The sequence below is a fragment of the Lepisosteus oculatus genome, chromosome 7, assembly GCF_040954835.1.
Source record: "Lepisosteus oculatus isolate fLepOcu1 chromosome 7, fLepOcu1.hap2, whole genome shotgun sequence".
Taxonomy (NCBI): Eukaryota; Metazoa; Chordata; class Actinopteri; order Semionotiformes; family Lepisosteidae; genus Lepisosteus; species Lepisosteus oculatus.
In genome coordinates, this window is record NC_090702.1 from 25026075 (window position 1) to 25147970 (window position 121896).

The 121896-nt window shown below is 36.2% G+C and overlaps 1 protein-coding gene across 1 annotated transcript; it reads left to right on the forward strand.

The window, feature by feature from the left end:
* Positions 1-38519: 38519 nt before the first annotated feature.
* arhgef39 (Rho guanine nucleotide exchange factor (GEF) 39) lies at positions 38520-120983 on the forward strand. The gene is made up of 12 exons (XM_015352930.2): positions 38520-38628; positions 64851-65032; positions 67370-67464; positions 75225-75345; positions 78599-78717; positions 90589-90659; positions 94092-94220; positions 98829-99058; positions 110698-110786; positions 116980-117106; positions 118112-118224; positions 119842-120983. The coding sequence occupies exons 2-12, from the start codon at positions 64889-64891 to the stop codon at positions 119885-119887; spliced, it is 1284 nt and encodes a 427-aa protein (XP_015208416.2). The 5' UTR covers positions 38520-38628; positions 64851-64888; the 3' UTR covers positions 119888-120983.
* Positions 120984-121896: the final 913 nt, after the last annotated feature.

Genomic DNA, 121896 nt, shown 5'->3' on the forward strand with positions numbered 1-121896 from the left:
AAGGCCAAAAGACACAGAATTCTAAAGAACTGCCTCTGTAAATCTGGAGATCAAAATAAGTTTTCATCAGGCAACCAGAAAATATGATGGAACAATTTGTGTTTATCAATATTTCCATTCACGTTTACACTGCAAGTACTGAAAAAGTCTATTTTACTGACTGTATCTTCATTGCCAGTACACAAAACCCAATTTTACCCCTCAAAGTGAAAAAGTCTTTCTTCTTATTTCATTTATTTTCTATTGCCGAGGCCCCATTAACTTTGTATTACTCGGCAGCATTAATTTCTTCCACAGTGACATTCTGATACGAGCTGAACAGATGGAAATGCAGGATTGTTCTAGCAAATTTATCATAAAAAATGCATCCGACACCTGTGTAATTTGCCTAATCATTTTTTCCTAATAAGCTCCCTCCATTAATTATGCACGATTTCCACAATGCAATCAAGATAAAAGTAAATCTGATGACTTAATACCCTTCAAAATAATTGGTTCACCCATCTCCAGGACTCCTTCCCTTTTTTTTTCCTCTTTTTTAATTAGGAAGAGAAAATGGAAAATATATATAAATATATCAGGGTGCACCCGGCAGGAGCTTGGCCTGGGAATTAGTGGGGAAGAGGAAGCAATCCTGCTGCTTTTTTGGGTAGGAGTCAAGGATATGAGCTAACAAAAGAAGACCATGTACCCCCCCATCCCCCACATGCTCCCTTCTCCATTTTCCCCCATTCCACACCTCCCCCCTCCATGCAGTAAACAGATGCGATTAGCGTTCTACAGCCATCAGAATCTGACTGTAGGACTCAGTGGGTCTAATGAGAATCAACTTTTGTGAGGCTGCCGTCTTGCAGTGCATCCCACCTGTCACATCATTAGGGGCCACATGTGCCTGGAATTCACTTTGCTAAATGAGATTCGGTGGGGTCTGCTTCAGAGCTTCAATTAGTTCTGTTTTATTTGATTTTTTTTTCCCCTTTGGTTAGAATGGAAAGTTTTCCCTTTCATCAGTCTAAAAATTTAAGCTCAGAAAGCACCTGTTCTACTGGGCTTTAACAGTCGCTGTCAGAGCTGATGTCGTAAGTTCGCCTTGCGAAGACATAGCAGCATAAAAGAAATACATTCAAGGTTTTCCCTGCCTCCTAGGATTTTAACAAAAATTAAAAGGGTTGCTAATTTGCATAGTTAATTAAAGGCATATAATTTATTGATTAGTATGGATGAGGCAGAGATACTTCAGATCTACAAATTCCTGCCTACACATTATAGATCTACACTTGGGGAATGGTCAAATTCTATTTCACTCTGGAAGTTAAGAATGGAATAGTCTTTTCTTTCTCTTTTGTCGTATCTCCCACCACAATCTGTTTTGCTTCACTTTTTCTTAACTTACTACTTATAACCCTTGCCATCTTTATTTTAAGAAACAGTAATGTAATGTTTTAATTTTGTTGACAACTTTAGCTGTCACAACAACACTTCACTATCACTTCATTTAAAATATTTTCAAATAATAATCCTTAAACCAAAATCACCATCCACATTTTTGGACGTAAACAATTTATGGAGTAAATGACACTCATTTTACCTTTAAATCCCATTAGCACAATTTTAAATGGATTAAAAACTAATATTACAAAAATGTCATACATTTTGCAGGATTAATTTGCTGTGGCATTTTAAACAAATAATTTAAACATGTACATTACTTTTATCTTTGAGTCTCATGGGATTTAAGTATGTAATTCAGTTCAGTTACATAGCTTCTGTTTTCCTTAACTCTTTAACTATCACACATGAAAACAGATTTTAGACAGATTCCTTTAGCTGACACTTCGCTAAACACAAACTGAGAAAGTAAGGAATTACGATTTTCCCCTTCAAAAATATTGCACCCTATGGTGAACAGACAAAGGGTTAAAATAATCCTTGTTAATGCCGATTTCCTAAAAGATTATGAAGAATATGTTTAGAATATCTTTAAATAAACAAAAGATATAAAGTTATGATAATGTGGATATTAATCCTGCAATATTGTTGTATATAACGTTATGTTTATGTTGTTAAAAACAGTTAAAAAACATTTTTGATTGATACCAATAGTTATTGGCAATAAGTTTTGTGAAAAAATAATTCTTATGACATTTAGACACATGGGGTGAAGAAAATTATAGTTACTTTTTTATGGAATAATGAGCCAACCTGTAGTATCCAGAATATTGTGATTTTACAACTTAAGTGTGCTAAACATAGACTTAAACAACAATATCAGAAGCAATTTCTGATGTTTTCACATTTTGATGGACTGTTTTATTTCACCTGAAACCTTCCTGTTGTTGTGACTCCATCAACAAAAAAGACAAACTGTACGAAATAATAAAGTGCTTATGTCCCAGAGAATAAGAATAAGACATCTTTTCTGGCCTTTACCAATATTCGAAAATAAGTCTGTTTCCTTGAGTATCAGCAACACCTGTATACAAAACGACACAAAAGGTGATGAGGAAGGGAAATGAAACATTCTGCACAGCAGTCCAAAATGAATGATGATTTCTTTCTTAAGAGGTTTATTATTTCTTCATCTATGTAGTTTCCCCACTAGCACACTGCATGCTATTTCACTTAAAGCCTCCAGTTTTCTGTTGTTTTCCTGTTGCAAAGCTCTGTGATCATTATCCCACTACATTCAGATTTTTGCAAAAGCCTGTGTTTCTGCTACTGAGTGCCAGCTTTGATCCTCAGCTCTAGTCCTAGCGTGAAGTCACTGTTAATAGACGTTAATGTTTATCACCATTGTTACCTGCAGTAGACAGTGTTAAACTCACTTCAGTGGTGATTTTGTGCTTGCTATTGATCCTTTATGTGCATATTTTCTTTAAAAGCAATCTTGGATTTCTTTAGGTCTGAAATCAAATACCAGCAACATAAGCTCAATGTTCCCAAATTTTATATAATGATGCACAATGAAAAAAGTTTTATGTCAATAGCTGCTTTAACATGTAATGGTATTTAAAATTTAAAAAGGGAGCAGACAGGTTTGTTGAATCGAAATGTCCCCAAATTACTTGATTTAGTATCTATCGGAAACAGCCCATCAAAGATATGATTTTAATTAATTGTGGAACAGCAAAAGATTAGACCGTGTCCCACTTGATTAATGAAGATCGACTGCTGAAAAGCAGTTGAGAGCTCTCTGTCTGTGACTAAAAATCAGAAAACCAGCTGTGTGAGGGACGGGCTTGGCCATGCCCTAGGAGAAAGAGGGTCACCACACCGGTCCAGAATAATCTTGACCCATCTCTGACCTCTCTGACCCATCTGCGTAAACATTTATAGACTGCATTGGCTCAAGAACAAAAAAAATTCCAGGAAGAAATAATTTGTACATTAACAGAATGACTGTAGTTCATCCTCTGCATGAAACTAATGGCTCAGAAGCTGTTAATTCATGATATACAGTACTGAATAATTACATTGCTGTCTTCTGCAGGCCACAGAACATCTGAGGTGGCAGCAGGTGGAATGTGATGGTCCCCAGTGAATGTTGACTGTTGGATTGTTCAAACCAATCATGACTGGCCATATTTCACCAGCTCAGTGCAGCAGCACAGAGTGGAGAAACATCCCAGAGCTATCTATTTAGAAGTTAATCAGGTCTAGTAGTGGTCTTGTACACTAGTTTCATCCACCTTTAGAAACTAAGCCGTTTGCTCATCTGTAGTGGTATTGGAGACCTCCAAGGAAATCTAGGTTGCTGCTGCAAATTGTGTTGGTGGATAGGTAGGTGCCACTCATTCCTGTGGTGTGGTGACCAGGGACACTGTTCTGTAGAAGATACAGTTCTTCAGATGAACCACTTACCTAAGGTTCTGACCACAGGTTTTGAAGGACCAGAGATATCAGTTTTGGATAAAGTGGGTTCCCTCCTATATGTAATGTGCTTTGGGGTCTTTTAAGATGAAAAGCACTATATAAATGCAAGGAATTAATTATCTGTGTCAATACTGCTCGGATTATGTGAATGTTCATGGAGGTCATACTCACTATTAAATATAGTATGTGTGTTGCATTTCTTGCTGAAATTGTACATGCTTATTTGATCTTTTTGTTTACATTCTGACATTTGATTATATCCATTAGAACTGAAAATGTATATTCTTATATATCACTAAAAATGTACCTATAACAGTATACCATAACAGTGATAATATACAGTATATATCCTAAATAAGGATTATAATATTGTAGCGTTCCAGCCCCGGGAATTGGACTGCCCCTTGGCCTTCACACTTTCAATTTCGACAGGCTTGCTCCTTTCTCTTCCCCACCCTATTTAAGGGGGGAGAAGTTTTCCTTCTTCCTCTTTGTCCTCATGTTTATCAAGTTAATACCTCTATCTCCCTCTTCTACTCTAAGCACCTCACCATTCTCCATCATTAGCACTCCCACCTGTACTGAAGGACAGTAAACCTGAGTGAGCCTGAACCTGCTTCTTCTGCACCTTTTGACACAGCTAGGAAAAAAGGGAGTATCTCTGCAGCACTGTATGTATATACTGATATTATATAATACAGTAAGCCGTCGGCTTTAAGGACTAATGGGGGGAAGGGGTATCTATTATTGCTGAATGTCCATTAAATTATAAATTATGTTTTTTCATCTTAAATATAGACTTATTATAGTATAGGAGAACATATATTATATACTATAAATGTGTTTCGTGCGTCTTTTGACTTTTTTTAACAATTGCAATTAACACAGGCAATTAAAATTGTTCCAGTGCTTTTTATATTGAATATTCAAGAATGTGTAATTTATGTACTTTACATATAATTATATACTATATGTATTATCTATATTTTTCTAGAGCATATGAAACACAAACAACTCCCATCAAAAGTAAATGACCTCCCCCTATAGGGCACTTTTGATATTTCTGAACTTTAAACCTATGTAGTATTTATTTTAATGTTATTTTACTAAGTGTGCATTTCCCCGTTATTGTGGAGAAAAAATCCCGTAATTCTGATTTAACAGACAAAATTCCTGTTAAGCAGATTTTGTCTGTTAGATCCAAAGTCCTTTAAAGCAACGAAGGGTTTAATGTTTTTAATAAATGGTGGTTAATAAACTGTAGGAGCACTGATCCCTCATCTTGCCAGCAACTTTGATGGGTGTTTGAACTCCTAGGAAAAGGCAAAAGCCTAAGAATAGTCTTTCTTATAGTTAACTGGGTCCACATAGTGAAAAAGCAAGACAAAGCAGAAAAAAAAAACATTCTTCTCCACTTTCTACTGTTTTGCACAGGCCTCATGCAGCGTGGGTGAAAAGAAGCAATTATTTAACGGTGCTGCAAATTTTCCACAGATTCAGCCAGATGAGTTAAATTAACTAGCTCTAAAAGCTGTCAAATTAAAGGTTGCCTTCTAGATATTAGCGTCTTAAATGTCAGGGAGTATTTAGCTTTTTTCTCCCCTTTTTCTGTCGAATGCTCATGCTATCACACCTGCGCATAAACATTAATGCACTGGTGCACTAAGTATCTGTTTACAAGAGCTTTTACTTCATTAATTTGGCTTCTGCTGAAGTGTTAATCTGTGTTGTTTCCATAGTTACAAAACAAACAGCATTTTTTAATGCCCCACTAATTGTGCATTATTGTTTCAGACCAGGAGTGAATAGTTTACATTTGGGGAGCTGTTCAAACTGTCTTGCTGTTGCTCATGTCCAGGTTGGCCTGTTTTTTATTGTCAGATTAAATCCTAGCATTAATGTTGTGGACTCTTTTGGTATTTATGCAAACCATAAAAAGTCCTAGTGAAGGTGTACTAATATAAATGGTGAAATTTAATGTTAAAATCTTTGCAAAGGAAAACAAATTCTTGGAAACAACTTTACAGGCTGAACAAGAAGCCAGACAAGAAATGTCACAACATACATAACTTAGAAGCTAATATAAATGGTGAATAAATGGCTCACACCTGAAGAAGGCTCCACGGCTGAAACGTTGTGTTCTCTTTCTTCTTTTTTTCAGCATGGAATACACCTATTACTTGTTCCTTTGCAGCCTACGCATGCTGACGCAGCTACCCACCTGAACTATAACTTAGAAGCTGCAGGTTCGTCTTTTACCACTTATCCTGAAATGTGAGATGATAAAAATCATATGATGATAAAAGGGCATAGCGCTTACAGTGCTAATGAAAGATAAGAAAATTAATCTTAAAACCTTAGCAACAATACAACCAGAACAAATTCTAAGGAAAAAAATGAATGCCAAAATACAGTATATGTACTAAATACCTGCAACAGGCTCAACAGATAAAGAGTAATTATCAGTGAAATTATTCAATGTGAAATGATACAAACGGTTAAAACCAAATCTTATCTAAATGTTATCACGGTAAGCATTTATACAACTGACATACTTGTACGGTATAACAATATGTACACCAAATTAGTTCCACCTAATGAGTCTGACTGTAAACACACGTTTCAAAATAAACATTTTCAAAGATATTTTGGTACTGTAATTACAGAAGCTTAATAACTTCACCAAGAATCAAACTTTTTTTTTTCATTTAAACAATAAACTTTTTGTGTTTATATAAGATAGTATGATGTTTAAATTAAATACTTTTTGCATTTATATGAGATTGCGTTTTAATGTGATAAGTACTCCATGAAAAATACTGTTATTGCTCGTCAATCATTGAAGCTCTAAGCACAAACCCTCAAAAGCTTTTAGGCTTTGCTTATATTCAAATACTACTTTTAATGTCTGTCTTGCTTGTTTTGGGCTGGGCTGCTGTAATGCCTCAATTTCCCTTCAGGATCAATAAAGTCTTATCTATCTATCTTCAGAATACTATGATTAGTAAACAAAAATATATATTTTTTCGCCGTGGCGCTAATAAGCTTCCATAGGTACCTGTTAAAACATAATTTTATTTTAAAAATAGATGTGTAAAACACTGAACTGTATAATACTGTCCAGTGAATGCTGGAATAATATGTTAATGAAATAATTGAGAAGATTAAGTTGGAACAAACCATTTCACTACAGGCTATCTCTTATAGGGATCACAAATTACTTATTCTGTAGTTAATCAGTGGACTAAATTTCCAATATAATTTTAGTTTAATGAAAGGGATATGTTTATGTTTTGAACACCATTTTATACTAATGTAAGATGCCACAAATATGTTTTGGCCTGTCAGCTCTACAACATGTTCAGAGAGACTCCCCTTTACCTGTGACAACATCTGGAGAAGTAACTATGGGTTATAAAACAAACTTGATGTTGATGTTTCACCTAAGTAGATGTTGAGTTCACATTTAACTCCCATCCACAATGACACCGAGGAAGTAAGAGTTCTAAATTCTAAATTAAAAACATTTTGTTAAGGGCAGGTCACAGTTTCACTTCGTACAACTAGAAATCTACAGGATAATGCTCTAATATACCAATCATCTAAAACGATTGGTAGAGATCTACAGTGTCTTTCAGGACAATGGTTTCAATTATTTCTGTTGAACTTCTCTGTGCTAGAAGGCTGAAGTATAAATTAAAGTATAAATTGGGTATTTTTTAACGTGGACCTGAATTGTTTTAAGCAAGGTGGTGCTATGGCAGAGGAATCTGTTCCCAGTCATTATTGAAAAGTCAAAGTGAGACATCATCTCTCTGTTAACCTTCCTTCGCACTAATAAAGCATAGGGAGTACTGTAGGTCATGTATTCTTGTTTCCATACAACAGTAAACACGGTTTTAAGTGACAGTCATTCTAATATATATTTACTGTGTATTTAAGCTCTTATTTATGAAGGATATGCAACTGCTAGGATCCCACTGAAAAAAACATGGTATTTAAATAAATACTCTAAACACTTATCACATTTTGCAGTTTGTTTCTTAGGCTATGAAAACATGGGCGAAAATTGGGAAAATGAAATTTGACTCACCAGATTTTTTTAATGCAAAAAGTTGCCAATGATTATGGTACTGTGACAAAGGTAAGTGATTTTACCTTATCATAATGCAAAGGTAAGCTTTAGGGAACTTGGCTAAAGATAAAAGTCAGTCTCCCCCATTAGAGAGACAGGCAAAGGAAGCTGCAGATTTCAATTTCACCCCAGTGCACAGCTGTAAAGAGGACACCCTGTTCTTATGGAAATGTTCCACATACTGTATATGAGATCTCTTCTGGAGGCTTCACACACATCTGAAGTTTGAACCTTCACAGGAGCTAATTTAACTGGGTAGAGAAAATCTACAAAGCTACTATACCACCTTTGGACCTGATGTAGGGTTGCAATAAACAACATCATGATCCAGATTGCTGAAAAATAAATAGCTGTTTTAGAAAACGTGCTGTTTATTGATGTAGCAAATTATTAGAATTGCTCAAGGTATTTAAAACTGATATCACAGGCCTAGGTAGCAGGGTAAAATCATTTGCTGGACTTTCGTTTCTAGAGAGTTCCAATCCCTCTGAGGTCATGGGTGAGGTGCTGAACACAGGTGAGACCTGAACTTACTCCAGCGTCAGCACATTCATTGCACATCACAAAGCAAACGCCACACAGTTCAGAAGTCTCCTCGGAAGACTGTAAAACAGCAGGTGACATTTTGTTCAGACCTGTGAATTAGACTGCTCTCAGGTAGTTGGAAAGCATGTGATAACCTTTTCATCATAGTGATGTGGCTCCTGCAGATACAAGTTGGCCTTACTCATTCTGGAAATACAAGCAACTTTGCCTTGCACAGTTATCATATGAGGGAATCATGTCAAAGTCTAGTTGTATTATAGTACCATAGCATCAATTACCTACTTCTAACATTAAAAACCATTGGGATAATCCAATAAATAGTATTGTGGTTTACCAGCTTTGTATTCAAAATGTATTTCGAAGCAATGCAGTGCTGGTCTCAGATCTATTAGTACATCCGTCATGAGCCACCAAGTATATCCACCGAGCTCCTTAACTCTGATATTAATAATCACATTTAGGCTGAAGTCTGAATCTCCAATTGATTTTATTGGACTGCGTCGCATTTAATCTCTGTTTCTCTTCAAGGATGCATATTTTAGCTTCCCAAGCAGGTTGTCTGCTTTCTTTCTGTAAAAACTGCAGAAAGATTTTCAATTATATGATCATTATTTATTCCTTCAGTGGACCTATATTTCGAACAATTTTTCTTCTGATGATGTTTTTGAGAATATAAGCTATTCCATTCTTATTTTTCACAATATACCATGCACTGAACGAAACTTAATAGTTGTATGAGTAACAAATTCACAAAGTTGTTATTAGTAAAAAGACAAATTAGTTTTTGACTCACATTTTATGGCATAGATATGAGAGAGGTAAAATAATTATGCTCATTAGCATGGGACAACTGCGAAAGTCAGTTAGCTAGTAGAATGTGAGGCCACGATGAAAAGCAAAACACGCTGTACATCTGTGACACATGCTTTGTGTAACGAACAGTTCTTTCCGGACCCTATGCGGATGACACAGTCCGACGTAGTGGGGAAACACTAGGGAAAAATCATGCAGAAATACGGGGCAGAAGACAGGGGGGCATGTCCAAGGTGCGCTGGTGCACAGGGGAGGTGTGGCCGAGGCGAACAATCCAAAAGAGTAGTCCTAGGGAATATCCAAAAACACATGAGAAAGTCCAAAACCAGAAGATCCATCAGAACAAGTTAAAAACCACGAAGGCCGGGTCGGAACCGGCAGAGACGGAACAGGAACGGGAACAGAGGTCAAAACCTTAACGGGACCAGGCGCTTCCAGGTCCCGGACTCGCACGATATGGAAATCAGAGCAGAGCTCGGATGAGCGTCAGCGCCTGGCTTTTAAGGTGGGCTGGGAATAGGGAGCAGGTGCACAGAATAAAGTCACAAGTGAAAGGGCTGGAGCACCCTTAAGGAGGGGGAACTAATATCGTGACACTTTGCACCTCTTGATACTTTGATGCTGTCTTGTAGGTTCCAGCCCCACTCCGCTAATAGAGCCTGGGCAGCACATGCTGAACTTTATGCCGATTGTCATCACAACTCACCCGAGAAATGCTCCATGGGGCCCATGGCTAGCAAGTAGAGCAGTGGGACAATTGTCACACTTATCTTGAAAGGAGATAGCTGTTACTCAAACAGCATAACCAGTGAGGATGTTGTCATATTAGGATAAGAATATCAGAAAAGGTGGAAAGTGAGTTCCCTGGACTTGTATCTCACAGGTAGGTTGGCAGCCAGTAGTACCAGTAGAGTTCTGTGGTGACTAGACACTCCTGCCCAGAAAATCGCACATGGATCTCCCCATTGATCTTGGCACGCTGCTCGTCTCCCAGACCATGGCCTAACATTGATGGACTCTACTTGGCTAACCTGTTTTCAGGTTAGAAATTACTTGCAGTGTACCTGTCTGATGACAAGTGACAATTTACTCCAGCCTCCAACAAGTCTATGACATGTAGGCATTGTTCTCTTGATAAGAAGACACAGGTAATAAACTCCTTTCTCCATTTTGCTTTCTTGATTTTCACCAGGTCTGACATTCAGCATCTTAAATCTCTTCATCACCTGTACCCATTCTCTCTAAGTGATGAGGTGATTTAGTGCTTATACAACAGTTTAAGTCACTGGAATGAATCGCAGTAAACCATGAAGGATTAATTAATCAAAATGACAACAAAACATTTAATCAATACCCCCAAATCTGTGTACTTTATTTGAAAAAAAAAACATTCTCGAGTAAATAGAGTTATTTTTTTTTAATTCTTGGTAAATGAATTCTCAGTAAATTCATTAAATATACAGCACCCTCCTAATATACCGAGATGACAAAATCAAAACTGTTATTATTAATTTGCAGTCAATCAATTTGTATTTGTTATAGTGAAATTTGTATGAATTATAATATTTTCCAATCCAATGGTTACTTGAAAGCACTGGAATGATCACAAACTGTACTTTTGTTCTAATGATCAAATGCACTATATGCCTAGAATTACCCAGAAATGAAACATTATGACTTTGCAGTTCCGATACTTTTGAGGACACTATATATACATACAAATATCTTTCTAACGGCCTGATTAATGCATATATTTGCATATTTAAAGCTCTTAGTCAAGTGTGTTAGTATTTGCTTTACATACAAGTTCATTTCAAGGAGAAAACATAGTTATCAAGACCTGTGATAATCCATTTTTTGTCTATGTTGTTTGATTACTTTTTCGTGTTTATGCATTCATAAAAATTGCTTTTAAAAACCTCTTTGAAGTCTAAATAACAAAAAAAAATGTAGAGTAATGGAACAATCTAGGGGTAGTAAAAATTTTGAAGTGAAGTCATAATTACAAAAACTGATGAAGACCTTGGTTGTCCTCTGAAAGACTGAAAAGGAGAACATTCAGATTTTGTGATGTTCGGTTTCTAATTAGTACATAGTAAAGGTTACCAACAAGAATACTGATTTTGATCAAGAACAAGACTTTGTGTCCACATTGCTCATTTTCTTAAAATTAAGTTTGTTACTTTCACAGAATTTTGAAATTATGGGTATCCTTTGGGTCTAAAACTAGTTTGCAGATAACTAGTCAGGAATAAAAAAGAAAGTAACTTTTCTTCTAATCCTACATTGGCATTTATGCATTTGACATCTATCCAACTCAGTTACTGTTTTAATCGTCATTTTCAATGGTTATCACATTGATAAAGGTCTTAAGGTCACCCTGTGTTAAAAAGAACAAACTCGATATTTGCTGTCAGTTTCCACTGAGCTTCCACTGTATATCCAGAGCAGTAGTGATGCTAATCATTAAATTGCTGTCACTCACTGATGGGTGGCACAATGATGTGGCTGTTTGCACAGCTGCTTCACAGCTCTTGGATCCCTGGTTTGGTGTAGAGTTAGTGTAGAATGTTCTTCCTGTAGCCACATGGAGTTCTGGCCTCCTCCCACTGTCCAAAGATATGCTGTGAAGTTTGAACAATGTGCTAAATTGTTCTGCCAGGATTTGTTCTCTTTTCCTATTAGTCCAACTGAATGTGCCTTAAACTCCTGTATCCCAGGACATGTGATAGACACGTGCCACATGACTGCAGATAACTTAAATTACTTTTGAAACTGTGCTGCAGAGAAGAATATTTTATAAGACCAGTTTACAGTAGGATATGAAAATAGGATTATAAAAATATCCTTGTAAGGCATTGTTAGGAAAGTTTTTATTTGATAGACATATATCTGTCGATATACAGTACATGCATCAACATTTTAATTGAATATAGAAACACTGAAGCAGCCAAGTCACCCTGCAACTCACAACTGGCAGCCTACTGAAGCTCAGCAGGTGTGAGCCTGGTCAGTACCTGGATGGGAGACCTCCTGGTAAAAACTAAGGTTGCTGCTGCAAGAGCTGTTAGTGGGGCCAGCAGGAGGGGCTCACCCTGCGGTCTATGTGGGTCCTAATACCCCAGTATAGTAACGGGGACACTAAACTGTAAAAAAGGCTCTGTCCTTCAGATGAGACGTAAAATCAAGGTCCTGACTCTCTGTGGTCATTAAAAAAAATAGTAGGGCGTTTCTCGAAAAGAGTAGGGGTGTAACCCCGGTTGTATAGCCCTCTGCGGCCAGAGGGCGCTCCTTCTCTGTCCTGTCTCTCATTTCCGGTTCTTAACTGTCCTTCCGGTGTTTCTCTCTCTCTGGGACTATATATTTCCGGGTCTTTCAGTCTGCCTTCGCTCAGCATTGACGTTCGGATGTCCTGAAACCCACCTAGCACCAGGTTGCCCGATGTCCGCTACCCGAGGGCATAGGTTTCTATACGGCATTCCCTGAACAGCTGAGCCCGGGCTAACCCCCTTCTCACTGCTACGCATAGGGTCTTTTTGCTCTCCTGCCATTCTACAGTTTGTCCTCTGAGATCCATGACATCGGTGTCCCATTGGCCCTTACCAATCATGACCTCTTAATAATCTCTATTTATGAACTGGCTTCATTAGTTTGTTGTCCTCCCCACTGATAACTGATGTGTAGTGAGCATTCTGGCACACTATGTCTGCCGTCACATCATCCAGGTGGGTGCTGCACATTAGTGGTCCAGAAAAGTGCTATATACGTGTAAGCAATTATTATTATTATTATTATTATTATTATTATTATTATTATTATTATTATTATTATTATTATTATTATTATTATTATTATTATTATTATTAAATTAAATTCCTGATATAGAAACTTGTCAGTTAGCAACGCTAACCACTATGCCACCCTGGACCCATTTTAAGAGTTGCATTTTATTAGACCTCCATCACAATGAGAAGGTTTTCAATCTAACATTACTATTATCCCAGATATGATTATTTTAAATTGCCAGTGCAAATTGTAAACGTTTTTCTCAGTTGCTGTGGTGAAAAAAAGTTGTGAAGAGCAGGCTCTGTTGGTAACCAAACTCTGTCAGGGTTTTTTGTAGGGCAGGGCACCTCAAACTCACACCTGAATGTCAACTCATTGAATGGAACTCCTGACTCCAATTACCCCCTTTAATAGAGGTCATTATACTAGGTTCAGATACTTTTATAGATACCAGCATAGACAGTGAATGTTAAAATAATGAATTCAACATAGACATGAAAAACTACAATTGTGTGTGTGTTACTTGTTTAGTCAGCATGTGTTTATTTATTATTATGACAGAGATGAAGATCAGAGCAATCACTGCAGGAATACAAATAATTCCAGTGGGTTCACAAACATTTTTCTTAGAGTTTCCAGGACATATTCCAATGCTACTGTACCATCCAAGATGGTGAGAATTTCAGCAAATTACAGAAAGAAAAACAATTATAAACTATATAAAACACATTCTACCACAAGCTTTGATCAAAGCATTAGATTTCTGTAGATGATAAAATGTAACATTTTTCTGTTATTGAATTTATAAATTGCCATCTATCCATTTGCAACAACCTGGCATGGCCTGTCCAGGAAGCACAAGGCACAAAAATGGGTGGGATGTTGTCTGCAGACAGTAAGTACCAAATTACAAGAAAGATATTTAATTTTACCAGGAAGCTGCTTATTTCTGATAAAGGCTCTCACCACCTGAAGCCAAGCCTAAAATAACTAAAATATTTGCCAGCAGCTATATATCACTGTGTCAATCAAGTGGGGCTGCACTTTGGTGGTGGTGGAGGGGAGTCCCCATTACCTGTAAAGCACTTTGAGTGGAGTGTCCAGAAAGGATGTTATTATTCTCTAATCCCGAATTAGTCTGGTCCATAGCAGGGCACACATGCTCAAAAACATGCACACAGTGGTAATTTAGAGACACCATTTAACTAAGCCAGCATATGTTTGGAAGGTGGGCGAACACCAGAGCCTCCAAAAGATACCAAAGCAAACACAGAATGGAGGTGTAAAAGCTACACAGAAGGAGTGCCAGCGTGGAATAAAATCCAGAACCGAAGACCTGCAGCACTAACATCCACACCACCATGTCAACCACTGTGCCATTTATTTAACCCCTTACTCATGACTGAGTGAAGCTGCCGATGCGTAAGGGAAAGTCAGAGACTGGCAGGCTAGAGCAGCCAAGCCTTATTAGTAATAAGCTGAACCATTAGGGAACATGATTCAAGTACGGTAAACCCCGGTCAGCACAATTTCCCGTACCACGGTTTCGCTATAATGCGCAGAAGTAACCATGACTAAAAATCCCCCGAGCTGTGGTTCGATCCATGAAATGGCTTCCACTGGGCTGCATGTCTATACTCCAGATCTCGTGATTTTTCTCTAAGCTAACCCCGGCGTCTCAGCCCACACTCCCACTTCTCTTACGCTTCACGGTGTTTTCCCATGCACATACCTTTGTGTCTTTGTTACAATTTGTAGCATATTGTTCTTGCATTATGTCCACTAAATTCCATTTATCAACCAGTGGGGATGATGAAAATAAAAAACATAGGAAAGTGACGAACGTGGCTAAGAAAACAAAGATTTATAGATAGGCTACAAGCTTTGGCGTCGGTAGACTCACTCAGTCGTGAGGACGGGGTTAAAGTTAAATCTGTGACAGTGAACGTCCTGTATGGTGATGTGTAGCCTGTGGCCTGTTAAGAGATGAATGAATCGAAGATGGGTAGGTTGGAGGAGTCTGCCTACACTTTCTCGTCTTCCCCTTCGTGGTGACTAGTTTCCTAGCCTTGAGCCACAAAATGCCAAGAAATGCGTACTGCTGGCGATCCCAGAACCTGTAGGCGTGTAGCATAAAATAAAATGGGGATTCTAAATTTATCACAAAAGCTGTAGTTCTTAATCCATATCTGAAGCTAAAAATCATTGCAAAATAATGTCTTTCCCCACACCAGGTTTAACAAAATGAAGTCAGATAAATGAAAAAAGCAATATGCCTGAACGAATGAAGTTTTCAATGAAGGTTTTGGAGGGATGACAGTAACCGTGTTCTTTTTCATCTCAACTTTAACAGCCCAACTTATAGTCATCCCTGACATCATTTCAGTATATTCTATATTATATATTGCAATAAAAAAATCTCTTCTTCACATTCTGCTTAAGTATCTTTCCTCCACACCATTTCCTCCTGTGCAGCTGCTTCTTGGTCAATTTGGCCCTCAGCCGGGCAGGTTATGCCAAATTGTCCTTTGCCGAACACTCTGTGTACGTTCCCACATGCATTTATTTCTTGGGCATTGTTATTCCTTATGGATTGAAATGGACTTTTAATTACACTTTAATGAGACCAAGAACAGAAATTACACTTCAACGCGTTGGGAGAAAAACATTTTTAAGTTGACTGGTTTTGGCTGTAGGGAGTAAGGCTGAGTGAAGCTGCCAATGTTATACTAATGTTAAAGAATCGTTAGTGCTCACTCTGTACTCTGAAAGCACTTTCATGTAATGTGAGTGGGTCTGTCTTCCTTTCCTTTGTTTTTTTTCCTGTATCTAGATGTATTTAGTGTCTACTATTATTGAAAATGTTTCTATGTGACTTGTGAAGAGTATTGATTTTTTCTGCATGTAAGGTGTATTTTTATGTGAAATACTCTCTAAGCACTTTTTATTGGACAAAATTAATCTTGTAAGTTTAAAGACTGCATTCATTCTTTGATGCCCAATTGAAATGCTGTATGGTTTTGGGAATCTCCAACCTAAAACTGAAAGGTGCTATTCCTCTTTAATACTAGACTGTAAAGTCAAAGTAAATCCCGTCTTCATTTTCATTTAAAGATATAGTGTATCTGTTAGGTAATGGTAAACCTATTTGACATTTTCAGTTCAAAGAAGGTATAACATTTATGAATTTGATAATTATTTCTAAAAATGTCAATGCCTTTATATATACAGTATATTAAAAGAGTAATAACTAAAAACTACATGTGGCATCATATTTTTTCATTACACTTCACTTTCTTCAGTTCACTATAACCAGGGGAAAACTAGAACATTACTGAAATACCTTGGTCAAAACGCATGCAATAATGAATGCTTAACATATTGCCAGTAATCTTGGTTGTAAAAACAAAGATTCAAAACATTTTATAATAGGATCTTCTAGTCTACAGCATTCCTTTGGATATTTACTTGTGCTTTAATAATAAACCAGCTCCCATTATGGGCTGTTATGATTCTTAGCTACACACAGCAATGTGTTACGTGTAAATTAGGTTTTACAATGTATTACTTCACAACTATCCATAATGTGGTTTGAGTTTTAATGCTTGCAGTCTATAAAATCAGGGACTTGTTTTTAACACCTTTCAAGTTAATAAATGCATACTGTAGTTTCTTTCTAATTTGTTTTTTTACTTTCCCTGATAGTAGCAAAAACAAACGTCTGCTATTTCATCTTGAACTTTCATCATTATACTAAATACTGTATGTTTTTTGTGGGCATACATTTTTAAAAAATCTTTGAAAAGATTTTTCAGAAGTTAGTACGAAAACAGGAGAAATTGCATTACTATCATGTTGCATATTGGTGGGTAGTCCATTGAAGGAAAGGTTTGTCATACTAACCTTCTTCCTCACACATTTCCTTTCTTTCAGATTTGAGAAGCTTTTTACTTTTACAAGCTAGAACAGCTTGGCAAAATGACAAAATAAAATTGCAGAATCAGATTATGAATTAGACTTATTGTGGAGCTAGTGAGCACCAGCATAATCTTGGCAAGAAACAAATCTCCTATGAGTAGAATTTAGGTTGATTTTTTTGGTAAAGTTCTGTGAACAAATCTAAATACAAGCAGTTTCCAGCACAAGGTTCCACCAACACTTACACATAAGTGAAAACTGACACACAGAATGAATCATAGTATGCTATCTTTGATAGTATGATAACACAACCAGGTTGGTCAACAAAACAAAGAATAGTTTGAAGACTGATAGGGGGAGCATACATTACAAGGACAGCGCTCTCTTAATATCTACAAAACAACAAAGAAGTAATTTCACTATGCATAATGAGGCACAATTCTAATACCAATTTGGTGCCCCTTGTTCCCTGTTCAGTATCGATAGAAATTTAATGGCAGATAAATTTAGTAAAACTCAATTATGCATTGAATTAGTGAAAAGATCTTAAAGTGAACTTTAAAAATGTTGTCAATCGTGGGGTGTATAATGGACTTTGGCGATGAATTCCACAGACTTGTTGCTGTACACAAAATAGCTCACTCACCTGTGATCATGCTGAAATAAAACAACAATAAATGTTCCCCTTAATGTACTGTTCTTTCTGATATTGACATTGCAGTGCTGTGTTGACCCACAATGGCCAACAAAAAGCATACATACTGTACACATCACCTTTGAGAAGCCTGCTTTCCAAACAAAGTAATTTTAGTGCCTCATGTTGCTTGAAACTTCAGACTTCTACTGACACCACTGGGCCAATAACAGCAGCTGAGTCGTAAAGTCTGGATTCAAACCTGTGTTCCTCAAGTTTTAGCAATCATCTCTTGTAGTAGAGGCTTTAAGAAGATGAATGCTCCAGAGGAAGGAGCTGAATAAACAATCCTCTAGCTTATTTTTAAATTTACAGTAATTCAAGGCCATGTATGCCAACTGATGTCTTTTGCATTGAAATCCCTAACTTAATCTTTTGAAAAAAGCAATTGGTACAAGACCATTTAAATTTACTAAGGGAAGGAGACCTTTATTAAATTCACAGCCATTCGTCAGTAGAATTTTGAGTGAGGTGTTTATGGGAGGGAACAGGAGGGGATGAAACGCTTCACTCCAAGATATGCACTTCATCAGAGACTCCTGCAGTTCCCATGATGCCTAAAGGAGAGCTGGCATTGACCTGAAGAGAGATGGAGTTCTCACTGACAATGCTGCAAGCTCACAGGTGCACGACTGTAACGGGAGCCGGTCCAGGCTCCTGTGAAACGTAGATCAGGACCTTATGCAGACGGTATATTCCGGAAGTAAATGGAGAAGGACATCAGGGGAAGGTACAGAAGGATTAGGACGGATTGACAGACAGGGGACTGTGACAGCGGTGATTAGGTGATTAGGGGGCGTGGCAAAAGCAAACAAGTCCAGGGAAGTCCAAAATGGGAAACCCAGGGTGCAGTCCAAAATCCAGGAACCGGGTGATCCATCCAAGACAAGACAGGGTAAAAAGCCGGAATGGGATCCGGAACAGGAACCGGAGTTAAAAGAGAGTAACAAGGCCAAGCTGTCAGACCGTAAGGATGCCGGGGAATAATAATGCTATAGCATGCTATAATGCTATTTGGGAAATCTCAGCCAAAGCCAGCCAATAAAGCCTCTCTTTAGAATGTCAAAGTGCGCCTTTACCGGTTGAAATACTATACAATGTAACCCCCTATTATATTTAATGCCGTTATGGCATTTCAGAAATCCCAACAACCCAAAGGCTGCATAGCAGTCCTTGAGGTCGCTTTTTCTTTAAATCCCCTTACAATTTTTTTTTCCAGAGACATAATAAAGCAACTAACAATCTGTGTTTCCTTTAAAAGCAAAAGTACAGTAAGGAAAAAAAATCAATACCAAGTTTTAATGGGTAGAATGTTGCTAATGATAGCAGAGGTGAGAAGGTGAGAATATGGGTTAATGGCACTATCAGAATTTAGACAAAGTTAAGTGTTAAGGAAAGGTCTACCACAAGAGGTTAATTAACCTTTTTAAACCCCAAGATGTCTGCACACACATACATATTGAATGGAAGCTGCCACAAAAGCCTGTAGGTCATGGCTAATACATTCTGAACGCTACAATTAAAACATCATCAAACCACTCCACATCTCTATTTAAGAGGCATTTATGGAACTGAAATTCTGCAAGCAATTTATTAAAGTCAAAAGCTTTAGAAATGAAGGGCAGCCAGGTTGCAAAAGATATAATTTAAGACAATTGCACAGAAAGAGCGGTCAAAGCAAAGCCAGCGGTGCAAAACCAAGTCTTGCTTTTAACATTTTTCCCCAGGTAATAGATTTTAGATGTGAATGGCACTGCTTTGTGACATCAGGACAATAAATAGACTGAGTTGTCCTTTGTGTGGAGTTTGCATGCTCTTCTCGCTTCTGTTTAGGTTTCTTCTGGGTGCTCCAGTTTCATCCCAAACATAAGCTGGTATCCAGTCCATGATGTATTCCCACTCTGTGTCCTCTGCTTCCAGGTTGCCATGGCCCTTACAAGGCACTAACCTTTCAGCTTTCTGAAAATGGATGGATAACAGAGGGAGGTGCTCATGTTCCTGTGTTTTGTTGTTACTTTTATAAGGAACCTTACTTGTCACTTTTTACCACAGGAAGACAAAATGATGCAAGGAAAGATATGAGATATTTTCTCTGTAGCAATCCTTAGAAATACTGTATACAGGTGTGGGACATGTTGCTATGAATGTCTGACATGGTCCAGTTTTAAAGTTCTAAGACTAAATATTTGAACTCCCAATCTAGCTCTGACTTCAAACTAACTGTGCTGAATTCTGCGTTTTGCTCTTGAAGAAGATATTTTTAATTTATGATGCCAGTAAAAAATTGATAAACTAAAAAAAACCGTACCTCAACAATTATTCCAATTTTTTTCTCACATTTACAGTATACTGTATACAGTACATATATCATTCGAAATAATAATGGAATTAGAAAATGCTGGTCATACAGTATAATGCAAAATTAACTTTGGGTATTTCAGGTTTTGCCCTTCTTCTAACCTTTCCAGTTTTTCTATTTCTCTGTTACTCTCTTTTTTTCCCCATTGGTGTTAACCTTAATTGCCCCCCTTTCTTATTTTCTCTTATTCCTGAAATGCTCCCTCTATCTCTTTTGAAGAATTGGTTAGTCAATCTGTATCAGCTAGGTCTTTTTTTTCCTAATGAAGTTTTATTTCCTACCTACCTCTGTTCACATGCACTCTAAGGGTCTTGCCCATGCCTACTGGTCATGATCCCAGTTTCGCACTCTTACTGTACCTCCAGTCCCTCACAATTCACTTTCTTATCCTCAGCTGTTAGTTTAGCTGTTCCCTTTCGTCACTCACCTGTCTCTTCTGCTTGCTCAGTGCTATCCCTGTGACAGAAAAAGATGCTGTATAAGTAGAAGCACTGGAACGGCACATCCTCTGACTCCTTGCAGCACCTCTATAAGACCCACCTGTTCAGAATGCACCTTAAAATCCTCTAATTTATGTTGTTGTGTTGTTTCACTTTAGGGCCTTTTATTTAACCCTGTTTTGCAATAATGTCTGAACCTTGTCCTGCATCATTTTGATGATAGTAAAAGTTGAAAAAAGTTGATAATAGTAAAGTTGAAAGGTTATTTCATGTCTTATGACATCCCTAGAATTTTTGCAGATTTAGTTTTTTGCACATAATCAATAAGTTTAAATGTTAGTTCCCTTAAGTGAAAGACATCAGTTAATTTCCACTGATTGCAACATATAGCAAATATAAAACATAAAAGAGCATAGATACAATAGATAAAGTAAAAAAGCAGAAATTAAATCAGCTTTATCTTAACAAACTGTAAAGATAAAGGGGCAAAAAGAGGAAATCAGATAATTCAAGAGACTGCTTTATAAAATAGACATTAAAGAAAAAGCTAATCCCTCGTGAGGCAAATACAAATTAATTTTTGGTTTCAAACTGAAACAAATAATTGAGCTTTATCATTGTGTAATCCTGAGTTCCAAATAATAGAAAACTCATGTAGTGCTATGTCTAAACTGCGGTTGAAGTATGTTTTTAACTGTTTCTCTAATTGAATACAAAAGATAATTTCCATAAGTGTGCTTCATACACTTCAGGATGCTTAATAATTAATTCATGCATCAATGCCTCTGCTGTTTAATTACTTTTGTTTACTTCATTTTAACTGTGTATCATTAGATAGCACTCATGAAATTTATAAAGGCTGCATTTTACTTTCCTGTCGTTCTGACAACAGTAAACAACTGCAGTATCTTTTGTTTTCAGAAAGTTAAATTCCCATTTCCACACACACCTTCTCTCTATATACTGGTGACTTACTGTTAAATTAACAAAGAGAACACAGGCATCACTGAAAACAATATTTTTTAGCACAAAAAGCTGAGGATAGTGCCACCGAAAACAGTAAAGGGAAAAGAAAAACACTACAGTACACAATGTACTATAATGTACTGTATATCCAGCACCCCACAACTGGCAGCCCACTGAAGCTCAGCAGGTGTGAGCCTGGTCAGTACCTGGATGATAGACCTGTTGGGAAAAACTAAGGTTCCTGCTGGAAGAGCTGTAAGTGGAACAAATAGGGGGTGCTCACTCTGTGATCTGTGTGTCCTAATGCCCCAGTATAGTGATGGGGACAAAAGGTGCCGTACTTCGGATAAGACAAAACCGAGGTCCTGCCTCTCTGTGGTCATTAAAAATCTCAGGGTGTTTCTCGAAATGAGTAGGGGTGTAACCCTGGTGTCCTGGCCAAATTTCCCATTGGCCTTTACCAGTCATGACCTCCTAATAATCCCCATCTATGAATTGGCTTCACCACTCTGTTCTCTCTGTTCTCCTCCCCACTGATAGATGATGTGTGGTGAGGTACTGGTACACATTGCCTGCTCTCACATCATCCAGGTGAATGCTGGATGATGTACGGTAAGTGCAATTATTATTATGATGATGTTGTGACTGGGGAGCCCTCTTCAGGGGTGAAGAAGTGACAGAGAGAGTAGGAATGAGGGTAAGGAGAACAGAAGGAGGAGGGTGTGAACTTGGGAAGGGGAAAGTGAGAAAGGAGTGCAAGGAGATGGAAGGGTGGAAGAAAGAAATATGAAACTGAATAGAGAGATTTAGAAGATTCGTTGAGAACTAGAGGGAAGTGTGAACATAGTTAATTTTGGGTAATGGTGTATTTCATTAGTTTCTGAATCCTTGTGAAAAGATGCAGACTGAGGGGCCAGGAGGGGGAAAATGGCTAACTGTCCATTTGGTGAGGTCTTTGATCTGTTCTGATCTTTTCCCTGAAGTGGTGGTCTCGTATTGCTTTAGTTTTCACCTGTTTAAGCTGAAACAGCCTCTTCCCTAAATCTTTTCAGTAGCTATCTCTTAGTCACAGGAGTTTTAACCCCCCCAAAAAATAGTAATGAAAGTTTTATTTCTGAGAAGTATAGATATGTTGTTAGATTAAATTTTAGTTAACTCTCAACATATTCACAATATTCACATAGTGCAACTTCTCCCCAACACTTAATTCTTGTCATATTAATGTACTATCACAAACTTTCAGAGTGTGTGGTTTGCCTAAATGAGTTAAATCCATCGTTTCTGTATCAGCTATGAAATTGTCAAATTCATCGTTACTAAAGCACTAAGTGAAGTGTCTGGTGCACTAGGACATATGATTTAAGTTCTCAGCATAGGAGAGCATTTGGTAACTGATATTGTTATTGACAGCTATATCAGAAGAATCTCACATAATTAATCACATATAAGAAAATGGATGAACAAATCGTTCACATTTCAATTTTAAGACAATAGTTTCATAAGAAAATAAGAAGCATCAAATGTTACAGTACATGAACATTGACAGCTGCCTAAAGCTTCTGTTTTGCCTTTGACATGATCTAACTCTGTCCCTTCACCACTTACAGTATCAGCACAACATGACCCTCCACTGTTCATTACAGAGGTACGCTTGCAAAAAAGAATAACAGCCCTCAATTTTGAAGTCCCGGAGAAAAGTCTTCTGTTAGGAAGTAAACAACAACTATAACAGTACAAAGCCAGCAAGACACAACTTATAGGATGATTTTGGAAGATTTTTGCTCCAGTGCTGCATTTGCTCCAGGGAAAATAGGGAAAATAAAGCTCCCACTGTTCTACCATCCCCAGAGCATGCCAATCTAAACCCTTGACAAAGACAACAAAACAATTCCCTTTGGAACCTGTCCATCACTGACTGCTGGTTTGCCATGATATATTCGACACAGTAATTTAATGAATCTACAAGGCTTTCCCTTTCCTTTTGCTCTCCCTTTTGAGTACTTTATTTTACTTTTGAAAACTTTTACAGTGCATCCCTGTAGCATTTCAATTATTGCTATAACTAGGGTTTGAATCTCATGCTAATCTTGCCCCCAGTCTTGATATGAAGAAATTTCCTTTTCTCATTCTTCTATAAGACTGCCCCAATTTCTGTTTTATGGTAATTCAGCATTATAACATTTCACTGTTGTATAAAACTATTGGTACTGGTTTCGTTTAGAAAAAGCTGTACGTTCGTTTTAAAGGCGAAGCAAATATAGTTTCCTACAAAATATGTATTTCCTGAAAAACAAGTCCTAAAGAATCCCTGTGAAATGTGAAAACTTATAAGCAATAGAAAGTATTATGTTTGTTTGTGTGACTGTATGTAATTCAGTATATGAAAGCACATGTGATGCATAGCTTAAACTCATATAATTCTAATCCCCTTGAAACAACAGGGGTAAAATAAGATGGAATACAAATTAATTAGCTGTGGTACAGTATGTGGGTTGCAAAACTCGGTTACTGTGCATTTTATCCTGTTGCAGTCATTAAAGCAAGTATATACAGAAACCAACTGCTGCTTAAATTAGGCAGTTTCAGCGGAAACTCTATGCTTTATTTAATATCTAAGAAAGCAAACTAAATGGATCACTGAACTGTGAATTGAGTCTAATGTTGTGTTTCACATGTGCTGAAAATCATTATACACATACATAATCATATTGTGTTACAAATCTACAGTCAGTACCAGCTTTGAACTTTCAATGGGCTGCTTGAGGTGGATCTATGCTGTTCAAACCATCTGTACACATTACTAATGTTTACATGAAGAGCTGTAAACATGGAAAAATCAGAAGTAACCTCTTTCAAATTTTCAGAATTATCTTTGGGATTAAAAAATGTTTCACATTACCTACTTTATATTAAAAAAAAACATCAAGATCAGTATCATTGAAGGCAGGGCTCCAGCACAGAAGTCATACATGGACTTAAGAGAGATCGGGTGCTATTCATAAAAATACAAGATAAGACAATATTGCTCTATTAAAACCCAGTGACTTTACTTCACATTCATAAAACCACCATCAGCATAAATAAAAGGATGGTCATGTCAAACTGACATGATAAAAATGAAGGAAAATAGCCAGCAAGTTAAAGCAACCAATAAATATCAGTGTATAAATGAGCATCCACATTCCTTGACAGAGGTGATGGTACAGCAAGCAGTGGAAATGTCTTGTGAAATGCAAATTAATATGACAGAATGGCAAAGAAAGCCTAAATTCTACATTCAATAATATATTATTAGAAAACTGGACCTTGTGAAAAACAGATAAACTACCTAAAGCATCTGTAAAAGACTGTGAACATAATTGGCACAATCAATTCAGTAGTCATACTAGGCATCTTTTACATGTCTTGAAAAATGTGAGTGAAACAGATATTAATATCGAGCCTTCAAAATCACCCTTGTTCACCTATTGGAAGTGATAGATAACTTCATGGTCTTTTATGGCATACAAAAGTAAGTTAGATGTGTATGAAAAAAACTTAAAGGTACTTCATAGCACTTTGCAGTGGTGCATCCAAATCTCAACTGTTTCATACACAAAAACAGAGGTGCTTTTAAATATACCGTTGTGCCGTTGAAGTGGAAAAAAATGAACTGGTATATTTTTGAGCTATATACATATATTGATGTTGTTTTGTGAACAAATATATTACATTTCCACTTCAATTCAAACAAAAGTAATTTTACATACAAGCAAGGACATTCATTTCTTCTACCACATGAAGCGTCTTGTATCTAAGTGATCTAAGGACGTTTTTCACCTGTTTCCTGAAGGAAGGTTTTAGCTTCGACAACATGGCTGGGAATTTTCCAAGAATCCCATAACCATTGTATTAAAAAACTGAGAAATTTCAAGATAAAAAAATCGATAATTTTTTAATAAAAAATGAAAATACTGAATAAGCATTACACGAACATACAGTACAGAGGTCCTGTATCAAGATGTCTTTCAACACCATAAAGGAGTTACAGCACATCTGACGTTAAGTAAGAGGGGCTGAGTTCAGTATACTCACTCAACCTGTGTAAATATCCTATAAAGTAGGCAACAAGGCAGGTGAGAGATTGTATACATTAAGTAATGTATTTCCAAGAAATATGACATGATACTCATCATAAAAGACACTCAAAGGTGGTGTTTTCAAGTGAACAATTATAGTTAATCTTATTAAACTGATCAATAATATAAACAAGGGGAGTTAAACTCCAAATCCATACAAGTGGGAAAGCTATCACAAAGAAACAGAAACTTAAAATCTTGAAGAAACATTTACAGTAGGTTCATCCAAGAATGCAGTCCCTAATGTAACGATTCAGTATTGAGGACATATACTTACAGTAGTTTTACAGGCACAAGAAATACAATTCCACAAGGCTTGCTCTTTGTTTCTTTGTCAAGAGCGCAGTAGTGAGGATATTAGTTTCAGCTCACCTGCCCCTAGAGGTCATCCAGGTCTCTGGTTGTTTATACATAGGTTCACATGTGGTGCAGTAATTGATTAATTGGTTATTTGCTGAAGGGCTGGGAGCTACATTTTTAAATTTAAATTTAGGACTCACAGTGGTAGTTTCTTTAAAGTGTTTCTTTAAACACTTTCAGCACAATAACTTTGGAAGACAAAAATGGTTGAAAAGGTAGATGATGCCATATTACCCATCGTGCTTGTTTGGCAGTTAAATAGCTACATTAATACTAAGAAATACTAAAATTTCTCCTAGCTGTTACTAAAGAGAGCCCAGAGCTTGGGCCTCATTCATTTTATATCCTTCTAATATCTAATATATTTTAAGTGGTAACCGACATTGAACACAATCTTCTAATTAGCATTTTTTAAATTGCTGTTTCGCCTTAAATAAAAACATCAAAGAATCCACACAAATGCCCAGTTTCTCTCCTTTGTGTAGCTTTCTGAAGATCGAAATTACCAGTGCAATATTTACAGTGGATCATTTTGTTCTTACCAAGGGCCTGTCCAATCCGTGGTTCTGCCAGTCTTTTTTTGTAATTTTCCTGCCGTTGTTTCTGTGTTTGTTGCTCCCGGTGATGCAGGTGATGGATTGTACTGCACAAGGGAAGATATGCTGGAATATATGGCTTCTGAAAAAAAGTGAAGCTCTCGAGCAGTGAATATTAGGAACTGGTTACAGATAGAAACCTGGATGAGTCATCTGGGAAAATTCATGAAGAGCTGGAAGAGGTGTTAGTGGGACCAGTAGGGAGCACTCACCCTGCGGTCTGTGTGGGTCCTAATGCAGTATAGTGATGGGGACAGTATAGTGTATAGTGGGGACAGTCCACATAGTGTAGTTTCAGGAACAATGAAGTAATGAGAATGATCTTAATTTTCTGAAGTCTGGCTTGTGGGGAGGAAGCGTGAAAAGGTTAGAATTTTCCATGCTGAACCTGAACACCCGAGAAACCCAAGTTAAGGCGGAAAGAGCTCCACCCAGGGAAAACATCAATGAAAGAAAATGATCTGGGGGGGGAACGGAGAAAGATCCAACAGAGGACTTCTGAAAGTGTCAAAAAGCTTTGGGATGGTGCAGCAGGTGAAAATGAGATGGACTGTGAAGTAATATTTATTTTCTCATCACACCCTATGAGGTATCTGAAGTTTAAGAATGATTCGCACAAACTGAAGGTCATTAGTGGTTGTAACAGTTGCCACAAGCTAAGCGATTTGTCCTGCTGCTTTGATAAGTTATAGCCTGGCTAATGAATATATAACACAGAGATAAGGCAGAGCTAGGAGTAACTAGACTTGTTAATGCCATGAGCAGTGTAGTTAGGAAGGCAGGAAAGATCAATTATATCAATGAAATATTAAGTTTAACCAGAATCTGTGCAGGTGGCTACATTCACAGAACGAAATGAAACAAGGTGTCGGCAACTTCTGTGCTTTGAAGCAGATTCCCTGAGATCCTTCAAAAAACAGCTGGATAAACAGGATGAGGTGAATAACATCCTCTCATATTTTATCTTCCGTATATTCTTCCCACAAATGTAGAGAGAAAATGACAGAGTTCAAATGAAAAACAGATTCCCCATTACTTTTGAAGTATGTACCCCCCATACTATATATAATCCAGGAACAGGTGATAGTTTATTGAAGTTAACAAGTGATTTATGGGACATTCTTGTCAAAAGAATTATCAATTTAAGCATCTCATAGTTTGGATGGTCTTATGTATTATACTATGTATTATATATTACAGCTAAAGGTTTTTCATCTTTGACATCCCTTAAGCATCTTAAAGTCGTTACATTTACTGGTTGCTTATAATCCTGATTAAAACATTGAAAATTATGAAAGCGAAAAAAAAAACTCATACAGATTAAAGCAGGGTGTCGCATGGTCAGGAGAAAGTGAAGTGTCAGTGAAAAGAATTACTGTTACTGTGCCTTTCAAATCAAAGTGAGTTAATTTTTACTTTAAATTGCTAGATACCAATTACAAGTTAATTTTTTAACTCATTGCACAAAGACAGTCCAAGGAATGAATGCATTTTTTTAACTGTTTTAGTGCATTAGAAATGCATGCATTAAATGTACTTTAGAAAACAAAAAAGTCCCATCAATTGCTTCTCTTGAAACATAAAAATAAAAAAGTGCTTAGTTAACTTTTAAATTTACACTGGGGCATTTAAATATATGACAGAGCCTAGTGCCTGAAAGTTAACAGATGATCTTATAAAATCTTTGGTCCCATTACATCTGAAGAAAATTTCACTTTTTCTCCTAGGGCTATGCTAAAGGATCTGATTTCTACAAAGCATCGCCAGAATCAGGAAATACAGAAACAAGTGAACTGGGACTTTTTGTTTCCAGATGCTTCTTTAATTGAAACTATAATTATAATTTTGTACGAATAGTGCATGAAGCTGAAACTTGCCAAGTAAATGTATGCATATTTAACTGTTAGAAAATAACATGAACATTTATATCTTCTTTTTACCTATTAATTACCAGTAAGCTTATAGATGATAGATTAATACCACTAGAGTTTACCAAATGAATTAACAAAATCTGACATACTGTATGCATATTATTTTAATTACTTTTTAAATTATAATTAATTTTAGTTTACAATGTAACTAACCTTGATACCTTTTAGGGGAGAAGAGTGTTGCAGTGAGTAGCATTGTTCCAGGCAGCGCTGGGGAGCTCAATTCCACACCCAGGGTGCTCTCTGTGTGGAGTTTCTACGTTCTCCCTGTGTTTGTGTGGGTTTCCTCTGGGTGGTCTGGTTTGCTTCCACAGTCCAAAACGATGCTGGTGGGTTAATTGTCTTCTAGGAAAATTAGCCATGGAGTTTGTGTCTGCCCTGTGATGGACTGTCCAGTGTGTATCCTGCCTTGTGTCTGCTGTGCTTGCCAGGATAGACTACAGCTCCCCTGTGACCCCAAATTGGAAGAAGCAATTAGACGATAGATGGATGAATACTTTTCACAATATTTTGTAGCCATGTTTCAGCTCATTGGTGCGCCGTTGCATATTCAACTGGAAATAATCAAGATTGAAAAAACTTACTATTAACAGTTTTAAGCATGTTTGTACTGTGTGTATGTTTCTTCTATGCCACAGAATTACAACTCTTTTGCAAATGTTTAATTAGTCCTGTGTTGGTGAATTGCTGGAAGCCAAGGCTAGACTTGATTACTGCAGAGTAGTTGTCAATTACCAGTTTATTAAGACTAAAAACACAATTTTTTGTTCCAATAATTCGTTCAATTAACTAGGAGGATTGAAATTCAAAAGCCTGCTGTAAATAAAACATCTTTTTTTTCTACAGAAGTTGAAACACAATAGAATACCTTATTTTAATGTGCTTTTTAGGATTCAGAAACTATAGCAATATACTGTACGCAATGTGGTAGAAACAGAAATATATTAACAATCTAAAGCATTTGGGTTCGAATGGTAACTCTTTTGGATTTTTAGAATGATATGTTTACCAAACCTGACAACTTGTAATTTAGAGAGACATTGAAGCAAGTAAATAAAGGAACCAATAAAAAGCAAACAAATTCAAGGTCTTCTGTGCAGAAAATAAAAAATAGGTCTGTACTTTGAAACAGTCTAAAGGTCTCTGGAGATTAAACCAATTATAATGAGATGAAACAAGACTAAAAATAAGTGCTTTCAGCAAAGAAAAAAATATACATTACAGTTCTTGGTAGTGTAACACTGAAAATAAATTATTATCCATGGCTTTAAAGCGGGGCCCTAAAGTCTACATACAGTACATGTTAACTACAAGTGGAAACATTGTACCTGAATGCTTCGAAACATCTCAGTCTGTGTAGTACAATGGCATCCTTTGGCAAGAAAGTTTAAAAATGCCATTGTCGACACTTTTGAATATTGATTAAGACTTGCATTCAAACCTGACTCTCTTGGGACCTGTGACATATACAGCCATATTTTCCTTTTATTGATTTTTAGATTTTTTTCATATTAATATACACTGTATTAAAAGATGTTTCTCTAACACAGTATGTCGGCTTAAGCAAGAATGAAACTGAGCCCCAGTGTATCACATAGATGCCAGAAGACAAGGTCCAGATATCTTTTTACACAAAGTCAATGCAGTCCGACAAATGAGTGGCAGCTGTAGTGCAAGGAGGCTTCTGTGGACACAATTGTCAATATAGAAGTATACCTCGTTGACATGCATAAACCTTGTCATCCACTGCTTTTAGTAATTGCGGTCTCAAGAGTTTTAATTATCTATAAAAACCATCAATATTTACATGCAGCTTGTTTTAATGGTCCCTCTTCACTTGCGTGTCACTTGATTTTTACAATTTTTTTTTTCAGGACCAAATGGTCATTCTGCTTTAATGAGCTCGCTGTTTTGAAACATTCAAAAGGCTGACAAGTATGAAGAGCCAGGTGACTGATGCTGATTGAATGCTTTTATCAAGCTTGGCTAAGGTGTAGTGGGATTTGCATAGTGTAGAACAATTATTGCAAATTGTTTTTGAAATTCACTTTACAGATTCATTCTGCTGTTTGTATTTATTGCTTATTTGTTCACAGATTAATTTTAATTTTTCATTTTAAGATTTCAATTTTGACGAGGCTTTGCAGGCCAAATCATTAAAACTGTTCTTCAGAATGACTTGTTTATTTAGACTTTATACTGTACACTTATAAATGTAAGCACTACTAAACCCACAGAAATGTATATAAATATTCACATGAGAAATAACCATATTTCTTTTTGACATCATAGAGAAATTCATATGCATTGAGTATTAGATGCAGATATTAGAAAATCCAAGTGAGAGACAGGCAAGAATATTGCAATAGAAGCTAAAATTATATAAAAAACATCAAATGTTTTTTTTGAATTTAAATAGCAAAAAAAAAGTTAATTTTAAGTAGAAGTTAAAGTTGTCTCAGAGATAATAATGGCAAACGTTGAGAAGAAAAAAGAGAAAAGGCTGGGGTATTAAATGAAGAGTTCACAGAGGTGTTTACCATGGAAAAAATAGACAACCTGCCTCAGACTCAATAAAGACAAAGTCCTAATAGTGTTACCGCCAAGAGGTCGAAGTATTACAAGTATTATAAACAATTACGATTAACATGTCTCCAGGTCCTGATGGTACACTGCCAGTTGTACTTAAGGAAACAGGAGCAGTTCATTCTCAGACACAAAACAAGGATAATTGACTCATTGACTGGAAAATTCCTAATGTAGCACCCATAAAAAGGGTGAGAAAATTGAACCAAGTAATTCTAGACTAATAATGCTTACTTTTCATAGATTATGGTAACAATAAATTGAACAAAATGAGAAGATCACCTGTATGGCAAATAATAATAATAATAATAATAATAATAATAATAATAATAATAATAATAATAATAATAATAATAATAATAATTGCTTACACATATATAGTGCTTTTCTGGACACTCCACTCAAAGCGCTTTACAGGTAATGGGGACTCCTCTCCACCACCACCAATGTGCAGCCCCACATGGGGCTCACCTGGATGATGCGACGGCAGCCATAGTGCACCAGAACGCTCACCACATATCAGATGGATTAGAGGATTAGTGGATGGATTAGAGGATACCCAACTTGCATTAAGAAAAGTTACAATAGTTAGTTCAAGTATTTTGAAGAAGCAACAGACTTAATATTAAATATTAATAAACCAGTGGGAGTGGTTAAATAAAATGTACAGTACTTAAAATAAATGACACATGAATTCTTTATATTATCAGCACAGTTTTGGTGAAAGTGATAAATCAGTCAAACATCTCAAAATTTGGGTAGACAAATGTTAATGATAATTAAGACTACTTATAGACTACTTGATAATAACTACTCAACCTATGCAGCACACCATGTTCTACAATCATTAATGTATTCAAATTGTGTTTCAGCCTAGGTCCTACAGATCCAGAAACACCAGGAAACACAGAATTCTATCCCTGTAATCTAAAACACTATGCAACGCTTTAACAGTCTACCAAGAAAAATAAACCATGAATCCTAATAAAAGAATATGACTCATAACTAGAGCTCCCTTCCTACAACATGGATGCGAAAAGGTGAATGGGAATCATTCTCCTGTTCTAGAAATGCATCACCAACTCGGAAAGAATGTGTTTAGTTCAGGTGGGTAGCTGCATCAGCATGCGTAGGCTACAAAGGAACAAGTAATAGGTTTATTCCATGCTGAAAAGAGAAGAAAGAAAACACAATGTTTCAGCCGTGGAACCTTCTTCAGGTGTGAGGAAGACAGGGCAGTAAGCAAAGGTAATGTAGCGGGAGAACAAAAGCTGAGAGAGGAGGACCAAGGGGCTGGAGCAGGGGACAGAAAGAGAGGCCAATAAGGAGGTGTGAAGTCAGGATAGGGGAAGAGAGGTGTGAAATGAAACATACAATGGATAGAGAGAATTTAGAAGAAAAGTAGTCTGTCGTTAAGAGAAGGGGGAAAGCTTCAGGATAATTTTAGTTTCTGTAGTCTTTCTGATGTATGAGTTTGGAAAACCGTATTTGAGGACACAGATGGAGAGATTAGTGTGATCATGGCCGTCAGAGGTGAAATGAGAAACAATGGGCTTGGAGAGATCTTTAACTTCACAGCCCTAACAAGTTCTCTGAAGAGGTCTCCGAGTCTCCTTCCTGTTTCTCCAATGTAGATGGTCAAGCATTTACTGCAAGGGATACAGTAAATAAGGTTCCTGGAGGTACAAGATGTCATTTGGGTGATCCAGAATTGTCCTGAGGGACATTGAATGAGTGTCGTGTTAGATATGTAAGAAGAATGTGTTTAGTCTGAGGATTCCACAATACAGGAAATCACAATTTTCCAGAATAAAACCAAACTCTTTAAATTTTCAGATTCAGATTCAGATTACTTACCATGCCCTCCAAGACATAAAGTAGGACCAAGGTCCTCTCACATGGCACAGGCTTAGAGGAACCACATACTATATGAACCACAGCACACATGGAAAAACAATGGGGAAGTACAGTACAATTTTAGACTGAGAATAGGTGGCAATTTTTTCTTAAAAGGATTGTTGGCATCTGGAACAGATCATCTAGCCATATTGTTGAAAGGAAATCCACATTAAACATGAACATTAGACTTAACAGTTGGGTAAGTACTGTAATCATTACTGATAATGCAATTGTAACTGAAAAACACAGAATCAGAAATTACCAAACAAAATCCCTGTAAAGACACCACACTAAGATACAGTATCTTTGTAACAATTATCTTTGTTTAATTTTTGTCTTTCAACTAACATAGTAATTCATCCTCATTTATAGTGAATATTTATATCAGTGAATTTTCATCCTAGCTTTCTTCCTGTTCCTTGTTTATATTAAGGCTTAAAACTGATGTGTGAATTCCCATCTAAGTAGCTAAACAAATGCAGACTAAGTACTGGTCTAGATTTTCAAAACATCAAAATATTTCAACTTTAGCAAGTTTGTGGGGTGAAGAGATCAAAATGTTTAAGCATCTTTTGGCAACAGTGTGCATTAATAATGCACTGTTGAGAAAATACCTTAAGAAACTCGTTCAACTCTTGTGGATTATTGACGTTTATACAGAAAATCTTTTTCCTCAGGTAAGAACAACTCTCTGTATATGGCATCTCTCTGCGGAACCCCTGTTGTTCATGCTTGCAAAATCCCCTTAGGCAAGATAGACCATATTTGCACAGGTCTCTTTAGGTCAGATTGTTAAAATGATCAAGTTTCTTAAAACATTAAGAATGCAATTACAATAAAACCCCAAAATGGGATAATACAGATATATTTGCCAGCTTGTTATGTTTCTCAGTTTTCAGTCAATTTTTTATATTGAGATTATATTGAGATTTGTCAAAAATCCTTTTGTCCAAAGCTGAGGGGGCAGGACAGTTCAGTTGGGGTGGAATAGCAAATTTGGAAGAACATTTGTTTCATGTTAAAACTATTACCAAATGTTTAGTGTATAAAATTACCACTTAGAAAACCTGATATCAAGAGACATTTCCAAAACTGACTATAAGTATTCCCACTCAAGCTAATAAAACTCTTCTCTGCACAGAATGACAGAACATCAAAGTGAGAATCAAAGTTAAGTTACGTGTATTTATTTACATGGAGAATGTATTGCCTGTAAGGAGTTGAAGATTGTGAAACACAGTACAATAGAAGAATGGTCTTACTATGACATGCACAGACGTCTTCCATTTCCCAGCACATTCTCCAAGTCAAATTTAGAAGTAGGGCAGAGATACTGTATCTGGAAGCTTATATTCATGAAATAGAAAAACGGCAGCTTTTCCAGGAGAGTCAAAAAGCTTGAGACTGATCAGCATCTGCAATTGCACTTTTTTGGAGAGGGAGACAAAAAAGGTGCCCCAAACATAGTCTGCCTTACTCTTTCTGAAGTCAAAAGGCACTAAAGGGAATATTATAATTGAAAATGATCTGGAAAATTATATACAATACTATAATGCCACACCTCATTTGTGGTCCATGAGCGTTTATAATTAACATAACACTAACACTGCCGACATGGGTTATTCCAGAGCAGGAGGACAGCTCGAGGAATATGGACGTGGCTATACTTTGTTCTGCAAGTCAAAAATAGAGGAAGAACATGAAATTAATGAAGTTGAATTTTCCATCAGGAATGAAATCAGCTTCACTTGTGCCCTGTTGTGATCAATGAGCGCAACATGAGTCTTTGTCTAAAATTAGCAGGAAACCAATCAGCATATGTGATTTCATCTTCTGCTCATAATGTAGATTCAAACAACAAAACTAAGGAATGTTTCCATGCCAAACTCAACCACATTCTCAGTGGAATTCTGAAGGACACCAGCCTTACTTCATTGCCAGAATTTTATAGTTTCGGATTAGTTTATAGCCTTTTAAGATATGCCAGTCTCTGGAAAAGGGTGGACTGAAAATGAATGCAGAAAAATCTGAAATAATGGTAATGGAGAGAAGAGGAGATACTATGACCAATGTTGAGGAGACAAATGGAGGAAAACTGAAACAAGTTGATGACCTTAAATACCTTGGATCAAAACTGGTAAAGGGAGGAGAAACACTGGAGGCAGTAAAACAAAGAGTGAAAGCTGGATGGAACAAGTGGAGAGAAATAACTGGAATAATCTGTGACAGGAAAATTCCCAGAAAGTTAAAGTGCAAAATGTACAAGACTGTGATTAGACCTGTGCTACTATATGGAGCTGAATGCTTGGCAGTTGGAAAGAGGGAAGAGAACTTGATGAGAAGAACTGAAATGAGGATGTTGAGATGGATTCTGCAGATTTCAATGAAGGATAAGATCAGAAATGAAGAAATACGTAGACGATGTAGGGTGGTGGATGTGGTTGAGAAGATGCGAGAGGCGAGGTTACGGTGGTATGGACATATCATGAGGAGGGACGTTGAGGAAGTAACAAAGAGGGTAATGGAATTTGAGGTGGAAGGTAACAGAGGAAGAGGCAGGCCTAGAAAGAGATGGATAGATTGTGTGAGAAAAGATATGGAGGTATGTGAAGTGAGTGAGGAAGATGTGCTCGACAGAGACAACTGAAGAAGAGCAACCAAAGCAGCTGACCCCAGGACAGTCTGGGACTAAGGCTGTGAAAAAGAAGAAGAAGAAGTCTGTGGAATAGAAACATTGGCAAAGAAAAGTCAACTGTCACCGCATTCTTGTCCTTATCAACTGCACAGAGCATGAGGTCATCATCACCACCACCCTCTTTCACCAGAAAAACAGATGCAAAACATCCTGGCAACATCCATGGTCTAAACGTTTGCACCTGCTTGACCACGTCATTGTCCATGCCAAGAATCTCACCGAGACAACTGCTGGACCGATCATCTAATCTGTTCAATTACGTTGATCAAACTGGCTTCCAAACATCTTTGATGTTCACTGATCCAGAAGAAGTGATGTTCATGGAAAAACAGAGCATAATAATACTGTCAAAGATAACACCTGCTCTGCCTGCCAGGAAGTTTGCAGATCCAATACAGGTCTTACTGGTCACCTTTAGGTTCATGGAAGACAGTCATCCTCAACTGGGAGTGATTGCTGAAGACACATGTGATACAAGTGACTAAGACCTCAGCTGGAAAGCAATAGTTACAGTGGTCATAATAATAATAATTGCTTACACTTATATAGCGCTTTTCTGGACACTCCACTCAAAGTGCTTCACAGGTAATGGGGACTCCCCTCCACCACCACCAATGTGCAGAATCCGCCTGGATGATGTGACGGCAGCCATAGTGCTCACCACACATCAGCTATCACATCAGTGGGGAGGAGAGCAGAGTAATGTAGCCAATTCATAAAGGGGGATTATTAGGAGGCCATGGTTGGTAAGGTAAGGGAAATTTGGCCAGGGGTTACACTCCTACTCTTTTTGAAAAATGTCCTGGGATTTTTAATGACCAGAGAGTCAGGACCTCGGTTTTACGTCTCATCCGAAGGACAGCACCCGTTTACAGTATAGTGTCCCCATCACTATACTGGGGCATTAGGACCCACACAGATCACAGGGTGAGCGCCCCCTGCTGGCCCCACTAACACCTCTTCCAGCAGCAACCTTGGTTTTTCCCAGGAGGTCTCCCATCCAGGTAATGACTAGGCTCACACCTGCTTAGCTTCAGTGGGCTGCCAGTTGTGAGTTGCAGGGTGATATGGCTGCAGTCATAAGGAAGGGAACCCTTGCACTAGGACTTTTTATCATTACATACCTCAGAAATTTTACTCAGCACTATTTTTAATTTAAACATATTCAAATATAGAAGACCCCAGAGTGGCTCTCCCAATAAAATTGTTTTGAGCTAAGTACAGGTTCAGCTCTATAATCACTGGCTGGAGCCTGGAATAGGTCAGGAACCATCTGTGATCATAATTCCTCAACTGGCTGAGTCCTGCTCAGTGTAGGATTCCTATTACTTATACTCTGCTCTCTAGACTCTCAGTGATACAGTATCACCTGGGCACTTGCAGGCTTTTGTTTTGAACACAACACAGACAATGCTCTCCCATACTGCAGGTTCAGCATCAGTAAGACGTGAGGCATGTACCTCATTGACTGCATTGCCTGTGATGTATTAAGAAACACGATGGTTTAGTGTGCACAGATCAGAATAGCCTACTGCAAGTATAACATATAATTATTATGAAGAAAGATTTTAATTAAAAATATAAATAAAAGTTTATTCCCTGATGCTGAATATACAGTACAGTTTGAACAGAAAAAAAATCAAAAAGTGATTCCTGAGGTACTTCACAATGAGCTCACAGCTTTAAACATACTTTCTAATTTCTACATATTGGCATTTTTTAAATCAATGTTATTAGAAGTGAAAGTTCAGCCAACCTAATATTAAAAAAGGCAATACAACAATAGACAACATAATGAACTCACATTTATTCAGAACTCTTTGTATGCATAATATATATTACAACTTGGCACAAGTTTGTAAAAGGAAAAGTATGCATTTTTAAATAATTAGATGAAAAACATGGACATATTGCAGGAACTTAATTGCAACTCCAGAAATTAGCACAGCAATTATTATACTCTCTGTAAGTATGGATCCTCAGCACAAATTATCAACAATATCACTACCTGATTCTATATTTACCATGTGATAATGTAATAATAATATTATTACCACTAAAATGTTATTATTCTTGACTGAGCAAGACTCTTGTTAAGGTCAATATTTAGTCACCATGATAAACAATACTATTTTTCTAGTGATACAGTGGTAAATTTGTGTAAAAAAAGAGTTGGAGTAAAAGTGTTTGATTAAATATCAAATCTGTCCATATCAGACAGAAAAAAAACATAATTACAGTTCCAAAAGTAAAACAGAAACAGTACAGTATTGGAACTCTGGCCCACCCTCTGTATTCCTAATTATTTCCTTTGTGTATTACATAAACATCTACCACAGTTAACTTTATAGGTATCGGCAATATAACATTTATTTGTACTACATTTTATTGCACACGAATCAGTTTCATTCGGATCTAGTGATGGCAGAACTAAGCAATTCAATTCCTGACCCTGTACATCATTTACAAAGTTTGTATTTTGCCCAGAGTGTTTTAAACAAAGGGAGAAAGCTGAAAGAATAACACATTGCTAAGAAAATAAAGTTCTGATGCACAAACTGTTACTACTCGCGACATTGTATAATCCACGAATTTCTAACATTTAAAAAACGTCTTTGTGCAAACGGCGTAAATCACATTCATTTGTCAGGCGACATAGAGAAAAGAGCGCAAACAGCAGGGAAAAAAATGCACAAATCCGTATCCCTCGAATTACGCAAAAGAAGCGTGTCTAAAACGCTTAGCAGCCCCTCGCTTTGGCCTTAAACAACGCGAGTCCTGGGCGGATCTCAGAGTTGTGCTTCCCCGGGGGAGCCCGCAAAGAGCCAATTGTGTTCTGGGCTGACCCGGAAGAGCACCCGTTCAGAAACGAGCGCCTGGATTCAATTTGGTAACTGCCAAAATAATCTTGCGGTAAGTTCCAATATATATATTTTTTAAATCAGCACACCAGCAAATACAATTAACGTTCCAGAAATAAAAAAAAAACATGGATCGTGCTCATCTTTGCCATTATCAGCTATGTTTGTCTGGGTTTCCTGCGATAGCATTGGTAGTATTTTCTGAGGACGTGCAACACGGATGTTTAAAGATTAAGGGCTTGTTACCATACTTCCAAATTATTTATATTTACAATCACTCTAAAGTTTTATTTCTAATGGGAATAAAACATTAGGTTTGGTAGCAAACACGACATTGTCGTTTTACTTTATTAGTTCTGAGGTCCATTTTAAATATTAAAGTCTTTGTCACAAAGTTCCAAATGGAGTAAACTCTAAAATACACTAGCGTTATTAATTTTAGGATGATAACTTTAAAATAATAATTTATAGCTTTTATGAAATTGACGATTTTAGCAGGTGCTTTGCTAAGACAGTTTTTTTTAACTGTGCACCACCCTTCGACATTAAATACAGATATGCCTGCAGATTTGTTTTAGGTTCTATAAATCACGTTTTAAAAGTTAGATGTAAAGTTAAAATTGTTTTTTGCAGTGGCCACATTCATAAATCTAGAGGCCGATCCTAGCCAGGCTGTTTTTTAATGTATAATTTGATCTTTAGTTCTGGAGGCAACGCTATGAGATTGATATTGATTTCAAAACGATAAGTAAATTAAACAGCAGGGAAATACGAAATTTTGGTCGCATCCTGACTGACGTCAGTTCAAACTTCTAGTAATTCCAATTAAAATGGAATTATGCCACGTTATTTGAATGAAAAAAAAATAAACGGAGAAGAGGAAACACTTATATGGTGTTTATCCCAAACACGTTTCCTCTTAATAGGTTGTAGTAGCAGTGTCCTTTGTTCATTTTATTTCATAGTTCAGTTAATTGGTTTAAGAGCTCGAGATTTATGCATATGAATTCCTGAGTAGGGGATTATATCAAAGCAGATTATTCATAATTTGCTATTCTTTATAACAGTCGGTTTAGTTTTATGTGTTAAATCCTCATCTTTTTGTAAGGGTATGGAACAAATCTGTTTCTAAAGCAAGGATAAAAAAGGACAAGGATAGTTAATTTATTATGGAATGTAGCTAATAGAGCAGCTATGGGCATTTCAATCAGAGATAACGATAATAAAAAGTTATCATACGTTTGATTTTAATGCTTGGCTGAAAAGGTTCTAGGCTTTTCAAAAATGTCCCTGGGCTTAAGGGGTCCCTGGACTCCAGCTGGAGAACCACAGTTCTGTATAAAGTGATACCTTCAGTATAACATTGCTACTAATTACCCTGATGTTTAATTAAAATAATTCCGTACCCACAAGACATCTGGCAGCCTGCATTTCCATTTTGATGAAGTGGCGGATTTTGAAAGTAGCCACAAGGTGCTTTTCTGTCTCAAGTCATGGCTGTGATAACTGCAGTCAGGTCTATAAAACCTATTAAAGGAAGGCATGATAAATGTAGAAAAAAACTTAGTAGATTTAGGAAACATTGCTTGAAGATTAGTGTAACATATGGTGCAGGTTATGTTCACTCTGTTATGATAAGTCCCAGGTCTTCAGTTGCAAAACAACATTTTTTATACTTTATGCGTAAAAATTGAAGTGAGATTATTGATTCGGTAGTTTCCACTGAAGGTGCTGTCAGTCACAATGTAGTAAAACAAAACAATACATAATAAAACGTGTTCTTTCAGTTAAGACATGTATAGATTCATCTTCTCAATTCACAGTATTAAATTTAAGTCACTGATGTAAATTTCTGGCGAGTGGCAAAAAACCTCCTTTTAAATGCAGCGCTTAAAGCATGCAGATATTAAATGAACACAAACTGTTTGTAAGGATAAGAATCCAAGAATTAATTTAACACCTCAGAGTGCTCAGAAGCTATCACAAGGCTTTATTTGTCTTGTGGTTTGGAGGTCAATAGTTAGAAGGACAAATAATTGTAATTATAAATGAATTAGTATAACAGCATTTTCAGTCTGAAAGGGAACTGTTGCTTGTCTTGTATTTTTTAGAATGAAAGGTTAAGATTGAATCTACATTTTTAGTCAAATTCTCCATTATGTCAATACTGTATGTTTGTTAATGTAGAATTTTAATATGTTTTAAAGAAAAATACAATTTGGTAATAGTTCTGGTAAAAGTTCATGCATCACGTGTAACAGGGCTCATTTGGTACTGACGCTGTTACAAAAGGCAAGGCCTACTTCATTCCCTGGGGATAGATAGTGTTGAATTGCCCTACATTGGGAGTCCGCTTTTCTGGGCTCTAAATCCAGTGGTGACCTTGACAAAATCCTGATTAGGGACTGGAGGTGCAACTGCCACATGTAGCAAACTGAAACTGTGGTTGATTTTCTTATTTGGTATAGGCCTAGTGTGTTTTTTTCCCCTCGGGTCATGCATATAAGCAAGTGTTTTGTTTTCCTGCCTTGAACACTTGCAGCATTTGAGACTGTTAATGATTAGTCCAATCTTAAAGAACATACATCTTTTTTAGCGTCTTTTAACAGTACGTGGAAACGTAATTTTCTCCCTGTGGGTGTTTTTCCTCATGTTTTGTCTTTCCAAAAGAAGCCCTCATAGCTTGAGCACAATAAATCCGTGAATCCATTGGTCTTGCACAAATACTTTCGTGCTTCTGAAGAACTGGATAAGACAAAGTCCAAGAGCTGTGATTCTTAGTGATCTCCTAGAACTAAGTGGAAGCAGGGCTCTCCTGTTCTGTTGTCTTCTCCTGTCGTACAGTCACTGTATTATTTTTGGAACATTATCAAAGTTATCAACTCTGTATCAGTAGACGAAGCAAACCTGCGATTTACATTCTGAAGAAGCCACAATATAAACAATAATGGCAGTCCATGGGCAGCACTTTTATTAATATAATCTGAGGCAGTATGTTTGTTTTTGTAAACAGAACTATGCCAGGGACAAGGAATCTCGCATCACTTGAGAAAAGACTAAGTATGGCCCTTTCATCTGTTAATAGAAGTTTTGATCTAATTTGCTGTTCTGAAAGATCTGTGTGGTAGATCCCTATAATTTGCTGAACTTTGAGATAAGGATGATAAAGCTTTGCAAAATACTTTATACCTTTCACTTCATGTTTACAATGATATAATCAAATGGATTAAGTGAAGAAGAGAATTAAAATGTGAAAAAAGATGGTGGGTAAGTTCAGAACTTTAAAAAAAATATCCTTTATGGCTGTAGTATTCCCCATGGAGTGTCTGCACTAGGTAGTGAAATTAAAAAGATTAAACAACCTGCATGTATTCTAATAAAGGCAACATTAATCTATATTTGTAATGTTTATAAGCAAATGTATCAGGGTAATACTTATGTTTTAAGTGTATTCGTAATGTTCTCAGAAAGCTTTTGAAAGCCCAGTGGAGGTCTGAAGTGCATAAAGTGGAATACAGAACAAAAGTTGCTCTTGGGAATATTAACAGTGGATGAGAGCATTTTAGTGCGGTATTTAGCCATGTCTTCTCATGTGTGATGAAATCACTGTATTGACCTGGAATGAACCAATGCAACACAGGGGGAAAACTACCAGTCAAAAGCCTGGTGACTTGCTTGTGAAGAACAATTGCTCAGGTACATAACGGTGTAATCAAATTTATTTTACTTTAGAATCACCACAATTAGTGCTGTAAAAGGAGACAAATTGTAGGTTCTTCTGGTCCTTATGACCTTATCTATTAAACGGCCATTTATCAGATAGTAAGTAGTCGTTTAACAGATAGCTGTTGCACAGTAGTATGGTGGATATATGATATATACTTGATGAAAGTGAACATGTTCTGCTTCAGAGGTGTCACTGCCTGAAATTCTATGCTCTACTCTTTTGGATATCATTCAGCTGTTCAAAGGTAAAAAATAAGAAGTCAGATTCATTCAGTCCTTGAATCCTTCAATGGATTTGCTCTTGTCTGAATGGCAACACATAAAAACCAGACGTATGACCCGAGAATTGATTAGGAAGAAAATGCACTTTAAATTAATTAGTAAATAATCTGCATCTTGGCAGAATGTGATAGCACCATAAAAGTCTCTTTGGTCTCTCTGATAAGTGTATCACGTTTTTACTGGAGAGCTGTAGTGGATTTCAGATTATCAGTTGAGACAATAACAGCTTCTCCAGCAGCTTGTACCCTCTCTACACCTTTGTATTCACTTCTTTGAAATGGAAAGAAGTGTTTCATAAAGACAAAGTCAAAAGATGAATAAGTGGCTTACATAATTAAAATTGAAATAGCTCTTCCCCAGCTGCCTCTTTGAAGTTGAACTTGGTGCCAGGATTCAATTAGTAGCAATATTATGCATCTGGTTTTCAGCAAAGCCTGTTATCCACTATTGTGTCAATAACGTAAATTAAATATTGGCCTTTTTGTAGTTATAGTGCAGGCTATCACATACCGAACTGGTGTCCTGGTTGTTATATGTTATATGTACAAAAGAAAAACATTTACATATTAAATTAAATCATGTTTGTTTTTTCTTATTTTGCCTTGATGTTTACCTCCACATACTTAAAAGATGGTTTTTCTTTTTTGTTTAAATTTGGTTTCCTAGGAAAAAAGTGACTGGGGTGTCTGGTAATTTTATTCTGTGATTCGTTTCCTGTAAGTATTCCCAAAAGCTTCGGGAAAATGCAATACACACAGTAGGGCAAAGACATACAAAGGGCAAAGAATTTAAAATGTTTAAATTCTGCAACAGAACTCACCATCCTGTTTTCTGATATGAAAGTTATAAAACCCATTATTCCTTTAAGTACCTTCTGTCTGGATGGCATTTAATTGATTTTGAAAAAAAATATTTCTTTTAATTTATATCCCTTTCCTTTAAAGTCTCATCAGGATCTATATTTACATACATTTTTTTTATAGTTGCATTAGCAGTTTTGACTAAGAATAAATGTTAAAACAATGTGTATTTAATCAATTTCTATAATAGGTTTACATTATCAACTCAAAAAGAGAATTCTATATTTGCATATGCATGATTAACTTGGCCGTTGAAGTCTGAGAAAAAGAAGGGTCAACACTTTTCCATTTTGTAAATGTAATATCTTTTGTGTCATTGATGGCTTTAGAAATGTAATGTTTATCCTTTTATAGTTGATGATTCTATAAATCCAATCATTCCATCAGCTAAGGTAGCAGACAGAAAGTAAGGGCTTCCACAGAGGTGTGCCACATGTGTTAAAATGCAACAATGTACAGAAGTACTCCAGCACTGTGATATCTATGCATTAAAGTGCAAGGCAAAACAGGTGACTGCAGACTTCAATCTAGAGCAAAAGTTCCCAGTTTTGTCAAGAGCTCCACAGAGTGGGAAGCCAGGGGCGATCTGCAGTGCACATGCTGGTCATCACACCTGGCAACGCATGGTTGTGGATCCAGGGGGGCAGGGAGCACAGGCCATGAACTGCCAAGCAGTAGAGAAATGAGACATGGTCAAATGCATCATCATGTACTCGGCAGAAGGATAAGTGCACACCTGGCTCCGACCTAAAGAATTGTACAGTTCAGTGTGCTTAGTTCCAGCAATGACGGGTTCTGGCGGTTCTATGATGTTGTGAGGAGCATTTTCCTGGCATGAGCTGGATGCAATTATTCCCTTAGAAAGCAAGGTCAGTGCTAATCTGTACTTAATACTGCTGAGTGATCATCATTACCCCATGTGACAGCATTTTATTCTCAAGGATCTAGGGGCAAAAGTCAAGCATTTAGCTAGCATCTTCATTTGTAGTTCTCAAGAGCTTCAAAGCAAGAAGGGAACAGAAGTGTTTATTTTGGTTGGACACGCTGAGCAGAGGCATAGTCTACTTTACTTTGATTAATTAAGTTCTGGGTAAATTAGATATCAACAGTTGAGCAGCAGAAGATACAAAAATAGGTAGAGAGACAGACAGGGGATAAAGAAGGAGAAGGAAGAAAGCATGTGCCAGGTGAGAGGTTCAGAATATCTGTGAAGATCAGATTCAAGTCAAGCATTTGAACCTTGTTAAGAGAGCTTGTCATTATGTTGCTTTTTAAGAATGTCTGATTTCCTGTGTAGAGAATCCCTAGGTTAAAAATGGCCTCTCCTGGTTAGTGAATGCATTTTTAGAATGCATTTTCCCATTCACTTTATAGAAACCAGTTTTATAGATAGAAATATTTAAAACTGTAGGTCATATTCTGTTCAGTTTAGAAGGTAGGTTTCCCCCTCTCTAGGCCTGTGTAGGTGTAGCTGTGAATGCTTTGTAGCAGTCTGGGGCTTTTTTGGTTGGTAAGGACATAGGTCTCTGGGATGCCTTTGTAAATAAGGTAACTTGTATATTGTATGTTTGTTTACTTAGTATGTAATTGTCATTGTTAATAAATATTTGTTTAAGGCACTGTGTCTGATTTATTACTGTTTTCTCCTAAGCTGTGCCAGACAATAAAGAACCTGAGTAGCTCTAATTATATCAACTGCTCGGGTATATTCTTGGCAAAAGTTTTCCCATTTGGGGGGTTAAGATTATTTGATCATTGATGAACTCAATTGGCCTAGATTACAGAACACAAACAATTTTATCTCTGTTATCATCTCTTCTCACCACAAAAATAAATAAATAAATGAAAGTAAATGAGTGAACTGAGCTGACCTAGTCTCACTCTTAACAGGTCAGGTGTGACGCAGCTGGGCACATACCTCAACCTGTCTTTCTCTTCCACAACAGCCTCAGTCCTCATTAAGTCTGGGCCTTGCTCTGAGAATAGTCTGTCAGTTGTGCCAAATTATTGCTAATTAATGCAGTATTGTAATGGGTATTTACATCCTTCGAATCACCAGCGAAATAATTTTACTCGACGTCGCCGCAGCTGTTGAGTCAGAATGATTTCTGGCTACCGTAGCTGGCAGTGAATTTGAGTGATGAGCTTGAAAAGTGGAATGCTGTCTAACACAGGCAGAGAAGTGCAGAAGTTTTGTAAATGACAAGAGTGAGCCAGCAGTCCCAGAGAGCAGTTCCACAGGCTGAGTCTTGAGGATTGGACAGCTGTGTAGGAAGGAGCTTTGCTTGTGAAGACTGACACAATGCTTTTATCTAGGTTAGGGAGAAAGAATGTGAATGTTTGCAAAAGAGAGGAGACCTTTTTTACCATCTCACTTGTTTGTTTTTTATTAGCTAATCAAACGGGGAGAACTTTCTTGAAAGAAGCAAGGATAATGGCTTCCGTTAACAGACTCCCACAAGCCTTTGTGAAAGTCCATCCTTAGTTCTCAGTGCACTTCCCCTTTGTTTCCATTGGTGTAATCTGGTTTTTAATTCAGTGTTCTTTAAGACGTCCAGTGAGTTTATATTGTCAGTGCCTTTTTAAGATTTAGCAAATGAAATCAGGTCAATCTCAAAAAGATTTAGTAATTTTATCCTGTCAAAGAAGAACGTTCCTTTGCACAGCAATATTGTGTTGATGTATTTAATACAGTGGTTAAAATTGTTCACAACATTCTGAATGCAATCTATTACACTGTACAATATTTTACATAACGGGCCTAGATTTAAATTATTCACTTGTAACTATACAGTATATCCTAAAATTCACGTAAAAATGTATATGAATTCAAGTAAGGTTAGTTAAGCAAAGCCTTCATTCTTTATATGTTCTAATATGCATACAGACTATACACTAGATTCCAGTTTCCGTACAGACTATCCTCTAGTTATAATTATTATTTTCACACACTTACATGTAATAGAATTAAGATATTAGTCTGTAATTACTTGGTTTGGTTTTGTCAAGGTTTTTTTGGATGGCTACTACATCAGTTTCTCCTGTTTTGAATGATAATCTTCATATAACATAGTTTAATTATTGGAATTAAATTAATACATCAATATAGTAATGGTATTATTAAGAATACCATTAGGTTCTGACGATTTATTTTAATTGTTTCTATTACAGTACAAGTACAATGTCTGGCTCTTCTATGCTAATACTACTTAATATAGTTTACAACATGTTTAATGCACTGTGAAAAAAGTTGTTAAAATATTTTTTTAGAAAAAAATGTCTTCTTGCTTATCTTGTCACTTCTTCTGCTAAGTATTATGGCTGAAATCTGTTTAAGAACGATACGGATCTTAAGAGTATGATATTTCCTGTTACAACATTCTTACTTTTGTAAGATAAACACAGGTTAAACTGTGTATTAAATATCAACAAAATAAAAATATTTTTTTAGCTTTGTTTATAGCTATGAGACTATAGCTTTGCATTGCACACCCCTAACAAACTAGAGTAACATCTTGTACGTGCACAGCACAAAATGTTACAACTTCTAAAATCAAACGGACAAGATCAAGGGACCAAGGCATTTTCCCCAAACAATGTTATAAACATATTAAAGCAGCCTCTGTGCTCTTCTGCTTCCAGTAAGATAGAATAAAAAGTATTAGAAGGCACACTTACCAGCTAAGCAGTTTTGGAGGACTCCTGTGTTTAATATATGTATTTTCCTTTGTGCAAGAAAGCCACTCTTTAGCCACCCATCTCTGCATTGATCAGACTGACTTGTTTACAGTGTTTTGGCAAGTTGCTGATGTACAGCTCCCTGGGGATAGAGCAGGGGTTAATTGCAGTTAAACTCTTGGTGCCAACTTGCAGTTCAGCCTTGCTACTACATTAAAGATGACACTAATAAGGAGAGAGTGCAGAGGATGCCTCTAAGCAGTGGGAAATTGGGATTGTGGTGACAGAAGCTGGGAGTTGAATATAGTGCTGAGTCAGTGCTGGGATGAGGGAATTTACTGTAATATACATAGTCTATATGATGTATGGACACGTGAATGCTAGCTCTCATAACTCACATTGTGTTTTTCAGTTAGTAAGGCTGTTGCACAACAGAATTGTGATTGCTGTAAAGCCTATTTTCAAACTTAATTTTCCAGAAAATGTTGATAAAAGCTGATACAGGTTTAACAGGATAAGCTTATAGTACAGAAGCTAGTTCTCAGAAATCGGTACATTCTGAGACGCCTTTTATTGGCAATACTGGTCATTTAGTGCGGCCAAATTGATTCACTTATTGAATGCTTCGGATATCCTGTTCCACTCATGACTTAAGTTGCAGACGTTCTGTGGTAGCAGATGAAATGGTAGTGTCTGCCCCAAAGATATTTAACTGGTGCCATGATGGGTGACCAGGTTTCCGTAACAGGGCAGTGGCACTGAGCCTGATAAAGAAGGAGACATAATTGCCTTGGAAGCTGGATTGCTCTGAATTCTCCAGTGACGAGAGATCTGGTCTGGTGTGGTGGAGATCTTCACTGTCTGAGAAGTGGCGCAGTGGGGCTCAGAAGCCGAAGTTGCCTGTGAGCAGCAGTGATTCAATCCTGGCTGGGGCAGAGCTGCACTCATCACACTAAGAAGAAGAAGGAAGAATGGTCTGATGTTACACGTTCACATTTCGGCGTGTAATTCTGCATTCTGCATGTTTGCATCGGACCAGCGTGATATGGCCACAGTAATGTATTGTCATAGTGAAAGGTGTGCAGCGAACAGGTGTATAAAACATCTGAATAATAATAATAATAATAATTGCTTACACTTATATAGAGCTTTTCTGGACACTCCCCTCAAAGCGCTTTACAGGTAATGGGGACACCCCTCCACCACCACCAATGTGCAGCATCCACATGGATGATGCAATGGCAGCCATAGTGCGCCAGAACGCTCACTGATCAGCTATCAGTGGGGAGGAGAGCAGAGTAATGAAGCCAATTCATAGATGGGGATTATTAGCAGGCCATGATTGGTAAGGGCCAATGGGAAATTTGGCTAGGACGCCGGGGTTACACCCCTACTCTTTTTCGAGAAACACCCTGGGATTTTTAATGACCACAGAGAGTCAGGACCCTGGTTTTATGTCTCATCGAAGGACAGTGCCTGTTTACAGTATAGTGTCCCCGTCACTATACTGGGGCATTAGGACCCACATGGACCGCAGGGTGAGTGCCCCCTGCTGGCCCCACTAACAACATTTCCAGCAGCAACCTTAGTTTTTCCCAGGAGGTCTCTCATCCAGGTACTGATTAGGCTCACACCTGCTTAGCTTCAGTGGGTTGCCAGTTGTGAGTTGCAGGGTGATATGACTGCTGGCAATATAATGCCTGGACAGTAATTCTAGATCAAGCACCACTTAGGAAATGTATGTCTTACCATTAAAATACTGAGCAAAATCATTTTCTTGACAACCTTTTTCCTATTTTCATGCCCTGTAAGTGTGTGCATCAAAAGAAGCATCACTTCTAATTGCATCGACAGTTATCAAGCACATAATCTTTTTGAAGGTGGGGTGCTGACGTGAATGCACGTGCTGGTTTACATTTGTCATCCACGGGGGTCTAGCATGAAAGTCTCAGTCTAGTAGCCAATGCTGATGTACTGTTCATCTGTGGACAAACATTGTCCTCAAACAAAACCAGTGCCTCTGCACTGGTCTCTGGGCCTTTGAAACCACATTTCATTCCATCTCATCGCACAGATGTTCAGCAGGGCTCAATTCTGGCAAAAAGAGCAGCCGCGGTATAACTATCACATTCTCATCTCGCAAGAAAGCTGTTGCTGCATTTGTAGCACTACGAAATGACGCCCGTAGGAAGGGTAGCAAGTGAGGTCCCACTCCTTAATCAGTGTAGCCCCTTGCAGCCAGGTGCTCAATCAATCACTGCAATTGGAATTCTGTAAAGACTAGCTACTTCTGCCTGGACAAGAGACTCTCACGCTTTGGCCTCCTCATCTGTCTTGGTGTTGTGACTCATGACCTCCCACATTGTGAATTGTCCTTAACAGAGTTAATATGGCTGTAAAGTTTTGTCAGGTTAGAAACTGCTGGCAGTGAGCACCCCAGATAGTTCCGCAAAAGTTACTTCCTGTGGTTTTCTTGATTTTCACCAAATCACTGTGATTTACAGTGTTGAAAAATCAAAGTGATTTAAAATCCATATTAAAAAAATCATATACTTTGTTCTTAACGTATATGGACAGTGATGCGTTTCTTGTGATATTCAGTGCTCAAGTCCTTTGGCTTCCTTCTTTATGTAGTAACGATTCTACTGAGATTTTACCTTTTTTGTTTTATGATAACAGTTAATCTTGATAAAAGTTATGTTTTCAGTAACAAATCATACAAATTTTGAATGAACTCTTTCTTGTACAACTGTGAGGACATTGCTTGATTTAAATTCTGTACTTTAAACTATATAGCATTCCCATTTTGTGTACAAGATGAAAACGATGTCATTATAAACACCCACATCTTTTTCGTAAGTACAGTAGCTTCTTCAAGCTCAGAATTTCCCATCGTTTTTTTTTATAGTTTCTGTGTTTATTATTCAGCACTTCTCTACAATAAATGTCATCTACCAGGTGTTTGCCTAGACTTGCTTTTTGTCTGTGTCATATTCAGTATCTTTTGCCACTTATGCAATATTTGCTGATCTTTCTGTTTTGGAATTCTCTGCAAACTTGACTAGTTTACTAATTATAGTAGAATCTAAATTATTGATTATTATTAATAATATAATATAGAGTAGGAAGAGCAGTGGTCCTATTACCGTTCCCTATAATTAGCTTTATGAAGTGAGGAGCAAATGATGTTAATGAAATGTCACCTGACAAGTCAATTATATTTGGTTGGTTAATGCGATGGATTAGGTGCTACAGCCCCTAATAATGTCATTGATATGAATTTTTATACTTTACACGTAATAGGGATTTTGAATATTCTGATCAGTGTGAATTAAAGATAACTAAATACATATCTAAATCACGAGCTTCCGCAAAGTAGTATTAATAACAGTCAACGTTATTGTAATATTAGAAGCCACAAGTAGAGTTTGAGTTGAGCTGGTGCTCTTAACATATTTTGTATCTTTTAATTGTCTTTAAGAAAGTCTAGTCTGCTTCTAGTCGACAACATATTTAATAATTTTGCACAGTACTGCTATATAAGAAACATGTATGTGCACGAGAAAATATTTAACCTTTCATGTGATTTTTTTTCTGATGCATTATTTCTTTCAATAGTTTTTCTGAATTTTTTCCATTAATGACTATTCTTTTTACATGGATCTGTGTTCTTTGCAGCTGTAGCAAACCAGGGTGAAACACAAAAAGTTCAAGAACAAAATGAAACATGAAAAAGAGTTTTGTTACGTTTTAGGCTCTACTGTAGATGGCAGCTGGGGGCACAGAAGGAAATATCAAGATTTTGGAAAACCAGTCCCAAAAAATCAGTTGCGCTGTCTTTTTAATAAGTACCTTACAGGTGTTGTCTGTGTGAAGGGTAGTTTAATAACACAGTGTCTGCTTCTAGTCGACAACTTCCAGGGCCTGCAGGCCATTCAACTGGACCAACATTAATAAGTTGACTTTAAGATAAACTGCATTAGATTGGATTTCTTCTGTGTTGACAAGATGCAGGGTTTTGGTTGCCAGTCTACAGGGTTCTCATTAAGTTTGGAAGATGGGGCAAGGAGGCATGGAGGGAGTTTTTAAAGGTGCATTGTTTAAGAGTTCCAGGGTTACAATAAAGTAAACAAACATTGCACTTTCTGACTATTTGAAAATAACATAGGTTTCAGTCACCTGCCTGTAACGAACCCATATCCACGGTATTCTCTGAACACCTCCACAGACTTCTAATTACAAGGAAAACCTTTATAATCACATGCTTTACTCACCTCTCTGTATCTTCTTGAAATCCTTATATAATATTCTTGCTTTTGCAAATTGCAAATGTTTGAAATTAATAGTGATTTGTTTGTGATTGCTGTTCCTAGTCTACTTTAAGACTTTGAAAGAGATAAAAGTTTAAATGATCAGATATGAATTAAAAATGAATAATACCTGTATGAAGAAGTTAATTTACTATTTCTAAATCAATGCTGCATTTTAGATAATATATTCAGAGCTGGATAAGGACAATTGGAGTTGTGGGTTCATTTTTTGGACAACATGCTACAGACCTTAAAAGTTCTATGTCGTCTTGTAACAGTTAAGAAAAAATCATTTTATTTATATAGCGATATAGTGTCTATACTCTTATTTTGGTACTTGGGCCTTGCATTCAGATTGGTTCCCATAGTGCAGTATTGTGATTGGTGAACTGCTGCTGGGCTCTGACAGAGTAGGGAACATGATTTATTAGTCCGTATTTGACCAATAAAAAATAATTTTATCCGCCTTTAAAATAGGATATCTCATCTTTTATGTAGATGCTGATGTCATAAATTCTGATGAAGATCTAACATCAATTGTTTAAACATTTGCTGAAAATAGGAACGTGATGGGAGTAAATACTAACAGTATTTTATTTATCAACAGGTACACATTGGTTATTGTCATACTACAGTACTTCTTCACAAGTCAGCAACTATACATCTATTGCTAAGTTGTCAAACTTTTGCTTCTGTTCCGTCGTGGTTTTCATGCTTCCCTTACAGATGACTTTAAACATATTATTATGGGGCAACAGAAACATATAATTGTCAGATTCCCTGACATTTCTATATTACAGTAAGTATAATAGGACATCGTATATTTTGTTGTGACGCCTCCAGGTCTTTCTGCTCATTCTGGAATGAAGGCAGTGTCTCTTAAAGGACAAAACAGAACTCAAAACTCAAAAGCATTACTCCGCGTTTGAGCTCTTGCTAAACACTTCATTTCCGTACTTTGGGACCTGCTTTGCCAGCTGTGCAAAATCAAATCGCTCTACTGGCCTGAACAACTGGCCTTTCTCAGTCTCTCTCGGAGACTCGCTCCCATTCCCTTCTGTCGTCTTGTGAACTTGGTCCTTCATTCTTTCAGCCCAGAACTCTTCCACCAGGTCCTCCACTGGGCTGTCCTAGCTGCTTACCCTCTCCGCGTGTCCTGTACTCTGCACCCGGGGGGTCATACCCATTTGGTATGTCAGGCTGGATTTGATTTCAGTGTACTTCAAGTGAGCTTATACATATCATAAATAAATACATTAATTATATGTATACATTATAAAAAGTTCAGGTGGGTAGCTGCCTCAGCATGCGTAGGCTGCAAAGGAACAAGTAATAGGTTTATTCCATGCTGAAAAAAAGAAGAAAGAGAACACAACGTTTCGGGCCGTGGAGCCTTCTTCAGGTGTCAACCTTCAGGAGCCACACCTAAAGAAGGCTCCACGGCCGAAACGTTGTGTTCTCTTTCTTCTTTTTTTCAGCATGGAATAAACCTATTAGTTGTTCTTTTACATTATAAAAATGTGTGTAGATAAATTATCAAAATACTCAATAATCAAATTCGTAATTACTTAAGGGTTGATAACTCTAGCACAGTCCCTGTGATGATAACTTAAGATTTCAGTTTTCAACAGAATTATTAAAAGCCAAGTTTGAAGGAATATTGAGATTTGCAAATTATCAGTGATATAAAGAAAGAAATAATGTCACCAGTTGTCGCTCATTGTAAAGTAGCTACTTGTTGCGTACAAAGCAAGCACATGAGGTTTCTATTCACCACTACAAAGATGTATAATATTCGCTTGAATACTTCATTTAATACTTCTGTTTGGAGAAAGTGTTGGATCTTGCAACAATGGCTTTTATCAGATTTGTATCTGTTCCAAGCCTAGTGCAAGTGACAATGCATGTGCTTTAAAGTGAAGTAGTGTAAACCGCCAAGCACATCTTGTCAATTTCTGACAGTGAGATCATATAAATGGTTCTATGTATTTTTCGGTTGCGATTTTTAATGTTGTTTAAAATAATGTTATGTAAAATGATTGGTGGGTCAAGATAAACTGATGGATAGGTTAGAGTAAAAATGGTTTATTAATGTGATGTGTTCATGTGGAGTAAGGGACTGTATTTGGAGAGCTGTAAATGAAACACACTTATTTCCTAACCCTACTCTATTCAATTTATTCCTATGGGAAAAATCTTCCCTGATTTTGTCACATGTGCAAAGTTTACATTCTTACGGTCCCCATATTTACATTGTTTTTATGGGAAAAAAGTTCAGTATATACATTTCTTTCTGTGCAGGTGGCAGCTTTTTGGTGCCTAACTCTAACTGATATCAGGGACCCTTGTTTTGCATAAATGCTCTCTTGACAACTCAGTGCAGGATTTATTGTTATTTTTGGTAATGACTTTCTTCTTCCTATTTATATTGTATGATCCTGTTGACATACGGACATCTTTTTCCATCTCAGCCATTGAACACTGTTCTGTAAGTAGCTGGAGGCCTCGTGGTGGCATTTCTAACCCGTTCCCATTTTGCCTGGCTGCTTAGGTTGGAGGAACTGTGTCTTACCTCCCACACACTGCCTGGATTAGGCACTTTCTACTTCTTAATAGTCAACTTCACAGGCTCAAAGGGATTTTCAAAGTCTTTAAAAAATGTATACCCTTCTGCTGTTTTATCCCTTTCTACAATCTTATCCCTGAGCTGTGTTGGAAGCTCTTCATGGTTGAATCTTGGCTTGAAAGTTGAGGGAACACAGAGATAGATGCATGTATTCTGAAATCATGTGAACGTCTGGTATTGCACACTAATTGTGTGATTTGTTAAAGTAGTTGTTAGCAACTGAGTCCATTTACGTTTTGCAAGGGGTTGCTTTCTTTTACAATTTTGGATTCACAAACTAAATTTCTTTGCATTTTATGCTGACATTTAATGTCTGTCACCCATTAGTGTTCTTGAGCTTATCTGCTTTAAAAAATGTGTATTCTCCATGTGTAATTCAACAGAATTGAATGTCATTGGAAGGAGCACTGTGCACATCATTTTTAGAAAGCACTGTGTATGTATTTCAGTGTATACCTGTGTGATTTCTTTCCTTTGTTTTTATAAGTAGTCACATTCATGTGTTCTTTTAAATAGCGAAACATTTTTCTAATCAGCTTTTGACTGCCTTTGGCATGAGGGAGGATTTATTGTCTTCCCAGCTGGGTGTTGATCCATATAGCTGGTCTCTATGTAAAATATGCATGGCCTCCCAAACTACGTCTGCCGTCCAGGGACCTGCTTCCTGGGGCTAATTGGAGCTGAGTGAAAAATGTTTTGCTGCTCGTGTGATGCCAATTAAAAGCAATAAACAAGACCTGCCTAGTCTCTGGGTGGTCATATATTTTCAAGTCTGTACCTATTGTCTTATCAGAGAAAGCATAGCTCTGAGATGCTTACTGTTGAACTTAAAAGAATCAAAAGCTCTTTGGTTACAAGCCTAAGAGTAAGTATTTTTAAACAATATGTACCATTGTTTTGCTCATTATAGCACTTATTGAACACAAGAAAGTGGCAGTGAGTAAATGTTGCTGCAGGATAATGTTGGAGACAATCTATTTGACCAGTTTAATACAGAAATATTCAGTGTTATTTAATAATGGTATAAGAGGAAAATTGTGGCTACCTGCTATTATGATGTATAGATACATTGTAGTTTTTGCTACAGGATATGACTTGAATAATAGCTATTTCAACAGAATAACAGCATTGTATTGCTGGTTAGACACAATAATACACTGGATAACTGCTAATTAGTGATAATTAATATTAATTCTTCGCATATGTATAATGCTTTCCACCCTGTGGACTCCCCAAACATATCAAAGCACCCACTTCAGCTACCTCTGAAGAGTAGCACATGCCAATAGTTACATCAGTTCCAGTACGCAGTGAAAATACGGGGCGTGTGTATGGAGGCCAGATGGATTTTATCCAGGAACACCAAGGTATCATGCCCTATCCTATTAAGATCAGTGTCATAGCATGTTTAATGACCAAATAGAACCTCAGTATAACAACTTACCATCTCATTGTAGGACATCTCCTATAATGCATTTTCTTTTGTTACTTTTCTTGGGTATTGTGTTGGAAATTCTGGTCAAGGGGGAAGAGTGCCACCTACTGGTCTACCATATCATTTGCAATAACATCCTAGTTTTCCTTAGAGGTGTCCTATCCCACCCATGTGATCAGGCTACAAAGTAACCCTGTTGTCAGTGATGTGAAATTCAGTATTTTCATTTCTTTGTCCTGGATGAAATATAGTAACACAATATAAATAGTTGAAATTGTTTTGTGTTGTTTTATTGTATCCAATCTAAGATAATATAAATGAAAAAGTTAATATTTCAGATTTGTTTGTAGTTGCTCTTTGGTGGTAAAATATTGTATATTTGCACAAGGGAAAAGAACATTTTTAGTAGTTTTTTCTTTAAATTGAGAGATTTATCTACTTAAAAAGAAGGAAGTAATTTGTTTGCATTAAGTGAAACATTTATAGCAGTAAATGAAACAATGGAAAATATTAATTTAATTTCTCCTGCCTTGACTTTTTTGATATGATACATGTAGAAAGTGCAATGAATGCTAGTCGTTTTTACGAACATCATATACTCTCCATACAGTGATGAGATGCACAGAAGGTGAGAAATAATTAAATATTATACTACGTACACATAGTACATACATATTTAAACAGCCTATAATGAAACATTATTTACATCTTTGTGTTGAATGCATTATCACTTTATTCAAGCAAGTTTTTTTCATATTTAAACAAGCCTTTTCATTTAGAACACTTTTTTAAATATAAAAATTAAATTTAATTCAAAATGTGCATGTAATTAAGTGCCTGTAGTTCTATAACCAATTACCTAATTTTCATTAATATTTAATATTTTAATGCTGTTAAGTGTACTACACTGTTAACACACTAAACTGTTTTCCTGTAGTGTTATCTGTCAGTCTTTTACCAATCATTTAAAAGCTTAAATGCACATATTTTACATATTGGATTTATGTATGTTTTGCACTTTTTTCCACTAAAAGAAGACTTATGGTCTGAGGCTATATTTTTTTATTTTTGTATAAAGGATTTTTCAGTTAACCATCATCAAATATGCTCCAACACGTTCCTTAATCTTTCCAGTCTTCTTCATTGCAGAATTTAGTTATAACCGGATCCTTAATTATTTGATTAACGATTAGCGAGATTAACATAATAATTAATGAACTTTTGACAGGTTGGGATTGGAAGACTCAACAGCAAGTTGAGTATCACTGGTACGTGTTATTCAATAATTATTCTGTTTTAAATACTGCATGATCACAAGGAAGAACAGATGCATTCCAGCTGATTATAGTGAAATCCATGTATGATACAGATGTCAACTACTACAGTAATGCAAATTAAATTACAAATACTAGGACTAGGCCAGATAATTTATATGCAAATAAGCTACTGTTTGTGAACTCTTCCAGTCTACAGTAGGTTCAGATAACTACAGAGTACTCTGTAGTTACGATTACTTACTAATATTTTCAACCTTAATTCTCTTCTTGTTCTGCTGTATGTCAGAGTTGCCTTTAATGATCTCCAAGGCCATATTCAATATTAGATAGAGTAAACTCTGTACTCTAGTTTTTAATTGATTTATTGTACTAATACATTTCAAAAGTTTAAGATTTTCTCCTCCCATAAAAAGCATTTATTTAATGTCGCATAAGGCACTATATAAAATAAAGATTTTTTCCCTTCTGCTGATCTGTTTGTCTCTCTTTTGCCAGCAGTGTGGATGTGAAGGATGGTGGTAACCTTGTCTCTTGGGGCATGCAGGTGTTTGCATTAGTGTTATAAGATTTATTTTCCTTATTTGAACATTTATATTAAAAAGTGAGTGTTTACAGTCATAAAAAAACTGATATTGAACATATGAAATTGGTTAATTAAACTGCTAATGTTCCCTGTATTATATTTGTATTAGCTCTCTGCCATGAGGTGAATTGCACTCAATTTTCTTTTCTTGAAAGAGTATACTGTATTGGGAAATTTAACATATTGCAGCTTGTACTGTATTAAATTATACTTCTGTAAAGTTTACCTACACAGATTTATAAAATCCATGCCACATTTGTGAATTTTATCAAAAGCTATGCACTTATGTGCTTTTATGACCCTATGCTCCACTTCACTTGAGTTCAGCCTCTGTTTTAGTTTTTAGCTTGAAGACAGTAGGTTCAACTGTGCTTTTACATTTCACAGAAGGGGCAAGTAACAAAACAGGTATCCTTTACAATTTTGACTAAAAACATATCTAGTGTATTTCCTTAGCACTCAAGCCAAAAACACCTAAAACCACTATGGGAATGATTGAAGTACAGTACTTAGATCTTGGTCAAATAACTATTTTTTAAAATATTTTTGTCATTTTATGGTGATGGTTTTTATCATGAACCTTATTAAAGGATTGCATACATTTTCAGTAACCTACTTTTCTTTCAACGTGTGAGTAATCATTTTTGAAAAATTATTCATGCAGTATATTATATGGATGGAACAGAATATATCGGTAAACTAAAATTTACATTTTAAATGAAGTACCCATTTTCTAATAAACTGTGTTTACTCCATTGTGCATAATCTTAAGGGGTGTTTGTGAAGGTGTATCTGTGATTTCATTTTCTGTTGATTTAAATGGCTTGTTTACCAGGGATGTTAGAAGACACATATTTATACTTTCCCTTTCAAACCCTTTTCTAAAAATCAGACGTAAAAATCACATTTTTTCTGATAGTTTGTTTTATTTAGTGTTAGTACTGAATGGCAAGTACTAAGCAACCAAATAGACTGTAACCATATGAGTGATGTTTCTAGTGTGTAATTTCAGTCTTTTTAAATTTAGAGATGGAAGTGATCTAAGCATTTTTTTCCCTACCTGACAATTTTGCCTGCTTCTGTGGCCTTTCGAAAGAAGGGGAGTGGAAGGTTCCCCTACAGTCAAACCCCTCAAGTACATTCTAGTGCAGGTGTTTACTGCATCCTTATTATGTAACTGAATTCTTTATTGATCTGTTAAATATTTAAAGAGCTGGTTGTGCAAAATCCTGCATTGGAATTGATAGTTCTGGGTCTAGTTCATGCCAGTCCCAGTGTACAGTTGAATGAATCTAATCACAATGGACAATAGGCATGTCATAATCGAAGCTGGAAAGCAGGCTCACTGGGGGCGAGTGTTCCAAAATTCCACAACTTTGTAACAAATTCCATAACAAATAATATGTATATTCATCTTTTTATGCGGAAAGTACAGTATGCAATATGAATGTTCTCTATCTTTCGTTTACTCCCAGTTAAGTTATGTGCAGTGCTACAGTATGTACTTGTTTCTGCTTAGATTTTCTGTTCTACCATATCTAGGCTAATTGTTCTAGAAAATGCCTTGAATTTTACAAACATAGGTGCGTATACTCTGTATGTCAGCTTTGCAAAAGCACATAATAAAGATTGTATTTATCTTACATCAGTATATGTTGGTACCTTTGATAAGTCCTTTGGGAATTTGTTTTAGGTTGGGTGGTTATGCAAGAACCTGGTTCTTACTGAGGATATTTTCTGTGATTATTAAAAGGCCACTTTGCAAGTTTATTTTGAAATAGTATTGTGGGTAATCTTAGGCTTAGGCTACTACATTGCTTCACAAACACTTGTGGACTTGATTGCCTAATAAACAGAGGTTTATCTAAGCATACCATGCAAGGTCTTACATTGCCCATTGGGATACATTTTCTGAGCGTTCTCATGAATATTTTATGAAGGAATATCTAAACCTGTGCATAACTGGCTGGTTAAGATGGGTACAAATGTGATTCTTGTTTTACCACATTAATAATAATAACGACTGATGCATAATGACCTTTAATAAAGCAACAGTGGTTTTCTCAAGTGTTTGACACAGGATGCAAAGCTCTGATTCAGTTATAAATTTGTATGAGCTTTTCAGGAGCAAATTAGTTTGTCCTGAGGTTTTTGGTTTTGCAAGTCTGCATTTTAATCGGCACTTTGGAAATCTCATGGTGTTGAAGCAGTTTTACACACTGGTTTGTGTGATCTGCAGGGCTTCTGATGTTCTAAGTTGTTGTGAAGTAAAAAGAAACAGAAAAGGTGCCAACAATAAATGAATGATTTTAGCTGGCACCATTACCTATTGAAGTAGTGCACAATGCTTAAATTTATAACCATATACATTACAGCTTTATGTGCCAAAGTTTATCAGACCGCAATGAATCTTATAAATGTATTTTTATCTCAAAAGACAGTGCTGAGAAATCATTGTGATTCCCCAATTATGTGAATTTAAATTTCTTATCTTAGTGTTAAGTGAAACTAGTCTTATCTTAAATAACAAAGGGGTTTTTATATACCAGTTCACTTTTTTATATGATTTATTATGCAAACAAAAAACATAATTAAGAATTAAAGTATGTGAAATAATAAGTGAACAACTAGCACAATTCAGGAGATAATTTAAATTGTTAAATAATTTGGTAAAAAGTAACAAGGAATAACTGTGGACAGCCCTGTCCTATAATATAGTCAGAAACCTTCAGGAATTTGGTCTCCACCGCACAGTTTAGTGGAAACACATCAGGACGTGATCAAAAGATGTCAGGAAAAGAGTCGTTAATGCTCATCAGTTGCAAAACCATCCCTGAACATTCGGAGCTCCATTCATCCATGGTCAGATAGATGGTCGACCAAGGAATAATATTCATGACTGCTGTGACTCTTCCCAGGACTTGTTGTCCTGCCAAGATCTCCCCAAGAGCTACTATACCTGAAATATCCAGGAAGTCACAAAGAACCTGAGAGTTCATCTGAGGATCAGCAGACCTATCTCACTGTGGGTAATGTCAGTGTTCAGGTCTCTGCCATTGAGAAAATACTGAATGGAAATGATTCTTATGGGTGAATAGCCAGGAAGAACCATTGCTCTCTAAAGAGAGCACTACTGCCCTTCCAAAGTTTCCCAAGTGGGAGGATCATCGTTTGTGGCTGCCTAAATGGCTTGCCATTATCGACAGAACCATTAATTCAGCCTTTTATCATCAAATTCCGGAGGAGAATGCCAGGCCATCCATTTGCCAGCTGAAGCCAAGCTAAAAGTGGGTCCTAAAGTAAGACAGTGATCTTAAGCATGCAAGCAGACTTACAACACAATGGCTGAGAAAGAAATTTGGCATTATGAATGGACTTGAAGGTAGCTGTTCATGCAAAGAAACCTTCAAATGTCTCGGATATTAAGTAGTTTGGGCAAAAATAGGCCGAAATTCATAAAAGTTGATTTTACAGACTGATAAACAATGTATGAAGATCCCGGATGAAGAAATCTTTTAGTTTATTAAACCTTCCCAGTTACATCGTAACTTCAAATTTTAAAAGTTGAATGTTATGGAGGCATGGTAGCGCAGTGCTCTGCATTACTGCCTCATAGCGCTGGGTCCCTGGGGTGCTGTGTGCATTTGTATGTTCTCCCCATGTTCATGTGGCTGTCTTCAGGTGCTGCGGTTTCCTCCCACAGTCCATACTGTTGGGTTAATTGGCTTCTGAGAAAATGGGCCCTGGTGTGAGTGTTTTTGTGTCTGTGTGTGAGGCCTGTGATGGGCTGGCACCTGGTGTCTCCTGCCTTCCTGTCCTGTTGGTTGCCGGGTTAGGCTTCTCCTGCCCAAGAACCCTGAACTGGAAGAATTGGCTAGAAAATGGGTGGATGTTGAATTTATTTATCCCTCAAGACATTTCCTGCATTTCACAGACAATTTAAGCACCCTTGTGAAAATTTTTAAAGGTAATTCAGGTGGGTAGCTGTGTCAGCATGTGTAGTCTGCAAAGGAACTAGTAATAGGTTTATTTCATGCTGAAAAGAGAATAAAGAAAACACAATGTTTCGGCTGTGAAGACCTGGCTTCACAGCTGAAACCTTGTGTTTTCTCTTCTTTTCAGCATGGAATAAACCTATTACTCGTTCCTTTGCATTTGTAAAGTAAGCTTACGTACCATTTAACGTCACAAAGATACTGACAGTGCATAAGATGGCGATGATCATTCTAACTTGAAAATAGCTATTGAAAAAATATTTTCATACAATTTGCATGTTGTACTGTATCTGCATACAGTATTAAATTCTGAAGAGAACAGAAATGTGAAACAGATTTAATGTTTTTAACTGGGAAACAGAAGCAGCAAACGGCAAAAACGTGACAAAAACTAAAACCTCAAAAATGTCTAACTCTATTCTCTAGATATCAAAAACATAAACCATAGTAAATTCACTTCTACACATATTCCACTGCAACAAATATAAATTTCTCCACCTCTCCTTAACCACATTAAATTTATCTTTCTTTTTTAGTAACATAAATACATTATTATTGTTTTCAAAAATATGAATAGGAATTTGTAAAATAACTCACTAGGTACTCTTTCCATGGGCCCAATGTGGATTTAGTTGCTGAGGTTGCCTAACAATTTAGGGCAAGTGTGTGTCATTTTTCCCCCACTCTTATATGCAAAGACAGCCCATTTACTTTAGATCTGTGACAACATCAAACAGGGAGACTGTGATTGGATAGAGGTAGAGAATCACAGAGAGTGGTTATATACAGGATCGCTATGGTCCCAGATCTATATTTGACATCCCTGGTTTTAGGTGTCATATTCCCAATTAAAAACAAAGTAAGTGTAATGTGCTAACAACAACGGCAATCACAGCCTTTGCTTAATGTTATAGATCAGTGGCCTGATCAGGGATTCACCACAGCAAGAAATATCTGAAGAATAAATGGCATTTTTAAACACACAAAATAAATATATAAAAAAATCTATATTGGGAGATGTATTTAATTACAGATTTGATTGAAATTGACAGCCTTAGTGACCTCCCTGTGCACTTGACATGATTGATTTTTTTTGCTTCAAATGTAGTACTGCAGACTATTCAGTGAGTGAAATACTTTTAAAATTGCAGCTGCATCTGCATGAAAGTCATATAGATATCGGGGAAAGAGGAGAAAGTCATCACCCCTTGGCAGAATGGGTTAAAGAATAAAGACATACACATTCGGAAATGGAGATACGTTTCAATGCCGTAGCTGCAGTTTTGATCAGCTCTGACATTGCCTTGTCTACTTGTGGCCTCCCACAGAACAGCTGAGGAGCATTACATGTATTTAGTAACAATGGCTTTTCTTTCTCTCTGTCTATAATAATGGCATAGTGTTTCACAGTTTATGTAGTTTATATTTCTCTTGAATGCATGACAGTGCTTTGCCCCCCACTGTTTTATCATACAGCTCACAGTACATTAATGCAAAATAACCTATTTGTCAGTGACACTATATAATACACAGCTGAGGCACTGAGGGGTAGCTTATGTACAAAATGTAAGTTAAATTATTCTAAATTTTATTCAGTAAATTGTTCCTAGTTTGCCCTTTTTCTTAAATGAAAAGATTGTACTGTTTTTTTTTTCTTTTCAGAAACTTGGAATGCTTATCTGCTGGGTCCTTAGAAACAGTAAAATAGTCTTGCTGGAGGACAAAAGCTTATGTTTAAACTGTAGGCTCACCATTATAGTTGGATCGTGGTTACACTATGTTCAACATGTGTTTTGTGTTCATAATCGGTGTACATGCAATTATGAAGTAACTTTTATAGACTGTGTTAATCATCAATGAACAAGATATAAGAATGATTTTTAAAACTAGAAAGTGCAAATGGTTTTGAAGGGTTTCAAGTAAGTCCTTACCCACTAATGTGTGTATAACAATAACTTGTACAATAATTGAATCTGTCCTAACATTCACTGCAGTAGCCTGGTTTGGCAACTTTAACATACACAACTAAAAAAGATTGAGCCGGATTGTGAAAGTAACCAGCAAATTATTGGTGCAACCGCTCCAGTTTTCAGACATCTCCATCAAGCGAGTGGTGTGGAAGGTCAATATAGTTAATTGACTGTTGTGACCATCCCACAGTGAACCTGAGCTCCTTCACTCTGGGTGCTGATGTAGACAACCTAGATTCAAGTGCAATAGATCCAAGTTATCTTTTAATTCCACAGCTATTTAACCTGTTTAATTTGGATAATTGCAACATTTCACTTCTTTTGTATATATATATTTGTATATATTTTCTCTCATCGCACTCGTATGGGTCTCATTCATTAATGGGTTCCTGTTATTTTCAATGTATTGTGTTGTGTCCTTAAGCTGCCTGCAAAAAGCAAATTTCACATCTGGGACATTAAATGTAACTATGAGTTAAATGCAATAAACTAAAGGGATGTTAGGATAGTAAAATTAAATATTTTAATATTGAGGATATTTTTTTTCCATAAGACCTGTTAGGTTTCAACAGTTTATAAAAAAAAAAACAATTAAAAGAGTTTTGCATTTATATGGGTCTGATATTTTTTTCTATAAAATGGTAGAATCGAAGCACTGGATGGCAAATGTCAGACTGCGATGTCATGTATTTTCATCGTTTAGAGTTTCCTGGGGCTTTGAGACCTATAATATTAATGGCTTCTAACCCTGTTACATCCATCTTCCTCGTAAATACATTTTCCTTAAAAAAAAACTTGCTTGTCATATGCAGATTAGTAGTAGTGTAAAATGTCCAGTAATAACCACATAGTGCATATGGTTCTTATATCCGGGGTCTGTTCATAAAGTTATGTTTGAGTAGATATTTTACAGCACAGTGCTGTTATTAAAGTCCTTTATTGTCTTATTTTTAGGTCCATTTATTTTTTACTACAAAGCAAGGAGCTAACTTTTGTTGCCAGCAATGGATGTTCTTATTTTTTAAACCTACAGAGATAGTCTTTTTGTAACTCCAAAATGGTCATGGTGCTTCTGTGAAATTCCGGACAAAAAAATAAAGTATTTAATCAGCGGTAGGTTTATTTTGTGTGGAATTATTCTTTATTATGTGAAATTTGGGGCAGCACAGTGGTTAGCATAGTTGCCTTACAGCGCTGGGGCCCCTGGGTTGAGTTCCTGGAGGCACTCCCTGTGGAGTTTGTATGATCTGCCCATGTTCACATAGGTTTCCTCCCACAGTCTAAAGATATACTGGTAGGTCAATTGACTTCTGGGAAAATAGGGGCTCTGGTGTGAGTGTTTGTGTCTCTGTGTCCCATGATGTTCTGGTGTCCTACCCAGGGTGTAGCCTGCCCTGCGCCTGTTGCTTGCTGAGCTACGATTTTGGCTCCCCCGCTGTCTTGAATTGGGGGAAGTGGTTGGAAAATGAAAGGATGGGAAACCTGTTGAACAGTGTAAAAAAAACCCAAAACTTTGTTTTCTCTGTTTCCAGCTGTTAATGTGAGTGAACACCTCTCCACCCCGACAGCAATGAGTGTTCATCTGAAACACGTGGGACCAGCCGACACCGTGCAGGAGCAGAGAGATCGCTGGCAGAGGAAGCGAAACCGCGCTGCTCGCGAGCTTGTTGAGACCGAACAGAGATATTGTGAAAAACTGGAGCTGGTGACAATGGTTAGTTTTTACACATTGTGTTTTTTCCTGCTCTTTTGGAGGTGCTGAAAACAAGAAGAATGTTTTTATGCCTGTTTTGGATGACGTAATCCTTTCCCGGAGAATTAATCTTTTTCGTGAAGAGCTATGTTGAATGGTGCATTTGAGATGAATCTTCCTCATTTAATTGTTGCTATCGGTAGAATAAAGAAGCACCAGATTTACAATGACCAATATATATTCCAATGAACATTTTTTAAAGTATGTACATGTGTAAAAGAAAATACATTGTACAATTTATTATATCACAAAAATTTTATATTCATAATTTATTCAAAAATAACCCTCCAAATAATAATCATTGGTAAATAATGAAGTTTGCACGTTTGAATGGTTTTTAACAAATGTTAGGGAGGAATTTCAGCAACCAAAGCCTTCCTCATCTCCACTATTTGTACTCTCCAAGACATTGCTTCCTAAAAGCTTAAAATACCGCAGTAAGCCTCTGTCTCTTGCTCGCAGTTGTATTTCTGCTTTTCTACTCCACCACATCTCCATATTTGCTGCTACCCCTTGGTTAACTTATCTCAATGTATGGGGGTCTAGACCCCCTCATCCTATAGCCAGGTGGCGTAAGACAAAGCTACTTATTCCTGGCTCCTCAATAAACATTCTGACATTCTTTTTCTTATTTGGGGATATTATTCATTATGAAGCGGGGATTTTGAGTAATCTCATTTCTGTCATTAAAGTGATTTTTAGTCATTTGTAAATTAATATTTTGGCCCTCTTTGATCATAAGGATAGATCATGATATATTAATTGCAAATAAACAGAAATACGAGTATAAAAAATTCAAGGCACTATATTATGAGCAAACAAACTGTAGGGTGTTACATTTTTTAATGAACTGAGTCATCCCAGAGGAAATATAGAGCAGCAGATAATTCAAAATCAATCATTTGATTATTTATAATCAAGAAAGTCTTGTTGTTTTGAAACGATGTTGATAATACTCATTAACATGGTGATAACTGTTGCTAACTGTTAACATGGTTGAGATGGTTTTAGTCATTCTAGCAATTACATACAAAGATGAATGAGGTAGAAATAGAAACTCTACAGTATGTTCATATGTTCAGTAAACTTTGAAAGCTACAGAGGTCAGTGGCTGAGATGGGGAAAAAATGACAATGGGTCAACACCCTGATCGCTCTAAAAAGGTTACCTGTGTGGAACTGAAGAATCAACCATCTCAGATCCTGCATGGGGTTTTCAACGAAGCCTAGTCAAAACTAGAATGTTTTGTGTCTAATTGCAAAGTGTTAGATCTGGGAAAGCCAACATAGTTCATCACTCAGTCGGCACCATCCCCCATCCCAACTGTCAAGCATGATGTTTTAGCATTATGTTATGGTTCTGCTTCTCATCAGTGGGGAAGCTTGTAAAGACTAATGAAACATAGATAGAGATAGCTGTGCTGGAGTGCCTTAAGAATATAAAAGTAAATGTCCTTGAGTGGCCCAGTCAAAGTCCTGACTTGAATCATATTAATAATCTGTGGAAACACTTGGAAGCTGCTGTATGTAAGAGATCACCACGAGAGAGCCAGAGCAAATCTGTGTAGAAGAATGGTTAAGAATTGCACCAGCGCAGTGTGCAAGGTTGATAGAGGCTTAACCAAAAAGACTTACGGCTGTGATTACTGCCAATGGTGCTCCCACCAAATATGGAGTTACTGGTTTGAATTCTTATACAATCAAAAATATTTCATTGTTTTCCTCTTTAGTTTTTGTTGACATTTCCTTTAACTTCTCTTACCCTTAGAAATCTTCAGTTTGAACATTCAAATGTTGAATAATACATTCGGTTTAAAAAATGTTTGTGCATCATATTATTTGATCTTATTTTAACCATAGGAAAGACTTAAATACTTTTCCAATATATTATACGTCTATTATGTCATTGTTCCATGGATGGCCCATTCAGTGTTCTTTGTGCAAATGCACACAGTAACTCATTACATGACTGCAGACAAGAGGGGTTTGGGATCATTCCCTCCTTCTTGAACTGATTGACCATGACAATAAGTTTCTATAATAGGAACTATATGATTTAAAATGACCATATACATCTAGTGTTTGATGTACTTACGTCTGTTCTCGCAAATCTTTGTGTTTATTTTGTACCACATATTAAATTGGTCCAAACAACTGGGATATCAAGACTTTTAAATGCTTTACACTTCATCTGCAGTTCTTGTGTTGATGAAATAACTTAATGGAAATCGGTAGACTTTATACAAATGCAGAAAAAAGATGAAAATTCATTTTTCCTTTCTTTTTTGTTGTCTTTCAGTATTTTGTTGAGATTTTAAAAGCGAAGGGAACCCTGAGGCAGGACATTAGAGAAAGCATCTTCAGCTCAATTAAATCCATTCATTCAGTAAACCAGTAAGTATCATTTAAATAATTTATCGAATATTTATTCTTTGGAGAGGGAAAAAATAATTGGTGACTTACATATTAATGAAGTAATGATGAACTCGGAGTGCATGCCTTGTTTTATCTGTTTGAGTAAACAAGATATTTTAAATCGATGAGGGCACTAAATCCAAATTGTTGAGTACAACATATTACCCTGATGTACAGTTTCATTTTAACGTCTTTGTTCTAGGAGGTATTTTTTTTGGTACTTTTATTTTTCCTCCCCAAGTAGAATTGGGAGCCAGCATTAAATACATTAATGTTGAATTTTTGGTGCTGTCTTAAGATTGATTGGTTGCATTTATTTTTAATACCACAAACCAAACCTGTTTTTTACACTAAATTGGTGGACTTCGGAAAACACAACCCTTTATGCTCTGAACCTTTCACCCATATAAAGAGTATTATACAAATGTATAAAATTATTTCTCAGTGTTCAAAGAGCACTGTAGGGCAAGTGAAAGTTCAAAGAGGAACAATCTAAGAACGCATAATCAATATCAGAATAAAAAAGCCAGAAAAGAAAATGAAATCTGTTGCCGTTGTAGATTTAAAGTTCATCAGAGGAAGAATGCTTCATAATTTACAAGACAAGACCATTCCATCTAAAAATAGTTTAGGAGGTGTAATACTGGTATGATAGTAGTACCAATATTCCGTGGAAATTCTGCACATCTAAAAAGTCTTATTTGATTTGAGGTATTTTGTAAAATTGTATTTTGACAATCGGATATTGAGATATCAAAGAGCAAACATATTTAAGAGTGGGACAGTTGATAACCATCGTCTGTGAATTCTTTAATACGAATTTTAGTAGGTTTGAGTACTCATTTTAAGTATTTTGGTTCAAAACTTCAAATTTAACAGCCTAAATATTTGTTGCATTCCTAGTGTATCAAGGAGACAGCTACACTGTTTAGAATCCCGTAGAATTATTTCCCTGTTGATGTATTTATTGTTGTACCGAAGAAATGGGATTTAATTACACAAAATAATTTAATCCTATTTCTTCAGTATAACAATAAATACATCAACAGGGAAAAGGCGGTTTTGACCTGGGCAAAACACTGCAGAATATACTTATAACATTGATATGTTAAGCTGCGTATCAGAAATGCAGTCCTAGACTTTCACTGATAAATTTGTCCTTCATTTAACCATTTACAAAAACATTAAATATTGTTTTCAGAAAATGACAGCTTATGTTACAGTAGAACACTGCACATCTGACCATTACTTAACCACCCTGTGATCACCCAAGCCTAATGCAGTAGTCTTATTTCCATAATGAGGTGCCAGGAGCCAATTGTTCAATTTAGCTGAGTTACTAATGGAAAATGGAGCAGCTGCAAGTTTGGAACTGGGTGTCGGGCACTTGGATTGTATGAAGCAAAGCAATGGAGACATCTGAAAAGGATGGTTAAAATACAGCCTGGAGCAGACCCAGAGTAATGTAGTTATATTGGTTCAATCTTTGATTAACTTGGCAATGGGTAATGCAAGAATTTAAAATTTAAAAAGTATAGGTGTATAGCCTTTTCTTTATGTTTCAGTGGCCAGGCTATAAGGAATTCATATATCCTAATATGTACCAAAAATATCTGGATGTGTTCATTCTGAAATTTCATTTAGCTTGGATTTGAATTTGGGAAAACACTGAGATGTAATGCATATTTTGTAAGTTCACCCTGACACTTTAGAGAAATATGCAGTAGTCAGTGTCCCTGGTCTTGCTCTGGACGATAGATTCAATAATGGTCAGTCATGGTTAGGCCTCGTGATAATGTGAAAATAATATGCTGGTATTCTAACTAGGGTTTTAAGAAGAGAGAGCAAATTTTATTCTATATTTTGGACAAATACGCAAAGCTTAGTGTGTCTGTCCTAGTCTGAATGTTTCAGAAATAAGTAAACATAAGTTTTGAAAGATTAAAAAGTAGGAATCCTTGTCTAGTATTAACTTAATTCCAAGTGAAACCGGCTCTATTTTGACATGACCATCTCATGAAATGCAGTGCATACAGTACATGCATCCTGTGGAGGACAGATTCTAAGCAAAATTTTATACAAACATTTCAAATGCTTTTTGATGTATGATCATAGTGCTTGTTTTTGTAAACCCAGGCTTTCTTGACGACATTGTAACTTTTGATCACGCGTGTTATATTCTTGGTTACACAGCCGTTGTAATATTCTATGTCTGCTAACACTGGGAGATGACCACTGAGAAAATTATCTGGCGTAAATCTGCACAGAAATTTGACTAATGCCAAAATAATAATTAAACCGGCTTTTAATGTGATGATTTCTAATCTTATGCAAAATGAACTTATGTCTGAAAACTTCATCACATTTAAAGTGATGGATGGCTGTGCACTCTAAATGTTTAAGCATTAAATTAAGCAGTATAAGACTGACGGGTCTGCACCAGGATGAAGACAGGATGATGCTAAGAGAAGCTGCATATTCACAAGCAGCAGACATACAACTGCAGTAAAGCCCAGTTTACATGATTCTAAAATCACCACATTAACAATTTCTTTCGGTGTGTGGTGAAATGTAGTCCTACGTTAACCATCCATTGCTTTTTATCCCAGAAAACCCTCTCAGAGGTCTGTTGCTTTCACGTTTTACAGCACCAAGTGTCTTTTGTAAAATTTCAGCCTCTGATGACCTGTGTCTTTCTAATTGTGTAGAGATTGACCATGTCAGTGTTTGTTGGATTTGTCTGTAGTTTTATTCACTAAGATGATGTTTAAGGACAAATGAACAGGGCATTACAAATAAATGTTTTAAGAAACACATTCGAGAATACTTCCTTCAATGCCCATTAATCAAAGAAAATCCTGGACCTTGCTAAGATGACATCATCTTTTGAAAAATATTTACGTTAAAAGGCAGTTTTGATATCAAGAGCATAGAGTTTAATTTATCACTACACTTGAGCTGTATTTTAATGTTAGTGATTTATGATAATATTTGTATCTTACAGGTTAAAGTGTATAACATTGTGCAGGAGGAGCATTATTTACATTATCCTAACTTTATAACCGATTACATGGAAAAAAAAGTCCTTTACCTGTAACTCTGTAATTTAAAATGTATTGGGTTTCCTGGATGAAATCTTGTCCATGTTTTGAGAGGTTGCTGGATCTTCTCTGTGTTTGACCAGCCCTAATTTGTAATCCTTTGCAAACCATGATTTGAAAGGATGCTCTTCATTTTTTATATCCAGTAACATGGAAATTGATACACTGAATGGGCCTTTTTTGTTGGTCATTTTAAAATGAACAGTGGCATATTTGACAGTTCCACATTTCAGGCAGTGTTTGAAGACAAATAGTTTCAAGTGGAAAAAATGAGCAGTTGTTGAAAAATAACTTTTTTACAGACTTGTTTAGAACAGAAATTCTAGAATACACTGACTAATAATGTGATACTCTCCATTATATTAGCTTGTCAGGGCAAATATACACGCTTAGCTGTTTGTGTGCTGCTATAGTCTGTGGTTGTAAGATCCATGAATAAATAAGTTTTCGTCTTCAATGTATTTTAAACATGTATAAAGTATGAAATAATGTTCAGAACAAATGCATAATTCTCTTACACTGTTGAGATATGCATATTTAAGTGTAAATAAAAAACAAACCTGGATTTTTATGCACAAAGAGACTTCTTTATAAACTTTTTTGTCTGATTTTGTCTGAAACACTGTGAGATTTATTTGAGATTTTTTCCTTTTTTTCTAAAGTCTAGTCTAAAGCATTCTAAGTTGTTGATCACACTGCAAGAGAAAATTCAGAAAATGAGCCAAAACATCTCAGAGTGAAATTCATAAAGCATTAAAAATATGAAAAAACAACTGTCACAGAGGCATGCTCTAACAAACATCTTACCTAAATATAAAAAAATCTATTTTTAATTTTTGTGATTTATTTTGTATTTGCTAACTCACACACTGATCATGATGTTGAATTAACTTTAATGAATTCATCTCTTAATAAACATTGCAAAATTAGAAAGTCTTCTGATTTGAATATATTGATTTGATGATACCATAGATCATCATTATAGCTGTTTATTGAGTTTGGGGACCAGGCATGATAGCAGGCAAGGATAATTGGGTTTCTGCTCTGTAACAAACTATAATAAAGTACTTGAAAGTGCTGTCACTTTATCGAGTAAGTAGCACAATTTCAAAAAGTATTTGAAAAATAAATATTCTGAAAGAAACCGTCTAGGGGGTTTCTTAATGAGAATAAATGTGGTTTGAAAATAGATCAAATAATATTCTGCATGTCAGAAAGAGATCCTTGTCACTGTGAAAAATATTGAATAAAATTAGAGCATAATTGAATGTCTTAAAGGTACCTAGTTTGAGAAATAGATTTTTTTCTAAAACTTTATGTATTGATTTCCTGAATGTTATATTTGCGAACTGGGTTTGAATTGCTTACTGAAAATGTGGTGGGCAAATATGCATGTGCCACAGGTCAATGACTTGGGACATGGAATATGTTTCTCATTTTTCCCTGCTTAGAATCTTACCTTGTTAAATATCTTTATCCTTCCTTGAACAGATAACCAAAATGCTACAGAAATGGATGTGGAGGACACTTCTTAACGCGTGCGAGAGAATTCTATCATGTCCCCTCTTATTTGTAAAAGCTGTTCTTTTGGGCATGGCTTGTTACTGCAGAACATTTAGGAAGCATTTTTTTCTATTCAGATTCATTTCAGGAAGCTTGGTGTGATACGCACACCCCTCTTAAACAGTGTAAAAGTATAAGTGAAACATAATATTACATTTCTTATGCTTATGCACTAAATCATTCTTGTCAGAATTGCAGTGCTTAAGTCAGACTTAGTTATAGCTGCAGATATTGATTTCTTTGTGTACAGTACAATCAGCAGCCACTTACTACTTTCAGTGTCCTTTGATGCAACTGATTTGACTGGAACGATACCTATTTTATACACAAAAACATGCAGAAAATTGTCCAGAATCTAAGTGCAGTTCAGAGAGCGATCTTGCAAAGAAACAGAATATAGGTGAGGTAATGATATTAACACTTTTAACGTAACAAAGCTGCAAACTGAACAGTTTAAATTATATCCCCCCTCCAAAGAAAATAATAAACTAACTTTGTGCAGCTTAAACTGTTTAATTGCACTTGGTGTTTGCTACTGTACTTAGTGAACTCATTCCACAGCTGCAGGGTGTAATTTCAGAATACACACAAAAAGGACAAATGTGGTCTTGGGAAGCAGGTTTTCAGTTTCACTGCAAAGTAAACCTTTGCAACTCCATCAAATACAGTAGTTGGCAATCACTCCTACTGTTTACCAAAGGAGTCACGCTAAAACAGAAACTGACAATTACTCCATCTACCTTGTACCCAGACAAAAGCAACTATGCCTACAGAGCAAATGCTTCATTAAGCACAAGCAAACAGTGTCTACAAAGTCAGTACTGAATAATAATTTAAGGAATTTTACAACTGGATTTAACCGAAAACAAACAAAATAACGCAGAATGGCATTGTTTTGTCTGAACCCGTCCTCCTTATTTCTTCTGAATTTGTAGCATATTAAAAATGGAATGATATTAATTTGATGCATGCATTTTTTTGCAACCCTAGATGCATCATCCCAAAATTCAAAGAATCATCTTGCCCAGAATTCAAACATCCACACCAGAAAAACACACACAATGTGTATGAATAACTGTATGATAATAAAATAGCCGCTAGCTGCATGAAAAAAAAGGAAATGCTGTTTTCAATGGCCTCTGCCCTCATTAGGAAGCTCTCGGTTCTGATGGTATCTCTTGATTATAAACAGAGCCTACCTCGGCTCACAACTTCATTAAAATCTATTTAAATCAACTTCACTGCGCAGCGCACCTACTTTAAACATGTAAAATCCCAGGGAACATTGTTAGGAATAGGGGTGGTGATGTGTGTATGTTTTTCACATTTTAGATAATAAGCTCATTGCAGGTGTCAACAATCTGATGAAATCCCCATTTATTCATTTCATTGTAACAGCCCTGACAGCCAGGTTGATTGATTTTTTTTTTCTTTAATGTATTTTTGTTCTTGAATGCAGCAAACACTGTCACACTGTAAAGTTTGTTGCAGTACCCTCAGGGCAGGACCACTGCCTGTAGCCCAATAAATACCTCAGCCCTCAGCAGTCATTCTTCCATGACTATATTTTGCGGAACATTTCAGCATTCCTGTCTGAGATAAAAAAATATGTAAACATTTCTCTCTTTATCACTCTTTCAGAGCAATTCAGAAACACTGAGTATTACAGCTCGGCACGTTAAAGCCCTTTTTTTCCCCACATTTACACAAGTGTGTTCATTTTTTTTTTTTAAATTAGCAAGACTTCAAAACAGTTGGCTGGCTTCCTCATTCAGTTGTTTTTTTAGTTTTTACTTTTTTCCTAATAAGAAGAGCTGGCTTTACATGACAAGTAAACTGATTTGTTAAGAAGATGAAGTGAAACTGTGTGTATGTGACTTGTTTTAATTATAGAGTCGGAGCTGGAAAGGGGGACGGGATGTGATGAATCCATTTTTGAAGAGGTTTATGCCGCAAACATTCTTTTATTTTGCACAACTTTCTTTCGAGTGTAAGAGTGGGAAATTACATTAAAATCATTTGCGCCAACTTAGGTGCATAATTGTAAAAGGATTTTAGAATTGACATACGTACAGTATGGCAGTATTTCAGATAAAGACATTCTAACTTATAGTTTCTCGAACGTTTGGTTTATCTTTCATGGAGTGAAATTGCCACCTAGACTTTTTAAATTCTTAGCAATTTAACAGAGGTCCTACATAAAGGGCACTGGCTATGGTCCAAACATACTGGCAATAGCAGCAAACTGTACGATTGAGGAACAATACCTAATGGGTTCCGTGAATGTTCACCTAAACAAATAAAATTACATAGGTGGAGAACATGCACTGATACTCAAAATTGAGCGTGACGCACAGTGAATAATATGAAGAATCTTGCGTCTACCACTTCAAATCAGAGAAAAAAAAATGAAACCGAAGCTTACAGATTCACCAAATGACACACGCTTAAACCTGAGTTTTGGGTGGTGAAAGTCCCGATGACAATCTTTTGGTTTAAATGGTAACATACCTGTGAATAAATCCCTATGTTGTGTCTATGACATCAACCTTAAGAATTCTTTGATGCAGAATCATGAAAGCTCAGAGCAAGATGAGAAGGATGTGTTTCTGTATAGGGGGATTATATTGAAATATAGACATTGTAAGTCTGAAAAAGAGTACTAGCATTGCAGGCTTATGTGTCTTTACTTACTGGAGCACTGTTCTACAATTGTTCATTTCTTTTGTTACAAACAGAAGATTTATTTAAAAAAACACATGGCCCTTGAAAATGGCTGACACAGAGATAGATGTGTGCCTCATAGCAGATTTTTCTTCAGTGTTCAGTGTAATTGGTATAGGTTTAAGGAACATAAATTGTTCTATTGAGGTTTGGAGCTTACTACTATATTCAGGAGGTGTCCACAGTGCTTCAGTTAGTCTATCACTTCCTGTCTTGTTAGCTTTTTAATCAAATGATGATGTCATGACTCACTATTTATCTTTAGATTTGGAAGACTAGGAATTCTGTTTTTCTTTTTCCTGAGTGTTTTCTTTTTCCTTTTTCCTTTTGTTTAACATTGCCATCACTCAGGACATTGCTGGCCTATTTGGAAGAGGGGAAGTTTGGACTGGGCTTTGAAACTTTCTGCCCTCATCTGCATTTTTACATCACCTTTGTGGACAACATTGAGACGGCCTTCAAAGTTCTTCAGGTAAATCTGTGTAACAGAGACGGCTGTGTAGTCTGTCAAATTTGTGAGTGTATGTGTACAAACGTAGACCACGTTGGCGCTGATCATGTGAAATAAGGAGCAGCTTGAGGCTCTAGATTTAAAGTAAGTTTTCACAGAGAAACTACCTGTTTCCTCAAGGCCCACCAGATCCAATGAGTATTCTGCTTTGAGCCATAGAAAGCCTGTTGGTACTCTTTTCTGTTTTGTTTCAATAAATGTGGTACTGACGTTTGTTTTTGACAAAGCCTTGAGGAGGCTTAAAGGGGCTTGTGTTTTCATTACAATCGTTTTTTAATTGTGATAAGAAATGGCTTTTGATTTCCTAAGTTAGCAGTCCCATATACTTTAATTTAAGCCTTGCAATTCATAGAAATTGTAATGCAATGTTTTAATAACTGGTGGTATACACTTCTCCTTTATATTGTAGTGCTTTTTAATTAGTCTTTATCTGATAGCTTTAGAACACCTCTTCCATCTTTTGTCTCCAATCCAGGTTGTCAATTAGGAAGTCTTTTACCTTAAAAATATTGAATCCTTGGTTTTAAAGTATTTTATAGCATTTTACCATGTAAAATACACATACAATATTATAAGGTGGAAACAACAATCCGTTTTGTTTTGAGCGAATTGCAATGAATGTTATGGTGTAAGATTACTTGTGATAATTCATAGTTCAAACTAGTTTAAAGTGGACTAATATTATGTGTGGTAATGATGGCAAGGAGATTGCGAAAGCTTCTTTGAGAGTGGTGCCAGGTTGTTATATGGTTAAATGGAAATGATTTATTTTAACATACTGGATGCAAATTAAGAGTTAACAGTACTTTTTGTAACCAAGAGCTCCCCCAGGGCCACAGTGGTTCTGTGAAACACTAAAAGACATGGCCATTCGTGGCTGTCATAAATCCTTCCAATGATGAAGAAAACTGCACCTTTATAAAACTTCCATTGTATGTTACTCTTGGGAATTGGAGTTCCTGGAAGAACTGAAAGACTGGGACATTTTAAAACATTTTATTTTCCCATACTGAATTTCAGCGAAGGAAAGGTTTCTGTTGCGACAAGAAACCCCAGATTTTTCAACTCGTATTTGTTTTCTATCAGCCAAATACAAATAAAGTGTTTAGTAGTCCTTTAAAGCTCATTAGTGTTGTCATTCATATGCTGTTTTATCTCACAACAGTGTACTTTTTCAGCCTCCCTCCTTCCTCCAAAAAACCTCCTACACCTTGTTGTTCACAAGATCCTCCTTCAGGAGAACCAAAGGTAGTGTGAATAGGTCTGCACACATTGACTATGAAGTGCCGGATCTACCCTACACTGTGGGCATTTAAAATAGGTCACTCCATCTCTCTTGCCATTTTGATTATGACAACCAGATGACACCATCTGGAAATGGATTTTGGAAAAGAAAGGCTAACTGTCCGATTAAGGCCTGCACTGCATCCAATTAAAATTGGCTTAAGTGGCACAACCTTCATAATTTAGTGTGTGTCTATGAAGGATATGCATGTTGAAGGGGCTTTCCGCTCATTAGTGCTTGGGCTGTCAGATGCTGGTACCTGCTCTTTGTTAATGAATGGTGAGCTAGCTCTTTGTGAGGCTACGATACGCGCCTGAAACACCTTTATTATGAGAAACTGTCTTATTTCCTCAAACTTCACGATGAGTAAAATCAGGGAGTCACCTCTTTGACATTTCCTAACCTCTGTACTTATTTATCTCTTTGAGACCCTGAGCTCCAGAGATATCACTGTCTTAATTAAGAAGAAGGATGTGACCATGGTAAATTGACTGATTTCATTGATTAAGGACTAGCTGTACAAGTAACATTGATTTTACCAGTGGGTCTACATAAATGTAATTGTTGGAACATGGGGCTGCATAATTACAGCGGTGTGACAGAGAATAGTTGGTTTGTCCTTTTCAACCTTCAGTCTCATTGTTTTGCATGATAATGTAACCAAGCTCAATTAGCACATTTTAAATGTTACCAAATGTCCCTTTTGTTGGCATCCTGCAACCATCAGCAGATGATATATATTAAAATATGCATCCATGCATTAGTATGTAGCATGGATAGTCAGTACAGAAATGCATGTATTTTTTAAAAGCCTGGAATTCAGATTGTCCGTATTATCATAACACTTGCTTAAGCAGTGTTGGCTAGGCAAATAGTAAAGACCTTCATGGGTCTGCATCAATGTTAAAATGTTTCCCTTTTTCTATTTTATTGCGTTAGATTGTTCAAAGGATGTGAATCACAAAACTGTAAGTCTTCTCTGGTTCATTTTCCAGTGCCTCTTGTCTTATAGTAATATTTGTAAGTGAAATCTAAGGTGAATCAAGTAAACTTAGTCCTTATTTAGGTAACGAAAATTCTCTGGATTTGAAGGAAGTCAATTACATGTAATGTATGTTGTTGAAATCCTCTGATAATCAAGATATTGCAGAATGGAACAATGTTTTGTTGTGGGTTTCTTATACAGCTTACATGAAATCACGTGAAAAAGTTTGTGAAAACTAAATTATAATGCTGTCTACAAAAATCAAAGAGCATATACCAGTGTCCAAAAAACAGTTAGGTCTTATTTTAACACAGCGGCACAGAACAGACTGATAATGAGAAGTAAAAATGCCCTTAACCGACAATATACTGTATGATATACATGTTTAACAGTTGTTCTCCTGTGATTGGAGTACATTGTCAGTTAAGCCTGTTTTCACTCTTAGTTCTGGCTATCTTTAAAGGAATTGAAAAGTCTACCAAACATATCAGCATTTGCAAGAAAGGGTCCCTCTTCATGTGCATCACACTAGTGATGTACAGTATCCATTGAGATGGCTATATTACTGTTTGGATGGTGTGTGTGCTACAGAAGTGCACATCCGATCAGTGTGAAGGTGGACAGAGGCATCCCAGTCCATACAATGGGGTCTGCTGTTCTTGAGCAGCACAAGGCTTAAGTATGTTGTTGCATTGCGCATGCTGCAGCCCAGGCCGTTTTCTTGTGGATTTGTGGATTCCTACCAAAAGAGTCACAATGTGTCAGATTCACAAACTCACCTTTGCATTGTCCAATAAGTATGTTGCAGCAAAGGATGGTGCCAAACAATTTAGAACTTACTCAAGTGAAACGTGCTACAGTACATGCAGTGTTGTCATTCTAACTTGTAAAGCTGCTTAAATGACTAATTCTTTAAATAATCTATGTACACCCAACCCAAATAGGTGCAGGTGAAAAAAAACAAGGCTTTTGCTCGTTTTAAGAAGATCCAGGAGGCCAGGCCTGAGTTCAGAGGTTTAAAACTGGAAGAACTGCTCAACTTGCCCTTACAGCGTATTCATCAGTAAGTATTTCTGAAAAGCAATGAAAGAAAATATCGAGCATTTTTTAAAGTGTCTATAATATTGATTCTAATCTAGCTTCTACAGTTTATACGGTCTTTCAAATCTGCAATTTTACTGCTTCAGTGTGACCTCACTCTCCATGTATTAATCCCAATTAAGGCTGGTTAGCTGGAGTCAGAGTCTTGTCTAGTTTTTTATGTATTCGATATTTTACTTTGAGTGACTGCTATTGAGCTCTAACAGCACATTAATTATCTCATCTAGGTATGCTGTAAATTGCTTCAGTTGTGCGGTCTGACCTTCTTTTTTTTGTCTTTTCCTTAGTTACCGTAATTTTTTATGTCTAAAAGACAGGTAAACATTCTTAAGCTGAAAAGATCATTATGTTAACACCATTGTTTTCCACACACACAAAATGAATGTAAAAAATGCTAGTATTTGCTTTCTTTTTTATCTGTATTAGACTGTGTAAGTATATATTACTTTGTACAGATTCATTTGGTAACACATACCATTGTGGGTAAGCTGTTGGACTCATAACTGACAGGTTGTTGGCTCTTGTACTGTGGGAAGGTACTGTCCCCCAGTTGTTCCAGGCCACCCAGATTTATTTGTGATGACCATTTGGGGAGACCCCTTCAATGCAGTTTCACATCCCCAATACATATAATACGAAACCAGGATGTGCACCGATCAGATGCTGTGACTCTGAGATGGATTTTGGATTACTTTAAATGTTTATTTCCAGAATAATTACGGCAGAAATGCATTCTTTGTGAATAAAGAGTTGTTAAAGTCTGCTCGTAGTACCATGAGGAGCTGTAATAAATAAGAGACCGGGCTGAGTTTGTTGTTTTACGTTACATAATCTTTTTGTTCAGCAGAAAGGCACAGCCACTTAATACAGCAATACCTGTCTGAAATAATTTTCCACCTATCAAAGGCCTCACCTGTAATCTCAAAACCATTATGGGCTTTATCACAAACAAACCTTGCATTCTTTCTGCTGTGTTTGACTGTTTCAGTACGTTTATCAATGGAGCAAGAAAGAAATGCACATTTCAGTGTTTTTTATAACTTCATTTCCCTCTTCTGCTGGAACATCTTAATTAATTCAGAATTATTCTTCTTGTTCTGAATGTATTTTGTTAGGGGAGGGGGTGGATATTACTGACAGCACCTTATGATGAGCTCTTTGAGAGAATAGACAGTCTTTGCAAGTTGAAGGACATTAATACACTTTAAACATGAATATTTACCAAAAAAAACTTAAGATGTGTACTTGTTCTAAATAATCTATAGCATAATGTATGCACAATGCATTTCTATATTATCAACTTGTTTCTTTTATTATTAGTGAAGCATGTTCGTTGTCACCAAGCTCTTCTTTACCTGTGATCACAGAACTGGGCACTGGGTAGAATTTTTCTTATTTTTTCCTTCGTTTCATTTTCTGTCTTTTCTTTTTATTCTTTAAATTTCAAAAATGCTGTGATATTAGGTGTATCATTAAGGAGCCTGTCATTGGCAAAGGTAGTATTTTTCACACTTGAGTTCTTCTCAGTTTATAAGCTTCTATTCATGTTCAGCGTCTTTGTGGAAAACCTTAATTGTAACCCACAGTAGAAAGAAAGAATTATTATAAGACGTTGGAGCAGATTCCTGCTTTGAATATTTCCAAAAACTGTCAAAATATCCTTTGTTAACCACCATAATTTGTTAGCTGTAATTTCATGCGGTCTTGAACCCTGTCATAAATTAATACAGCATGAAGAAAAATGGGATGAAAACATGCTTGTTAATGAACAAGAGTAGTAATCTGACATTGTTTTACCATGTTAGTTGAGAATGTCTTAATTACACTTTTTTTCTTTTTTAAGAACCCAGAATACACAGGCAGCTGTAGGTCTGACTGTCTAGTAGTTTTTCATGTGGTAAAACACCCCTTTCATTTATCTTAGCTTTGCAATTTTCCTTTATTTTGGTACATTTTCACTATATTCACTATAATTAAAATGAAAATGTTAAGGTGCTTAATTGTATACGTGTTAAATTTCCTGTGTTTTTGCTCATTTCAAAACCTTTTCTTTTCACATTCCATGCAAAAGCATACAGTCACATGATCCATCTCATAATGACTGTTTAGGTCAAGTCAAGCACTCTAAGTATATATTTGAATAATGGCTTCCCAGCAGCTACAAAATATTGAGCAAAGCCAAGAATATTGTTTATTTGTAAGAAAGTTTTTATCATTTAGTTTTAAGATGATATTTTTGTTGTCTTATTAATGTTGACTTAATGACAATCATATTTATGTGGACACCTGGAAATTGTGCTTGAGTTCACATTATTCTGAAACAAATGCCAAGAATCTCCTGATTCTATTATTCTATTATGCACAGCAGATGGCTGAAATGACACAAATATTGGAAGATAATACGTTATGACAAAAATCATTGATACCTGTTAACAGATTATTTTCACTTAGTCTTTGAAATATTGTTTCTCAGGGCTCTTGTTTGTGACATTGATAAGCCTTTCCATGGTTTATTTTAGCCTATACCATAAATAGAACTGACACGAATTTCATGTTATTTTTTTTTTATCTAGTTCATTGATGTTTTACAAGGCGAACAATACAGTACAACATGATAAACAACTGAACAAAGTTTGCGAATCCTAAATCCCATTCCCCCTACACCCCACGCAATCATAGAAAATGTTAGATGATTTTTATAACATCGTTATAACAACATTATATATTTTATAACATGTTATTTCATTATTAAAGAGGAAATGCAATGCTATTTTTATATTTGGGGGTTATAAAGAATCGGGTTTTGATGACATCATTTCAAACCACAATGAAAGTAAAATGTGCACCGTAATGTGTAAAACCTACAATTTACATCACAAAATAGACAACATTTCTAGGTATAAGCAGTGTGATATTGCCATCATTGCCTGTGATTCATAACGAGGCTGATTCAAAACTTCCGGTGATGTGAAGTAAATACACCTCTTTTAATCCAATAGAAATATTGCTCTAGACTTTGAGGTACTGACAAATACTCCTTACTTGTTAACTCTGCATCTAGATCACATTGGAACATTTCTGCGGTGAAATGTCTGCTGCACAACCTGTACTTTTTCATTCATACATCGCATTACATTAGTCATTACTGTAACTAGTGAGCAGGAAGGGCCAGGTTAAGTCACAATCCTCCTGAACTTGCACTCTCACCCATGGCTAGACCAGCAGTTATTTTCACAAAGTTCATGATTTTGTGCTTAATTTGGAAAACAGTATTTCAAAAAATAAATGATATGAATATAGCCAGACTCATAATAAAAGAGAAATAAATTTAACCATCCTTAAAATGTTGATCTAACATGCTTCATTTCCGATTTCAGTAAATCGAAAGTATATAGAATGTGCTACATACTACAAACTACATTCTATATTTTTTAGTTTCTTGTCTCTAGTCAGTTTATCTGAATAAGTAACCAAGTAAGGGATGTTAGCAATCTCTGTGTTCCCTTTCCAAAAAATGAAGGATTGTCGGTACCAGTTTCAAAGATCAGTATATACTGTAGTTCAAAAGCCCTCCAAATCCGGAAAGTCTTCTATGAGAAGTAATCCATTAGTTTGTTTATCCTACAACACATTTGTGATTCTGAAAACTAGTGTGTTATTTTTTTTATGTTCCATTAGGTGACCGATAGTATGAATCGGTGGTCCACCTTATTTCTGGAACCATACAGTTATTCCACTGAGCCAAGTCTGTTATTAAGTCTTTAATAAGGCAGGTGTCTCACAAGTTATTGTTTCAGCAACTGGTCAAGTGACAAAGGACACTGAGCCATTCCTCGCAATCATGTATCTATGATAATGTTATTTGTGAAGTTAAAATCTGGGTTATTAAACTGATCAATCCCACAGTCCTAATTTTATTGTAACCTGTAACTTCTGATGGTTTCATATCATTGATGACAATATAAAATATATACTGCAGTTTTCAGCTCAGAATTAGTGTTATTAGTTTGTGGTAATATTTGAATTAAATTAGGAGATGGCAGTTTATATTGGAAATTTGATTGAAAGAATCGACAGCTGTCTCTCTTTTAAATTAGCTGTTAAAGACAGTATGTTGCTTTATATGACAGTGTGTTTCCATATAAATAACCATTTATTTGTGCTAAGGTGCACAGGTTCTTAAATTAATGAATTGACATGAGAGATTAGAGGCCTGCTCGTCAGGGGTGTGATCCTTCATGAGAGGAGATGAGGAAGAAATAAAAATTAAGTATTCAAGTTACATTCAAGGTGGTGGATCTTGTCATCTCGAACCGCATTCTCCAAACAGTTGTGTGGAATGGCTAGATACCCTTTGTTACTTGACTTTTGAGTTGGTGAAACCAGTTGTTGAAGCAATTTAAAATCTAGGAATCCGATGCTCCTCAATTCATCAGCTCCTCTACCACACCGATTTTCCCTGATAGTATCACGCTGTACATATGTGCTGCCCAAAAAACATGGTGCTGTCTGACATTGTTCTGTTAATGCAGTCCCTTACCATTCAGACTGGAGCATAGATTGTAAAGATTATAACAAACAAGGATAGCACTTGTGAAACATGTTTTATTGTGTGCATGTAAATGGCTATCATTTAAATGGCCTTTTCATTTCCTTTGGGAACCTGGAACTTGTCTTGGCCTGCTGCAATTCGTGGCTTTAGCTACTTCTGGACATTAAAGAAAGCTCTGTTGTTAATAGCATTGTTTTATTTTTTTCCTCTTTCTTTTGTGTTTAGTGTAGTGAGCTGGCTGTCAGCACATATAGTCGAGACTTCTCCCTTAGGCCTCGACTGCCTAACATTGACACCAGTCTTCAGTAATTAATCTCAGCAGTGATGGTGACGGCAGGCCCCTTGAAGCCTAAATGCATATAACCATATGTTGACGCCACCTGCTGCCAGTTCCTATCCGGAACCAGTGCAGTGAGGCCTCCTCGCTTGACATTACCCTGCTGTGAGCTTCAGGTCCCTACTGGTGTTTAAGACTCAAAGTCAACACACTGGCCTTCATTGTTGTGAGGTAACCCCAAGGGACAACATTTGTGTCAACAAGTAAGTTAGCCTTCTTCTTACCTCTAGCTACTGGGGTAAAGTTACTACCTTCAAGATTGTTTTTTGGAGAACCTTAGAGCACAACAATGTAGTGACAGATTGCAGTAATACAGAGTGTATGGCAAATGTCAAAAAAGGTTCCATTTGGTCTTGGGAATAGGGAATAGCATTAGTTCTTGCTTTTGTATTTCCTTCTGAAGCTTTCAAGAACCTGGTTTTGGTTTCTAACATTTTTTTATTTGAAGACACAATTTGTTTTATATTATAAGGTCTGAAATGAAAAGGCTATGGCAAATGCTAGTTATACAAAACTACAGCAAACAACCAGTATATCTTTCATAGTTCATATTACATGGAGTTATGCTAGTCATGATACAGAGCTGTCAGAATATTTTTCACTTTTACATTTAGTTTCATTGATAAAGGTAGACCAAAGTATAGTGTTTTATTTTCACCCATGTATTAAAACCTTTGTTTAGTAATGATGAAGGACAAGGTTCCAAATGTATGCATGTTGCTTAATATTCCTGTAATTATGTGGACAGCCTTTCTGGCTGTCAATAGATTATACAGAATTAATGTCACCAGGCTAGAGGGATGCACAGTAGATGTTTTGGCATCAGTTATCAATGAGTGCATTTTTCAACTTTCCTCCTCAAAATGGAAGTGTAGTGTCATTCCCAATGAATAATGACATCACTATTTTTTTCTGAAAGTGTACAGATTGACAGTATAGTGTGTGTGTAGCGTTGAGGCCTGAATTAAATTTTTTTTAAGCATTTTTCAAATTTGAGAAAGTTAAATAAAAGGTTTAGCATGGGTCTGTTTAGAGTTTCTTATTTTTTGTATATACACTAACTGTATAAAATTGGATAATGTCTATATAAAAAGGTTTTAAAAAATAGTTAAGTTTGTTTTAAAAATGTAAAAAATGCATTTACACCATTGTTCAAAATTGAATTGTTTTGAAGAGGTGATATGTGAAAGTTTAATTCTTCGGTGATCTGCTTCTAAAACCTAATCTTTCTTCCAGTTAGAAAAGCCAGACACTCCAAACACATTAGCAAGACACATTAGAAATAATTTAGCAAGTAAATTAATACTAATTTAAGATATTTATTCAGTCACATTCTTGTACCAGTTCTTGCCTTAAATCTATAATTTGTGATGTTGTCCACTGAAAGTAATTAAATATTGTTTTAATTAATTATGTACAGTACAGTAGGAAGAGCATATTCTGTGTATTCTACTGTACCTTCTTAATATGATAAGGAGGGGACTCTAAATAGATGCACATTGCTTAAATATTTTGAGCTATTAAACCTGGATAATTATGGAACAATCTATGCAGTGTTCAATAACCCATGCAGATGCCTGACAGTGCATGTTGTCTCTTAATTAGGAATTTGAATGCTTAATGTGCGTTTATTAAGTAAAATAATTGGACAGATATTTTTCTTTTTCTCTTTTACTGACAAGTGTGTTAGTACTGAATGACCCAACATGTCTGCACAAAAAGAGTGCATTTCATCTGCATATTACAAAGGAATTAGCAGGGAATAGTTAAGAGCTGCATCTATAAGTAGGACAACGGTGTCCTCTAATCCTGCAGTCTTCATTATAATAACTTAATTGGTATAGATATCATTCAGATTATATTATTGTCTTGTTATCTTCTCTTTGGTTTTTCAGTAATGAGTAGGACAGGGCTGCTAAATGAGCAACTTCCGTTTACATTATTCTGAATATGCCTTAATATTGCTCATTAGAATGTTCCTTTTTTGTTAAAGAGAAGGAGAAAATGCTTTGCTTTAATTAGATTCTTTCCTGTAATAAGTATTAGGGCATTCAGTGCAGATAATGCATGTAATTTATTTGTTATTAGAAAAAAAGCTAAATTATTTCTCTTAAAGTGCTTCTCAACAGAAGGAGGCTTAATTCAAATCAAAACTTGTGCTTTGTATTTTATTTTTAAATTAATCATTTCAGATACTTCTTTAAAGCTCCTGACTTTGTGCATTTGTGATGAATATATATCCTTGTCCACTTAACATACTGTATCTCAAAGTCTGAATTCCATTAAACAGATATGGCTGTCTAAAAAGGTTATTTTACATCTGACATTTATAATAATAATTATAATTGCTTACACTTATATAGCGCTTTTCTGGACACTCCACTCAAAGCGCTTTACAGGTAATGGGGACTCCCTTCCACCATCACCAATGTGCAGCATCCACCTGGATGATAGGTGGATTCATTTAACATGTAATGTGAAGAGGTCTGACTTAAAATGTTCACGTTAAGCCCACAATGCCAGAGATGAGTTTTATTTATGTATTTTTTTACTTACTTTAGCTGTGCAAGGTTTTCGCTCTGTGAGTGTTCCTGTTGCTTTTTCAGTTTTGCTCTGTAATACGACTCGCCTGGAAGGGCTGAAATACCAGGGTGTGAAAATGTATCCCAAGTACAGTGTGTCACCTCTTGGTGGATACTCCTAACACGTTTCCTAACAAGACTGATGTTCTCCATGTAGTCCCTTGGAATAATCAGTGTTAATATAAAACAAAGTTGATTATATGACACGTTTTCATGGCTATGATTGTAGATCCTACAAAGGAAGATTTCTGGTTTAATCCTGTAATTTTCATATACGTCCCCAGTTTCAGCATTTTACTGATCCAAAACTGGATTACCAGTGTGGGAATTCTTAAATTCCACTTTCTTTTATTGCCATTGTTTTTGAGCATAAACACTTTAGGATCATTAGCAGTAAGTCCCATGTCACTTTAGCATTTCTCTTAAGGAATTGGACAGTATTCATCTTAGGGAGACACTGAACCAGGGGGGCTGTGGTCTTCACTGCTTTAACGACTCATTATGTGAAGAATAGATCTGATCCAATCAAATCAAGCCGCTGAATACTGAGAAATTATGCTGTGTAACACCTTGGCCAATGTAATACTCCTTCACCAATCCAAAACACCAAATTTTGGTGATTGATGGTTAGTTTCCCTTCAAAGCGGAAAGTCTTTTACAAGGATAATTGGTTTACTGATTTTGAACAGAATAATGGATGGCTGGGTTTTGACCCAGTGAACACCCCTGATGAACAGACTCATTTCAATCTCCGAACCACAAAAAGTTCTTCCTTTTTACATTTTGTGGTTATACCATGGGCTGACTTGCAAGTGTTACTTCCTCTGTCCCTGAAGTCAGTTGTAAGTTACCGCATTTCTGCATACTGTAGGCAGTTCACTTTTATTTTTCTTTGTGGGTATTGCGGAATGTGCCGTTTTTTCTATACAATATATGAAGCAATATATATATACTTCATTAAACTAGTGTGTATGGAATGCTTATGGTTTGATGTTTTATCAAAACCATCCTGCACTTCAGGCACTTTGCAGAATATGAAACCTATAATGCATCCACTTTGTTGAATAAGCTGTATTTGCTGCCCTAAATAAAGAGATGCCCTTAGTTTTGAATGCAGTCAGAACAATATAGCAAGCCTCCTGTGCTGGTTTAATAAAAGAAAAAAAAAGTAAAGTAAATTGGAAACTGATTTTCATGCGAAGGATATCTTCCAGACTTGTAGTCTTCCCACAAAGACTTGTCAGTACTCAAGTTTAAAGAAACAGCAGCAGGGATGCTTTTCTTCTACTAGACTTTCTTACTTTCAGTAGTTTTTACAAGTGATGGGTGACATCCTTTTCCTGTCACAGGTATTTATATCATAATATGGCTGCAGGAAATGTGCGCTAGTTGTATTGTTCTTCTCGCAATGTTCTTTCAGTGATGAAATACTGTACTCTACGTTGACTGAATTCCTGGGAAAAAAATACTTCAGCAACATCTTTCACTAAAGTTTTATTCTTCTGGGGATATACACAATTCTGTAAACTTTATTATTATTTTTGTAACATAAAAGCTGTACGGTTCTTGAAGTAAAGACCCACAAATAATAAAGCTAGCTGTTTAAATATTTCATAATGCTTATTAACTTTATTTTTAATGCACCCTATTATCAGTGCAGTATTTCAGATTTGAAAGGTATGCAGTATATACTTGCATTTGTGGAGTTACAAGCTGCATTTGTTTTGCTATGCAATTTAGATTTTCTTTTTACTTTACAAAAACTACAGTTCCCCATCTCCTGAATATTGCATTTAGTTATTAAGAATAAAACATTGTCTGTAGAATACAAAAAGGAATGTGGATCCTTGGTGTTAGGTCAGCTTCAGTGATGGGACAAGTTATGACTGGTGACAACTAATAAACACAGTTTTAAATAGATGATTTCTTTATCTCTTATGGACATCTTTTTACATCATATTGTAATATTGAATGTTATTCTTTAAAGTTTAAAATAAGCTCTTTTTTTCTACATTTTTAGCAACTGGCATAGAGGTTAATGCTACACAACCTTTCATTTTCATGTTATCAGTAGCTATTCCTATAAATACAAACACGCAAGTGTACAGTTTATACTTATGTTTTTCACTCAGTGCTCTTTTGGGAATATGCCTTGTGCTGAGCATCTAGTTATTCCAATTATTTCCATGATAGTAGTATCTGATAGTGTGACCAAAATGTGAGTAAATGTATGTTGAGTAAATAAATTGAGTAAATGTATTTGCCATCTTGCACAATTTAATCTTGTATTTTCCATTGTGTTCGCTTTTCAGTAGGACATTTTTTTTATGTGCTATATCTCTTTTCCTGATTAATGAATATTATGACCAAAGGTTCCAGTCTTCAAAGGAAATCCTTTGATTTTACCATCGTAAGATTTCTTTTGTATCTCTTTGGTGTAATTTTAAACTGTCAAGGTCTGTTCCTCCAGAGGTCTTGTCATTTTCTTCTGGCTCTCTATAAATCTGTGAAGAAAGGGGATCCATTTCTGATGCTGTCAAAGCTTCTGGTTATAAATTTGTTTTAAAAGCACAAAAAATCATCTGTAAAAGCCACACTAAAGATTGTGAATCACTTTCTCCTCACAATCAAAGACTTATCAGTTCACTTGATGTCTCAAAATCTGTAATTATGGTACTTAATTAGATAGACTATGTATATCTAAAAATAAACATTTTGTTTTTTTAATGTTTATATGTAATGATTCAAAACCATATACAGTGTAAAGCTAACATCATGTAGGTGGTGAAATATCAAAAAAAAAATTCCCTTCTGAATGACCATATGTCTCTATGTAATACCTATGGTACATCACTGGTGTATAATATCATTTTGGTTTGGAAGGTTAAATATTTAAATTAAGATGTCTGAAATTCTCCCATCCAATTGTTCAGATATATTTGTTAGTAGTAAATGACATAGAATTACCTACAGCTTATCTGGGCACGTTCTACATAACGTTTATTTTGAAGAAAATCTTTTTAGATTCCAGTAGGGACTTCTTTGAAACTTTCAAATTCAGTGTTAAAACATTACTAGAAAATACGAAATGCAGGAATCTAACGATATAATGTCATCGATAGCCCAAGACAACTTTTTAACAGTTCCCTAAGAAATAGGCTATTAGCTTACTGCACCGTCTACAGACCATCCTTCTCATCCTGGAGTTAATGACTGGAAACCGAAAGGTATTGATGCCTTTTGTGACACAAAATGGACCTGGTAGATGTGAAGGAAGTTTTAAATTATTCTTAATGGTTGTATTAGGCAAGGCAACATGTAATAGAACTGGAAATTTTAGGATGTGACCCGTCAAATTAAAGATTTAGAAGAAATAATCATGAAGAAGACTGGAATTGTGAGTATCTGTTACAACTGATCACCTTGTTCAGGTATTTTGATTTTCTTCAGTTGTCTCACAGTTCTGTTTTTATCAGGCACTGGAAAAAGTCAAATAAATGTTCTGACTCAATACTGAACAGTATCTCTGTCATGCACAGTATCATCTGTGTGTATCAGCACAGAAAGTTGCTCTCTTTTCCTACTAATGTACATCTCTTGATAGCCCTTGATTTTAACAGTTGATCATTTATTACTTTTAAATGGCCAAGGATATTTGTGATCTTCCAATGACAATTTTTGACATTGAAATGATTTGTTTGAGTTGAGATCCTACATCTTTTGCTTGATACCAGCCAATGTTAGGCTTTTTTCCACATACCGAGAATGTATAACGCTAGCAGATGCTGTTCTTCAGACCTGTTTAAAATAATGGGGTTACACTGTATATACACTGCCACTTTCAACTTTTGTGATGCAATTGTGGCGTTTGTGTTCTTCTCATTCACTTCTCTCTGGGTTGTGAATCAGTTAATGGATTGGTTCCATGCTTGCACACTTTACTCTTTATATTGTGTTAGTGAACAAATGATTTGTGAAGTAGGTTCTTACATTATGTTAAATAAGCCATTTTAATGTAAAAATGTTAACTAAAAGGAAAAGCACCTTAATCTTAGCATGGCAGGATGGCAAGTCTTATTACTGACTTTAACTGAATAATATACCAGAAGTAAACTTGACAAATATGTTTGACTATTGTAACAAACAAATGATCTATCTAATTATTACACAATAAAAAAACAATCAGAAAAGACTTATGTAACATGCAAAAATTCCTTTGTTTGATAATTCAGAAAACTGTTTTATTTGTGAATATTCTCAATGCCACTGTAAAATAAAATAAGGAAGAGCTTAAATTTGTGTTAATTAAACATTTTTGTTTGTGCGATTTATATTAAAGTAAAACTTTTGTTTCTGTTTTAGGTACAAGCATTTTTTACGGGACTTAACAGAAAACACAAGCCTCGACAATCCTGAGTTTCAGCAACTAACAGGTAAGGGCATTTTGAAGATTTGCTTTGTGACGTGCTGGCTACGTCATAACCTTTAATTGGATGCTTCGATTGGTGAGATGCCATATACAAGTTAGAACTAAACCTGTGCCATTGTTTAAATCTGTTGCTCAATTGCTTAGTAGCTTTTTCCTGTTCATGGAAGTGTATATAGTTATGTGGAGGTGTGAATCAAATGATGATGCAAACTTGAGATCTGACGTATGTGTAAATATTGGATAACTTTTTCAAGAAAAAAGGTAAGCTGTCAAGAAATCCAAACCATCTAAACTACAGTATTTTCATTTTTGTACCTACAAAAAACCCCACCACATTTCCCAGAAAGAGTGGCAAAATTAATGCTGCTCATGAGTTCTTTTTCCTTAGTTCGATCAGGCAGCAGTGACAGGAATTTTGTGTGGCTGCTGTATTTACTGCGATACAGGAAATGTTTACATCTTCCTACTAATAAAATAGAAATGAAAATGCTCTCACACAATGTTTTAAATAATCAGAGTCTTTGAGTAAAACAAGCAAGTTCAGCAGAACTATGTCAGGGTGTAATTGGTTCTTAGTTCCCGGTGTCGTGGTCATGAACACTCCTGAATCAGGCTGCCTGGGGAATTGATACCCAGCATTAATGCATGGTCAACAGTGTTGATATACTGCAGCTGCTTGAATCCTTGCTGTTTCATTCCTAATATCATTTGTCTCCCAAGTTGGATGTAGGGTTGTCTCTCCAGCTTATGCTTGAGCTTTTACACACACTAGAAGAAGGAAAATCACACCTAGGCTAATGCAAACCTTCCCCCAGGAGTATTGGAGCCATTTTCAGTTGTGTGCTTCCACTTTAATGACCCACTCCACTCAATGCGTGGTAATATAGAAGCTTTGTTAAATTGTCCTGTTTTGTAGCATTAAGAGAGGTTCTGTGTTACAGTCAATGAATAAGCAAGCTTTTCTTCTTTGGGGTCCAAAAAACCATGCTAAAATGACACTTTGATTTGACTCGGCAAGAGTCAGGCCTTTGTAGTCCTTCGCCGGGTAACTGAAGACAGTCTTTGCTTCAACTTTGTATTATTGTAATGTTGTCACAATACTTTTTTCTGGCAAAGTTACAGTGGTGTACATCTCTATGTGTCTGAAAGTGTATTCGTGGATCCTAAAGTAATTAACTCTGACCTTTGTATACAATGTGTAAGATAAATTAATGCGTTTTTTAAAAAAAGTAAACAGAAGCCCAATAATGACTAATTTCTAATCTCAATGTCAAATAAACAGCAAATCCTAGTTAGGCACAAATTTACACAGAGAATTATTTATGTGTATTAATTAAAATCTCACTGGTTGTGCATTGCTTTTGCTTACAAATTAAAACAGCCAGATAATTTATTTCCTAAGATGAAGGAACATATCTAAATTTGCCCCATGTATAGTGTGCTTTCTTTTCAACATTTTCTTTTCTTGCTTAGCATGATCTCATTATAAATGGAATAATTTAAAAATAATCCAAACAAATAACATTCTGTCTGATTAACCAAGCCTGCAATGGAAATTACAAGTGCAATTATTATTTTTCCATGTGTTTTGCTTGGATTTATTTCAGTGTGCTTTATGTTACTGGCGTTATGTTAAGTGTTTTAATTACTGTACTTCAGAGTTCTTCTATTTGTGTGCTAATCTGTCTTCAGAAAATGTACTCAGACACACCATGCACACAGACAAATGGCTCATTCCCCCCACTTCATCCCTGCCAAAGGTTAATTATAAGACATGAACATAAAACATCTTGTATATTGCTATTAAACACATCTTCAATTAATAAAAAAAAATTGTGCATAGCTGTTGTAAATGAATGAAATATATATGGGCTGTTAAAAAAAGTAGAATTATCAAGATGCAATATAAAAAGATTTGACCTAATGAAATTAATAGAAATACTTAAAAATAGAAAGACCATTTTTCATGGGCAAAACATCATCGATAGTAATAATTAACATAAGTAACCCATTTATTTAGCTGATTGCTTGATCTGAGTGAAGTCACTATAATGAACTCCAGCAACATGGACCTGATTCTTAAGCTTCTATTGTTCAATGTATTAAAAAATACTGAAGACATGCATTTTCTTAAAATGTGAAACTGTATACAGTAACTGACATTTTTATCCTTCGCACTTCGGGGAGGTTTTTGAACACTGATATAAAAGGTTTTAGCACTTTTAGGTCCTGGAATCATATATGGTGTTATTGGAAAAAAATAACAAACAGGATTTATTTCAGTGTATAAAAACATTGCACAGCAGACATTCAATTACTCTGATCTACTTCATACACATTAGTACTAGATTGCACTGTTTCCCTTTGCGAACAATGTATGTTTGTGGCATTTATATAATACATTAAATATTTGCTGTTTGTTTATATTTTAATATAAGGTTATGGAGCTATTTTCCATGATTGATCAATGTATTCTCTATACTGTATACTTGGTTCAAGTTTAAAAACATGTGGACAAGTATAGTATAAGACAAGTATAAAATTCCTAGCAATACTATCTTCATACAGATATATTTTTACTGTCGTTATTATTCTGCTTGTTTATCACAGTGTTTCTTATAAATAGATATACTGTACAATAATGGCACTGTAAATTGCATTTCTAGGTTATGTCTTACTGTATATTTTAAAAATCTGTATAACATTTTCTACTAATTGCATTGTAGTATCCTAGTGTATATATAGAAAAATGTTACTGGAATTCACTGTATCTAGTAATTCTGAGGCAGAAAAGATTGTATTTTAATGAAGAGCATTAAGCATGGAAGAAACTAGTTAAAAGCCTTAACCCATATAAGTGAAGAAAAATATTTGTAGCTAGCATCGTAAGAAGCACATTCCAAGCATTTAAATGCTTCGATATTCTGAGTGTGTTAGTTATAAATAATTCTTACTGTTTTGGTATTCTACAAATTGTGTAGTTTTAAATTAATATTTCCTTCGTTCTTAAGTGCACCCATTTAAAATTCACATCACATGAACTTTCTTTGCAAAATTTACAAAAACTCCACAAAGCTGACATTTCACATGTGCACTAACATAGCAGCTTTTCTGAAAATGTGGAACCAGAAAAGATCTTCTTAATTTTCCTCATGGCTGTAAAGGGCAAGGCAGAAAAAGAATAAGCTTATTCCTACATCAAGGATACCATATCGGCAATCTTATGCCACTTTGAGGTAACATCCCTGCTGCGAAATATAAACAGCTTTTTGTTATTGCAGGTTCCAAGTAGTGGCATTCAAAACACAAATGGAATATTATTTAGCATTAATGCTATTAAAGAAACAAATATGCTTATTGACTAATAGCAGATTGAAAATTGCATTTCCAATTCAAGTATTTTTTATCAATTTTGTTTTAATTGTGTGAATGCCAGGGGCGGTGAAAGCAATCTCTGAGGTGTCTCAGCGTATTCAGGACAATGCTCGAAGTCATGAAAACCACCTGCAGATGCACCGGGTGCAGAAATTGCTAAAAGGACGAAAGACCAAGGTGTTGGCTCCAGGTCAGTTTCTGTGATCAGATATTCCTTTCATGTTTCCTGAAAGACCACCCCTTATCTGTTGTTTGGGGGAAGAGGGTGGAGGTGATGGGTGTGTGTGGTGTTGAAAGTTTGTAAAATCTGCAAAAAAGCATGAATCTCTTAAGAAGAGCACCATGTGGCAATTAATGGAACCAAAGGCAGATAAAAGGTGAATAATGCTTGGCTGACAGTTTTAAGGAAAACGTATTAATAAAAAAAATGTCACTTCGGTAATTGGAAAAAAGTGTGGCTTCCTCCAACTTTCTTTTCTTCTCTCAGCTTCTAGAGTTTGTGTCCCTTTTTTCCCTGCTTTTTTTCCCTTTGTTTATCCCCTGAGAGATGCCCACATGTGTACAACACAGAGAAACCTAGTCATGAAAGCATCGGCCTGTCAGCCTCCCCGAGGACCAATTAATGGTTCTCCAAATCTTGTGGGCAGGCAGATAAAAAGCAAACCAAGAGTGTGTGTGAAGGAAAGATGAATACTCAACTAGCACCAGGCAGATTTTCTCAGATGTTGTTAGGAAGTTTAAGCATTCCCATCCAAATTCTTGGGGCTTTCGTATCTGCAGTTCTTCCTCTCATTCAACAACTTTTAGTCGTCCCTCTTTCCAGCCACCACCACCCCCCCACTGCCACCCAACTTCTAATGTTTGCAAGGGAAAGTGATGCTTTACAAATCAGTAACCTTAAAACACATTAAACAGCATAGGACAAATTCAGCAAAGAATTCAGCAAAGGCTGCTGAATCTCTCCTTCTTTCTCTGGCTCAGATCAATGAGTTATTGATGTGCCTGTCAGTTTGTCTGTTTGTGTGCTCATCTAATCTATCTGGGTCACTTTGGAGAACCACACTTATTTTTGGTTTTCTCCCTGATTTGCAAGAGATGTTAGCAAAGTCTTTAAAAAAGAATATAAGAAATTGATAAACTTCAAAAAAACACGAAAGGTGTCCTGTTATGGAAATGTTTTTTGCACTGTTATAGAAATTAAGCAGGGGTTACAACTTTGTAAATTGGTACTAACTACATTTATGAATAGAGGTTTGATTTGACAGGTTTAGGCTTTGCAGGTGTGCAATTTGAGGACGTTTGCTGAAGTCCTTCACGCAGGTGTTGGAAATCACTACCTTCTTGTATATATTTTAATGAAGCAACAATGGAGTGATACGATCAGGAACATGCCTACAATTCCTCAGTACAATCAGGATGTCTTTGAAATGTCATTGTGAGAGATCAATTTGGTATATTTTAAAGGGGAACTGGAAAAAGATCACAGAAATCTATTAAAGGTGAGTTAATATGCATACACAACTATTTTCCCTAACAGTTTTATTTTTTTCTGTCTGTGTTGTATGTGACGGGAGACATGCAGCCTTTGTAGTGCAACCTTTAGCACTAGCCTCACCTCCTGCGAATCCTTGGGTCTTTGAACAGCAGCCGAAGAGCTTTTTGAAATAGTGAGTTGAAAGTACACGACATAGAAAGGGGAGCTTGAAAGTCCTGCTCTTTGAACCTGTACTATTCAAAGTCCCGTGGATGATACAGGCGGGACAATAATGGACAGGCCGATGGCACGCTGGGTACAGAAGAATCTCTGATAATGAGGCTTTAGGGTATTGGAGTGCTGTTGTCCTGCAGAGATGTTTTAATAACTAGCCAGACTTTTTGACTTGTAGGTTCTTTTTTTTTTTTTTTGCCCAACGCGGGGTGGACATTATAATAATGCTTTTAGATGCTCGTTTTAATAACACCTCCTCCCCACCAATTCTTATCAATTTGATAACTTGTATAGTCTCTTTTGACTTGTGATGGGTGTTCAATTTGTAATACATGTTCCTCTGTGCACCTGAAAATCACTTTGGGTGATGTTTTAGGTCAATTTAGGTCAATTATTGGAAATTGCAGAGACATTGGGGAGCTGACGTCTTTTTTTCCACATTTAACATTTCCCTTTTAATTCATTTTCAGATTAACTGAAAAGGCAATTGTGCATGTCTTCTCTTTGTGTTTCATATAATTTCATAACCATCCAATATTATTGTAGTCTGTGGTTTCTGAGAAAATCCCCCTAAAGATAAGCTTTTTTATTATTTGTAAAACTGCAAACAGGTACAGGTTGTACGTTCTTGCTTTTGCAAATACATTCCTTATGATTTGTACAGATAACATGAATTTTTCATTCAGTAATAAATAAAACACACGTGTTGCAGCAACTGCAGTGATGCTTATCCAGCAAGAGTATTCCACATAAACTGCTAATTATGTTATCAATATTCTGACACATACGTTTCATGGAATGATTCTGGGAAGCGCTAATCCTGTCAAAGTGAGAGCTACCAGAAGGAAAACTGTACGTCTTGGTAATTACCTGTACAGTCACGTGTAGATGTGATTTTCAAGCAAATAGTCTTAGTTTCTAAGGGGAGAGAGAAGCAAAAGCCATTTATAGGGTTTGCATTACGTTTTCACAGCTGCGTAAAATGTTTCATAGCTGATGAGATTTCGTTAGCTATTTCATATAATAATTTATAAACAAAATGGAAATATTGATATTAACATATGCTTACGTAATTAGTGTACTTATTTATATAATACAGAAGTGAAAACTTTGAAGGCTTTAGAATTATTTCCTGATTTTTGGACGTACATGCAAAGAATTATTTACTGCAGGAATGATTCAGTTAGTTTTGCTAACTCTTTTCTTCATCACATCAATTCACATAAATAAAAAAATCACCATTCTTGGAAGAGTTTGGACTCGTGGTGTTCCTGGAATGTATATTCATGTCTGTTCAGCTGCCTAGATTGAATAGTAAGAAGGTACTACTTAATTCTGTTTTTTATTGTTTTGAATTTTCAAAAACAAATATGTCTGTTTCATGATGGAACACACTTAAATGGATATGGCCCAAGCATAAAACCCCGTGGGTGGCACAGGGATAGCGCTGCTGCCACACAGTACTACTGTAGGTTCAGTTCCATACCTGGATGTTATCTTTGTGGAGTTTGTATGTTCCCGTGTGTTTTCCAGGTGCTCTGGTTTCCTCTCACTCCAAAGATTTACTGCTGTGTGCCCTGCAACAGTTTGGTGTCCCATCCTGGGTGTATCCTACTTCGTGTCCTTTGGTTGTCGGGAAAGGCCTGGGCTCCTCCGGGACTCAGTATTAGATAAAGCGGTTAGAAAATAGATGGTTTGGATAATACCCAGTGTAGATACAGCAGTAGCTGTCATATAGTCATTTTTTTCCTACTGAAGTGTTTTTACTAGGACCAATGCAAAATATGATTTATTCTGTACTGTATGACTGCACTTTTATAAAGCATAGACAGCATAAAAGACTGTCAGACATGCAGCAGAATACTGCCTTACAATTCTATAGATTCATTTTTGATTTGCAATTGGTAAAAAAATAAGAACTATTTTATCTATCCTATTTCATCTGCAACTGCAGACTCAGAGTGTTTCAGTAATCTTGTGCACTTCATCTTCATGAATGTCAAATATGTCAGTCTGGCATTATCCAATATGTGTAGGCTATTGTTGTCTGTGGTCAATATTGGTCCCCTTGATCCATGACATTAGGTTCCTGGCTTGCAAGAAGAGGTTAATTCCACATTGGAAAGTAAAAAAACAATGGTGTCTCAGCTGTGGAGCATTCACACAGCTCAAGATGTGTTCCTGGCAGAAATGTTATTTTTCCCTTTTACTTTTTAGCGTGAAACAAACCTTGGCTTGTTCCTTTTCAGTTTGAACAGACATAGCTCCTCACTCTAATATGTTTAAAACATAAACATGTTTATGTTTTATTTGTTTTCAGATAGTTTTAGTGTTTAACTGTCATGTGTATATCTTCAATCTGAGTCTGATTTTTGTAGTATTTCATTACTGAAACATCTGCATTTTCACTGGTTGAATCACTTTAAAAACCCTTATTGTTTTGACATTTGGAAACCAATCATTCTTCACAATTTGCTAGTGAAATGTGCTAATTGTATCATGAAGATGAGGACCACAGTGAAAAGTGGAACATGACTACTGGTAATATACATCAATACTTATCTCTCTATAACAAATGTGGCCGGCAGCAAGAACTCATTTTAACTGTGCCAGTTCAAAATGAGTGAATATTGGCTCGCAGACTTTGATAAGGAACTTAATGAATTTAATAGGTTTAACCAGGATATTAAACGTTCAGCAGTGGGTGTTTTAAGGAAACACCCAAGTATGCTGAAGGAATCATCTGAGTTTCATAAAAATGTTTCTGTATATCAAATCAATGCCATTAAAGTCCAATTGGCCCCTGTTTGACCTAGTGGTAATCTTAAGAGGTCTTCAATATGTAAAATCAGGTTTGTGAAACACTGCATCGTCAAAGCCCTGATCACAGGACATTAAGGTAATTAAAATAGGGGGAAGGTGTCATATTTAATCTTTTCCATCTAAATGTCAATCTTTGATTGTGTTCTCATCTCCTTTCAGCACTTCTGATCACGCAGAGGCCCATATCTGGACAACAGTACTCTTCCACATGTGCCTCCTGCATCTTTTTTTTTCAGTGGTTATGAGTTGTTTTTCATTCCTCCACAGGAAGGTGGTACATCCGAGAAGGCTGGCTCCGTGCTGTGCCCATTAATGGCGAAGACGCCAAGCCTAAGATGTTCTTCTTGTTCTCTGATATTCTGCTCATGACCAAACCATGTCACCCCCTTCATCCCACCAACTCGGACAAATTTGAATGTCAGGCCCTCTACCATCTGAAGGAATGTGCTGTGGACAAAGTGTTTGGCCACACCAAGAGCCAAGGAGGCCTCATCAGTGTGAGTCGTACTCTCTGCCTTTTCGATATATTATTCTTAATTTCTTGAATTCATCTCCTGCAGCATGTGAGGCAGCAGCTTGGAGTAAAGTTTAAGGCACTAGAGTCTGGAAAGTTTGTGTTCAAACCTCAGGTGGGTCATTTCTGCTATACCCTTGAGCAAGGTACTTCACTCACATTGCTTGAGTAAAATACCCTGTTACAGTATATAAATGGGTATGAAAGTAAGTTTTCTTCAATAAACTGCTATTGTATAATGTTAAACATACAAATCTAGGCTGATATATGTCACAACACAGTCAGCTGAAATAAACAGTAAGTTAGAGAATAAGTAATAATTATGTGATCAAGCAGAAAGAAAATAACAGAGGTAATGATAGGAAAGGAATTTGCTGTAAAACTGTGAATTCTGTAGTGGATGTTATGCAGTACAATCACAATTCTAAAATATAGTGGGCAGGGTAAGTAGGATTTACAATTACCCTAAATATTTATGTAGTCCACATACTCTACTACTCTATGTACCATACCAACATCCACTCACTTTCAGAAAGTAGGCTCACTTTGTTGTTGGCTTTAAAGCAAGTCTAACTGCTGATATATGTAAGGACTGAATGAAGTTTAGCCTTAGCAATTAAAAAGTTCATTTGTGTCCCAGTTTATATGAAAACTAAAGAGACATGAAAAGCCATCGTATGTTTTATGTTAATTTGAAATCAGTATAACTATTCTCTTACTGCAATTGGAAATCAAACATATTCAAATTTATAACAAGTCCCATCTGACTCTTCACATACACAGAGAGACTCACATGTATGCACTTTGCCCCTGAGATGATTATCTAAGCAGTAAACATGCATAACTTATTTATCATTCTGTTTATGAGTAGTACTTTTAATGCATCACTATGTTCTCAGGGTGCTTTTGTCTCAGAAAAGTCACCATAGTTTATATTTAGAATTTGCTCAAGTTTGACAGTCCACCAATAGGTTTTGAAAACAGTAAATAATATTCATAGTGACTCTAGCAACACTGACCTCTTTGTCCTTTCTCACAGTTTTAGGAGCCATTTTAATTTATTAATTTATCTTAATGACTATCACTTTTTATTTGGGTGATCACTATCACCGACACTTCTTTGCACAATCAAATATCAAAGCCCAACACAATAACGTACACTAATATATGCAGAACACTTTAAGAACATGAGAGAAATTATACTTGTTTACTCATGGAGGAGGCTGACTGAGAAAGAACAAGATCAGACCGTGTAGTCCATCTCTCTTGTTCTCTCGTGGAAAGATCTCTCGCACCAGCACACATCACAGCTCATTGATGCTTCTTGACCACGTGGATACTCAGAATTCGTGGGTCGCACAAGGTAAAATGGTCTACAGAAAATTTGCAAGGATATGCAAGTTCGTGTAAGGCAAATGCGGGTACTTCACAGGATTACTGTATATGGTTTTAATTGGAAATGTTGATTTGCTAAAAAAAAAAAGCTATAGTATTTTGCTATTTCGGGTATTAATGACATTACAAAACCTGTAAATAAATCTGCCTAAATCTTCTATGTATGCTTACTGCTTTTAAAAGCCTGCTTGTGAATCAAGATTATTTTGTGTTTCCTCTTTATGGATACCTTTTCTGTTTATTACTTAATTTCTTCTGCTGTGTTGTTTCTGTACTTTTATGATTACCAAATGAAAGGCTAAAAAACTGTTTTTGTTTTTAAGACTAGATATACATTAGCTTTTTGTCAGATCATTCCTTTTCTTTAAATTTTAAGTCATATTTCAAACTTTGAAAGTGGCTTAAAACCTTCTTATAGGTGATACGAAGGGGTGAAATTTAAAGAGACAAATAAAACTAGAAGGCCAAGGGTAGCCAAAAGGGATTCAGGAAGATGAGATTCAACAGTGTGCCACTATCATTTGCCTTGGACTCCTATTACTTACCAGCACTTATCTATGAATGTACTGTTGTTGACCAGCCACATTGCTCTACAGCTGGTGATTAGACAAGCAGCAGGAATTTTAATGGAGTTTCAGTCATATATTTTTTCCCAGACCATTCAAGACTTTAGGCTTTAGGCACTGAGTGTGTTGAAGCCCTGTTACCACCCCTGTGTGGTACGCCTTCTACTCCTGCAGTTTTATCACAGGTGGCAAAACAACAAATGGAGAGCCTCATTCAACAATATTTTGCTGCTGCCTAACCCTTTCAGCATTGCTTTAGACATGTGGGCATTTGGATTTTATAAATCCCCAGGCTGCTCATTGAGTCTAACAAAGAGTGATGGTCAGGGTTGCTTGCTTATAGGATATGCAGCATTTTTTTGGCTAAAAGGGGCCTAAAGTTTTTCTTTTTACCTACAGCCTGATTTTGTTCCAGCGAGATTCAGTTTATAGTCCACTGGTTGGTCTTTTGGCAGTTGGTATTCTGTATATTTAATTTCAGCTGATCTGCTCATTTTGTCCTCTCATTTTCTACTTTGTCAGAGCTTTCTCAATAGATTAAATATTTTAACATCAGCCTGGGACAGGCTTCTGTAGCTGGCACAGGAGACTACACATTTCATATTGGCTATTAGCCCTGTTTGGTGGATTTGACATTTTGTTTTTTAAAGGGGCAAAACAGTAAGAGTGGAAATCTTCTAGTTTTGCAATGTTGATTTGTATTTCCAACATTTTGATGTATGCAGTGTTTTATGAACACTACTCCTCAATACCAGTAGTCTACCCTACTGTATCACACACCCCCATGGTGTGTGAACTTAGAAATGGACAATAAGGAAAGAAAATGCAACCAAATATACAGAAGCAATCTTTTGCTCTTTTTCCACCTGTTGCTGGGCTTCCAAATAAATGACAAATCCCAAGCAACCCACATGCAATATATGTCTACATGGGGACCGTGCCCAGGGGTATGCTGTGATATTGCAATCCTACATGTCTGTAAAAGAACACTGGCATTTGCCTGTGAAATTGCCAGATAGGGACTGTGCCAGACAAGTTAAGATATCATTAGTAACTAACAATATGAGGGTTAAACTAAAATAGATGGTTTTCCTTTTTTATTATCCACTTCCTTGCTTTAACGTTGATTAAACTAGCCTTTTCACTTGGAACCAATGAAGACCAATAGGATGTCTGCTGCTGAACCAAGTCCATTTTCCTTTCACACCAAAGCAAAAACAGTCTTGTCTGTGAAGGGAGGGAACCATCACTAAACTCCCTCAGGTGGCACCATTATGGTTCATTTTAAGTACCTGAAAAGGTTTTGAGCTTTCACACTGAAGACAATAGAACAAAATTACATTTCACTAACTATTCCCTGTGTATATACTAGTTTTATTACGTCCCTACAAAGGAACAGGGATTTTGTTTTGTTCATTTTGAGTGACAAGGAGATATCCAATGTTAGATTGCTATTGTGGCTAATGGAAAGCTTTAAGAAGACTTACTTGGCAGTTGGCTGCCTCTGCCTTGGAGAACTCACTTTGTCCACTTAGATACTGTATATCTTCATGGTTGATCTGTGGTTATCTTCCTATAACTTTATCACTTTATGAACGCAGTATGAGTTTTGCTTCATTCTAGCCAATCTTTGCCTTACTTCTTGCTTCCAATGGTTGTGGTGTTTGAGTTGTGCAACAGACAGTCTAAAGTGTGAATTTAAGCAGATTCTTAATATTTGGTTTCAAAACATTTCCATTGTTTTTCTTCTGTTTGACTTTTTTCCCTTTTGTCTTAATTTATAGTAATGCATTTTAAAACATGGCTATAACGGATAAAAAGTATTACTGAAATTATTGTCAGAATTTAAAAATTATCACATTTTGTGGATCAAAAACACAACAAGATCTGTGGCAAATCAGACTGGACATTTCCTTTTTATGTTTTTAGTTATCGTGATTTTTCTATTTTGGATTTCTTCATAAACAATTCTGTTCTGACAGTAAATTCTTAGTTTGTAGGTACTGCCAGACAGCTAAGGAGTTAGTTGCAACTATTCCCCATAGAAAAGCTTCTTGTACAAAATCCCAAAGGGTTATTTTGACACGAGTTAGATTCCATGAGTGCTAATCACAAGCCAAGTATTTGTACTGTAGACTACGCTGACGAAGACAGGTGTCAAAATGTCTGTCACCCCATTGTCTTTTTGAACGACAGACTGGTTTGCTCTTCCTGGATGTGGAGTTTAAAGTAGTTAAGCCGTTGTATTAAATATTAAAATGTAAATTTTTAAGATTCATAGGTCTATTTTGGGGGAAAATAGCACTCTATAAAATAAACAGCTCTCAAGTTGACTTTGGGTCCATACTTCCTTGAGGACAAACTAGGGTCAATTTGTCCATCAAACTAATTACTCCGGAGAGGGTTCTTTGCCCACGGGGAAGAAAGGGCTGATGTCGGATACTGTCACTTGTTTGCTACATGCCATGCAACACTTGAGTTTTTAATCATTTATGGAAAATTAATTCAGAATTTATAATCCTTTACCCTTAGTGAAACTGAAGTGTATCAGCTGTACTGATGACATAGGTAAAAAGGTAGACTTCTGGTCCAGCTTATTAAAAAAAGTCATAAAGCAACACATCTTTTTCTTTGTCTGAGTAGTATAATGTAAAGTGTTGATGAATGAGTTCAACACTAGAAGGTTAACTGCTGGATCAAAGTCAAAGGACCAGTTTCTTTCATTCAAGAAATTTCATGCTAATTATCCACCCAATGTATCTTTCCTTAGGTGAGAAGCACACGTGGTATTTCTAAATTATGATTTTACGCTGCAGTGAACTCTTTTTTTAGTTTTCTTTCTAGTTATACAATGTAAGAAAATAATTGATACTTAAAAGCTTGGAACTTTACTTGGTCTTTGGTATGTTGCAAACACAGATGCTGACCAGTAGTATGTACAGTACAAATGTAAAGTTTTATCCCACATAAATGTACACATACATGAATAAACTTAGGAATACCTTAGCACTATATTTTGGAAGTTTCTTGTTTTTTGTGCATCACACAAATAGCAATCTCTGCATAGATCCTGGGACTCAACAGTGTATGATTCAAATGTAAAACGTATAGTGTATAAAGTTAAATTTACAGTATCTGACAGAGTCGGGTTTTCAAAAGCAAACAGATTTAAAGACCTCTGTACGTAAGTAATGATCTTTTTTAGTGGCCATAACGGCTTTACCTTCATGATTAAAAAGAAGAGCCGTGGCACAGAGTGGACATTGACAGGGCATGGATTTGCAGACATGCTCGGTTTAAATACCCATTAATCCAACAGATATCATTTAAAATAACAATAATGTGTTAAAGCCACAATGCGATTAACTGGCATTCACTTCATTGTCAATCTCCATGGTGATTTCTGTACAATTCCAGTTACTGGTAAAGAGGGAATATCACCTGAAAATCTGAGTCCAAGTATTTTTCCATTTATATTGGTTCTTTTGTATAATGTCTGTATACATGTGTTTTTCCAACTGTACTTGCATAAAACCTATCATTGAATACTAGGGAGGTTAAGTTCATGTTCTGGAACTGTGAAGTTCACAAATGTGCATATTACCAATGTTGTCTATTCTATACCGTTAAAAAAACAACTGACAAAGATTCACGTAGTTGGAAAATTAATGGGATTCACCTGTGACTGTATCTGCACATCTTGATCTATTTCATTGTATTGTGCAAATGAGGTGAAGCCTTGCGCTCTGTATTTTGGATTTTATGAAGATACTTTTCCTATTTTCGATGTGAAATTGTTCTAGAAATTGAGAGGAAGAGATTTCATCATATTTAAAACAGTAGCAGGTGTTGCATGCTTGTTATTGATATCTGCTGGCCTGAAATGGGGTTTAGAAGGAAATATATGTAAATCTGATGTAGATTCCTGTCAATGACCACACTGTGCCACTGGACATTTGCTGTGTTGAGCTTAGTGGAGGAAAAATCTAAATTGATCGCACTCACATGAGCACATTGCTATTCAGTCGTCTCTTAAAGCAGTGTCTGGTGATGAACCAGGAATCACAACTCTTAGTATCATAGTCATTGGTATAGGAGTACCATTTATACAGTTGCACTTCATACAGTTAAGAGTTATGATTAAAATTCATTCATGCAAATATGATATTCTTTTGTATATCTATGGAGGCTCTATGGAGGCTTTAGAAAGAGTGGCTCTCTGTTGTCTTTGTGAAATTAAAAAAAAAACTCAAGCTCACAAAGTTAGGATGGTATTTTTCCCCATGGGTCTTTACGTGAATACAGTAATTACATTATAATGTATATAAACTTATTCTTGAGGTAAGGCATAATCTGAGGAATTAGCATAATATTTGCTTGTATTTATGCTGGTAATTTTCATTTTCAAATGTTAAAAGCTTTCAGCTGCTTATCAGATTATCTTAGAAATTCATCCCTTCCTTCCTGCCAGTAAATACATCTTCTTCAGGCCTGTCACCCTTTTTATTTAAGTAGTTAGCGTTATCTAATGACTGAAATGGCATTTCATTACCTTGTTATCCTATAAAGCAAAATGCATACTCAATAACATTAAGGGTAATTTCTCATAAAGACATATTATTGATCCAGGGTGCTACCTGTAAGCAGGGAAAATTGCTGTCAGCACTTGGGAGCCTTTCACATCTGGGCCTGAAGAATTAAAGAAAAATTAAATTTGACAGCAGTAAATGCACAGGCACAATCTAGACACCAATTTATATGCAAAACGAAAAGCTTTATGAAAATTTCCTCCATTTTCTCACGCATATTTGGAAGAGAAAGCTTTTTTTTCCTCCTTTTCTGGATGCTTCACTCCCTAATATTCCAACTACTTAAATATTATACTGCATCCACAGCAGACTCTCTTTGATGTATAAATAATCAAGTTAAATTATGTGCAGTAAGGAGGCTAGGGCTCTGCCATTCCTATTTTACAAAGTAATTTCTACCCTAGAGGGTCAAATTTCCTGACAAATTCTTAATTACTGCGTTGCAACAGAAGTGGAATCTATTTGTGCATAAATCTCAACCATTCCCATGTGGCGAGTAACTAATATTATCAGCCATTTCACTTGGCCTGCTCACTGAACTCCATAATTAGATAATACTTTTGATGATGGTACATTTGAAATCTTAATCCATTTAATTTTTTATGAGCTTTTTCCCCCCTTTATTTTAATAGGGATATGTTAGTGACCGCTGCCTATTTAACAATCATTAAAATTCTGTCCGCAGCAGTAATAAAGATTAAAGATTACTAATATGCCATTCATAACCTTGCCTGTTTTCCATATAACCAGGGCTTCAGGTAAATGTTAAAGGTCATTTAATATGTTAGCCACTAATTATAATCCTCTCTAATAGGTTCCTATTCTAATTATTCTGGTATAAAACGTCTATTGTTTGGGGTTGGATCTCTGATTTTCTTATTTGACATGAGTAATCTTGGAATAAAGCTCTTTTAATGTTGATGAAAGCAGGTAATGCCTGATGATTAAAGGGATGAAGTTGCATCCCCCTCACTCCTCAAGCTCCCCTTTATTTTACGACATAAGAGTGCTAATCCTTTTCACTGGAAAGTAATAGGTCCAGGAAGTACCGCAAAACAAAAAAAGATTTCAGTTTTAAAAAGTAAATATTAAATACTAAACATATTAATGAGGGTTTTATATACAGCATGACCTGAAATTCTGAAAGTTTGGTGAGAAAATGTCTTGTAAGATATTGGTCAGCTAATGGAGCTCTTAACACATTTAGGTTTATATCTAAATTTATTTCTTCAGTGAAGAACTTTGCACAGCCCTGCCTGCCTAACTGCATCTCTGTGGCATAGAAAGCAAAGCAGTTTCCAGCATCTGCAGTTGCTATCTTAGAGTCCCAATTAAGAAAGTGACCGAATTGCTCTGGGAGTGTTAAAACCACCTGTGGGGCAAACTGGACTAGCAGTTAAAGTACTTTGAACTTAATTTTTTTTTTAAGAAAGCATGATGTAATAATGTACAAAACAGGCAAAACGTTTCAGTAAAATTTAATTGCTGACATTTTAAAGCCTAGCGGCTTTTTGCATTTTGCATTAGCCCTGCTTATAATTTTGGTGACAAAAAAAGCACTGAGTTGAAATGGCTTAATACTAAGTATGCTCTTGAAGTTTCTGAAATCAAGGTGAAGCATCGTTTAAACTTACAGTCCATTATTAATATTTACAGTCCAGCTGGAGCTAAATAACCTGAAACCATGCCAAGTGTTTAGTTTTGCAGAGTTCCAACTATCTATATTCTGCTTCACATATATTTGAATTTTCCACAGCTGTCATATTGTTTTGTTTGTTGCGCTGTTGTCAGTATAAGGAGATTATTTATTTGATTTAATCAAATCCATACTTGAATTATGAAGACAGTAAACCCCTTCAAATTACACACTCCCTCTTGGGCAACATTGCTTGTTTAAAGTAAGATCTGCTGGTGATGTCTTTTTATTTAGCACATGATGTTGTTGGTGTATAGCGTTGTTTACCTGAATTCAGCACAAGATAAGGTAAATAACAGTTCTATTTCATTTTTCTGTGAGAGCACCACTATAAATACAGAAGTTTACTACATTTCACAAACAATTCCACAGAAATTGAGACTGTTTTGAAACCTGCTGGGGTTAAGTAATCTTCAACACATTTCTTGTAGCATGTAAATTAGAATTTGATATAAATACAAACTTATGTCACGTATAGTATACTGTATCTTACTGTGAAATGTTAATTCTCTATGGAAGTTTGTCATACTGGTTTCAGGTACAACAAAATATACCACAATCATTGAGTTAGGCTAGTTTTTGCTGCTGCTATTTTTGTTCTTTGGTGTGTGGCAGAGACGGTATTTGATGTGTTACTCTACTGAACATTTCTCTTTACTAAGGAAGGTTCTAATCTGTTACTGTACTTTGATTGTATTGGAAGTTGTGCTACTCCTTTTATCCATTCAAAAAGTTAGATTTTTACAGCTTCAAACGCTAGTTTTAGTGTTACTTTTGCAAAACATCTTTAAAGTCCTTCCACTTTAGATTTTTACTAACCATTTCCAGAAAACACTGTGACAAGCCATAAATACATATTTCGTTTTGTATCATTGGCTTTCTATCTGTTGGTAAATTCACATTGCCCGCTTATTATCTTTTGGTCTCTGGTACTTTTCTACTACTTGTGAGTAATTTTGTCACATTGTGGGGAGCTGTCATTGAGTTACATTACTGTATGTGATACAAAGTAAGCGAAAGTATAGCACTGGTAGTCTCTTACTCTTTCTTTTAGATACCTCAGAGGATCAGGACAACCCTGCTTGTCTTAGGAACGTCTTGTCACTCCTTTATGAAAACCGTGAAAAGTAATATGTTGTTTCCAGCAACTCACCAGTGCTTTTGTTGACTTTTGAGGCAATAAAAGTTTTTTCAAGGCCATGTTTAATTTCAGTCTGAGAGTTTTCAATACAAGGGAAACTTTCATAATATGTTCAACATATTTGCATGTATTGTAAAAAAAAAATCAAAAATATAATGCAGAAAAAATGTCACATAAATACCAGGATAGGATTCTTCATTTGACATTCACTTTCTCAGCCTTTGCACACAGGCTGCGTAGGGAAATGTCAGAACTAGATCTTCTCTTATAGATTGTCTTCTTCAGACACTTCAGTCAGAACTGCTCTTCTGGATTTCATATTGCTATGTGACGGTTAGTGCTTTTAAACAGCAAGCCTGGGATTTCTTATATAACAGCAACCTCTGCTGGAACAAACTAGCATTCCACTGGCAGTCTTGTCTGCATCAGACAGTGCACACCAAGACGGAAATGGGAATTCAGATGAGTCTCAAGTGTTTAACTTGTGTTTGTGGCTTTTGTGTCTCTTTTCACACCGCAGGAGACGAGAACAACTCTCTACAGTCTTTAGGGCTTGAATCATTTTAAAAACCTGTAATGGCAATTTCAGTTGCCCCTCCTGCAAATGGTAACTCTTGAGTATGATTTAGAGCAGTACAGAATTTTCATGCATTGGTCTTTGTTTTTAAAGACAAAGACCTTTGCTGTCTGTAAAGGAATTCTTGTGTTTGGACATGTGGCTCGTGATATAGTTATGGTTGAAGAATGGTGCAGAAATGACCTTTTCACAATTTTGCAATGACATTAAGGTACCACATGGCCATGACCTGACCAGTCATCAACAAGTATCTTCAATTATTATGAAATTATAGTGCGGGGGGCATCTTTGACTGTTACTTTTGTCAGCTTCTCTTTCCAGTACATCCCAGTACAGATTATACAAAGGAATGGGCTATTATCTTCAAGAAAAGGATTGCTGATCTTTTCCACACTAGTTAGAAGTATTCCTGCTAACCTGAAAATAGTGACAGACAACACAAAAGATTTTTGCCAATGCTTTGTACTGTATGGTTCTAGACTAAACAGTAAGATTTCAGTGCTTATTTCCTTACATCACATGTCTATGTGTACAGTATATTGTAGATGTAATCATTCAAGCAAGAAAAAAATGTGCTGTATTTCAAAGTTTGTAAAATGTGCCACTTTCAATGTGTAGCCCATTCCCAAGCTCATGAAACATCCAGAAAGTGAAAGTAAACTAAATGTGACGTACTGTAATTGCTATATGAAGTATTGATAGAAAAGTAAGTTTGCTCCATTTTACCCAATGAAAAGCTTGATAATGTTTTCATTTCCAACACAAAGATGATGAGTAAAGGTAGCCCTTGTTATAAAGCCTTATTAAGTTTTTCAAGATTGCATTAAATATTTTTTAGTGAAATTCTTCAATTAACAAAAAAGAATGGAAGCATTAGCATTATTGTAAATGCGGAGAGGAAATGAAATTGTCACAATACTTTGGCCTTTGGACTTAAACATAAATCTAATTTATCAGTGATGCTGTGTGACCCTAGTTTTCACCCAGTTTATCATGTTAATTAATCATCTGCACTACGCTTATTGTACTTTTGATTTTGTCTAAAAGATGTGCTTACAGTGATAATTTGGATGAGGTGGAAGTACCATCTTTAGAAAAAATACTTACCAGTACCTTATTATCTCAAAAAGAAAATGTCATATTATTGATATTTCCAGCAATGTAAATTTAGATAGCTAAAACATATTGAACTAAGTGAATCCCCTTTCTTCCTGTAAAAAAAAAATGGAATCAGAAGTCAGTCTGACTATGTACAACTAGTTTCCACAGTCAGATTTCTTTAGATGCATATACAGGAATTTTTCTTTGAAAAACAGAAATGGTGAAAGGGGGGGTAATTAGTGTGACCTTTTGGCTTTGTGAAACTGAACTCTAAGAATCACCTGGTAAACATGGCTTTCTGTACAAGGGAAAATTAGTTGGTAAAGAAGAAACTGCTGTTTCAGAAGGGAAACGTACAACAGTGTTATGTCAATTACATAGGCTGTTGAGAGGGACTCCTGTAATAGGAGGCGGTGAGGGTGACTGCATGATAAAATGTTAACGGATAGTGGTCTAGAGACAGAAAAATCAGATTAATAATGAGTTTAAATGAAACAGAAGCCACTCCGTTTAGAGGTAAACCTATCACATTAATGTAGTGGTGTCTTCTCTTTCAGTTAACCTTCGAGCGAGGCAAACTTCTGCTGATGTCGAGTGACCAAGAGGACATTAATGACTGGTACCGGAGCCTGTCGTCTGCCATCGGGTAGGTCTCCTGAACCGTGCTGGCTGTCCTTGCTACTGCCACTGACCTTGTGAACACTTCCGACAAAGGTCGGAATGGATTCATTGATCAGCTACGCCAAGCATATGACAGTCTCTGCCTTAATTGAATCCCAAAAGGGGGCAGTCTGGGTTATTATTACAGAGGCCAGCCGATAGCACTCATTAAAAGCTCCACAGACTGTGAGGTTCAGCTAATTAGTTTATTATACAGACACCTTGACGATGGGCAAAGTTGTCATTTTGCCCTTTATTGCACAGGGGATGTTGTTAAAAGTTTAATCAGCCGATGCTGACCAACTCTGCGGCTGCAGGGTGGTCATTACTAGGGTCATGCCTGCTGTTCTGCGGCTGACAGGGTCGCGGTGAGATGCTGTGGCAAAGACAGCATTACATAAGGTAAGCGCTCACCTGCAAGAGAGATGGGGAAAAAAATAAATAAAAATCTCCCTGCAGGTGGAGGAAAGCAGATGGCTGGAGAAACGACTAACCTAATATCTCTCCATACCTACGGTACAGTGTTAAAATATGGGACGTGGAAGGAAAAAAAAATGTTGTTCTGGAGCCCTTTCCCATCCTCTTGATGGACATTTAAGAAATCCATCTATTAGTAAACACTAAATGTTAATGCCAGACTAGATGTTAATGGTAAATAGAATTTCTGTTCGGTTTTTTTTCTGTTAGTGAATGTAAACGCATCCATATCAGAGCTGTGTAACAAAGCCTTTGACATGTACCTTGATGAGCTGAATTGAGACATTTAAAAACTAACAACTTAAAGAGCCTTTCTGAGCTAGACTGCCTCCAGATCTGCTGTTCCTCGATGAATATTTAAGTTATGACTGTAATTAACATGTGTGAAGTTTTAAACTATATTAGGCTTTTAACCTAGGTGCCTAAAAAACAACTGATTATTCACAGCACTAAAATATTTAATAGTGATAATTTAAATACCATTAACATTTAATATTAAGATGTGATAATAAGATATTTGGTAAGCATTTTGGTTTTAATACAGTATAAGATTTTATAATAATACTTTAATAGTCATTAACTTATTGATATGCACTAATCTGTTCTCTTAATAATGGAAAACTGTGTCTAAATGACTTGGCTAAAGGAGATTAGGAATAATTTAAGATTTCTGTCTATACTTGATCACTCCTGGGTAGCAAAGAATGATAAGTATCAACTGCGATATTAATTTCCGCAACTCAATTTTATGGCCAGGCGTTCTCAAAATCAGTAGACCTTAAACTATGTGCACATGGTTATTTTATAAGGGCTTAGGAATGGTTACAAATGAGAGAAGGCCATTCAGCCCATCTGCCCCATGTAGTAGTTAGTACAGTAGTTTACTTGATTCAAGAATCTACTCATCCAGCTGTTCCTTGATGGAAGCGAAGCCAGGATATTGGCTTCACTCTCATGGTTGGGTAGGTATAAGGTCTTTCTTAAGGTATCGCATGAATGTGAGTATTTCCCTAAATAAGGTAATGAAAGTATTTGTAAAAATAAGGTACAGTAATGTGACCACTTGTGAGCAAAACTAACTTATCAGAGTAACTACTACTACAGAGTAATGACTAATAGATAAAGTACTGAAATGCATTGGCTGTGAAACCCACAGTTCATGATCACTTGTCACCTGTCCATGGTAATTCCAAACTTAAAAAAAATATATATATAATTATATGAAAGTGAAAAAGAAGGTCATGATAGCGTAAGTATTCAAAGCCTTTACTGTGACAAGCATGCACAGATCTACCATACAATCTACCTACAACCTAACATGTGCACAAATCTACCATTAGAAGCCACACAGTTAGTTGGGTGGCCTCAGTCTGTGCAATAATAGTAGTTCACATGATGTCAGAATAGATATATCTGTCCCTGTAAGGTTCCTCAGTCAGGTAACACAGATTAAACAATGAACACAAAGGAGTTTTTAAAACATCTTGGAGATATATTTATAGAAAGACACAGATTTTTAGAAAATATTTCAATATTCAATATCAATATAAAAAAAAAAATGCAAAGACCTTTAATATTTCTGGTGATGTCGCTCATTAAGATGTTCAAGGAATGCCTGGATCAGGATGTCCCTCCTCACGGAGCAGCCGTGAGGCCAACGGCTACCTTCAAAGTTTAGTTCACTTCAAAAGCAAAAATGAGAGAAAATGTGCATCAGTCATTAATAACTCAGCCAGTACACAAAAGGGGCTTGTAAGGAGCACGAAAAAATGAAATGCCACTTGGGGTTTGCAGCAAATCACCTAAATGATACTTCAAATGTGTCGCAAAATGTCTGTGGTCAGACAAGACAAAACTGAAACTTTTGGTCAAAATGCAAAGCATTCCATCTGATGCAAACCCAGTATATAGTAGTACAACACTATATCTGTCATCAAGCATGGTAGTGGCTGCATTATGTTATAGTACTGCTTCTCATCAGCAGGGAAACTCGTTGAAGACTGTTGGGAACATAAATGGAGCACAGTGTTGGCATATCCTACAGGACAAACTGCTTCAGAACCCAAAATCTTTCAACGGTCTAAGCAATAGTGGAGTGGTTTAAAAAAAGTGAAAGCACTTGAGTGTCCCACTCAAACTCCTGACTTGCATCCTTTTGAGAATCCATAGAAAGAGCTGAAAACTGTTGTCCATAAGCAATTCCCAGGCAAACAGAAACAGCTTGAACAAATCTACAAAGAGGAAAGGGGCAGAAATTGCACTAACCCAGTATGCAGAGTTGGTAGAGACTAACCTAAAAAGACTAGCATACTATACTTACATAAACAACATATTTGGTATTATTCTCTTTAGCTTTTGCTGACATTCACTGTAACTTATTTTACCCCAAGTAAAACATTCTGGTTTTGAAAAATATTTTTAAAAATGTGTGATTTATCAAATGGGACAAAATGGGAAGAGGGCACAAGACGTAATGTTGTTAAAACACTGTTGTAATTTCAAAGACCCATATTACTGAGTGTTCCTACACAAGATTTTTTTTTTATGTGATGGTCATGTGATGATTTCGTTGTTTTCAAAATTCAAATTAAGACATCTTTTAAATATACGTGTTTATGTATTTGAATGTTCTAAATTCATGATTTCTTTGACAAAGTAGAGAATATGAATTTTGCTATTAAGCCACTAACACATTTTTCATACACTGCACAAGGCATATTTGAACTTCTATAAGTACTGCTTATTGCAATTAATCTATATTTAAAATAAATAATATACACAATATAAATTCACTTAATAATCAGTATTAAAGTTAAGTTTCAGATTAACTTCACTTTCAGCTCATGTTATTTTCATTTTTTCCATGGGAGAAACCTGATCTGCAGCCTTATGTCAGTTAATTGCATACTAGTAATCTTAATGTCATGATCTATTGACTTTTTGCACAGGAAAAAAAAAAGATGACAGTGTTATTGTGATATTTATTTGTCATGTGAAACTTAAAGAAATGAAGTTTCTGCAAGGATTCAATTTAAACGGCAGGGCGGAATTAGACACAGTTTTGGGGTTGTTTAGTCGATCGGTTTTTATAGAATCAATGTCTTTAGCGACAGATCGCCTCTAAAGCTCAAAAACAATGCCCCCTAGAGTCTCAGAGTTGAACCTAAGGATCTGTCTCATTCTGGGAAGCTGTACAGGCGTTTATAGGAAAACCAATGCAGTAGAGCTTTGCCAAACAAGAACAGACAACCTGATCGGTTAACAAGTCTCTGGTATGGCAGAATCGGAAAGGCATCAATTGCTGCTTGCTGTGCTAAGGTTAACAGTTCTATAAAACCAATGAAATTGTATCTTCATATGTACAGTAAAAATGTAATGTGCAGGAATTTCAGTATTTGCAGGTTTTTAAATAAATTCTGGGAAATGCCTAGCCAGAAATAAATATCTTTTTTATTCTTTGTCCCAGATGGGTAAGGGTAAGGGTAAGATGGGCCGAAGGGCCTTGTCTCATTTCTTATTTCAATTTTTGCCATTTTCTGTATTATTTTTCATCAGTTTCATTGAGTAACTTTATTATAACATCAATAGGAAAGGCAGAGTGCCTCTACATAAGATTTAAAAATTTGTTTTAGTTGTTGTGGGCAAGGCATGTGGCCCACATGATAGATGAAAATCTTTTTTATGCAGTCTGTCAGTGAAAATGTCTCTCTTAATGCAGAACTATCTGTGCAGTCTAATTGATTAGGAATGGTCCTACAACTCCCTTTTACTTATTGTTACTGCCTCCATGCAGTAATTGTCGACTCACCCATCGTTACAAGCCTTGTTCAAGTAAATATCTCTGGGATATTTTCACAGATACAGAGTAACCCAAAGCACAGTTTTCTGCAATGAGACCTGGGTTCAAACTGTAAACAGTTCAGCAGGTATTCCTTAATGAGGCTGTTTCTTCTTACTGTCTCCTATGGATGGGCTTGAGTTCTGTGGTGACCTTAGTTGGAGTGTATCTAGAATTCTGTTCTGTTCCATTACTTTGTGGTTTCTAATAAAAGCAGGCCTTATAGACCTATTAAACCTTTGCAAGCTTCATACAACTTACAGACAGAAGAATAGTTACAAACAAGACGCGGCTATCTGACCACATTTAGTCTGGCCCCAGATTGAAGGAGCTCAGAGGTTGGTCCTCAAACACTAGGCTAGGATGCCTGGGACAGACAACCACAACTCTTTGTGTAATGAAATTTTTCCTCTTCTGTGTCCTAGCTCAATTCCCTTTTTCCTTCCAATGCAATTTATCTGAAAATGTTTCACATTGAACCTGTGGAGACACTTTGATAGAACTGAGAAATTCAGTGTACTGCAGCATTTCTTGTTACCATTTTGGCTGTGAAGCCACAGTAGACAAGTCAGCTAATACTGAAATATGTCTGCTAATTGATGTGGTGTGGCTGGTTCTAGTTGTCATTCCAGGAACCTGAAAAACATTAAAATGTTTTCGGTCATGACATGGTATTTTTCAGTCTAGCTTTCTGCCATACCTTTTCTACTTATTTGAGTATAATGAGGAGCTGGCACCATGATTTTTTAAAGGGAAGAGGGAGGAGGCCTGGTCCAGAAAGAAAGAAAAACGTTCCTTCTGTGTAATTGTCTTTCTGCTCACAATCTGCAAATGAACACAAAGTTAACATCTCTTCTGCATTCAGCCATGGACATCTTACCAACTCTGTTATAATTAAGTAGCACGTATGTATAAATTTTGATATATGGCTTAATTTAATTTCATAAATTATTTACTGTTGCATGTCAAGAATCCTAAGCCTAGTTAATAGGTTGATTCTTTTAAATTTAATGGAATATTTCATCTATGCAAAGAGAAAATGCACAATGCCTTAACCAAATGAAGAATAAACTCCTGAGCTTAATTGCTAGTCGTGTAACAATTTACACTAGAGGTAGTCTACACAGTATATTGTATTTCTTATATTTTTGACAACATATTTTGTTTCTAAGTGACATTCCTTCAGTTGTGGGAAAGTAAACTTTGTCTTATCATTTTGATATTGTCGTGTTGTTGACTGGGGTGATAGATCAAGGGTTTAAAGTTGGTGGCCAATTTGTCAGCAAATTACCATGATTCAGCTCGTACCATGTAATTTGATAGGATAGTTTGTAGTTTGCTGTTGAGGAATTGCAGCTCCACTGTAATTGGATAATCAGATGGCCAGAGTGGACTCTTAACACCTGACTCACTAGGTTCTGATGTGGAAAAGAGAAGAAAAGAAATGCAATGTGCCACCCGAAGAAGGCTCCACTGCCGAAATGTTGTGTTTCTGTTCTTCTCTTTTCAGCATGGAATAAACCTTTACTTGTTCCTTTGCAACCTGCACACGCTGACACAGCCACCTACTTGAAGTTCCGATGTGTATGAATGATGGAAGACAAGGGGTGAACATGGAATTGGGCACACCATCTTTCATGAGGCCTAAATATACAGCTCCCACAGAAAACACTGGATGTGGTTAGGGTGTGGGCTGTTCTAATGCTAATCATGACTTAGGGGACTCTACCTGTTTTGACAGTGGTGTCCTTGAATGTGTGGTTCTCAAAGCAGCAGTAGTTCACCACTTATTGAAGTTGGCCTTCCCCTTCTTATATGACCTGTAAAATAAGCATTGTAATACTAGATTTGTTTCTGTCATTAGACAATTGAAATCTAGGAGCACAGTAGTGCACAAGAGAGACGACCTTTCTCGAAAACCACTACGATCCAATGAAGAGGAGACTATTCCGAACAAGGATGGACATCCATACAGAAGGAAGAGGAACATGGTGAGTTTTTTCTATGTTGTCTGTTCACCTTCCTTAACTCAAGATCTAAATTCCATAACATATTCCTTGACCAGTTTCTGTCATCCTAAAATAATAGTCCCTGTATGTATAGAAAGCATTAGAAAAGATGCTTCTGTGACTTGTTTTATAAAGGTTAACAAGGATTCTCACTATTACCATTCCCATTTAAACCATTCCCAGATTTCATGCACAATTCTCCCCCTTAGTTTGTTGTTAGGATGACAGGTTTTGATCAAACATGCATGAAAAACTGCCATGAACTTTTAAATGTGCATTTTTATCTTCTAGAGCTAAACTCCGCTCAGTTGCACTTGGCTGAGCTCCCATCTTTTTTTAGAAACCTGTTGACAGGAGGTGACACTAAAGTTCTGTAATGTTGTGTTAAAAAAATAAGAAAACATTTTATAATTCTTTGTTTTCTCTGGCTATGGGTAACGAAACTTTGCTCTGTGATATTTGGTTGAAGGTATCTGAAGAAGGTACCAGAATGCCTTTTTCATTTTAGTCTTTGTTTCATTTAGGTCAGCAGTTGGCAGCAATTGTAATCTATGCTTAAAAACAGTGAACTGAATAAGGACACCTCATATAATTGCATAAACAATAAACCCTTCTCCTGTCACAAAAACACTTCTAAGATCCATAGTAGTTTTAGATTAGAATTTTACAATTTTAGCTTTTGTGGGTGTCATAAGTTCTAGAGATATTATAGATCTGGTGTTTAAACCCTGTGGTAAATTTATTGGGAGCCTCGAAAGATTCTTAAGGTGGGTACGAGTTCTGCTTTCTCTCCCCTTAGTAGTAGTCCTTGGGATAAATGTGCTGTACTTATGACTGATAAAGGGAGTCAGCTAAGCACACCAAGCTACATATCAGCCTTCTTACTCCTCTGAAAAAATACCAAGGCTTTCCTCTTTTGTTCAAAGGGTGCAACCTGAGTTTTTGTTGTTTTTTGTGTATGCGGCCCACCACCACCCCTCCTCACAGGTTGAAAGAGAGGAGAAGGTACAAACTGTGAACCCCAACTCCCAGCCCTTCCTCCCTGGGAGCCACAGCACAGCATCAAAGAGAATGAAACTGGCAGATACTCCCAAGGAAAGGTATTGTACATTCTAGCTTTAGGTCACAGCCGATCCTGGTGTTGCCAGGGTTAGGGGTATTAAACATTTATCTTTCTTGCTAATTAGCAGGCCATAGTTTGTCAAACTTATAGGGGTGACTTTTTTCTGTATGATTTTATTTATTTATTTCCCACCACCAATCTGACAGCCAATTACAGCATGAAGAATGAAAGCACAGAAGAAAAGAAAGAAAAAATAATGAAGGTTGTGCTCAGCAGCTAAAAAATATCAGTGGCTGTGGTGCGATCTTTTAGAGAGGTATAAAGAACCTTTAGGCACTGAGTTTTATCATTAGGATTTAAGGGGTTCTGTTTGTTTTATGACTGTTTTTGGACAGACTGGCTAATGTGTTTTAGCTGTAATTAAGTGATTATTGTAATGGAATAGTGTGAATAATTGATTCTTGCGTCTCTGCAATGTTTAATATATTGAAAAACAACTTCGGTTCAAAGTAAATAAATTGTATCTACAGCCTCATTATAATCCTTCCAATGAAACGTCTAGCTGCAAATGTGTGGATCAGTTTCACAAAAATGCTGTTCTGAAATGAAATTTACTGAAAGTAAACAGCGCATAGTTGGAAGAGTGAGCTCAGGAGGTCATTGATGGTGCGGAAGTAAAAAATATATAGATTGTACTAAAATGTAAAAATATGGTTTGAATTCTGAAAATACCTACAAGAAGGAAACATCCAGTTTTCTTAAGGTCACACGTAGCACATACAGTGTGAGCTTTACGGGCTTCTGAATGGCTACATATAAAGCATTACTCGCTAGGTGGCACTAAATTGCTGTATTTGTTCACTCTTCTATCTTGAACAAGAAATTACTTCAAGACATGTTTAGTCATTTCAAACCTAGGAATACCTAGTACCTAGGAATAACAGCTATGAGATCTATGGGACTCTGATCATGGACACAGATGTCATGGTTTTGATAAAACAAATGATCCCCTTACATGGCTGCATAAGTAAAAGGTCAGGTGACTGTGCAAATGTAATTAATGTGTTAAGCAGCATATTTCATTACAGGGGTAGCAGTAAGTGAGATGTATCACCCTGCTTGAGATGTCACCTAGACCATCTCATTGTGGAATGCAGAAATGTTGGTTTCTCTGCATATCTTACAGTATTAGTCTTTGATGACAAAGCAGGTCTGCAGACCACCTGTACCAGGTTCTTCAAAGAAGCGTAGAGTAATCAGGCTATGGTTAACACTGGTTATTAATTGGTCTATGACACATAGAAGAGAAAGGTCACACGTGCTAGAAAAGGTAAATGCAAAGTCCAGGAGAGTCTTGACATGGTTCAGCAGCTGCTGCAACATTATTTCTTCCAGCCCCTGGGTACAATGGTGAACATATGACAGAGAACAGTGAAGTAGTATTGTTTGCAAACATTATCCTGGGGAGTCCAATCTGAGTCAAGCTGAAGTCTAAAGGATATAACTTCAGAGCAGCTGAATCTTAGGACTTATCAGTCACTTAAGCAGGGTTCACAGATAAAGGTGATCATTGTTCCCAGAACCCATTTGACTCACATTTCAGTCCTGCAGTTTCCAAAATTTAACAACACTGACTTTTCTCTTCTTTCCTCAGTCCTGAAGAACCACAACACACAGGGTCCACCTGTGTAATTTTATAAAAGAAGCACAACGTTGGAAGGATGCATCTTACAATTATTACTGAGCAAATAACATTACGTTGTAGAGCGAGAACAAATACTAGGTTACATGTGCATTTGTTGTTGTTTTTTGGGGTCTTTTTTATTTTTTATTTTGCTATATATCAAATGAATGGATCTGTCACAGTGGCTTTAGACTGTTTTCAGTCATTTTAATAACAGAAAGCTAACAGTTTCGACGTGGAGCACTTTGAATGTAAAACTTCGTTTTTAAAAAAAAAACCTTAACATTCCAAAGAGATGAGGCTAAATGTTACATTGGTGCATGATTGCTACTGATTTTATTAAATGTATATATATTTTAGGTCTATATTACAAAGAAAAATTTGATTATCATACCAAAAGAATGGCATTTATATTTGTTGTGCAATTATTTGACAGCATTTTTAAGTTGTATCCAAATAATTCCAATAACACAAATTCCTTCCAGTGTTCATGGGTGATGTATTGTATTGCTAATAATGTCATCAGTAAAAGGTAATTTAAATGACACAGGGAGGTGGCAAGTGCAATATAAGATATAAACACATTGGTCTCTTCTAGGAAAGATTAACTGATATATATATATAAACTACTGCTGTATCTTTGTTTCTTTTACTTTACATTAAGTTTAAGATAAAACATGTCACAATTAAGTGTTACAATGAAGGATTGATTACATCATGTGAATTAAAAGTTTAGTTGTTTTATGTAAACTTTATTGATTTTGTTAAAGAATTCATCTGTTCTAAAGAATCATGAAGCTGATTTGATTAAACTTCATACTATATCATCATTGATGTTCTCATGAAAGATAGTATTTCTGTATTGTACACTCAAATAATTAAAAACAAATTAATCTGTTTATCTCTACATTAAATAATCTGCCATTTCACTTTGTATTTTATTAGGCTCCTGTCAAGTCTGTTTTATGTTTTAATGTATGTTTAATGCATATTTTCCTGTTATCACACCTAATGATGTTTATATGAGTAAGGTTGCTCTGACAATTTTCAGGATATTCATGAATAATGATTAAATGGGAGTGGCTTTCAAAAACTGTTTATTTTGGGTCTTAATTCTGTTTTTATAGGAGAGAACCTTTCAAATGCAACACATTTTATTATAATAATATCTAAAAAAATAAGATGATTTCCTCAAGGCTCAATATGTCAAGCTTTATTTTAATGTCCTGTCTTTGAAACTGGACATTGCAAGTCTAATTCTCTTTTTCTCATAAAGCTTTATTTAAAATATTATTTCCAAACACAAAGTAATTAACTAATGGGCAAATGGCTCAGCTGGACAACACAGGTCACAGCTGGAAAAAAAATTAAATGTACCAGATGCACTATAGAGACTAGATAGCAGCAAGACATTCTAAAGGCTTTCGAACAAGTTCCAACCTAATACATTGGGAATCAAATAGCAAAAAATGTTTCATAGAGAAACAATTTACATTACAGGCTGTGTTTTGGCAAGCAGCTGATAATCCAGAGATAAAATGTATCACTGCACTGTCTGAAATACAAATCTGAAGCAGGCTTAAGTGTTGATAAACTCAGTGATTCACAAATAGATTTTAAAGGGGTTTTTGAATTCATTGGTCAAATTAACTTAAAGGCTGATGCAGGGCAAAAGAAGACATAAATGTTTGTTCTGTTCTAGTATTTCTTGCCTATCTGACCTCCAAACACGACCAAGCCCAAAAGTAGGAAGAAAAATACAAAATAAGAATATAACAAGCAGTTTTGAAGACTTGTAAGCAGTTCTTACCCATGTACTGTAGCAGCAGAACATAGCTGAGGTAAACATAATCTGGGCACGACTTAAAAGAATTGCAACATAGTAAAGAAATTCTGGTTTAACATTGTGAATTTAAAGTAAGTTAAGGGGAAACTGGTATAGCCGGTCTTGAATTTATTTGAGAAATGGTGGCTCGGAGGCCATCTTAATTTAAGTTAGATCCACATTTCGACACATGTTAATTT

Excerpts from the sequence above, each read along its gene's own strand:
- arhgef39 (XM_015352930.2), top strand. The coding sequence starts at position 64,889 with ATGAGTGTTCATCTGAAACACGTGGGACCAGCCGACACCGTGCAGGAG. Across the intron at positions 65,033-67,369 it reads AACTGGAGCTGGTGACAATG|TATTTTGTTGAGATTTTAAA; the intron begins GTTAGTTTTTAC and ends GTTGTCTTTCAG. Across the intron at positions 117,107-118,111 it reads ACAGAAGGAAGAGGAACATG|GTTGAAAGAGAGGAGAAGGT; the intron begins GTGAGTTTTTTC and ends CCCTCCTCACAG.